The 121,896-nt window shown below is 43.3% G+C and overlaps 3 protein-coding genes and 1 long non-coding RNA gene across 20 annotated transcripts; 1 reads left to right on the top strand and 3 right to left on the bottom strand.

The window, feature by feature from the left end:
* Nucleotides 1-12,917: 12,917 nt before the first annotated feature.
* SYCE1L (synaptonemal complex central element protein 1 like) lies at nucleotides 12,918-26,134 on the bottom strand. 3 transcript variants are annotated; one of them, XM_042968543.1, is made up of 12 exons: nucleotides 26,060-26,134; nucleotides 19,778-19,840; nucleotides 18,031-18,090; nucleotides 17,768-17,842; nucleotides 17,153-17,200; nucleotides 16,825-16,879; nucleotides 15,568-15,651; nucleotides 15,248-15,311; nucleotides 14,318-14,387; nucleotides 14,141-14,228; nucleotides 13,792-13,876; nucleotides 12,918-13,592 (listed from the first exon to the last, which is right to left on the bottom strand). In XM_042968543.1, the coding sequence occupies exons 1-12, from the start codon at nucleotides 26,127-26,129 to the stop codon at nucleotides 13,533-13,535; spliced, it is 822 nt and encodes a 273-aa protein (XP_042824477.1). In that variant the 5' UTR covers nucleotides 26,130-26,134; the 3' UTR covers nucleotides 12,918-13,532. The 3 variants fall into 3 exon arrangements, with proteins under 3 accessions (XP_042824477.1, XP_042824476.1, XP_042824478.1); XM_042968542.1 differs by lacking the exon at nucleotides 12,918-13,592 and having other exon boundaries at nucleotides 13,601-13,876; XM_042968544.1 differs by lacking the exons at nucleotides 12,918-13,592; nucleotides 18,031-18,090; nucleotides 19,778-19,840 and having other exon boundaries at nucleotides 13,601-13,876.
* Nucleotides 24,564-34,618, bottom strand: MON1B (MON1 homolog B, secretory trafficking associated). Its single transcript, XM_042968541.1, has 6 exons — nucleotides 34,300-34,618; nucleotides 33,927-34,084; nucleotides 31,616-31,945; nucleotides 30,280-31,099; nucleotides 29,785-29,932; nucleotides 24,564-27,430 (listed from the first exon to the last, which is right to left on the bottom strand). The coding sequence occupies exons 2-6, from the start codon at nucleotides 34,072-34,074 to the stop codon at nucleotides 27,221-27,223; spliced, it is 1,656 nt and encodes a 551-aa protein (XP_042824475.1). The 5' UTR covers nucleotides 34,075-34,084; nucleotides 34,300-34,618; the 3' UTR covers nucleotides 24,564-27,220.
* A 7,863-nt stretch (nucleotides 34,619-42,481) lies between these two features.
* On the bottom strand, nucleotides 42,482-105,897 carry LOC122234038 (metalloproteinase inhibitor 1-like). 14 transcript variants are annotated; one of them, XR_006211735.1, is made up of 10 exons: nucleotides 101,409-101,526; nucleotides 99,606-99,726; nucleotides 89,283-89,361; nucleotides 88,638-88,713; nucleotides 87,406-87,549; nucleotides 68,448-68,562; nucleotides 50,685-50,772; nucleotides 48,137-48,282; nucleotides 45,717-45,849; nucleotides 42,482-42,933 (listed from the first exon to the last, which is right to left on the bottom strand). XR_006211735.1 is itself a non-coding variant. In XM_042968546.1 (10 exons), the coding sequence occupies exons 6-10, from the start codon at nucleotides 69,079-69,081 to the stop codon at nucleotides 67,580-67,582; spliced, it is 639 nt and encodes a 212-aa protein (XP_042824480.1). In that variant the 5' UTR covers nucleotides 69,082-69,090; nucleotides 87,406-87,549; nucleotides 88,638-88,713; nucleotides 89,283-89,361; nucleotides 99,606-99,726; nucleotides 105,796-105,897; the 3' UTR covers nucleotides 67,441-67,579. The 14 variants fall into 14 exon arrangements, 8 of the variants coding, with proteins under 8 accessions (XP_042824480.1, XP_042824483.1, XP_042824484.1 ...); XM_042968546.1 differs by lacking the exons at nucleotides 42,482-42,933; nucleotides 45,717-45,849; nucleotides 48,137-48,282; nucleotides 50,685-50,772; nucleotides 101,409-101,526 and adding exons at nucleotides 67,441-67,792; nucleotides 68,067-68,188; nucleotides 68,710-68,783; nucleotides 68,967-69,090; nucleotides 105,796-105,897; XM_042968549.1 differs by lacking the exons at nucleotides 42,482-42,933; nucleotides 45,717-45,849; nucleotides 48,137-48,282; nucleotides 50,685-50,772; nucleotides 101,409-101,526 and adding exons at nucleotides 67,441-67,792; nucleotides 68,067-68,188; nucleotides 68,710-68,783; nucleotides 68,967-69,090; nucleotides 105,637-105,689.
* LOC122234039 lies at nucleotides 47,426-62,251 on the top strand. 2 transcript variants are annotated; one of them, XR_006211741.1, is made up of 3 exons: nucleotides 47,426-47,666; nucleotides 47,791-47,896; nucleotides 62,123-62,251. It is a non-coding gene; the product is annotated as an uncharacterized LOC122234039 (long non-coding RNA). The 2 variants fall into 2 exon arrangements; XR_006211740.1 differs by having other exon boundaries at nucleotides 47,426-47,682.
* Nucleotides 105,898-121,896: the final 15,999 nt, after the last annotated feature.

The raw sequence follows: 121,896 nt of genomic DNA, 5'->3' as shown, positions 1-121,896 counted from the left end.
CTAAAAGAAAAAATACTCCTGAATCAATGAGCGAATGAACATCTCATCAATTGAACCCAAACTTCTGCTACTAATCTCTTATAAAATTTTGCTTTTCCCGAGCTAACATTTTAATTCATTTTTAAAGAGTTTTTTTGTTATCATTCACCCAAACAATCAGCCTATCTAAAGGACATTTTAGGAAATGAAGTCAAAGCCGTCCTCAGGATGGGACCCATCACATTTACCTTCAGCGGACACGCAGGGCAATAACATGCCATCATCGAGTCTAGGATAGAAGAGAGCCACCACACTGAAATAGAGCCATTTCCAGAAATTGAAATGGAACGAGCATTAAAATGTCTCTTTTAACCAAGTAAGAGCTTGAAGCTGCCAGCTGAACATCTATCCCAACAGACAACCGCACTACAGAAGGTGCAGATGTTTCTGGGTTTCATTAAACCCCATGGAAAAGGCTGTAAATAACTGCAAATAGCGTCAAAGTCACAGAGCTACAGAGCAAGAGTGATTGGACCGGGCTAAGTGGTGCATTTTTCTGTCCTCTCATTGTTCTTTTGCCTTCCCACTCTCCTTTATTATGTGCCCAGCAGGAAAATCCGCTTGCCCTGGTTTTCTGAGACCTGTTTGTGATGAACCTTCGCCTGCATGTGCACATACAGCCATTATCGTGTATTCACATCCTTTATCGGGTGCCAATACATCAGTACATATAAACTTTACCATCTCAGAAAAAGGGGAAGCTGCCATCTTGGGAATGAACATTCTTTCTGTTTGCCTTACTTTACAGAAGCCTTTTTCCCAGGTTTGTTTCTGTCATGGCCAAGCCAATGTTTTGCCAGTATTTTTATGGGATATAATCAACTGTGGATAATCTTAAAGCAGCATAAATTATGACCTAAAACTGTTAAACTTAGGAGCACCTGGGGGGCTCATTCAGTTAAGCATCCAACGCTCGATTTGGGCTCAGGTCATGACCTCACAGTTGTGGGATCGATCCACACATCAGGCTCTGCGCTGACAGTGCAGAGGCTGCTTGGGCTTCTCTCTCCCCTTGTCTCCACCCTGCCCCAGATCACTCGCTCTCTCCCAAAATAAGCAGAGAGACTTTTAAAAAATTGTTGAGGGCACCTGGGTGGCTCCGTCAGTTAAGTGTCCGACTCTTTGTTGCAATTCAGGCAAAGATCTCACTGTTTGTGAGTTCAAGCTCCCCATCAGACTCTGTGGTGGCCGCACAGAGCTTGCTTGGGATTCTCTCTCTCCCACTCTCTCTGCCCCTCCCCCACTCATGCTGCCTGTCTCTCTCAAAATAAATAAATTTAAAACTTTTTTTGAACTTGGAACTCTAGAATGTACATGTTTTTGTATCTCCGAGAAGAATGGATGAGAATACTTCAATGTCCCTAAACAAGCTTTTGAATATGGACTTAAAATCACCAAGGTTTTTGCAGAATTGGGAAACGGCTGATTCCTATTTCTTTACAGTATTTCTAATAAAAATAAATGATCATCTGCCTCAATGATCCCCAACAATGCTTACACAAGCCCTATAGATCTGAACATAGGCTTAAATTTTTCAAAATCTCGTGCTCTAAAACTACAAACTAATTTGAAAGTGGAAGATATCGAGCCAGTGAGAATAAACAGCAAAACCAAGCAACCAACTTTTATGGTGAGTAGTTCACTCAAAGCTCGTGATCGCATTTTTGATAAATAAGTTTTATTCGTATTTTACAGATGAATAAATCTGGACATAACAGTTTGCAAGTTTGATTTATTAAGGTCCTATTTCCAGTGAGGCCAGGGGCCAGATTTCAAACTATAAAACTTGCTGTGCTAGTTCGGCTCTTTTTCTAAGATAATTCAGAGGATCCATCTGTAGTGAGTTCCATACTCTGTGCCACAAATTCATGTCTACTCAGAGTATCTGAACGTAACTTTTTTTAGACAGAGGGTCTTTGGAGAATTCATTAGTTAGGAATCAAAATAAGAACACACTGGATTAGGATGGGTTCTAGGCAGTAAGAATATCTTCAGAAGAGGCAGAAAAGGATACACAGAAGCACAGTAAAGAAGGCAATGTGAAGGTGGTGACAGAGACTGGAGTGAGATGTCCACAAACCAAGATATACCAAAGATTTGCTATAACCACCAAAGGAAAGAAGAAAAGTATGAGAACGTTTCTCCCTCAGAGCCCCCAGAACACCTAACCTTGTCAACACCTTGATTTTGGACTCGTAGCCCCCAGAACTGTGAATGAATACATTACTGTTGCTTCACGTGACCCAGTTTGGGCTATTTTGGTACAGTGCCCTAGGAAGCCGGTACACCACCTCTTACAGAGAAGAATTTTTATTTACTAATGAAAATCATTTTCCCCATGAGGCCAAAAAGCCCTTGATTCTAATGTCTCTTGATAAACGTCAATTGTTCGAGAACGTATCTGGAATCTGTGAGATACCAGCATCATTTCGGCGTTTAGAATAACCACTTCCATGTGCAACTGCAAACAAACCAGCTGATGTCATGGCTGCTTTTATTAGCGGTGGAGGGTCTCTTTCTAAATTCTCCTGACCTCAATTTAATTCTTAATATTCTCATTCAAATACTCTTCCTTTTTCACAATAACTGAATTGCAAACTCGTGGAGGCCAAAATCCTGTTTGTCCACGCTGAGCAGATGACCTGAACTGGAACACCATTCACTGCCTTTTTATCAAACCAAAGCCCCGAAGGGGCTTACATGGTTCCCACTGTCTCTAACCTTCCGACCCTTATCGAGCAACACCACGCACAGAAACGTTCCCAAGGCTAGGCTAGAGAAGGATAGCAGTACCTTATTTGACGTTTTTAAATGCCTTCAAGGCAGAGCAACTATGGGTCAGGTCTTCAATGTTCCCTTTCTCAGATTGAGCTTGACCTTTGTCTCGTCAATCAGGTAGCCATTCTACTACGAAGGGTGGATTATCCTGGCGACCTTCTCATCTTTTTACCTCCCCTCTCCAACCACACCCAACCCTCCCTTTTTATTTAAAATCGTATCAAGATGACCTGTCCCTGGAACTCATGTTTAGCAAAAATCTAGGACATAATTCCCCAAAGAAATAATAGTGAAGACTAGATTATAACCCTGATTTAGTATTGAGAATCGGTTCATTTGTACAGCACTTACACACAATAGCGTTTGTTTCTTGACTGTGTACTTCACGGTGCTCGGGGCTGAGAGACTGAAGGTGCAAGCGGACAAGAGCCAGAACACACGGGGGGACGGGACCCCCCACAGGCGCTACCGCCTGCAGGAAGCCATCCGACAGTCCTCACGATCCTCCTGACCCAGGCCAGGAAGCCAGACAGCAACTCCTTTAGCGACTGTCCCCAGAGAGTCAGGACTGGAATAACTGACCCTCTTCCTCATTTCGGCCTTCACTTCCAACTTAGGGCCCACGGACAAAGCCTTCCCCGTGGCCCCAGGAGAACGCAGCCCCACCCAACCACACAGATGAGCCCCCTGGGGTCAGCCCCGGTTACAGCCTCCAGCCAGGGCCACCCGCAGCCTCGGGTTTTGTGCACCAGAAAGCTCTTCTCCTCCCATCTGCCTTGGAGTCCCTGCCAAAGGCGAATGACGGTGACGGACTCCCTTGCTATCGGTCCACTGGGAACAGCGGCTTCGGCCTGTTCCGGTCCGGGTGGCCCGCACTTACTTCCACCGGGAAGCCAGGAGTGATGGGCCCCGGACGACCAGGGGGTTCCCGCGTGGCTGTTCCGCGCCCAGAACCACAGATTCGGCCAGTCCTGTTCTCAGGGGCCGGTTCTTTTCAGTAACTTGGGCCTATGCAATCATCAGTCCTGTTTCTCAACATCTACTCTGTACTCCGAATCCAACTGTGTAAGTACCTGGATGGGGCAGCTGGAGTCCTCTGAGGCGTTAGGTAACACACGTGATTCGTTTTATTGGATGATCTCTTGTAATACTTGCTTGTATTTTTATTTCTACTATTCTATGTGGATTCCAGCCTATCGTAGATGCCAATATGCTAGCAGTTGCAATGTCATTACACAAGGGTTGAATTCTTATTTTCAGCTGGTGCCATGTTGACCTGGAAAACTCAGGAATTCTTTCCCGACACAAGTAATGCGTTACCCGGGAGCCTGCTGCTTCCCAAAGACAAAGAGCTGGTCACTCGGTACACAGGACATTGGTGGGCTGCACGCAGCAAATCCCGACTTCAGACCAGGGCGTCAGAGGACAAAGACAGAGCGTGTGTTTCCAGCTTCCTATCGTCTCCCTCTTTCATTGGTCAAGATTGGCCCCACCAGTAGTTAACGCCTTCTCCTCTCCAGCTCGTCATCTGAGCATTTCAGCGTTTACTGGTGAAGCCATACGGCACACTCAGCTAAGCCATATGGCAGCCCTTCATTCTCGCCCAGAGGTGGGGGGAGGAAACACAGCCTCCGGGGATCTATCAAGTCAGAGCTGCCCGCCAGAGCTCCCGTGTCTCCCATCCAGTGGTGACACGGGAGTCCGTCCGGATGCCACCTTGGGGGAGAGAGGAGCTAGTCCATGCCGCGATTAGATGAGGTCACGGTGGCCATAAGGTTTGCCCATGGTATGGACTCTCTCCATTAACAAGTGGTCAAAGCCCAAGACACAATGAGGTCAAGAGACATGTGACCCTCGCACGTTTAACACGGGAAGACTGACAAATGAAGGGTCAGCACCATAAAACATCCTGAAAAAAATAAGTAACTCTGAGAAACTGGAAATAGCAAGCTGCAGTTCCCCAGAATTTGTGTTCCTGGAATATATGGCTCCCTGACCTCCCAACACGGGGAGCAAAATTACGTCATAATATTTAATAATTGGCCTCCAGCTGGTGTTGGTACAGAGAAGCAGCAGTGAAAATTAAGTCCCTCTGCCTGGCTGGCAGTTAGGCTGACCAGGACTAAGACAAAACAGAGAGCCTAAGACATTTCTAATGCCCGAAAGTAGTTATTTTGAGACCAAAGATCACTAGTGCCTTTGACCTATAAACATATTTCTACACCCAACAAGGAAAGAGTGCTCGTTCAAGGACAAGCCATGTTAAATTAGCTACCACGATGTTTAACTGTTTTACTGCATAATATGGATCTCGTTATTTTAATTATATCTCTGTGTGTTACAAGAACTTAGAAAATCTCAACTGGAAAATGATCACAAAGTGTGTCTACGTGTCATTTTCTGAGTCAGGAATGAATCAGGTCCTGGGCACATGTGGTCTTGTGAGACTGGAATCATCCAAAGCGGTCCTGACGCATATGGATAGGGGGACATTGAAGCTGGGAGAAATGCACATATTTGGATATCAGGTGACTTTTCTCCTGTATTTCTGTGACCCCTGTGGCATGCAGCACAGCAATGAGCTCCCTGCTTGTGTTCAACAGTGTCAGGTACGACAAGGCCCTGTGGCCACCTCTGTCCCCCCCACTCCACGACTGCCCAGGGAGGCCCAGCTCTCCCGCTTCACAGGTCACCTTCTCCAACTACATCTCATGCGGCCCAGGGAAACACTGCCGGAGCCCAGAGCACTAGCCAGGCGACAGCAGTCAGGGGCCTCTTTACACGCCTGAGCTGGCTGCCGCTACCGATGACTGGCGGAGGGATTTGATTTGCAACGGGACGTAACGGGAATCACGGTGGCGTTCAAGGTGTGGTTTAAAATGCTAAGCATGGGACTTTTAGTCCTGTGACGCCGGCAAGGTGATTTCCTCTCTGAGGACTGGGTTCCTCACTCAAACAAGGCAATTCCCAAACCGCATTAGAATATAGAGCCAGTAGTTGTAACAAAACCCCAAGAGAGGAGCAGCCTGAGCAAGTGAGCAGCTCACTTCCCCTCTGCCTCATAGGAGGTCACAAGAGGCGACCCCTCTTGGGTCCTGGGCTCGAAGGACCCCTCTGTTCTTACTGTTCCCCTCGCCTGTGACACGGTCACGTCTGCAGGGTGGAGGGGCCCACAGTCAGCTCCCAGGAGGGAATCATGAGGAACACCCCCCCCACCCCCGACCCCATCAGAAGGGCACAAGCAGTGTTGTGCTGGGATGACAGGTCCCAGCCCAAAGCCAGCTCTTAACCCCTCAGCATGTCCAGGAGTGGCCACACACAGCCTTTATGAAAGTTCAATTACAGAAACGCACAACAATTTATATGAAAAACAAGGGCAACAGATATTCAAAATTCAACCCTTCCCGATTACGTTAAGCGTATTTTACTATCTATGCTCTTACAGGTGGTTATTTACCAGTGTTGATGCATGCAAATATTACACGACCATAGGCTACCGCCGATCTTTTCCTGACTTCCAGAAACTTGACGTTGGTAGCTTGAAATCCATCACGGCCGGTCTATTTACACTACAGAAATTGGCAAAGCCTGCAATTCAGGCCTTAATTTATTGTTTTGTTGATTATCCAGACCAGCAGCTGGCAAACCAGCCCACACCGTTTTGGTTCAGTCCTTAAACGAAGCATTTTTTTACGTTTTAAAATCTAAAAGGAAGGCAGAGAGAAAATGCGTGACAGCAACACGTACTGTGTGTGGCTGCAAAACCTGAAATATATACCAGCAGGCCCTTTACAAAAAATGTTCCCGAACCTGATGGAAAAATATTAATAATGCAAATGAATTGAAAAGTGTCCTTGCTGGCTGTCAGCTGGATGGCCTCCTGGGCTTACAGAAGCGGCCTCATTCCTTGTCACGCGGCCCCCTCTAGCTTCAAAGCCAGCAAGGGCGAAGATCCCGTGTCCAATCCCTCCCATGGTTTGAATCTCTTTCACCAGGAAGCAGCCAGTCTCTCTCTGGGTTTCTTTTTTGATTGTTTGGTTTTGGTTTTTTAGTGTATTTATTTGGAGAGAGAGAGAGAGAGGAAAAGAGAAAACAAGTAGGAGAGGGGGACAGAGGATCTGATACAAACTCTGTGCTGACAGCAGAGAGCCCAATGAAGGTCAGGCTCACGAATGTGATCATGACCTGAGCCACCATCTGAAGTCAGACGCTTCACCGACTGAGCCACCCAGCTGCCCCGCACCCAGTCCCTTTTAAGGGCTCCCCTGAACAGGTCAGCCCCACTGAGGACTGTCGCCCTTTCTTGAAGTCAGCGGTGTCATAAGGCATACTCATGACAAAGTGACAGCCTGTCACCTATGTAGGATTCCCCCCAATCAAGAGGGTGAATTACACATGGTCGTGGATCATGGAGGGCGATCCCAGAGTTCTTCCTTCCACAAGGGGAACCTCACAGCTTCAGCCACATCTACTTCTTTTATTTACATCATTATTTTGAGACTATAATAAGATCCTACACATACAAAGCACCTTATTACTATATAAAGTCTATCGTGGTCAAAAATGCTCTCAAGTCCAGTGTTACCGACCTCTACTGAGTCCAATTCACATACCTGAATCTTTGCTAACAGAGTTCCTTTCCAATTCCTACTTCAGAACCCAGGATGGAGGTCCATCTCTGACCCTGCTTTGGTTTTGCACTTCCTCCGAGGCGTCCTGAAGAGGGCATCCGGCCCAGCCATAGGATGGGGCTCCGGAACAGGGGTAACCCACGAACCCCTTCGTCGTCTAGCAAGTTCCACTTCACTTTCCCAAATGCAAGATTTTCCATTCTTCCTTCTCTCCTCTCCTTCCATTCCCCTCCCTGGCCTGCCCCCCCCTTTTCCTCTCCCTCCTCTTCGCTGTCTCCCTCCTTCTTCCTTTCCTTCCATCCCTTTCTTTCCCAGACACACTCAGAAGCCTCTACACAAAAGCAACCTTTTGTCAGTTCCTCCACACTCTTTTTTGGCCAGAGGCTAAAAGATAACAATGACAAGTTTGTCATGTCTTTACCACGTGCGTCCGGTGCCCACAGTATCCACTCAAAAGGTACTCAGATTTCCTAAGGAACTGAGGCAAAGAGAAGGAACACGAGCTCCTAGCGGACCCAAGCGGGTTTATGCGCCCAGGGACGCTCCAGTTTCTGAGGCTTCTTTCAAGAGGGAAGAGCTCCATTTGATGTGAGCTCCTTCCTCCATGAAAGCAGTATTTTAAGCACTGATGGTTAACAAGAACTTATTTCTGGTGCAGAAGGAAAGCGGTAGCCAGCAAGTGGGATTTCTCACAAGGTCCGCAGAAGCACTTGGAACCCACACGCGTGTGATAATTTATAAAGAAAACTGCATCTGGCCCTTCAAATGCCAGGATGTCTCCTGCACCCCGTCTTTTTAACAAGGATAATGCCCCCACCCTTTGTTACAAACAAGACAACAGGCCCCAAATGGAATCACTATGCCAAGCCCCGGGTCACAAAATTGACACTTCACTTAGTTACACTTTGGGATCTCTCAGAAGTAGACTTAAACTGGTCCATCAGTCACCGGATCAGCACTCCTCATCGGGTGACCTACCTGCTGGACGCCCCGCCCACCCGCTATTCCCTAAAGGAAAAGAACTCTGCGGTAACCAGCCCACTTTTCTGCCTAGAAAACTTCCTTGCTCGCACTCCAGGCTGCCTGTAGGCTCCTTCACTGTTCCCTCTCCTTGGAGCGCCTTTCCATCCACTGAACTGAATGCTGCCGGATTCGAATCCATTTTTGTGCAGATAAGCTCTTAAACTCTTTAATGGGCCTCAGTTTGCCTTTCAACCGTTCTGGTGTCAGAGAAGGAGTCAAAGGAGACCCTGCCATCCCCCAGGGGCCAGAGCGACCAGGCGAGATCCTACCTGGGGGCTCCCTGGATTCCCTGCTCAGGGGCCTGTGGAGGTGGGGGCTCGTTCCTCTCACATCCCGGGTCCTGGCTCCACGGACTTGGTGTTCGGAGCTTTCAGACTATCGGAGCACCTCTTTTTCCAGACCGCGGCCGGAACCGGAAAGGGCCAGGGACTGAGCCAGGTCCGACTTAAAAAGCTAACAGCTTCCGACTCTGAGCCAGTGTGAGTCTGCAGGTGAATAAAATTTTGTTTTAAGGCTGAAAACAAGCCGGTTAAGTGGATCAGAGATCACCTTGGGCTAGAGTGGCCACAGTGGAGTACTTTTAGCCTAGATGAGCGTATCCATTTACGAGGCACTGTAGAAAAAGAAGGGTCTCGGCCACTCACCAAAAGGGAAGAGGGAGAATTATTTTTCCTCCTTTACAGTTTTTGATGACAAGGATGAGAGCCCGGGGACACCCCCACTCATTCCAGCGCCTGCAGATGGGATCCTGGGAAAACTGGCAGAAGCTGGTGTCAAAAGTCCATTAAAAAGAGAGAGAGAGGTAAAATCAAGAAATCGAGGGGTGCCTGGGTGGCTTAGTGGGTTCAGCATCAGAGTTCAGCTCAGGTCATGATCTCACAGCTCGTGGGTTCAAGCCCCGCTTCGGGCTCTGTGCCGATAGCTCAGGGCCTGGAGCCTGCTTCGGATTCTGTTTCTCCCTCTCTCTCTGCCCCTAACCCAGTCACATTCTGTTGCTGTCTCTCTCAAAAATAAATAAATATTAAAAAAAAAATGTTTTAAATAAAGAAAAAAGAAATATCTGACGTAGTAATCGGTACAAGCTTATTGTGCACTCATCAGAAAGACAGCCACAAGTCAGCACTAATGAGATCACCCTCCGGATAGACCCCTGCCATCTCCTGAAGGAAGGTGCGTCTGCAATAACCCACCAGCATTTTTGCCCTAGAACTTCCTCGTTCCTGCTCCCTTCTGCCTAGAAGCCTTTGACTTTGTACAGCATCTCAGGGCAACTTGCTATCTGCTAGATTGGATGCCGCCCCATTCAGGAATCATTGAATAAAGCCAGTAAGATCTTCAAATTTTATTCAGTTGAATTTTTTTTTTTAAAGATGAAGCAGAAAGAAAGAAAGAAAGAAAGAAAGAAAGAAAGAAAGAAAGAAAGAAAGACAGACAAACCTGGATGGAAGGGGGAAGAATGGAGTGTGCTGTGTGGCATGTGGAACAGGGAGAATTCTCGACGCGAGGTAGGAAGACCTGGGCTTCAATCCCAGCTCTATCCTGGTTGTAGTTAAGCGACCAACCAGTGGTGTTGATGGGGACCCGCTGTGGTCGCTGACGTGGTGACCAAATGCGAATACGAAAATTCTTTGTGGTAATGATGGCAGCTATCTATGTCCAACCCAGTGCTGTCCTGGGCCGGGTCTTGTCTTGGGGGCGTTCTGGATATTTCTTTAACCCTCACAAGCCTGTGCTTTCCAGATGAGGACACTGAGGTGAAGTGAAGCTAAGTGACTTGGTGAAGTCACACAGCAAGAGTGAGGCGGGGCTGGGCTGCTAAGGGTCCCCGGAGGTGGTCCGTCACCTGGACAGATGGCTGAATGTCCCCCCAAGATGCTACTGAGGTCGCCTGCCCCTCCCCTTCCCCGTGAACCCCTCAAGTCCCTCTGGCTCCTCCCCCTGCTTTTCAAGGTTGGCTCCTTTCTAGCTCAGTTCCCCGGGGGGCTTGCTCTTCAGCCTTTGGCAAAGCTGAGCTCCCCCACCCTGGGATTCGTTCACATGTGAGCCTGAAAGACCGAGAAGCAAAGTTCTGGGAATAAATTCAGGGAACTGAATATCAGCCCTGCAGACAGAGGAGCTGGGCGGGGAGAGGGAGGTCAGTTTAGCCTGGAGAACAACTAGCAGATCAAAAGCCAAAGGACACAGATTTGTTGTAGACCAGGAAAGGCCACCAGGGTAGAGCCTCATTTCCTTCTGGAGGCTGCTGTAGGCCGGGCCAGGCTTCATTCTCCCTTGTAATTCCAGAAATCCCCGGCCGAGGAGAGAGTCAGAACATGTCCCGACGAGCAATGGCAATTGGGAGAGCCTGAGAGCCTGAGATGCCCTTCTCGTTTCTGAGGAACTGAATACCAATAAAGAAATTTCATGAAGAAGGCAGAGTCGAGCTGGGACCTAACGAGAGCATCACGAGCCAGCACGGTCACCTCTGGAGAAAGTCAAGAGTTTGAATGAAGAGGTGTGCGGGTCGAGGACAGGTTCTCGAGTCTGGTGTTACCCGTGCTCATCCCAAATGTAAAGTCTGCCATCTCGGGGGCTTCCCACTGGGACATTTAGGAGACAGGAAGGGGCTATGGAGACGGAGCCCCAAGCTTCCGCTTATTAGGTTTATGATAAGGGGTTTCAAGTCTTGAAAAAGAATCATACAACCCCACCCCCCACCCCCCCACAGACCGATTACTAGTCTCTTTCTGCACCCACTCTATCCTCCCCGTCTCTGAATCCACACACAAGGACCTACTTCCGCTCTGCCAAACCATTGGAGCACTGGTGGCAGACATTAGGAAACGTAAAACCTACTTCCGACCGCCTCCCGCCAAGATAAGGACACTCTCCAACCAACCCCCTGCCAGTGCCACTGCTAGAAATCCACACTAATTCCACCCTGCCATCCAAATTTCACTCTGTTCTTAAATTCCCCCCCAAGGACCCCACCATGTCTTTTGCAGCTGTTTTCTCCCAGCCTTGATGCAGGGCCCAGTCAAGTTTCATGAATTGCCTTTGGTCTCTTTGGTCTCTCCCACTCGAGAACAGTCCTCCAGGGTGGCAGCACAGAATAATGGCCCCCAAAGATGTCCATATCCTAATCCACACAACCTGGGAGTATGTGACCTAATGTGGCTGGAGGGACTTTGCAGGTGTGGTTTAGTTAGGCGCCTCGGGTTGGGGGATTTTCCCCGATTACCTAAGTCATCAGAAGGGGGCCTTGAGAGGGAGGCAGGAGGGTCAAAGTCAGAGAAGGAGATGTGCAGATTGAAGCAGGGATTGGAAGGAAGGAGGCAAATATTTAAGGCAGCTGGAAAAGCTGGAAGAGGTAAGGAATAGATTCTAAGAGCATCCAGAAGGAGCAGAATGCTGACGACACCCAGTTCCTCCAGAACTGGGACTTCTGGCCTCCAGAACTCTGAGGTAACACATTTGTAATACACTTGGTTTAGCCACCAGGTTTGTGGCAATTTATTACCGCAGTGACAGGAAACTGATACATAAGAGCTTCTCCAATTCTTCACGACACGGACCTGTTCCTGATGTGCACGGGAGCTGTGCTACAGAACCCTCACCGTAGTTTCCAACTGATTCAATTTAAGTTAAGCATTTTCATCAAGATCCTCACATGCGTGCTGATGGGTACCTGCCACGCGTCGCACCAGGAAGATAGGGTCAAGTGTACCCCCAGCTGGTCATGTGACAGCCCCTGGTTCAGGTGGTCTCGCCCTCTGATCTCCCCACTGTAAAGGTACACCCCCCCCCCCCTTCAGAGTTAATAAATAAGCCGTAGGGTAAAAGCTTAAGAACATGTGATTGTCCTGCTCCTCAACAGCCATTCAACAGTTCTGATGGCATGACAATTGCGTAAAGTGCGTTCCTGAAGCCTGGGCATTTTGTAATCTACACAGTGGGCAGTGGGGCAGGTGATCAGGGGCAGGCCAGTAGTCAGCTGGGCCTGGTAGAAGCCATGGAACAGGGATTAAAGCTTTCTGTGGCCTCCTCTGTGCTATAATAACAATGGCGAGACTGAATATTTATTATGGGCTTACTGTTTACATTCACTGACTCAATTTTCTTCATCTCTAGATTGGGAATGATAAGAATAGTGATGAGAATAATAAACAGTAGGTACAATTTATTGAGTATTTATTGCATAAAAATCCCTGTTCTAAGAGATATACACACCTTGGTGTTCCTCATCTCTAGCCTGGGAATAACAGTAAGTTGACGTGAACCGTTTAGTAAGCACTTAATAGATTACAAGCCCCTGTTCTGATTTAAAACCAGGGCCTCCAATAGTGCCTGGCACACAGCAACCAGCACCTGCATTTCATGAATACATGTTTGGTAAATGACAGGACCCTGGCGCAAGACACCTTTTGAATTTTAATTTTTTTAAATTCATTTTATTTTTTTTTTGAAAGGGGGAAGGGGCTGAGGGCAGAGGAAGAGAGACAATCTTAAGCAGGATCCATACTCAGAACAGAGTCGCACCAGGGCCTCGATCCCACCACCCTGCGATCATGACCCATCCAAAATCCAAGAGTCAGATGCCCAACCCACTGAGCCACCCAGGCGCCCCAACAAGACACCTTTTGGAACAGGGTCCCCCACGCCAGCCTCCAAGGGAGCTGACATACTTAACCGACTTGCTGTTGTAGAGACCTGGGGGAAGCCCCCCAAGCCCCCCCCCCCCCCACGTGAGGACACAGCAGGACAAAGGTCCTGAGATGAAAAAGTACTTGGAGAGGGTGCAGCAGCAGCTGGCTGGAACTGCCCGGGTGAGGGGGGCAGGGAAGGGGCCCGAGGTCAGTGGCGTCTGTGGGGGATGCAGGGGCTGTTGGGAGGCTGGGATTTACTAGGAGACATACAGGACCTTATATCGGTGTTTAACACGTTCCCTTTAGCCCCTGTTGGTAAAACAGTTAGGAATTGGAGAACAGACTGAAGCTGGAGGTGGAGGACGGTCCGAAATCCTCGCCTTTATTTCCGGTCGCCTTCGAAGGAGGGGCGTGGGGGGAGGGGGCGGGGCGGGTCCTATGGGTCTGGGGGCGGCTCCAGGTCCTCGCTGCGGGCGCTGGGGCGCTCGGGGCCGGCCTGCGGGAGCCACGAGTCAGGCTGCGGGCCCCGGCTCCCGAGGGCGCTGGCCTCCGGGCACGCGGGCGGGCGGCTGCCTTTACCCTGTCCCTCACGTCCTCCGCCGGGACGCCCTGCTCCCCACGGACGCTGACTCCCAGGGACTCCGAGGGCAGCCCCGCCGTCTCTGCCCCCTCGCCGCCATCGCCGGGCTCCCTACCTCTCCTTTGCAGGCCGCGTCCTTTGGGGGGCAACGGTTTGGGGCAGTCTCCTGCCCCTCGAGTATCTCCACCTCCGCCGGCTGCCTGGAGAGCAGGGGGGGCGGAGAGAGGAAGAAGAGAACGAGAGTGGGGCGGCAAGGGGAGGAAGCCACCGAGATCCCGACAGAGACCGCAGACGCAGAGCAGCCGAGGCGCGAGCGGCGGGGGTGCAAGGAGCGCGGCACCCCAGAAGTCCCGCCAGCCCGCCCCGGGGTCGGCTGGAGGCTGTGCCGGAGCGAGGGGGGAGCGTTAGCCCATTCCCCTCCTCCTGGTTCCTTCCCCTTCACCCCAGGGCCCCTGCCCTCTCACCCGTCGTTCACCATCCGGGCGCCCCCGACCTCGGGTGGCGAGCGCAGCCTCCGCTCCACCTCCCGCAGCTTGTCCCGGGCCAGTTTCTCTGCGGGTGGGCGGGGGGTCACGGGCGGGGCCGGGAGCTCCGGCGGACTCGGCCCCGCCCCTCGCCCCGCCCCCTGCTCGGCGTACAACCTTCAGTGAGCAGCTGCTCCTTGCTGCTCTGCAGGGCACGTATCTCCCAGGTCAATCGCTGCTTCAACATCTGCGAGAGAGGGGACCTGTCCGTCTGTCTGTCCTCTCAGCAAGTCCTTACCCGAATTAGGTCATTCATTCATTCATTCATTCAACGATTTAACTCCATGTGCAGTTCCTGCTGTGGTTGGTGGTGGTGAGACACATTTCTTCTCCAGAAGCTCCCTATATCCCCGTGCACCTCTCAAATCTCTTCTCTCCCCACCCCACCCCCACCCCACCCTTTGCTCTTCTTCAAATACCCAAGACGCGCGTCAGCCTCAGGGCCTTTGCATTGCCTTTCCTGCTTCCAGGAGCATTTGCACCACGATACCTGAATGTTTTCCTCCCTTACTTTATGTCTGCATTCAGATGTCACCTGCTTAGAGACGCCTTCCCCACTGACATTACATGATCTATCTACTTATTTTTTTGTTTGGAGTCTGAGTATGCCCCCCTCCACCCCCCAACCATCCTGGGGACAACAAATCCTTGACCCCTTTGGCTCCTGTCTCCTCCTGCTTGGAATGTTGCTGGATGCGTCCAGCAACATTAATTGAATGAAGGGATGATCAAACCATGGCTTTTTCAGGGTTCCCATTTGCCACTGCAAGGGGAGCGAACTCTAGGTGAGCAGGAAGTAAGCAGAATGCTCGGCAAAGGCTACTGCACCAGGCCGGGCCACAGATGCTAGACGTGGCAATGCGGGATGGTAAGAGGTGACTAGATTTAAGGTAAAAGCGGAAGGGCTGACTAGGTGGGTAAGAGGAAGGAGACAAGGACTATCCCGTGGAGTTGGGGCTGAGCAGTGGGTGGGCACCGAGCCAGCCTGTGGGGACACAGAAGCCAGGAGAGGAAGGGCTTTGGTTGGAGGCAATGAGGATGGCTCACGTGCAATTCCCAGAGGTCCTTGTGCTGGCTCATCACATTCTCCAGCTGTTCTTCAACCTGAACCCTAGGGGCCAAGACCCAGGAATGAGAGAGCACATGCTAGACTGACACTGAGACGGACACCCAGCCTGGCCCAGTCTGGGGATTCCTTTGGGGGACCCTTGGATCTCTGCCTGGTGCTCCCTCTACTAGGAGCCCCTTTATGGGCTTTCTTCTCCAAGCCTTGTTTCCAACAGCTCCTCTTCCAACAAACTCCCCCTGATGCAAGCCCCACTCCCATGCCCAGCCACTGCCACATCAGGCTGTAGATGTGGGGTTACCCCAGCTTCCTCTGCCTGCAACTCTCTGTAACCTGACAGTTACGGACAGAAATTTGCTCTGTGCACTCCTGCAACATGTTCTTCCTGGAAGGAGAAAGACAGCTCTTAGTCATAGTCTCTAAATAAGCCTCCATTTCCTTCAGCAAGGTTGGGGGGTGGGGTGGTCTGTTCATAACCTTCATCATTCTCCTTTCTTCTGTGACACAATGGGCAGCATTATGGGCTTCTGAGATGATCACCCTGTTCATCCTGTCCCTCATCAAACCATGCCTTCCCAAGAAACTTCCGTGAGGGGTACAGTAGTTTGGCTTAATAGATCGTAAAGTCCTGACCTGAATTCTGGATCTGCTATTCTACTGGGACCCTGGACAAGCTACTCGACCAGTCTGGGTCTCAGTTTCCTCCTATGTAAAATGGTGGTAGTGGTGGGAAGGTGACAGTAGCCCTTAACTCCTGTCCTTGTCATTGTGAGGATTAGGTAGAAAAACGAACATAAACTGATACGTGTGATGTGGTTAAGCATACATCCACTTTATCACCGGGTTTTCCTACACTGTTAAAGTCATGGTCCGCCAGGGTGTGAGACATCTGGTCACAAGAAAGGAAAGGTTCAAAGGATGGAGGTGGATAGAGAGATGGTTGGATGGGCAATAACTGGATGGGCGGGTGACTGGCGGAAGAGAGGACAGCTGGCTGGACAAATGAAGTGTGGAGGGATGGTGGCTGGACAGAGAAATAAAGGAAGAATTGCTAGAAGGATGGATAGATGTCTGGATGGATGGTTGGGGGAAGAAATAAACAGCTAGATGAATGGGTGATTGGAAAGACGGAGTGAGGGTGAATGGGTGGTTGGATGGAAGACATAATGGTTGGCTGGCTGGCTGGCTGGCAAAGGACTGCATAGATGTGTAGATGAATGGATGGGTGGGTGGGTGAATGGATGACTGGGGGGCCTAAATGGGCAGATAGATAGACAATTGAATGGATGGTGGGAGAGCTGGATAACCAAGAGAAGATTCAGAATAACACCAGTGGGTGAAATTTATTTAATAAAGAAACTAGCAATGAACGTTTAAATGAGTGAGTTAATCTCAACATTATTATCTGATATCAAAGATGAGAGCGAGTCTCAAGTCTAGCTACTCTGCAGAAAGGAAAAATGAGAAGTGTGTGTCCAAGGTATATATTCCCTAGCTCTTGCCCCATCCTCCTTCAGGTTGGGAACAAAGTAGGGAAGAGTTGGGCAGGACCTCTTACCTCTGAGCTCCACTTTCCTTCCTCTCGCAGTGCAGCTGGAGGATCCCCAGTGCCTCTGTGGGGAGAGGAACCAAGGGAGCCCTGTGTGAGCTCTTGGGGAATCAGGGATGGGAGGACGTCATGGGCCCCACATCATATCACACATCGGAGGGCACTCAGAGGCCCTTAGTGTTTACTTCGAGTCAGGTGGCCGCCAAGGGACAGATGTGAGCAGAGAGGGAAGCCCCCTGACTCGGGTGTCAGCGGGATTCCTCTAGCTATTCTGGGAACGGTGGGCTTTTGTGGGTAGAATGGGGTAGAACAGTGAAGACAGAGAGCTGATAAATACCTTGCTTTTTGCTCAAGACCTCCTCTAGGTGAACTTTCTCTCCATTCACTGGAAAACACAGTGACACTTTGAGCCTCCAGGGGCCACACCCCGTGCCCCCACTGCCACTTCGCGCACAAGGCATACCAAGGTTGCCGAAGGTAAGGTACAGTGCCAGGGCAGGGGGGGCGGTATCTTCTTGCCACCCACACCCATCTCCTACTGGGGGGGGGGCATCCTGATCCAGTTTCTCCCCCTCAGTGTCCACATTCTCTGCAAATGCCAAAGGAGTGAAGACTGCAGAATGCACAGGGTTTAGGCCAATGGGATAGATGACTAGAAATAAATCTGTTATGTCAAGTGGAAATAAAGGCTGTGAAGAAACAAGTCAAGCAGGAAAGTGACAGTGACAGACAGAAGCTGCCATTCTATATTCCGATGGGGCATTGAGGTCGACCTGTTAGAATGAGGCTTGGGCTGACAGCAGAAAGGTGATGAGACAACAAAAGGCAATCTGGATTATAGGGATAAGAGCACTGCAGGTGGAGGGAACAGTCCATGCAAAGACCTTGAGGCATGCAGAGAACATCAGCAGTGCTCCTAAGATCTCTGGGTCCCTCTGTTAGTGCCACTTACAGGAGTCCAGTTCCCTGTGCAGGCTCTCCCAGAGAGCTTGGGCCTCTACCATTTCCTCACTGGATTTCTTCTTTGCTAGGCCGAAAAAGAGAAGACACTGTGTGAGTGCAGCCTCTACCTCTGCTATTCTCTTGCACACTGAGACTCTGCACACTCATCTTTAAGGAAGCCAGAGGTGCCTGGATTTTAGAGCTGAGGAAGTGGAGGCACTCCAAGTCGAGGTTCTTCCTGGCCAGCTAGGAAGCCTAGGTCCTGGCATTTACCTTGCTGAAGCTCATTAATCCGGTTAATCAGGCCTTCAATCTGTGGCTCCAGACTTCCCTCTGCAGAACGAAAGGAAGACTGAGCCAGAGAAGATAGACGCCTGGCTGTCTAAGGCAGATGGAGGTGGGTGGGTTGTTGGCACAGTGTCTCTGCTACTAGCAGTCAAAACGATTTTATTGAGCGCCTGCTACACGTTGGGTTCTGTGAGAGGCCCTTGCAGGGTGTGCATCCTGCATGGGAAAAATGGACATTGAACGGAGATACAGGCTATCAATGTGGGCGACAGTAACTGCGGTGGATGGAACAAAGTGAAGCAAGGGGTTGAAGAGGGAAAGGGTAGAGGGTGCTTCTTGATATAGAGGTGAGGGAAGGGAGCCCTGCCCACTCCATGGCGTGGGAGCATGGAAAAGGGAACCATGCCAGGCAGAGGGACAAGGGCAAAGCCCCAGCGGTGGGAGCGAGTGAGGCAGATGCCCAAGTAATGGCTAAGGGCCTGGTGTGGCTGGTGTGAGTCTAGCGAGCAAGTCAAAAGCACCAGGAGGCAAGGTGGGGCAAGTGTGATGGCAGATCACTCAGGGCCTCCTGGGGCATGCTGGAGGCTTCTGGATGTAATTTTGAGTGTGGTGGGAGTGTGGAGATCTCCCACCTGCTCCACCCTGTTGAAAGCCTGGCAGTCACTTCTGTCCATCTGACTGTGGTCTTGGCCACATTTGAGAAATGAGAAAAATGCTTTCCTCTGTGGATAGCAACTTTAAGGTTCTCCCGTGACAGGGAGATCATTCTCTCTTTAGGGAACCATCTCTAACTTCTCAGTCCCAATTTCAGGGCTCTGTATGGAAAAGACTTCCTCCTCAGCCCTCTCTGACTTCAGTCAGCTGCACAGAATTGGGGCAAAAGCTTCCCACCCCTTGCTGGGTCTCACTACCAACCCCTGAGAATCTGGAGTTCTGGAGTTAATAAACTCAAGCCCTTGATTTTCCCAGGCCACCAACTCCATCCCCTGAGACTTCCAGGAGCCTGGATGCTCTCCAAGGTGCTGATTAAATAACAAATTCCTGAGGGTCTTCGCTTTACTGGAGAGGGTCACCAACACCCTGCATTTCCAGTCCCGTAAGTTCTCTACCTAATTTTAGCCTAGGCAGCAACCCCGATGCACTTCTGCAGGTGGCCATGGGGGTTGGGGGGACAGTGTGAGGGCAGGAGGAAGAAGTGATTCTCTTTTATTTGGAACAGACCAAACAGACCGATGGATCACAGTATTTAAGTTGCAGATGGGCTGGGGTGGGGGTCAAACCTCAAACGTGGCCAGTACCCTGCCCCAGCCCAGATGTAGGCTGGCTCCTGGGCCCCCTCAACAATGGAAGCAAGGTACAGTCATTTGCATTGCCATTTGCCATCGTGTATTAAAAGGGAGGACAAAGAATACACACCCATGAATGCATTTTGTTTAATCTCTGGAAAGATACCTAAGAATTTAAAAATAGTTGCTGCGAGCCCTTGGGTCAGGGACACGGGTGGCTGGTGTTTGTGTGTGCGTTGATGTGTGTAAGAGAGGAGGCTTTTCCATCCTCTTATACTTCTTGAATTTTGAAGCTATATTTTTAGTTCAAAGAATTAAGTTGTGCAAGAGGGAGAATGTGCAGTGGGATAATTTCTCAAGGTTGTGAGTTGAGGGGTCTGGGTTTGAACCGCATCTGCCTGCCTCAAAACCCCAGGCTGAGCCTCAGACACAAAGACATGCATGACCTTTGTGCAGCTTTTTCACCATTGCCAGCAAGTCTTCAGGCACCTTCAAAGGCTTGGTCTGCCCTGTGGAGATGAAAACCACAATTTCAGGAGGGAGGGAAGGTCCAGGCCTTCTGGGAAGGGACGAAGGAAGGCGTAGACACCCTTGACCTGGAACCGAGGACAGGCTGAGGGGCTTCCAGACAGAGCAGGCTCCTGCAAGAGCCCGTCCCTTGTCCCTGAGGTTTACGATGTGTGTTGGATGAATCAGGACTCCTCATGTTCAGCTACTCCCAAGAGGTCAAAGGACACCACAGGCATCTCCTTAATGAAATGAAACGCGGGGGTGAGAGAAGGAGGGGATGCATTTTTGTTGCTGCTGCTGTTTAGAATCAGTATGAAGTTCAAACTGATGCAGTAGGACAGAAAGATTTCAGATAATTTTTTAAAAAAAAAATCATTATAGGCCACAAGCTGCAAATTCTTAAAGAATCAATGGGTCTGGGGTGCCTCAGTCAGTTAAGTGCCCGACTTCAGCTCAGGTCATGATCTCATGGTTCATGAGTTCAAGCCCTGAGTCGGGCTCTGTACTGACAGCTCAGAGCCTGCTTCAGATCCTCTGTCTCTGTCTCTCTCTTTCTCTGCCCCACCCCTGACCTCTCTCTCTCTCAACAATAAATAAATATACTCCTCTAACATCTGACTACCTATATTATAATATGAAAAAATTTTAAAGTAATGAAAAAAATTTTTTAAAGAATCAGTAGGTCCAGGATATGGTCATCAATGACTAGCATCAAAAGAAGACAACCAGGTATTATGAGCCTCCTCATGGAAGATCACAACACCACTTATGAAGGATACTCGCCAAAACAAAACAAAACAAAACAACAGGAATGTTACCAGGTTTCTATACCTAAATACTAATTCGGAAGAAATAAGAGGGGCAGGGAAACATGTTAAATGATACCATGGGGATGCAATCAGTGTCATCCAGATGCTGGAAAACTCCAGAGGACAATTTGGTTTCTTCAACAAATACACGGCAAAGAAGAAAAAAAAAAAAAAAAAAAAAGAGGGAGAGGAAACTCTATTGATCTTAAGAGACTTGACCCAAGTATCATTCATTGGAATTTTAATTGTATCCAATTGTATCCAATGTATTTGGATCTTGACTCAAAAACAATTTTCACCACTTATACTTCTGTATGTATTTAACACCAGCCTGTGTCACTTTTAAAATTATAACAGGGGCACCTGGGTGGCTTAGTCAATTAAGCGTCCAACTCTGGATTTCGGCTCAGGTCACGACCTCACGGTTTGTGAGACTGAGCCCTGCATTGGCTGTGCGCTGACAGCGTGGTGCCTGATAAAGAGTCTCTCTCTCCTTCTCTCTCTCTGCTCATTCCCTGTTCGTGCTCTCTTTCTTTCAAAATAAATAAGTAAACTTAAAAAAAATAAAATAAAGTTATAACAACAACAACAACAAAAAAGCCACAGGAAAAATTTCAACATCTTCAACTCTTGAAATCAATGATAAAAGGTCAAATCCCAGTGACCCACTCCTCTCTGAGGAACACTGGGCAGAGAAAATGAAAGGCCGCTAGAAAAACACATATGATAGCCACAGGATAAAGGAAGAGATACTTACTCACAGTAACATACAGGGAAAAGTCCCTCCTCCTAAGACCCTAAGCTTCTCACTTCCCCTTCAGAGAGACCACTAGTGTTACAAGCTCTTTGTTGTGTAGTTGGAGATAATTCAATTCATATATGAGCACAAGCCCACTCTTTCTATACAAGTAGTGTTGCCTCATGAATGGTCCACGTCTTGTATTTTTCATTTGACAAGGTATACTGGTGATCTTTTTTATTCTTTTTAGTGGCTTCATAGTGATTCACTGAATGGATATACCATAATTTAAGAGAAGCCCCCTTACTGATGGGTATTCAGGATGTTTCCCTTTTTGTTGTTATAAACAATACCACAGTGACCCTCTGTATTGGTTTTCTTGGGCTGCCGTCACAAAGCACCACAAAATGGGTCTTCCCTTGGGGTCTTCCTTTTTTGTGTGTGTCTTTACCTGGCATTCGTGTATTTCTGTATGTGCAAATTTCCCTCTTCTACTATCTAGTATGACTTTATCTTAACTAGTTATATCTACAAAGACCCTATTTCCAAATAAGGTCACATTTTTAGGTTCTGGTAGACATAAATTTGGGGGAGGGGCACAATTCAACCAGAAAACCATCCCCATACATTCTTTTTTGTGCAGGTATGGGAATATATTTCCTGGATAAATTCCTACTAGGCTACCTGCTGGATTAAAGGGCATGTGTGTTACTAAATTTGATGTGTATTATGAAATTGCTCTCCACTTGTTTCAAGCAGGTCCACAAAAGACTCCTTCCCCGTAATCTTAGCAGCCAAATACATTTTCAAACTTTTTAATGTTTGCCAAAATGATAGGCAAAACCAGTCTTACATTTCAAGCTTTTTAGTAGTAAATATTAAAAAATTAGTCAAATCCTCCAGATCAGAAATTCCATTATCTAGGAATCTATCTTAAGAAAATAAACGATGGTGGGCAAATTGTTCATTGTTTCTAATCTTAAAAAACTGAAGCAACCTAAAGATATCTTAGTTAACTACAGCACATTCGTAGGATGAAATCTTTTGTAGCCATTAGAAATCATGTTTTAAATCAGGGCTTCTTTCTTAACCTAGGCTTATTAAATTTTGTTAAAATATTTGGTGGTTGGGGTACCTGGGTGACTCAGTCAGTTGAGCATCCGACTTCAGCTCAGGACATGATCTCGTGGTCCGTGAGTTCGAGCCCCGCGTCGGGCTCTGTGCTGCAGCTCAGAGCCTGGAGCCTGCCTCGCATTCTGTGTCTCCCTCTCTCTCTGCCCCTCCCCTGCTCATGCTCTGTCTCTCTCTGCCAAAAATAAATAAACATTTAAAAAAAGTAAATAAAAATTTAAAAAATGTTTGGGGTGATATGTTCACCTTCTGTACATCTTTCTGTCTTGTCTGAAACCCTTTACAAATTAGCATGCATTAATTTAATTTTGCTTTTGAATTTTTCAGCACTTAATAAGCTAATGTAGAAAAACCTGGACAGGGGCGCCTGGGTGGCTCAGTCGGTTGGGCAGCCGACCTCAGCTCAGGTCATGATCTCGCGGTCCGTGAGTTCGAGCCCCGCGTCGGGCTCTGGGCTGACAGCTCAGAGGCTGGAGCCTGTTTCGGATTCTGTGTCTCCCTCTCTCTGACCCTCCCCCATTCATGCTCTGTCTCTCTCTGTCTCAAAAATAAATAAACGTTAAAAAAAAAAAAAAGAAAAAGAAAAAGAAAAACCTGGACCAAAAGTAAAAGCTTCCTCTCATGAACAGCCCCTTCATCAAGTTACTCCCCTTCCCAGAGGTAACTACTGCCTTTGAACACACTCAGACCTTTTAGTAAAATGTATTTCATGTATTGCTTTAATTTTTACTTTCTTACCCCCCAAAACATTCGGACACTACAGAAATTGGTGAAGTTAAAAAGACACTTTTTCTTCTCACCTTAGCCCTAAATCTTACTGCCTTTCTCTGATATAATCAATAATACCAGGTTGGTATGTCTCTGCTTGAGATTCTTAAATTTTTATAATATTCAATATTTGGAAGTGAAACAAAAATTAAAGCTACTTTATTAACAAGGGGAAGTAGTTCTAATTATTTGCTTTCTTTTTAGTGTTCCACACGAAGATTTCCAAACGCACACAAAAGTAGAGAGGACACCATGATGATACTTTTTGATTTTTGCGTTGCTGAGATCTGACAGCTATTAATATTCATTCGTATTTGCTTCAGCTACGTTTTTCCTGTGCTGAGGTATGTTCAAGAAAGCCCTATGCTTCCTGACATTTCATCCCTGGATATTTCATGAAGAGTCTCAGCTACTTAAAGGATTTTCACTAGATGACTCCAAACCTTTAACCACACCAACAAGAGTAACAGTCATCATGTAATACCATCCAGTGCCCAGATAACGTGATTTCTCGATTGTCTCCGTGCATTTTACAGCCGGCTTTTGTAACCATTTCTGCCAAAGCTCTGTCTGTATTTTTCCTCCCCACTTCATTTCTAGTCCTAGTCATCGTGAGTTATCAGCAAATCTTTTAAATAATCAGACTAACGTCCTGATAAAAATTTTTAGGAGTGTATATTATAAAACAGCCTGTACAGCAGGAGTCCCTTTTAACATTTTATTTTGAAATAATTTCAGATGTACATAAAAGTGGTAGAAAAAGGCCCCAATGCTCTTATCTGCCTTGGTATCAGATTTCCCAGTTGTGAGCATTTCTGTAACACAAATTGCAGGCACCATGGCCCATTATTCCTTACTATTCCAGTGTATATTTCCTATACCCAAGGGGACTCTACTAGGTAACCACAGTATAACCATCAAAACTGGGATGTTAACAGTGCTCAAGGTCAGTATATGATCCTCCGATGCCATTCAAAAATTTCCCTATTTCTCTTATATTTTAAAATTATAGAATACATTTTCCTGAAAGAAAAATAAAAGAGAAAAAAAACATCACAAAATACCTCCACCTTTGTGCACTCCTAAAAACCTACGTCCCTTGTTGAGGGTCATTAGTTAGGCCTTTAGCTTCAGACGCTGTTCTGTGCGACATACATAGGGCTCTAGTTGACGTGGCCCTCTGGTTTTTTTAAATCCCAATTTGCTTTCCTCTCATAAAACTATGATCACCTTTGGAGCTCCTTCTGTGTCAACAAACCATGATCTTACGCTTTTAAAACCCATTGTTAAGTATCTTAAATGAGATTGGATTTTTCCCCCTACTGCTTAAAATAATGTCCGCCACACAAGCATTCCACAATATGCATGGACAGATCTAAATCCAGCCATTTCCCTGATTGCTCCTTGTGTTGTACTTCCATCCGCAACACTCCAGTGATCCTTTGTGGTCCACACATCTGCATACTCTCTGATTACTGAGCACGGTGACTAAAGATACGGAATAGCATTTTAGATGCTAAACATATACTTCCAAACTGCTTCTAGCAAAGTCTTTAGTGGTCAGTTCTCTGAGTGAGGCAAGAGACAGGCTGTTTCCCCACAGAGTAATCAATACTAGATTTAAAGCCTCTCTTTTTAAAGCCATTTTCAATGGGCTAGAAAATGATAACTTGGATATGCTTTTCAATTTTCTCTGTTGCTGGTGAAGTTAATCCTAACTTCAATTGTGACTAATTTGAAAGCTTGAAACTAAAATAGTTTTCAGCACAGTTGTTACTATCACAAGTGCTATAGTAACTGCTCAATACATGAGGTCTATTTGCAGCTTTCTCATTTCTGTCTGTTCTTTGCTTAAAGCTGGCCCTCCACATGTAGCCCTTATTTAAGAGAGCTCTTCCTGGTAAAGTTATTAGTTATCCATACAATACAAAAAAGAAAACTACTGAGTACCTACTATATACCAAGCAGGCCTTGTCTTAGGTGCTGGAGAAATAACAATCGTAACTATTGACGATGCCTGCATAGATAGATCTGGAAAGATGCAATCCAACATGTTATTAATAGAACGGTTTAAAGAGTGCGCAGGAAGGGGGACAGGGATAGATCAGAGGAGGGCAGAGAGTCGACATTTGAAACCAGAGTGATGGGTACATGGGCCTTCACCATGTTATTTGCTGTAGTCGTGCACATTCCGAAAATGTCTGTAACGAAAAAATGTTAGGGGGAGAGCGGCGGCTCACCATCTTGGGGGAGATTTTCTTCTTCTGGCTACACTGTGATTTCTAGTGATCTCTAGGGCAATTTTTCCCCTCTCACTAGGGTGTGGGGTGTCATTACTGACAAAATGCTGTGGAGAAAAGCTGTCCATGGGAGAGGCCATTCTCCATTAAGACCCAAGAGTCCACGCGAAGTGTGACGTGGGCTGGGTGTGAAAGGACACTGGGGAATTACTGGGGATTTTCTTCGGTGTGGCGGCAGCAGGGTGATTCTTGTGACAACATCCACCTCCGTGTTTTGTGTGAAGGGATGCATACCGAAATATACAGGCTGTTGTTTCTTCCAAACATTTAAGTCAACATACCCAACGAAGTTGACAGGAGTTAATCTAGATTGAGAATAGTCAGTTGTCTCCCCTTTGATGAAGGGTTTTTTTTTATAAAAAGCTTAAATTTTCACGTTTTTAGTACCGCTACTAATATTTCGTTATTGTTACGAAACAAGCCTCCCTCCCTTCTGACCCGACTGCGGAGACGCCTGCTCGCCCTCCCTACCTTCAGCCTCCTCGGTCTCCTCCACAACTTCCGGCGGCTCCATTGCCAAAGGCTCTAACTTCCCCGCCATTTTCCTACGCGCGGGAGGTTGCGCTTGCGTGCGCCTCGGATGACGATTGGTTAAAACACAAAAACAAAAAAACCCCCACCTATGCGAGGGCTACAGGCTCTGCGGCGCGCATGCGTGTAGTGCGTGTCCGCTCGCCAGTTGACCAGGGCGGAGGAGCAAAGAGGCTTCAGCTGTAGCCAAGCGCGGACCGGGGCCCCTCATTGACAGCGCGCATGCGTCTACCCTGAGGCCCGCCAACTCCGGGGGAGGCAAAACAGGAGCACAACTGGGTCTTGGTTCGGTTGAGGAATGAGTGCTGTGCACACACATACAAACTCTAGGGAGGGCTTTCCCTCTCTAGGTTGCTGTGCAGGTTGTGAGTCTGGGACACGTGTGCTGTGCGGTGGTACACAAGAGGTCGAGACCCCTGTCGTTTACAGATCCTCACGTGACAGCCTACGCGACGTTTCCTCCTTTTCATAGAGGAGTACAACGAGCCTTGGAAGCCGAGGGCACCTCCTGCGTAAAAAGTCTGGATCTCGGCCATGTGCGAAGTCAGGTGCTCTGCCTGGGTTACAGAGCCAGGTAGGCCCTGGAGGCCACCTTCTCACTACTAGCAGCAGCAGCTACATTGATGGGGGCCACTTTTGACAGGGTAAAGACGAAGTAGGTGAAGGGCAAAGGAATGTCCTCGTGGGAACCGGTTTTAGGCCTTTTATGTACAGCTTTTTTTTTTTCTTTAAAATATCCCCAGGCTGGCTCCAGCCATAGGCTGGCACCGCATTCCCAATTCCAGAGCCCCTGCGGGCCCCCCATGGGGACCCTGGCCAGCCCTGGACACTCAGGGCTGAGAGCCCATCAAGGAGGCTGACTCTTGATGCAGGACAGGGGGTGTGGGGGAGGAGACAGCCCCTAACAGAGGCTGGCACGTCATCCAGGTGGAGGAGGTGAGGGAGAGGGAGGCAGAGGGACGCCTAAGGATTTGCCCCAGAGGTGGAGGTGCAGGGGGAAGCAGCCTCTCCCCTGCCCCTCCTGCGCCCCATTTCCAGGGTGGAGACAGAAGGTAAAAGCTAAAGGTGGTGGTTCCCAGCGCTGCTCAATCTAGCAGCCTCTCAAGGTCCAGTGAACAAGCCATTATGGGAAGGCTGGTCTGTAGAGGCAGCTGGGGCTGCTGGGGGTGTGGAGTACTTGGGTGGGTAACGAATGAAGAGCCGGTCCTCCTCTTTCTTCACCCAGCGCAGGAGTTTGGTCACTACCAAGATGGCACCAGCCTTTGTCACCAGGGGGCTGAGGCAGGTATAGAGTTCAAATTTGGAAGTCACCTGCAGGTTTGAGAGGGGACAAGAGTCTGTTGAGCCAGAGCTGGTCATGCCCTGTCCCGTCTGCCCCACCCTAGCCCCATGCCTGTCTCCTGTTTGGAAAACACACTTGGCGAGGGCTCCCACCTGGTGCTACCTGGTCACTGGGCTAAAATAGGTAAGCTAATATCATGGCGGGCCAGGGGTTTTCAGTTGGGCCAAGGAATCAGCTGGATCTAGTGGCTTCAATTGGGTAATGCTGGCTGTGTGTGTGTGTGTGTGTGTGTGTGTGTGTGTGTACTTCCTGGATATCAGTTTGCTCATCTGTGCACCGAGTATAACAACAACAATGCTTAACACTTAACAACTTAACAAGCTTAACACTTACGGAGCAGCTGTTGTAGACAAGCCCCACATTCTCCCTCTAGAAACCCACATGGCCTGCCACCTCCCCCTTAGATGCCGTTTCTTAAGTGAGTCATCTCCTGACAAGCCAATTTAAAATCCTGGGCCTACCATATCTTGATTTTGAAATGCCATTCTCTACGAAAAGGCACAAGGGCTCGTTAGACAAATGGCTCATTCCAGGACGGGCACAGAGAAAGTACATGATGAGCCTGGAACATCTTGTGCCAGAAAATGAGAATGCTTCAACAGTGATGGAGACGTATCAGACACAGGGGCCAGCCTGGCTAAATCAGAGACCGTTTGGGCACCAAAATAAGTGACAGAAAAGTCTTTGAGCCCACAAAGAATTAAAGAAAAATCCCTGAGACCATATTGATAGAAAATTAAAAATTCAACAAATAAATAGGGGGAGGAAAAGTTCTTCCATATAGTAGTAGAATCTCAACCAATAAATGTAGAAGGGATGATGGAGTTCAAAAATCACCACCTGGTAAACACCAAAGTAGTAACTCTTGCAGGCAAGAATCATTAATGGATATTAAAATTGGTGGACGAAAGTATGATAAAAAAACAAGTCTGGGGGCGCCTGGGTGGCGCAGTCGGTTAAGCGTCCGACTTCAGCCAGGTCACGATCTCACGGTCCGTGAGTTCGAGCCCTGCGTCAGGCTCTGGGCTGATGGCTCGGAGCCTGGAGCCTGTTTCCGATTCTGTGTCTCCCTCTCTCTCTGCCCCTCCCCCGTTCATGCTCTGTCTCTCTCTGTCCCAAAAAAAAAAAAAAAAAAAAAACAAAAACAAAAACCAAAACAAGTCTGACATAATCACCACAAGATATTTGCCGGTTATGAAGGAGGCAAAACACTACAGTGGAGAAATCTGGGAGATGTCACCTTAACCAAGTGATCTAAGTTAGCATCAACAGCGGGACAAGCTGATATTGTGGACCTCCTGACAGGATGCAGAGAAGGACACATCACTCACTCGGGGGATATTTTTGCCCAAAACGCAGGATAAAGTATCAGAAAAACCCAAGTTGAGGGACATTCTACAAACTAACTAGCTGGTACCCTTGAGAAGTGCCAACGACATGCAAAACAAAAAAGACCACGGAGGGTTTAAACGAGACAATAAGTAAGCCCAGCCTATGATCCTACGCTGGATTCTGGATCTGTAAAAGGGCGTTAGTGGGACAACTGGTGACATCTAAATGAGGTCTGTGGATGAGATGATGTTGTAGTGATGCTAATTTCCTGATTTTAATAAGCGCCTGTGGTTAACATCTGGGGAAGCTAGGTGAAAGACCTATTTATGGTAATTATTTGTACTGTTTTGCAGCTTCTAAGTCTGAAATTGCTTAAAAATCAAAGTGAAAAAAATGTAAAAGTAAAATAAAATTCTCAGGTGAGAACAATGCCTGATACACAACAGACATACAAGAAGTTATTTAATATATGCGTACTAAATGGCAGAGCCTGGGGGAAGGTGCTATTTCCGACGGGGTCACCTTGACCAAACTCCCTGAATAGCTGACCCTTAATAAACCCACGGGAGGGGAGGCGAGGAGCCCCGGAGACCCCAGGGGAGAACACCCCGGGGGCAGAAGGCACAGCCTGGGACCAACTCTGTCATGTTCAAGAGCGCTGGGGACTCAGAGTGACAGGTGCACTGTGCACACACAGGCAGGGCTAACCGGGAAGCAGGAGGCACACTGATGGCTGTTAATGTGACCTCTTCAGAGTGGAAGACACTGTACAGGTTGTTTACGGGGGAACAGAGAACAGATGGGGCTACTGGAGGGCTGGAGACCCCGCGATCCTCCTGGGTTTCAAAGACACACATGTAGCGTCAGGAACAGTGATGCAGGCCAGGGCACAGCGTGCTCGATGGAGGCTGTTATGGTCGGAGGGGATCCGGTGGGGGAAAAGGAGGCGTGAGGTCGGGAACGAACCCTTTTTGACCCCTAGCCGACTCACCCAGGCCAGCAGCGTCTCCCTCTCGGCCACGTGGTAAATGAGGCGCAGGGGTCTGGAGGAGCTGTGAAGGCGCGCGTGCAGGCGGTGGTACAGGTCCGACAGGCGCTGCCGTTCCTCTTCCCTGCCGTACGGGGCCTCCAGCTCAGGGCTGCGGGGACCGCGGGAGGTAAGGCCAAGGTCAGTCAGAGGCCTGCTTGGCTGGCCCGTCTCCCCTCAGTCTAGGGGTTCAATGAAATGAGGCAGCCGAGCCTTCCCCATCGGACTTGGGGTTTCTCAGGGGCTGGATACCCAGCTTCCCCAGCAAACGAGGGATTGATTCCTTGAGCACTGGATTAGAGTAAGGGATTCCTTGAGCCTCCCTCATTACACGGACACCCATTCGATCCCACCTTTCCAGAGGATGCCCGGCTGTCTCCCGCCTCATGTCCAGCAGAAGAATCTTTTAGTCAAATAAGCCTGCCTGCCCAGCCAACCGCCCATAGGGTCAGGGCCTACCTGGTAAACTGAGGCAGCTGGCGGTGATGGTCGGGGATATCCAGCGGCTTATAGAGGAAGTGGCGGAGGCCGGGTGCCCCCACAGCCTGCACGCTGTAGGCAGGGGCACTGCTTGCTGGGTCACTAGAGAAGCTGGCAGCCTCCCGGAGGGCACGCGTGGCCCCGAGGGTGTGCATGCCCTCTTCCACCAGGCGCCGGCAGGTGGCCATGTCATGGAAGGCCTCAGGGTCGGTGCCCAGCAACAGCAGGCAGACAGGCATGGCATCCAGGCGAGCCACGTAGGCGTAGAAGAAGCCATCGGGGTTGAAGCGGGGCAGGCACACAGGCGCCCATGCCTCTCCTGCCGCGAAGGCCGGCGCCCCCACCCAGTCGAGCAGCAATTGGAGGTCGGCCGGGTCCAGGCGGCACTCGGCCAGCACGGTCCGCTCCTGAGCTGCCGTCACCAGTCGCCCTCCGATCGCCAGCACGGACAGCGCCAGGCCGGGTGCCGTGCAGCGGCGCAGCAGCGCGCCCAGTGCTTCCCGCAGTGGGCGCGCCAGGGGCACGCAGCGCACGGCGCCCAGGAGCAGGGCACCGGGGTCGCGTTCCACACTGTCCAGAAGCCGGTCCAGCGTGCGCTCTGAACCGGCCAGCAGGCGGCGGAGGTCGTAGTTCTGCTTGCGCGCGAAGATGCGGGCCACGCTTGCGCGTGTCAGCGTGCTCACTATCTGTGCGTGCACAGCCAGCAGCTCCCCCCGCAGCTGGGCTGCCGACTGCGGAGTCCTTGACACGGCCACCAGCAGCAGTGGGCCCTGCTGTAGGAACACCAGCTTGTGGTCCTCTAGGGGAGGGAAGGGTGGGGGCGGGGGGGAGAGATGGGTCAGCGGCGACCGGAGGGGATCGGGCGGGGCTCTTCTGCTCTTTGCCTGAACACACACACTGCTGGCCCAAGCTCACGCGGTCACTCCATGGTACACTTGGGCTGGGAAAAGGACAACTGGGGGGAGTGTGGGTATTCGCAGAGACACGATGGGTCAAGGAATCAGGTGAGACACACAGCATGGATGACACAGAGCAAGGACTGACACAGAGCCCAGCAAGACACCCAACTCAGCCACAGAGCCCCCGAGGTCACGCTTTCAGATAAATAAGGAAGTTTATCCAGCCAGTGACTCCGACCCGGGCGAGTTAATCACTCAGGACCCAACTGGCCAAACGGACGGACAACAGACAGACGCCTGGCCAGCCATCCACACACACGGACTCACCCCTGGCTGGTGGGCTAGTCCCCCAGGCAGCCGGTGGGCCAGCCAGATTCCCAGTCACCATCCCCCGGTCTACCTCCTCCTTTGCTCACCCGCGTAGATGGCACGGATGGCATCTCCTGCACTCTGCACGAAGGACACGAGGGCTGTCATCACGCCCATGGTGGTGGACAGTGCCTCCACACTGCCGTACCTCGAGTAGATGGGCTTGCCTGCCTCGCTCAGCACAAACACGTGCTTCCGCTTGCTGCGCCAGTCCTCGTCGCTGGGGTCCCCACCCTGGCCCCCAGAGCCACTCTCAGGGCCACCTGTGGGACTATTCTCAGAGACTGCGGGATCCCAGAGCCCACAGGTGCATGATGGGGCCCCTGACTGGGGCAGTGGTGACAGCAGGCTGGGTGGCTGGTCCTTTGTCTCGGATTCTGAAAGAGAACTCCTGGTGGGTCATCTGGCTGTGGACTCCCACTAACTCCAGGTACCCAAGGATTTACCAAATCTCCACCGGCTCCCCAGTGACCCTTCCTGCTGACACAGACCTCCAGGTGTCTCCTCTGCCTCTCAGTGACACCCAAGAGATCCCTCTAAAACCCCAACAATCCAATCTCTCATTGTCATTATTGAACTATGTCCCTAGAGACTGTTTATTCTTTCAATAACTGCCATTTCCAAGGCTTCAAAGCACCCCAGGGCCTCTGAATGACCATTATTAATATTTCCATCTTCAGTGATTCCCCACTAAAACCTCTGACCCCTCATTTATTCTCCTAGAACCTACTCACCCCTCATTGGCCACCATGACATCTACTAATATCTCTATATTCTCTCATTTAAATCCTTCCCCCTGCCCCACTCCTCCCTAACCTCTTATTTATTCTCATCAATGTTCACTGATCCCTAATGACCTCACTGACTCTTCTGGTCACCCACGTACATCTTTGATGATAACCACTAAATCTCCCAATGACGGCCATGAATATCCACTAACACCCAGATCTTTAAGCCTTCCTTAATCCACTATTTACTCCCACTGCTGTTCACTAACATCCCAGTGACCCCACAATATCACTAATTCCTCCAATGACTGCCCTGTCACACAATCTAAAATATTTTACTCCATGGGCGCTTCATCCTCACCATGACCACCATCGACCTCTACTAACATCTGAGACTTCATATGACCTCCACTGACTCTTCTGACCCTGTTATTCCATTCTCCCTTCACTCCAGTGACTACTATTAATCTCCACCAACACCCGGGACTTCAGTGACCTCCTCTGATTTCCCTGACCTCCCTTTATTTTCACGGATAGCTACTCCCTTCCTCACAATACCCACTATAATATACACTAACACACAGGACAATAATAATGACTTTCTTCATGACCGTCATTAATAATCACCAATAAAACCCAGGACTTCACTGCCCCCTACTGACTCCCTTGACACTCCTCTCTTTTATTCCAGTCAATATCCATTCATCCCTCAATGACAACCATTATTATCCATTCGTAAGTATGTCTCAACAATTTTCCCATAAAATCCCAGTGACCACATATTCCCTCATTCTCTGGTTGACATTCACTGATCCCCCATGTACCCAGTTACCAATTACCTCCTCCCAGTACCTGCCATTAATTGACAGTAATTCTCAAGTTCTCAAAGACACTACCCCCTACCACCACCATTTATTCTCGGTGATGTCCACTCATCCTTCCTGATGATGCCACTAACATCCACTCATTCCAAAGCGGTCAGTGAACATTGATTCCCCAAAGACTCCCATTGTGTCTCCATCAAATACCTTTACACATCCAGCTGGGTCTTCAAAGACTCTCCTATAGGTCATCTCACTCTCCAAATAAACTCATTGATGTCCACGCCTCCCTACCGATGATCACCATTAACATCCACTAATTTCTGGTTCCTTAAAGACTGCCCCCAACAACTCACCATTGATTCCTCAATGATGAAAACACTGAGTGCCCACTGGTCACCACTGATCCCCTTTCCCACCGCAAGGACTTACATAACACCTTAGCCACCAAAGACACTGACTTCTAAATAGTTCCCCTTCGACTGTATTAACTTTCTTTTGGTCATTCATTGACCTAAACATCCTAAATCCCCATGCCCCTCTGTGACCCCAATCTCTTCTTGATTCATCAAAGACCTGAACTCACACCAAGGCCCCAGGGAACATCCCCTGATACCCACGGATTTCCTTGTCATTCCTCCATGATTTAAATTACACCGTGTGTCCACAATGACCTCCTACTGATCCTGCTATGGTTTAAGCTACTTTCCTGAGTCCCAAAAGACTCTTCGTTGGTCCTCCATTGACCTCCCTCAACAAAGACACTCCGTAGGGATTCCTTCCAAGACCCGAATGAGGGGAAGGCATACCTGTTTCCTCCTGGTCCCCGTCTCCAGGATCCGGTGGGTCTTCGCGAAGCCCTCCACCGTCTCCTGCCACCTCACTGGGAAACCGAGTGTCCTCCAAGTCCTCCACGTCCCCAGGGGGTGGGGCAGTAGTGTCACCTCCAGCCTCCATCTGCACATCCCTGTGGGGTAGAAGAATTGAAGGTGACAGGCGGCAAAAGAAAGTTCTTAAAAGCCTCTACTGAGCCTGGCCCCCTCGGACACATTCCTAGTGCTCATTTCCCGTCGGGTTTCAACAGGATGAAACAGTCAAAAACATGCCAAATACGCGCACCCTCCAACATTTTCCGAAAAGGGAGGTCCCACTGGGCCCTAGAAAATAAAGATACATACACACCTGTTTTAACCCCGTATCTCAATTGGCCGGGTACCATCACTTCTCAAGCCGCGGTAGCATCACACTTCCGGGTGCGGCGTCCGTCTTGCCACACTTCCGGGTGCGACGTCGCTCCCAAGACGCTTCCGGTTGAGGCGCCTTATTCGCTCTCCGCCGCGCCGCAGCCCTCTCTCCCGCCGCCTACTGGTGTCCCCTCACCGTTGAGATGACGCGCGCCCCTCCCAGATTTACGTCGCTCCGGTTAGGGACCCGGTGAGCCGCCTATAACCGCACTGGCTGGCCCGGCTGACACAGGCGAGCCGGGCCCGCTTCTCCTACAGAAGGCTGCCGGCGTGAGGGGGGCTCGGCTCACGTCCAGCCAATCCGGAGTCGGAGGGCGGCACTGCCTCCCTCATGGCCCAATCAAGAGAAACCGGCTCTCCTTCAGCGCTTCCGCCGGTACGCTGGCCGCCTATCTCTACCAGTACTGTGCACTGGCTTGAGATTGCACCCGCCCATCTTGACTGACATATCCCCGGGCCCAATCGTAGGCTCAAGCCGATGTCCCTCTTCATTCGAGGACTTTGGCAGCCCCAGTCATGATGGATACTGGTGCCCGACCAATAGTGGTGCTTCGCCAGAACAGAGGCAACTTCACGCTCCCTTATCCACCCGAGAAGGCCAGGGGATGAAGGTGGAGTGGAGTAGTCTGTGCATTGAGGAAATGATTGACGGACAGCCCACCCCCCTTCCAATCGGAGCGCTGTGCGCAGCCTGGCCAACCTATGGGACTTGGCTGCTAAGGCGAGAGGCGGGCTTCTCAGAAGTAGGAAGTATTCGTGGGTCTGTCTGCAGTCAGCCGGGCAAAGGGCTCGGCGGACTCTGGAAATAGGGAAGCGCGAACCCTGGACGTGCTCATGACGAGGGGGGAGTGAGCTTACGAAGGCCACGTGCAGGCTGCCCAGAGCTTGCCCAGACTCACGAAAGGCCAGGCAGACCTCATTTCCGAAAACATCGGTGGGCTGAGCCGCAGGTTTAGGAGTATCCGCCTAAGGGAGGGGCATGGGGGCGTGGCTTTGAAAGGCCGCGGAGCACTGATTGGTTGAGGAAAATGCCCCTCCGACCTCTGCGTGCCACCATTAGCTGGGCTAGGGGAAGCGAAACGCCTTCGCCTCTGGGGACCCGCCCCCTAGAGGGTGTACACCTGGTTTAGAAAGATTGCCTGGACTGGATTTGTTCTTAACCTGGGCTGGAGCGGTGGGGCAAAGCCCTTGAGGAACCGCGGAGTGAGTTCCTGATCTCCACCTACACTGGGGAATCATAGGAGAAATAGACTTGATCTCTGATCACTTTGTCTTCAGGAGATTGAAGAGTAAACTCTTCCCTGCCTTCCCGACAGGGGTTCCCTGAATTGCGACTTCCTTTCTCTCTGCGTGGTGTGCTTAATTCCAAGCTCCTTGTCATGTTGGCTGAATCACCATCCCCAGGTAAACAAATCAACTCTTCCCACACCCAGATTCCCTCCAAAATACAAGGCATTAAAAAACAGCTCCGGCAAGAGTAGATGGGGTAAGTTCTGGAGTCCAGTGAATCTTGGAGACCATAGTAAGTATCCTGGGCTCACACAAAAACTTTTCAATTCATTGCAGAGGATTAAGGCAACCGAAGGGTATTTGAGTTTATTTATATGGCTGCTAAGGAGAATGAATAATTGTGCTTACATCCAAAGTGTGCATCCCCAGTGAGAAATTCTGCATTTCGGGTGAGTTGATCAATCTTAAACTCAATCTCAAGGTGCCCTCTCATCTTCTGCACAAACATTTCCGTACTGGGCTCTACCCACAAGTCCTGGAAAGAGTGCCTTTCTAAGGATTTTTTTTTTTTTTTCCCCATGAGGTCACTAGCACATTGTTCCCAGGGCTGTACAACCATTCCTACTTCTAAACTTGTCCCAGGTTGTCTTGAGCCTCTGGAACTGACAATGCATAAACCACACTAGGAACCTACCTGTACCTCTCTGGATACATTGTGATAACTCTCCCACGATTCTAGACTTCCTGAGTGCTGGGAAATTGAATTTGAATATATACAGTGGAAATTGGAGTGGAAGAAGAACACAACTATGTGCAAAAACAGGCAACTTGTAGTGTATCTGTGCTGTGATTGGCTCCCTCAGCTGTACCTGCAGTGCAGGAACATTTGTGGTTTTCATTTCCCTATTTCCTATCTCTCTTCTGTTCCCAGCTTCTTCTCTCTTGTCTATGCTCCGTCACCTTGTTCCATGCTCTCTTCTCTGATTTGTACCACTGCTCCCTGCTCCTACTTTTTGTTCCCTGCCATGTCTTGCTGTTCTCTGCTCTGTCTCTTCAGCCCTTTCTCCCTGCCCCCAGTTCTTTGCCTCTTCTTTCTCTATCTTGCCACTCTTCTTGTCTTTGATTCCCCTGATCTTATTATCTTCTCCAAACTGGGTTGGGAATAGAAATAAGGAACAGAGGTATGATGATCTTAGCTACATTTACCACACTCTTCCATGGGGAAAGGGTTGGATGCTTTCCTAGATACATAGTTTTGAATGAACACCCCCTGTCCTGCATCCATCAAGTGCAAAACTTGAACAAGATTAGCCTACCCTTTGGAACTAATCAATGTAAATGGAATCATAAATTCATAGCCTTCTGCACTCCAATCTCTTTCACCAAGTATAACCCCATTCCCAAGCCTACCATCCTGCACAAGGCAACCAATTTCTTCACATTTCTGAAATACTCAAATCTCATTTAACCAAGCCCTTAAGCACACCTTAAGTTATCAACCTCCACAAAACATTCAATGTTGCCAATTTCAAAAACCTCCCCAAACACTATTCCTCCCCAAATCCGATAACCTCTCCCAGACCCCATCTTCACCACACCCACCAGTGTTCCCAGAACTCTCACTCTTCCAAGCCAAGAAAATGTCCAAAGCACCTAAACATGCCACACAACCCAGCATCCATGAATCTACCCACATCCCTAAAGCTGCCACCTTCCACAAATCAGCAATCTTCCAAAAACTCTAGCCTCTAAAACCAAACACACCAAAACCTCAGATTCCCCAAATTCACCAATGTTTCATGCTCATCAACCTCCTCAAGCTCAACAGTGCCCCATGCCCATCAACTGCCCCAAACCCACCAATATCCTTATGCCACTCAGCCTCCCCAACCCTGCAAACTTCTTAAACACACCATACTGCCGGAATATACCCACGTGCTCAAACCCATCAAACTCTCCAAACCTTTGTCCTCCCTCAAGGCCTCAATATTTCCAAATTTTTCAAGCTCCTCAAGTCCCAAATTTTCCATTAAGCTCAAATCCCCATGTCTACTTACCTCCCCCGAACCACCAATCTCATAACTTCAAGTTTATCAAGCCCTGAACCAATCCACCAAAGTTTGGAAGCCCCAAATGGCGAATTTATTCAAAAGTCTCCAGATACTCGTCCCGTCCCCCTAATTCCACATGTCCCCAATGCCAAATCTCCAAGTCCATCAAAATCCTCAAACCCACAGTCACTTTCAATTTCCTGCCTTCCTTAAGTCAACATATCCAAACTTTCCCAAAATACGAACTGACAAATTACTCAGAGCCACCAATCTCTCCAAACAAGCAACCCTCCCCAGGAAACATGCTAGTTCCCACAATTCTACCAGACTACGGATGTCAACATCCTTTCCAAACCATGCCACCTTCCTAGCACCATCAAGTACTGTTGTTCTTGAGATGTTCTCCATGGACTTTCTCTTGCTCTGGTAGCAAGATGCTACCCGTTGATGGTACCATGTCCTATAGGAGTGAATATAAACTTAACAAAAAAACTCACACAGATGTCCCCCTGTCGCACAAACACATTTCTTAATATAGTTTGTATATCATTAAACTTTACCAAGTTCCTGGATTTAAAAAAAAAAAAGCCCTCACCTGTCCGGAAACACCCTCTGTAACTTCACTCAATTCCTTTTTGTAACCTCCTTCAGTCTCTCCTTCATCTAAGAACCATATCCCTGTGTCTGTTCCTTTTTGCTTGAAATCACACCATCTCTCCCCACTAGGGGCAATAAGACTGTGGACCTAAAGAGAGTGTGAGATACAGACAACTCCGAGCTAAGACCACAACAGGAAAGGCATGTTTTCTCTCTCTCTCTTTTTTTTCTTGACTGAGGTATAGTTAGCCTACAATGTTATAGTAGTTTTGGTTACAAATGTCAAAATCCCTGTGGCTCCAAGAAGAGGACTCTGGACTTGTGGGGGGCCCAGTCCAAGGTCGAGGACTCTGTCTCCACAGAGGATACACATGCCCGAAGGGCATGGGCAGGCCAAGTGTTGGTACCAGAATTGTGGTGATTTTTTCCCAACATGCCTGTGACATTCCCCTATCTGTCTGGCCCTGGTCGCAGGTTGGGGAGGTTGATCTCCTGTTTTGAAACAAAGAATACAAGACTGCTAGTGTAGGGCAGATGGCTCAGAAGGAAGCAGAAGAGGTCCCCCTTTAAAGACTAAATCCAGACTCCTTTTCCATAACAGAGCATGGCCTGACTCAGGGTGAGCCTGCTGTGTGGCCATACCGGGGCTGGGGTGAGGTGGGGTGAACAGACACAATTACTGACTTGTGTGCAATCTCATGACTATTTGTGGAGGTGCACTGAGACCCTGGGGAAGACCAGCCACTGAGTGTCTGCCCAGCCTTGAGGGGAAGGCCTGGTTGGGTTCATAGGCTCTTCTCCTCCAGAAAGCACCCCAGTTCTTCCTGCCTTTCTTCTTCCCTCCTTCCTTCTTTCCTTTCCTTCTTCCTTCCTTTCTTCCTTTCTTCTTTTTCTTTTTCCTTCCTTTCTTCCTTTTTTCTTTCTTCCTTTTTTCTTTTTCTTTCTTTCTTTCTTTCTTTGCTTCTGTCAGCTTAAATGGGGGTAGAACCTCATTTGTAAAGGCTTATTATTTATCACTGCAATTTTATTCCTACTAAATATTAGTATTAGTAACATTGAGCATTCAAAATAATGGCTCTCTAAAAGTGCCCACGTCTCAATCCCTTGAACCTGTGAATATATGGCCTAACATGGTAAATGGGGCTTTGCAGTCATGATTAGGTGAAGGTATTTGAATTGAGATTTACCCTGGATTATCCAGTGGCTCAGTGTAATGATATGAGTCCTTAAAGGTGGAGAACATTTCCCAAATTGAATCCTAAATAGTTATGGAAATGGAATGAGTCAAAGAGATTCGACACGGTTGGCTTTGAAAATGAACACAGGAGGCCAAGAGCCAAGGAATGCTGTCAGCCTCTGAAATGTTACAAAGCACAGATACTCCAGAAGAGCCTCCAGTAGAGAAGGCAGCATTGCTCATATGTTGATTTGAGCCTGGTTGAGGCTCTGACATACAGAAATGTAAGATATTAAATCCGTGTTATTTGTGTGGCTAAGGTTGTGGTATTATGTTGTATACGTAGCAAGAGTAAACTAGCACATAATAATATGAAGCAATTCGTAACAACAATCATAATAGCAACAGGCACTGAGGGATTAACATGTACCCAGCACAGCCCTGTGTGTTCTGTGTGCTTTAAGTTACTTAACACTGTATTCCCGGTGATGTTGGATGACAAAGTTATTCTCCTATCGCATTAAAGAATCTGAGGGACAGAGGGGATGAATGTCCTGTCCTGAGGAAAGACACCTAGGAAGGAACATAGCCTAGGTTTGGTCGTAGGGTAGTTTCACGCCTGGCTCCATTCATGTCTACATTGTTCTACCCTGGGTGATTAAACAGAAAGTTGTTGCAAGTCTCTAGATTCCATGTTTGGCCATGTTACAGTGATACTCTGCTGGTGTCAGTATACAGATAAATACTGATGTCAGAGAATGGGTGAAAAACGCAGCTGCAGGTGTTTGACAAGAGGAATAGAACCCCAAGGACACTTTCCCATCCTTAAGTCCCCCACACCCCCTCGACCGCTGTGGCTGAGGGACACAGGAGGGGCTCCGGCACCCAACCAGTCCTGGTGAAATATCAGGGCTCTTTTGCCTGCTCCACTAAAGTTCATTAGTTTCTTTTCTGTTCCCCCACACGCTTTCTCCTCATAGATGATCAAAAGGGCCGAGGGACAAACGATCTCTTCAAATTAGCTAAGTCAGTGATTCTGTATTATAAGATCAATGAGTTTGGCTTTCCTACAGAGATTTCCTCTCTGGGGCTGTGCTGACCCCTGCCAGGTTTCTTGTCATATTATCTCACAGGACAGACCCCTGCATCCTGGGTCCCATGCAGGCATCAAGTCACCACAGTGCCCGTCGCTGCAGGCATTTCACCCACTGAATCACCCCCTGGTAGCTGTATTCACAGCTCTGGCAGCCCTGGGCTCCTTTGGTACCTGCATCAGGACGTCTGAGCCTCTGGGACTGACCACCTACGACCTCCAAGCAGTGTGTGCCTGTCAGTGGACATCTGGACACATTGCACTGACCCCTTTTGCTGTATGCTGTAGCATCTGTTCCTGCATGGTGATTTGGGTGGTAATAAATTACACCTGACCTGGTATGATATGATTTCTCGCAGAGAGGTCAACAAAGACCAGACAGAAGGTTGTGCAAGAAGGTGGCGAAGGATGTAACCCTAGTTTGAGTAACCTCTCCACAGTTTCTGTCGCCAGGCCCCAGTGCTGGTTTTTACTTTCTTATTGTCTGTTTCCTCTCCATGTTTCTTACTCCCTTAACCTGAACAATGCTCCTTCTCTGTTGGCTGTTGGCCCAGCCACTGTGCGCTTGACTCACCCCATTTCTCTATTCCGAAAGGAGTCGGACTCAGGGAAAGAGGGTTGGGGGTTAACTTTGCTGAGGTTCCTTCACTCCCCATATTGTTATGGCTCTTATATGACTTCGGTTCACATCGTAATGTAATGGTGCTGTGCACCCCATCCTTCCTGATGGCTTGCTGTGCCCCCTACACCTGGAAGAGACCAGCACTTGCACCTCCTGGTGTCAAGGCTGAATGCATCTTCCAGTTCTCCCACATCATGCCATCTCATGCACATCCGAAGGTCTAAGACCATGACATTCCCAAGGAGTGCTTAGTCCTTCCTGCAGCCCATGAGTCACTGAAGCGTTTCAAGTACCTTCATGACTTTCTCTTGGTCTGGGTGCTGCAGTGAATGAGAGGTGGTTTGTTGCAATAAGTAGATGTGTACACAATTCTTTCTCTGGATGATGCATCAATAAACTCAAGGAAGTTCAAATATCAATAAATGACAAGGAATGTCAAAATCTCATCATGTTGACAGATTCTATCTATACCTTCATTCAATTGCTCTTCCCACCTCATTATTTTTTATTTATATAATTTAAATTCATAGTGCTTTAAAATAAAGATTTTCTAGCAAAGCAGAGTTAGACAATTCATACTTTGGAGGGTTTTCTTTTTTAATGAGTCAGAATTTCATTTGTAAAGCAATGTTAATTACCGCTGCAATTTTATTCCTAATACAGCGTGATGAAAGTAAGAAGAACGATAACCCCTAACAACTTCTACTTTTTCTCGTGAATCCAGTCAGTGTCATATTATGTGGCAGAAGGGACTTTGCACATGTGATTAAGTTTGAGGATCTATGGAAGGAAGAGGTTTTCTGGACTACACAGATTGGTCCAATCTTAAAATACGAGTCCTAAAAATAGAACCTATCCTGGCTGTACTCAAAATGAGATTTAACAATGAAAGAAGGACATCAGAGAGATGCTATGTTCCTTGCTTTGACGATGAAGAAGTCCAAAAGCCAAGAAATGACAGTGTCCTATAGAATCCTCAAAAAACAAGGAAACAGATTCTTCCCTAGGATCTCCAGAGGGAAAGCAACCCCGTTAATACCTTGGTGTTAGCCTGCTTAGACCTGTTTTGGACTTCTGACCTACAAAACTATAAGATAATACATTCGTGTTGTTTTATTTTATTTTTTATTTTAGGTAAAGAGAGCAGGGGAGAGGGGCAGAGGGAGAGAGAGAGAATCGTAAGTAGGTTCCGTGCTCAGTGCAGAGCTTGACGCGGGGCTCAATCCCACAACCCTGGGATCATGACCTGAGCCAAAATCAAGAGTCGGACACTCAACCTACTAAGCCACCCAGGCGCCCCCATTTGTGTTGTGCTAAACTGCAAAGGCTGTGGTGCCTTGTCACAGCGGTAAGAGGAGCTAATACATGATTATTTTGAAGATTTACAAAAACAAAACCAGCAACATATATTGAGTCATTAATGTGTGCCACATACTTCTTCTCCATGTGCTTTCCATGTTTTAATTTTAACTCTATATTTTCAGGATCAGAGATAAGGGTCCTGTTCCAAGACGTCATAACCTGGAAGAAACATGTCTTGGATTTGATTAAGGTAGTTTGAGGCTAGTTTTATTCATTTCAACATTGTTTTCCACAGAGTGATTAAAGGAAAATTTTTGAGGGATCTTGAATATACTTCCATGTTCTGTCAATATTATATTGATACTTGGGTAGTGGTGATGTCAGCAGGGGCACGTAAAGCAGATGAGGACACAAGAACTGAAAATGGCCATCATGCACATCAAATGCTCATAGAGGATTCAGTTATCTTCATTTTGCATCTAATTTTCCTATAAATCAGGCTAAGAATATAAATAAAATTAAACAGGAAAAATTTTAGGAAAAACATGATCTCTGCTCTTTTTTTTAAGTTTATTTATTTATTTTGGGAGAGACAGAGACATCGTGAGTGGGAGAAGGGCAGAAAGAGAGAGAGAGAGGGAGAGAGAATCCCAAGCAGGCTCCATGCTGCCAGTGCAGAGGTCAACATGGGGTTCAAATTCACGAAATCGTGAGATCATGACCTGAGCTGATAATAAGAGTCTGTCACTTAACAGACACTAAGTGTGCCTAAGTGGACACAGACTGGGGGGTGGGGCCAGGCCAAATGTGTGTCAGGTATATGGTAGTTTTTCCCTGACATGCCTGTGACTTTCTTTCGCAGGAGAGAAGTGAGGAGACTGATCTCCTGTGTAGTGATGAGACGTGGAGGCTGCTGGTGCAGGTAGATGGCTCAGAAGAAGGCAGAGTCCCCCTCGAATAGACCATTTTAAGGCTAAATTTAGATTTCTCACCCACAAGAGGGCATGGTCTGATCAAGGGTGAGGCTACCATGTGCCATCCTGGGGTTGGGGAGAGGTGGGGTGAAGAGACACAATCACTGACCCAAGTGCGATCTCATGACTATTCCTGGATGTGCACTGGGTAGGGCACAGGCTGGAGCAGACCATCCACTGAGCATCTGCCCAGCCCTGACAGGAGGGCTGGGTTGGGACATTGGCTTTGCCCTGCGTGTGACCTCCACAGATCACCTGCCAGGGCATGGGCCTGTGTGACACCTGTGTGACAGAGATGTCATTGTTAGGACAGCACCTTGTTTCCTCACCAAAGTGGTGATGCCATCCTTCACTGTTTATTTGCGTCATGCTATCTTTACAGCAATAGTTGGTACCACGATAATCTTGTGCTCTACCATCACCAGTTGAAATAATCATAAATGTGATGCTTTCATTGACATTGTAATTACCTTACCTATATAATTGCTATTAGTTCTTTTTTTTATTGCTATTAGTTCTGCAAACATGAAGATGCTCCTATAAACAGGTTTAGATAAGCCATACTCTACATGTTTTTGAGAGATGTGAATGAAATGTAACCTTTTTTATAATGTAATGCCAACAACTTCTGCCATTTTGTTCCTCACATATAAGAATCATAGTAATTAGCATAAGTAAATGAACAAAAATAACACTAGAGCCACATGCATTATGTGCTGGGCACTGCTCCACGCCCTCTATATGTTTTAATAATTTAATAATTATGTAATTGCTCATAACCATCTTGGAAGTCAAAATTATTCCTATTTTAAATAGAAAGCTGCGAGGGACGGAAGTGATAAATGTTCTGCCCTGTGGATTCACAATCAGGACGAACATTTCCTGGATTCGATCCTAGGGTAGTCTGAGGTCTAGCTCCTTTCTCTTTGACAGTGTTCCTCATAGAAACTTGTTACAAGCCTCTAGTGTCTGAGTTTCATCCTTACTGTGCTGATGTCATGGCGGTGGTGGTGTTGGCAAGGTCAGCTGACGTTACGCACTTCCACGAACACACACAGGTCAGTGAGTCTGTGTGGGGGCACCAATGAGGCTGGATTCCCCAGGAGAGCCATCCTTGTGTGGGATAGTTGACTCATGCCAATTGCTTTGTCCTTCACGAATCCCTGTGGTTGCTTCCCATCCATGTGTCTGGTAACACAGAATCCCTCACGTCAGGCATCCTGCCTTCTGAGCTGCCCCCAGAACACTGGGCTTGTGGATTCATTACCCTTGGGTGTTCTGAGCCTCTGGGATGGATCCCTGTGAACCATGGAATGTCCTTTCATGGAGGTATCTGGACACACTGTGTAGGCTCTAATGTTGTATCATGCTTTCCCTCAAAGTTGCCTGTGTAACAGAGAACTGAACTTTAATACTTGTCATATGGGGTTCTGGGGGGGGGGAGGTCCTTTTTTGAGCAAAACCAAAGCTTCCTAAATGTAGGATTAAACTATCTCATGAGCAGTCCCCAGGGCTGCACCTGCAGCGAATGTCACTGTTGCGAGCTCCTTCACCTTGTTTCCTGGCCTCTCACTCTGCTTTCTGATCCTATCACTATTCTCTGTACCTCTGTCCTCCACTCCTTCTCTCCTTGTTCCATTCTACCTCACTACCCCATCTCTCTCCTCTGTGGCTTCACCACAGCCCCATTTCTTTTTCTTATATGCCCCCATTCACTTCTCTTGTCTAATCGGGGTGGACTCCAGTAACGGAGAGCAGAGGGGACCTGACACTGCTGGACATTGAACTCTGTAGACAGATTGTAAAACTAATGTGAGTTGCTGCTTTCCTGAATTCCTGTCCTGTCCCATGGGGCATATTTGCCTGAAAACATTGAGTTCATTCACTTGACCTTGACCAGCTCCGGCCTGCCCTTCCTACTTGGTCACTGTGACTAGAATCACATAAACAAGAGCCTCCTGCATTTCACTCACCTCACCCAACTGATGAGCCGTCTTACTCCGTAGGCTCAACAAACCGCCCAGGCCATCCAGGCTCCCCGATGCCATAAGATTCCCAGGCACACCAGTCATGCCAAACACTCCATTCTTTCTTCCTGTCAGTTCCCTCCAAACCCTCAAAACTCACCAAGTGCATGATTTTGGATCAGTGCTTGGGCACTTGTTTTTTTCTGCTTCTTGACTTGCGTCTTAGTGAAACAGGTGTGTAGATTTTGTTACAACTCACAAAGCTGTACGCACACAGTGTTCACGCATTTTGTCGTTAAGTTTATGCATTAACATAATATAATAAGTAAAAAGTTGACAAACCTCCTCTGTGTTTCTTCATTCCATTTGATTTCACCACTTTGTGTTCTCTTTCGTCTGCAAGTCGCACTCTTGACCCTGGTTTTTCTCCATGTCGAGTACAGCCTGTGTCTTTACGCCACCGAAAGTATAAAACCTGGAGGTAGACAAGTGCCAGGTCCAGAGTGCTCTAGGTTAAGAAAAGTTCTTATATCTCGTGAATCTCCCTTAAAGTCTGTGGAAGGCATGAGTCATCTGGGGTAGAGAGACAGGGAGAACACAGCCTGTCTGGAGGGTTGAGTGATAGGTCTGGCCCCTGATCCCCACAAGGTCTTGGTCAAACACAGGAGATGGACTGGAGATGTGAGTTTAGTTTAAGGAGTAGGTCCATGCTTCATGGATGCCACTGGCATCTTGACCCTTTTTCTCTGATGAGCTTGTAAGCGTGGCTCCCGGTCCAAGGCAGGAACAGGGCTATGGTTCACGGGGTAGTGGACAGGCCTGTGGAAAGGGCATGATGCACAGGGAAAGCTTCCTATGTTGTTGGTGACATCCCCCTGTCTAGAATTTGATTTTCCCCTGAAGATTAATGGCCCAGTATCCCTCTTCCTGGTCTCCTGTTTTCAGGGGGCTTTTGGGGAACTACACTTCTTGAGGCAGGAAGCACCTATTGTGGGTGCTCAGGAGTTATGGCAGATTAGATGAACTGGTCCAGGCCCAGACAATCAAACTTACCTCCTCCAAAATCCCCTGGGGACTTTGAGAGGACAAAGGGTGCACCTAATCAAATAGATTTGTTTCTGATATGCATGATCTCCTGCTGTGTGCAGAGGAGGTTATGGGGAATGGTTACAGCCTGGGGTCACAATCCAAGTGAAGGACCCTGGAGGGCAACAGGGGCATTGGTGCCTGGCCTTCCTATGTCCTCTGGCCAAATGCCTGTTCATCTCTGGGTCTTCCCAGGACTGAGGAAAAGCTGAAGATTTGGCTACAGATTAATGTGTATCCAGCATTTATGAAGGTATGCTGATTGCTTTCTGACCTGTAATTGCCCACTCATTAAGTCTTTGACTCGATAGGGACATTTCCTTGCTTGACTTGTGCTCTCCTGTGACTCTTGCACACAGGATCTCCAATGCTCAAGGACACATAAGACTTTTTGGAGGGTCGACAAACTGTAGTGCAGACCAGATGAACTGGTTGAGGTCTTGAAGCCATGGGTAGGAGGAAGCCAGATTCTCTGTTCATTCCCTGAGGAGGCATGGACTGGCTTTGGTAATGTCTTGGGCATGGCCAATCTTGTAGTTTGGGATGAGAGCCATACGCATTGACCACTGACTTGTGTGTGACCTTCCAGTGAGGGCCTGACAGGTCTTGAACATTCTTAGGATGGGGGTGAGGCCATTAATGTTGCATACAATTGGCTCAGTCTAGGACCTGGGAGTTATGCTGCGTTTCTATAATGATTCTTCTAGGGTTGTATTTACTTTTCTGAGAACCACGAAAGGTTCTTTACTTTTTAAGATTCATACAACTAAGTTGGGCACACCCAGATAATCCAGAACACTCTCCCCAACTCAGTGTCCTTACATTTAACCAAATCAGCAAAATTCCTTTTGCTATGTAAGGTACCACACTCACAAGTTCTTCACAAGTACATCTTTGGGGGAGCCATTATTCTGCCTACCTTCTATGAATTGAATCATGCCCTCCATAATTCATATGTTGAAGCCCTAACCCCTAATGTGATGCTATTTGGATATAGGGCCATTGGGCCATTAGAAGGTTGTGAGAGGGAATCCTCATGATGGGATTAATGGCCTTATGAGAAGAGACCTGAGAAGTTACTTTCTTTTTCTTTCTACCACTTGAGGATATGGCAAGAAGGCAGTGGTCTGCACACCAGGAAGTGGATTCTCACCAGATACCAAGGCTGTGGCCACTTTGATTTTGGACTTCCCAGCCTACAGAACTGTGAGAAATAAACTGGGTCTGTTGTTTAAGTGCCCCAGTCTATGATATTTTATTATAGCAGCTTGAATTGACCCAAACACTCCCATACTCCTCAATCCCATGCCACACTCCTATCTTTTTACAGGTGATCAAGGCTACTGAAGGGGTATTTGAGTTCATTTATCTGACTTCTAAGGACAACAGTGTTTACATTCAGAAGTGGACACCTCAGAAGAAATTCTTCATCTAGGGTGAGTTGATCACTCTTCAGATTCCTACCCCTAACCGTTGGCATGTGTTCCTCCAAAGCGGACCATTCATCTTCCCAGGCTAAGAGGTCACCCTCTCTGCACATTATTCTTCATGAGGCACCCAGGACACTGCACTCCCAGGACTGGTCAACCATGCCCCATTCTATACCTGCCCCAGGGTCCCCTGAGCCTCTGGAATAGACTATTTGTGGACCACAGTGTGTTCTTTTCTGTGGATACCTGTATGCACTTAGGTCACCCTCAGGCTCTGACTTCTTTTCCCATGAGTGCTTCTGAATCATAAGAAATTAAAACTGAAGACAGGCCACAGGAATTACTAGGGAGAAGATTTTTAGTTGGAAGCGGTAACAAGGCAAACCACAGATCTACAAAAGAGGAGGCAGCTATGTTATTTATTTATTTATTTATTTATTTATTTATTTATTTATTTATTTATTTATTTATAAGTTTATTTTTACTTATTTTGAGAGAGAGAGATGGAGAGCAAGCAGGGGAGGGGCAGAGAGGGAAGGAGACAGAATCCCAAGCAAGCTCCGTGCTATCAGCACAGAGGGCTCGAACTCACAAACCATCAGATCATGACCTGAGCTGAAATCAGGAGTCGGATGCTTAACTGACTGAGCCACCGGATGCCCCGCAACTATGCTATTTTAGACTATATTGGGAACATTTTGACTATTATTTGACATGGTTCCTTTTCAAATCTTCCCTTTTAGTAAGTGGCCCACCCATTTGGTTTGGGAACACACACTCTGGCCTACTGCCATGGGCTGTAGTTCAGCTATGAACTTAGCTTTCAAAGCCTTTGCATTGTGATTCTGACTTCTCTCACTTGTGTGCTGCCCAGAGGCCAATTGTGAAACCTGTTTGGTATTCTATACAGTAGTCGATTTCTCAGACATTTTGCTGTGTTGGCTCTGGTCATTTTCATACATGCATCTCTTAGGAGTTTGCCAGGACATCATATACAAATTTAGTGAATCCCTTTCTCTGGCTCCATCGTTTCCATAAACAATGCTTATACGCTCTAGCTGGAATAGGGTAAAGTGCCATCTTGTTATTGAGGGGAAGTAACAAGGGTGTAGGGATGGAACGCCAAGCTCTAGGAAACAAGATGACAACAGTCACACACACACTGAGGGGAAAACAGACTTTTTGTCCAGGCAAGTCACTAAGCAAACAAATAAAAATCCAGCCACCACAACCACTCACAAGGTGGGAACAGAATCCAAAGTTGGTACAATGTACTATCTAAATTGCCGATTTTTCAGTAATACATGCAATGAAATAGGAAAGTATGCCTTTTACACAGGAAAAAAAAATCTGTCAGCAGGCATACTGAGGGGGCTCAGATGTTGGACTGAGCAGAAAAGGACTTCAAAACAGGTATTAAGCACATATTTATGTGCTTAAAATGAAAAGAAAGCATATGTAAAGATAATTACATGACTCATAAAATAGATAATATGAATACATGAGTTGAGGTTATGAATACAAACCAATGAGAATATCAGGAGTTTTAAAAGTATAATAACTCATATGGATAAGAGTTTCCATGACAGGTTTCAGCTAGAAGTAGGAGGAATCTATAAAACTGAAGACAGGGGCGCCTGGGTGGCTCGGTCGGTTCAGCATCTGACTTCGGCTCAGGTCATGATCTCACGGTCCGTGAGTTCGAGCCCCGCGTCAGGCTCTGTGCTGACAGCTCAGAGCCTGGAGCCTGTTTCAGATTCTGTGTCTCCCTCTCTCTCTGACCCTCCCCTGTTCATGCTCTGTCTCTCTCTGTCTCAAAAATAAATAAACGTTAAAAAAAATTTAAAACTGAAGACAGATCAATTAAGAGTATCCAGTTGATGGACAGAAAGATAAAAGAATGAAGTACAATGAACAAATCTTAAGATACCCTTGGGGAGCCATTAAATATATTGCATTAAACATACAACCTTAGTTCTAGAAAGAGAACAAAGAAAGAGGCAGAAAAATTTAATGGCTGAAAGCTCTTCAAATTTGAGGAAACGTATTCATGTGTGCACTTAAGAAGGTCAACAAATCCATAACAGCTTAAACACAAACATATCTGCCCCTGGAATCTGTGGACTAGATGCACCTAGTCTAGGCCACTGTTCTACAGCGTCTCCCCTTTGGCAGTCTCAGTTGAGACGCACCACAAAGTTTCAGCAGGGCCTTCAAGCTCCTGGGAGGATATACAGTCAACTGTAGTTCATTTTCATCTTTTGGGGCATAACCATGAGTAAAATACAGGCTAATGATGGGTCATGGGGCAACTGGAATAATTCTTCTTAGTTTCCTTTACACTGGTCGCTAACTCCACCTGCCCGTGGGCTCCTTTGTTTTATTTTGTTTATTCTTTTAGAGACTTTTGATTCTATTTGTTTATTAATTTTTTTTTTTTATTTTAGAGAGATAGAGAGGAGAGGGAGAGAATCTGAAGCAGGCTTCATGCTTAGCATGGAGCCCGATGTGGGGCTGGATCCCAAGACCCTGGGATCATGACCTGAGCGGAAATCAAGAGTCAGATGCTCAACCGAGTGAGCCACCCAGGCGCCCCTACAATTTTGTTTTTTAAAGTATGACATTTTAAATAAACTTTTAGGGGTACCTGGATGGTTCAGTTGGTGGAGAATATGCTTCTTGATCTTGGGGTTGTAAGTTTGAGCTCTGCGTTGGGTGTGGAGATTACTTAAAAATAAAATCTTTTGAAAAAATAAATAAATGAATTTTTAACTTGGAATAATTTTAGACTTACAGAAAAGCTGGAAGTTAAGTATGGAGGGTTCCTGTATACCTTTCATTCAGTTTCTTCAGGGTTAACATCTTACATAACCTTGGTGCACCTGTCAAAGCAATGAAATTAACATTGGTACAATACTATGAGCTAACCTAACTTTATTCCCATGTACACAGTCTTGCCACCCATAGCCTTTTTCACTTCCCTGATCAGATCCAGGAGTCTCTATTTGCCTTCTTTAGCTTTTTACAATACGTGACAGTTTTCACTGTTTCCTAGTTTTTCATGATCTTGATAATTTTGAAGAATACAAGTCAGGTATTTTGTAAAATGTCTCTCACTGTTGGTTTGTATGATGTTTTCTCTTGGTTAGATTTGGATTATAGGTTTTTTAGATGAATATACCACAGAAATGGATTGCCCTCTCATTGTATCATATCAAGTGATATCACTACGAGTTATCCCTGGTTATATTCACCTTGATCCCCTGGTTAAGAAGGTGTCTTCCAGGTTTCTCCACTCTGAAGTCACCACTTTAACCTTTTCGTATGTTATTTGGAAGTGAGTGAGTCACTAAACCCAGCCTGCACCCAAAGAGGAGGGAAGTGAAGTTTTGCAGGGGTTTCCACAATTTGCCCCTTCTTTTCACTGATTTCTTTCTGGTAAAAGATACTTATTTTATGCTTTTGGGATGTAAGCCTATACGACCAACATATATTTTGGGCAAATTGCCCCAGCTTTAGCCATTGTGATGTCCTTCAGATCCAGTGTACAACATGATGAACTATAGTTAATAATACTGTATTGCATACTTGAAATTTGCAGAAAGAGTAGATATTAGGTGTTCTCACCACACACACTCACACACACATGCACACAAAGTCACTAAGTGACAGATTTGTTAATTTAGCTTGACTCTGGTCATCATTTCACAATGTATACCATATATCAAATTATTACATTATATAACTTAAATATACATAGTGTTAAAAATCAATTGTACCTTAATGAAGCTAGAAAAAAAAATCTGATTTATGGCATGAGATGATGCCCCAGAGCCACTGTGCATCTTCATTTCTTCAGCTCTGGAATCAACTGTTTCTCTAAGGTCCTGCACTCTTATCACATCTTACCAAATTCTTTCCTAACACAAAGCCTTGCGAGTGCTTCCCATGAAGTCAATAACTAAGAGAAAGTCATAATATATCCTAGCCAGGGACATATTGAGCCTGCTAGCAAAACAGGGGCAATATTTCAATAGAATAGTGGAATCTAGCTGTCATGTACTCACAAGAGCCTGAAGGTGGACATGGGACAAGAATCTGTGATTGGTGGCCAAATGGTATTGAAGATTAAATTTGGAGACAGGACTTAACATCACCATGTTGTACACTGGATCCTGTGAACTTATTCATCTCATTTAAAGTTTGTACCCTTCAACCAACCTCCTTTCTTTTCCACCCCTCACCCCCACCGGTAACCATGCCCTAGAAGGATGTACAGTTTTTAAATAAGTAAATAAAAGTTACAGATATACCAAAAGGACACAGGAGTCAATCTGAAGGACATCACAATGGCTAAAGCTGGGGCAGTTTTCCCAAATGGCAGGAACTGCATTAGATGGTGGGAACATGTTTCTAGGATGGTTTCTAGAAGTGGGGAATGATGAAAGCCCTTGGTGGAGAACAGCCAGAATTGCTATGGCAGACAGCAGAAGTAGGCACATTCGAGGGGGTAAACTGTGTAAGACCAGGTAGTTTTCTGGCACCTGAGAGGTGGTAGTCCCAAGCCTGGTAGTGTTTTGAGCCACTCTTATTACTTTTCGGACCTACTCCCTTGTGCTGACTTCCAAGTTAGATGAAACAGAGATGAACAACCTCCATCAGTCCTTCAGATAAACCACCAGACAGGTTTGAGCGCGCGCGCGCGCACACACATATACACACACACACACACACACACACACACACACACACACACACTAATTTGCCGCTAAGGTCTATTCTGTTCCTTCCTGATTCAGGGAGCAGGGTGCCTCTCTGGAAATGCAGGTTGCTATTGCTTTAAAACCACCTTATAGCTGGGAATGGGGGGAATAAAGGTAAATAAAATCACCACAGAACTTTTCTATTGTGTTGAAGTCATATTGTTTTCTTGATTCAGCATTTGCTTGGCTGCTGTCAGTTGTTGATTGTTTCGCAGAGTTCTGATAAAGTTGGTTCTGACATTTTCTGCTTGTTTTTTGATGTGTCTCGGGGGGAGATGAGAACTTGCAGCTGCCTACTCTGCCATTCTGATGACATTACTCCTCTGGATATTGGTTTTTAAATACCATACTCTGATTTTAAAAATATGGGCTTTGCAAACGGGTACAGAAGTCAACCTGAAATTGCTCCCCATAGGCAAAGCTAGAACAATTTGAGCAAATACATAAATAATATGAGGACTGGATTATAACCCCCAAAACAAAATAAATCTCCATGAGTCCATAATAATGTCAAATAAGTAACTAACTAAATAGATGGGGGTGGGGAAGGGGAGCAGATCTCCCTTACAGAGCAATTTGAATTAATTCCAATTACTCTCCCTGCCCTGGAATGTGGGCTGGACTTAGTGACTCACTTCCAAATGAAAAGGTATGGAAGGGGAACATAAAAAGTGGCTTTATAGTGGAGAGACCTGGTAAGTCGCCGCTTTAACCAAGTGATAAAGGTTAACATCACCAGTATCATGTGTATATAATGTACCCCTGATATGATTAGATGAGAAGGGCAATTCTTCTTTGTGGTAATTTTCTCCACAAAAACCATAATTTCAGTCTAATAATAAGAATACAGGAGACCAACAAAAATTGGGGGACATTGTACAAAATAGGTGAGTAACACTCTTTTAAGTTTTCTAAGTTAACGGAAAACAAAGAAGGATCAAGAAACCGTCACAGATCAGAGACTGAGGAGATACAGTGACTGAGGGCTGTGATATCCTGGATTAGATTCTTGTATGGAAAAACCACATTTGTGGAGAAACTGATGGAATCCGAATAGAGTCTGCCATTGAGTTAACAGTATTGTGTCCATGTTGATTTTTTAGTTCTGACCGGCGTCCCCTGGTGATGTGAGATGTTCTCATTAGGGCAAGAACTAGGTGAAGGGTATGAAAAAAAATTCTACGTACCACTTTAGAACCTTTCATGCAAATCTAAATTTATTCTATGATAAAAAATCGAACAGAACAAAAAATAGAGGATACACTTTTGTGGAAGGACTCTGAACAAGTTTGGAGATGACAAATTATGCTAAAAGGAGAAATTCAATCAATTCTCCAAAACACTAATTTTTCAGACCTCACTTATTCTGTAAATTCTCTACAATTCTACCCTGGGTCTGCATCTTGCAGTGTTTTCATCTTACAGTGTTTATGGTATTTAGTTTTATTTTGGGAAACATGTCTTATTTTAAAGTAGTCAGATTGATTAATAATGGCCTTCACATTTTGTGCCTTCTGTATCTTGGAGTCCTAAAGGTAGTATCCTTTGTGTCATCATAAAAGTTTAAAACTTTTGTGTTACAGGAACTAGAATATTCTCCCTTTCCTCACCTAACGATTCTTGGTTGAGCAAATTACGTAGGGAAGTTTCAGGATATGTCAGCTGGACTTTGACCCCAGGCTTCTCTGGATCTATTTCTTTTTTGTACACTTTGTTTTACTTTGGATGGAGTGAGGTGTCTGATGTTAGAGAATCCCAGACACAATGGATCTTTCCTTTCATTCAAGTTAATTTTGTGTCTTTTTTTTAAAATTTTTTTAATGTTTATTTATTTTTGAGACAGAGAGAGACAGAGCATGAATGGGGGAGGGGCAGAGAGAGAGGGAGACACAGAACTGGAAGCAGGCTCCAGGCTCTGAGCCATCAGCCCAGAGCCTGACGCGGGGCTTGAACTCACGAACAGTGAGATCGTGACCTGAGCTGAAGTCGGACGCTCAACCGACTGAGCCACCCAGGCGCCCCAATTTTGTGTCTTTTGAGAATGTTTACAGTTCATACATACTTTAGAACTTCTAATTTGTTGATAGTTTTTAACCGTTTTGAAAATTACATGCACATTTTATTGCTAAACCACACTGAAGGTAAATCACAGAAATCAGTATGTTTCACCCCCGAATACATGCATCTCCTAAGAACTAGGATATTTTACACAGCCAAGAAACTCACATGGGTTAGATAAACTTACCTAATATATATTAAATTTTGAAACATTTTTTAATTATTCAACTAACATAAGGTTCCACATTCTTAGGCCTCTAGAGCCCACATCATAGACACCTCTGTCTAAACATCATTTATCCTACAGACTGTGTACCATAGACAAAATAGATTCCACATCTCAGATATTTCAATATCCTATTCTAGACATTATTTCTAGAGACTCCATTGCTAAGTCCAGAAAAAAAAATCCGTTTCTGGTACCATTACAATCACTCAGCTCTCAGCCACATTCACTTACCCCACGGACATTTGCTACTGAACCCACAGACACTAATCACTGACCCCATACATGTCCATCAGTGTCTCCATATACCACCATAATGAATCTCCAAAGTCCCATCACCTATTTCACAAACTAAATTCTACAACCCACTGTTCCAGTGAGATTTGTGGGCAAGTCCCCAGGTGGGGCAAGAAAGAAGAGAGGCACCAAAGACCCCATCTTTGCTCACATAAAGATTGTTGTCCTTCTCAAAAATGACCAGCAGATGGCAGAAAAATCCATGTTTTGGATATGTAGACTCCTGCTCCAAACATTATGGAGCTTTGAGATAGGGGTTTTTTGTGTGTTTGTTTTCTGTTTTTGTTTGTTTTTGTTTTTGTATTTGTGTTTGAGACCAGCTAATATGCCTGGTGAATAATGAGAATTAAAGATCATTGTGATATCAGAAAATTCTCCATCAAAACATTTTCTTCTCAGCCCATTGCAGCCCACCAGTGTCACTGATAACACTCCAGTGTCACCGATCCCAATCTGTACCTATCTGAAGATTCTTGTGGTTCATGTCACCCTTCTCTTCATTAAAACCCATTAGGAGGAAATAACTACTTTGGGAACTATTTATGAAAGTCTTGAATGTAGTGTTTCATGTTTCCTACTAGAGTTTTCGGCATTGCCATAGAGATTATTTGTTAATCCAAAGTGATGAATCTGTAATGGCCAGAGTGGTGTATATAACATATTTGGATGAAACTAAGAGTTCATCTGCCTCTTAAATTAGGTTGGTGGAGGCGGCCCTATACTTTTTGTAATAATAGTAAGAGCCGATGTTTGTTCAGCACTTACTATGTGCTAGGCACTGTACCAACCACTTTACATAGTAGGCAGATTGAATCTTCACATTAACCCCACAAAGCGATGACTATTAAACATTTTTTACAAAGTATACAGATGCCCAGAGAATTCAAGTAATGTGTTTCAAGGCCCTACAGTTAGAAAAATGCTCAGGACCACATCTTTGCATCTATTCACACCATATGCAATGAATACTATGGTGGTAGCATTGTTGGGGCTTTATGGATTCAAAAGAAGTTCTTGTTCTCTTGCCCCTGCAACACATGTGTTGGAATCTTCTCATTACAGGATCTGGGAAACAGTTTTAGTTGTGTTACCCTGGGTAAGTATGACCATTAATTAGCTCTTCAGGGGGCATTGTGACAATCTCTAGGCTGATGTGAGCAGAATATTTTAAACCAGGACTGTCCCACTGGCTCCAGGTTACACGACTCCCTTTAGGGCAGTGGAATGTTTAAATTACACATCCCAGCTGTTGGCAGGGATCAGTTCAAGTCTGTCTTCTTTTCCTTCAGGCAAAACATCACTCCATTCTTCAACTTGCTGTGTTTCTCTGGTGGTATATAGCTTGACGCTCAAGAGCTTTGAGCAGCAGCTCTGCATCAGCACCCCAGGGCTGTTGTGAGACATGTGGTGTGCAGTGTCACAGTCCTGTGCCTAGAAAGCAGTTTCCCTACTCATTGTCCCATCTCCTACAACTCGCTACAGTAGTTGGGATTCTGGGTTGAAAGTAAGAGAAACCAACTCTAAGGCACTCATTTAAAAGGGAGTTAAGAGGGGCGCCTGGGTGGCTCAGTTGGTTAAGCATCCGAATTCAGCTCAGGTCATGATCTCGCGCTCTGTGAGTTCGAGCCCCACGTCGGGCTCTGTGCTGACAGCTCAGAGCCTGGAGCCTGTTTCAGATTCTGTGTCTCCCTCTCTCTGACCCTCCCCCGTTCATGCTCTGTCTCTCTCTGTCTCAAAAATAAATAAACATTAAAAAAATAAATAAAAGGGAGTTAAGAAAGGGTTGCTCATCTTTCTCTATCAGGAACTTCTCCCTCACCCACATGGCTCTTTTGGTCATGACCATCTTTCTCTGGACACAGAGTAGAAGGCTTGGGTCAACCCAGTCCAATCAGAGTACCCCAGCTCAGACCACACTTATTGGGGAATGAAGGGTACATGGCCCAGTGAGAGTTCTCCTTGGATTTTTGTGCCCGAGAAGAGAAAAAGCTGGTTATTTTCTGTGGGGTTTCTGAGTTGGCAGATGAGAACCTGTCTGAGGAAGGATGCCAGAAGAGTCTAGCAGATTCATAAGGGAGAGAGACGGATTAAAAGTCCTACAGGTATGGAGTCCTAGCATCAAGCTAGGCCTGAAGCCAGGGGCAGTTCTTTATTTCCTAATTAGGAGAGCTCATGGATCCCCCTCTTATGCTGAAGTGACTTTGAGCTAGTTTTCTGTCACTTAGAACCTAACGTACTGGTTTGTATGCCTCAACCCACAACAGGCTCTGTGGGTTCCTTCAGGCCCTATTTAATCATTTCCTTAATGGATGATTATTTTATTTGTAAGATCTTTATTTTTTTAAGTTTATTTGTTTATTTGAGAGAGAGAGAGAGTGCAAGTAGGGGAGGGGAAGAGAGAGAGAGAGAGAGAGAGAGAGAGAGAGAGAGAATCCTAAGCAGGCTCTGTGCTGTCAGTGAACTGTGAGATCGTGACCTGAGCCAAACCCAAGAGTTGGAGGCTTAAGCAACTGAGCCACCTATAAAGATTTTTAAAGGAGAGCACCTCACTAATCAGCAACAGAGCCCTAGAATGCACCATTCATCATCCTTCAAAATAGCCTCAATATCTGGTGCTGGCTTTGCCATCATCTGGTGTCACATTATAAATGAATTCATAAGTTTAGGGATATTATCTTGTTATTGTCTGTTTTCTCTTGGGTGAAAAATTTAAGGTCAAAATCATTAAGTAATTTTTGTAAAGGCAAATTGCTGAACCTGAGGAGAAAATCCACTAAAACTTTTCAACTTTAATATTGGGCATTCCTAAAACCTAAATATGGAACCAGGGGATAATTACGTTTGCACAAAAATTTGGCATCGAGAGCACGAGTTAAATCACACACAGATCACTTAAATGAGCACAAATGGTCTATCCTCATCATTTGGTTGCCAGCTCACTTCCCTGACAAGCAATGATGGTCTCAACCAAATACTGTAGAGACTCCTAAACTCCCCTCAGCTTGCAAAACCAAAAACTGAATTCAGAGTATGTGAAAGAGAGATGTTGTCAACATGCTTACAAACAAGATCTGGAAATTACTAAGTATGCTATTTTTCAACATATATGTGCTAAGCATCATGAAGGCCAGGATACCTCCATCTTCTGTCATTAACAATATGAATTGGTTATCTCCAAGGGAAGTATTCAATTTGAATCACATTTTCAGGAAACATCTCGAAAGACTGGAAGGTAAGAGCTTATATGCCAGTAGTCACATTTTGAGATTGTCTGCATTGTGTTAGTGGGTCCTAGATAGATGAGAAAGTCCAACAGAAAAAGAGGACAAAACTGAATGGTCAGCATTTCATTTTGTTGCATTATTTTAAAGTTAGTGGTTATACAAAACCAAGAGCACACTGTATACACAGTATGTTAGCCAACTTGACAACAAATTATATTAAAAATAAATAAATAAATAAAGTTAGTGGTTATAGATTCAGTCATACAAATTTAGTATAACAGAGGTTTACAAAGGAATTGTAATTTAAATACAATGCATTATGTGACATATGTAAGTAAATTGCACTTTGAAAAGAGAAAAGGTGTTTTTTAAAATGTACTCAGAGGTGGAGTATGTTTTTCATTGTATATGATATTGCTATAAATCATATCTGCTGATATTAGCCTTGATCACTTGGTTAAGATGGTTTCTTCAGTGTTTTTCTACTAGAAAATCACTATTTTCTCCTTTCCGTATTCTATTCTCTGGGACATGGTAAGTCCTCTCCATACTTAAGAGAAAGGAAATGAATTTCCCACCTCCTAGAAGGCACATATGTACACATGCTATTTGAATTTTTTTTAACTTTTATTTTTTGGGGGGAGACACAGAGAGACAGAGCATGAGCAGGGGAGGGGGCAGAGAGAGAGGGAGACACAGAATCTGAAGCAGGCTCCAGGCTCTGAGCTGTCAGCACAGAGACCAACATGGGGCTCGAACCCATGAACTGTGAGATCATGACCTGAGCTGAAGTTGGACGCTTAACTGACTGAGCCACCAGGCTCCCTTGCAATTCTTCTGTAAGGAAGATTTGTCCCTTCTCCTCATTTACTTAATATTTTGTTTTTATTGGCACAGAATGATGGATATTTATTTTATTCTTTGAGTTATAATTTAATATTATGTATTTGTTAGGAAAATTGTCCCGTATTTCAATTGTTTCAGTTGCTACACATTTTGCTTGGAAAATTGTTCCAGCCATGGCTATTGGGAGTTTTTTCATATTGATCCATGTGTCTTATTAATATACATGGGATCATCTTGTGTTTTAACTGCCCTTGCCCTGTATATAGCCCTTTTCCAAAAGAGTTCTGATTTCTTTTATTAGATAATGGTGTTTAGAAATCAAGATCTGGGCACTAGGTGTGCTCATTGTTATCAGGGTGTCAATGCCTCTAGGTCTGCTTAGGAGACAGAGCCAGTAAACAAACAAACAAACTAATTTAATAAATAATACACATATTTATATATGCGTATTTATTTATATATACATACATATGCTAATCTTTGTATATAAGCATATCTATTTGTGCATCTGGGCATCTGAATATATATTAAAATAAACATGAATTCATACTGCACTCATATATCTCTGACCACAGATATAATGTGCTCTTTCTCCCCTTTGCTTATGCAGGGGTATTGGATGAGTTCATGGGTGGTACTGAGAGGCCCTGATAGGACATAGGAACAAGCAATTGATCCTTGACCCATTTAGCACCTTCTCCTGATGCAAAAGCCTGGGCATGTGGCTAAAATCAGGGTGGGGTGCCCAAGTGGCTCAGTCGGTTAAGTGTCTGACTTCAGCCTAGGTCATGATATCACTGTTCCTGAGTTCAAGCCCTGTGTTGGGCTCTGTGCTGACAGCTTAGAGCCTGGAGCCTGTTTCACATTTTGTGTCTCCTCTCTCCCCCTCCCTCACTCACGCTGTCTCTCTCTCTCTCTCTCAAAAGTAAACATTAAAATAAATAAATAAATAAATAAATAAATAAATAAATAAATAAATAAATATCAGGGCTCATGGCCTGAAAAAGATTGAATGTTATATATTAGAGGCATGGCAATAGGCCCCTGATTGGCAAGTAAGGTCCAGCCAAGTGTCTGCCTGAACTTGGGAATTTGCAGAGAATGGAGAGAGAGTGGTCAGTGTAACTTGAGGATGTAGGGACATGGCTATGTACAAGAAAATTCATGGCCGACTTTGAAGGACATTGGGGGAAAGTGACTATAGGGACTAATCTCTGAGCAATTTTGTGACATCTTACAGAGTTCTTTCATATTGCAGGACCTTTCCAGGGCCAAAGAAGTAGTCACAAGAAAATATTGGTTTCCTTTTAGGAAATGAGGATGATTTCAGTACATTGTTAATTTGCATTATCATAACATTAAAACCATGATTAATACTACCCTGGTGAATCTTGTTGTTCCTTTTTAATCTATATGAAACTAGGATAGTTGTGATGTGCCATTGATAGCATTTTTTGCTTTTACATTAACAATATGACTGAAATTAATACTGCAATTAGGAATGAAGAGATAGTTCAAAACTAGGAGAATAAATTCATATTTTTATGAGTATGGTGAGGCTTGAAAGAGGCAGATCCTTGGGGTGCCTGGGTGGCTCAGTTAGTTGAGCGTCCAATTTTGGCTGAGGTCATGATCTCCTGGTTGGTGGGTTTGAGCCCCACACTGGGCTTTGCGCTGACAGTGTGGAGCCTGCTTCAGATTCCCTGTCTCCCTCTCTCTCTCTGCTCTTCCCCCAATCACACTCTCTCTCGAAAATAAATAAACATTAAAAAGAGGGGTAGATAATTATTTATTAAAGTAGTGTTCATTATTGCTAGTGTGAGTAATAATAACTACTAACCATGAAGTATACAATACAAGTCCAATTGATTGAGTGCTTACTTGGTATCAGGTAATACTTCAAGTACATTTCATGTTTTTAACATTTAATCTTGGCAGTGGTCCTGTATGAAAAGTTCTGTAATTATTTACATTTAACAGTTGAGGATTCTAAGGAGTGAATTGTTGAACGAGCTGTCCTGAGGTCCTACAGCCAGAAATTAATGCAATTTGGATTTTAACCCAAGTACCTTGAGTCCAGGTACTATTAAGTTAAAATTTGTCTCTCATGATGATTAAAGGAATGCTTACCACAAACCACTAATATTATTTATCCACATTCTGTAATATTATGCTATATCAGTAAAGACAGAAGAACTGTATGAAAGTCTTTTCCTAAATCCTTCATTGGTATCCAGGCTCCTACCTGGCTCCCAACTTCCTGGTGGTCTCTGTATCCTCCTGGCTATCATGGCCATGCCTGGGCAAGTCTACTCTTGTACGCTATTATACCCCTGGATTGTTTACTTAGAAGTTGGTAAGTCTGTAAAGAATGCAGAGTCCTTGCCTATGGTATTTCACCATTTGGTTGTAAGGGGTAAGAATTCTCTCTGCTGTGGTGGTTGAGTGGGGGATAGGGCATGTGGGTGGCATGGGGCTACACATTTTGTCTTTCTGAGACTTGGCTGGAGACACATGAATACATAACCATGAGAGGGCCCATGTATACTCTTTTCCAACCTCTCAATCAAGATGGTTTTATTCTAGGGCCTCACCATTTCAATAGGAAAATGCAACTCTATGAAATCGCATTACCAGGTTCACCCTACCAGCTCCTCTCCATATACATCTCCCTACGAGAACAGAGGATTCTCCATCCTGCTGTGAGAGAATGTGCAGTATGTGGGGGCCAGACAGGTCCTGGTCAAATACCAACACCGCAGCCTCCCATCCCACACATATTCCTGAGTCTGCATCATTTTTCCTCTTTCCTCCACAGATGCTCAAGTCTCCTGAGGAGAAATTTCAATATACCTACACATCTGATGAGAAAAAGTACCATGGTGAAAAAATACATTCATGAATGGTATTTTCTAGCAAAAAATTACTCCATTTAGAATGAGCTCATATACCCCAGCACTTTGTTTTCTCTGACCGCCAACATGAACCCTCAATTTTGGCCAACAGACCAGAAACACAGTCATTGTCTCTCCTTAATAATTTAGGACATTGTGCTCCCAGGACTGCCCATCCAGGGCTGATCTGCTTCCTTGCCCAGGGTATCCTGAAGCCCCAGGGCTGGATTCACTCAACCTACAGAGGGAACACAGTGTGCTGACACTCCAAGTTTGACTTCTTTCTTCATGAGCGGCTTTGAGTAACAATAAATTAAAATTGAATAGATGTAGCATGCAATATGGGAATGTACAACTAGGAGCAGAAAGAAAGCACCTTGGTGTCTACAAGGCAGAAGCTAATTCTACCATGAGTGATCCACCAAATGTTCTTTCAGCCCAGGAACTATTGCTTTCTCTCTCCTGCTGTACCTGCTCCGTCTCCGTCTCCCTCTTCTTCTTCTTCTTCTTTTTTTTTTTTTTTGTTCTCCTTCTATCTTCATTGCCTTTACTTATTCCTTGTTTTCTTTCTGTTTCTGCCCATTCTTTATATTTGGTGTACCTCTTTGTCTTCTCTTTTCCCTATCATCACTACCTGCACCAAGCCTTTTTCTTTACTCGCAAAATTTGACCCCCTGATGGACAAAGACAGACCCAGAGTTGTTAATAGATGGGCTGGCTTAGTGTGTTGAAACAAGGGGAAAATGGATGGCTACCATATGATATGCTAACACAAGGGTGACTTTCAAACAAAGAGATGAGGGAAAAATTCTCCCAATTCAGAGAGGACAAGGAAGTGCTCCTGGTCATATTGTTTCTGTGGAAAGAGAAGTGACCTGAAGTTAAAAAATACCTGCATTAGTTTTCTGGGACTACCATAGTGAAGTACCACAGACTGGGTGGTTTAAACAACATAAATTTATTTTCTCACAACTATGGAGGCTAGAAGATCAAGACCAAGCTGTGAGTAGTGTTGGTTTCTTTTGGGGCTTGTCTCCCTGGCTTGTGCATGGCTGTCTTTTCCTGTGTCTTCACATGGTCCTTCCTCTGTGTGTGTCTTTGTCCTAACCTCTTTTTATAAGGATGCCAGTCATATTGGATTAGTGACCCAATGACCCCTGGTGACTTCCTTTTATTTAATTATGCCTTTAATGACCCTCTCTCTAACTACAGTAACATTCTGAGGTACTGGGGGTTAGGACATCAACATATAAATTTTGGGAGCACAATTCAGTCTATAATAATAAATGGACACACGGGCAGTGGCAAATGAATGTTCCAGTCCATTTCCATCAGCAGCTAATTGCAGATGGTGTCACACGGAGGGGAGGCTCCACCTAGCCAACCCATGGAATCACAAGAAGTAATAAAATGATGGCTACCGATGTAATCAAATTTATAATGGAAATGGACACACAATGCAACTTGCACATTTCAATCACACAGTCTAAAGAATTTCTGTGAATAAATACACTAGGTAACAGTATCTTAATCAAGAGACAGAAAAACAGCATAAATACTCCAAGTCTCTCATACATGTTTGGAGCTAATCATTCCCTTAGGCCAAACATTGACCTATTTTCTGTAAATGTAATTTTGGATGTTCTAGAATTTAACATAAATAGACTAGTTCAGTGCAATCTCTTTTATAAATGGTTTCTTCCTCTCAGGACAATGCTTATAAAATGCATCCACGTTGTCATCTATACTGGTAGTTCGTTCCTTTTCTTGGTGGTTACTATTACATTGTATGAATAAACCAAAATTTGTTTATTCATTCAATTACTGATGACAAATGTTTATTTCCCAGGATTTTTGCCATTAGAATAAAGCTATTATATACATTCATTACAAGTCTCCTTATTTTTAAAGAAGTTCTCTGTTTTCATTATTTGTATAAATAATATGTTTGTAATCTGTTGATCCTATGATAATTGTATCATTAACTTCATAAGAAAATGTTGAATGTTTTCCAAGTTGGTTGCAATATTTTATAATCCCAAGAACAAACTGGAAGAATTCCAGTTACTTCAAATCCCTGTCAACACTTGGTATTGTCATTCTTTTAAATTTTAGCCATTGTAGTGAATATGAAGTTGTATCTTATAGAGGCTTTATTTGTGTTTTTCCAATAATATTTTTAGGGACTATTGGCCATTCATGTATCATGTTGTTTTTAATATTTTTTTAATGTTTATTAGTTTTTGAGAGAGAAAGAGAGAGCATGCTTACAGGCAGGAGAGAGTCAAAAAGAGGGAGACAGAGAATCCAAAGCAGGCTCTGTGCAGTGAGCACAGAGCCTGATGCAGGGCTCAAACCCACCAACTATGAGCTCATGACCTGAGCCAAAATCAAGAGTTGGCCACTTAACTGACTGAGCATCCCATGTATCATGCTTTATGAAGTGTCTATTCAGACATTTTGCTCATTTTTATTGTTATTTTTCCTTTTGTGTAGCAAGAGGTTTTTTTTCTTTTAATATATTCTGGATATAGCATGTTTGTCAGATATATGTGTTTTGCATTTAACTCCCCTCTCTGGGGCTCATTCTCTTATTTTTGGAATTGCAGCTTTTGAAGAATGAAAGTTTTAAATTTTAATGAGGCACAATATATCAGTTTGTCTTTTATACTTTCTGGTTTTTGTGCCCTATGTAAGAAACTATTCCCTATGCAACTGATAAATTTCATTTCATTTAGTGTCTCAGCAGATAAAGCTTCCTAGGAAATATATGTCACCTACATATACACAAATATTTATAAACATTTTTGTGACTGTGTGTGTGTGTGTGTGTGTGTGTGTGTGTGCATGTGTGTGTGTGGCCTGATAGGCACAGAAAACCTTCCCGTTCCCATTTGGTTCCCTAAGTCTGTGCCATTTTTTCCACAGTCTTCTTTTTCTAGAATTCTCTTCTGATTCCAAGGTCACTGGTTGAACTCCAGGGAGAGCGAGATCGCAGACAACTGGTGTGTGGATTTGGCAGCCTCTTCTGTGCCTATTAACCATAACCATGTCTACTTACATTCTTGACCTTCTGCCAGGAGATCTGTGTTTCTCTGAGAGTTTTAAATGGGAAGACCTGCTCACTGGAAGGTTGAAATTGGGGGTCGGGATCAATTAGGTTGGGATTGTAGATGTAGAAATATCAGGAGGTGTCTTTATTCCTGGAAATGCATGTAAGTTCACCCAGATTTCTGAGTCTGCACCATGTCCCCTAGGGCCTCCTTTCCCAGAATGGACCCAGGTGTGTTTGGGACCCTTTGGGGCCTTAGGGTAGAAACTGTGTGCATGTGAGTTTGAATGAGTGGATTTATGTTAAAAACTACACAAACCTGGTACTATATTGGTAAATTTACTTTACAGGGGTACATGCTGAAACTACTTTACATATACACTAGGTTCGAACAAATAATAAAATAAAAGTCAAGTTTCCTACTGTCAGAAAAAAAAAAGGTACAAATAATCAATAGGTGAGAGCTATAATGAGCCCTGTATTATTCTGTAGTTGGCATTAGTATGAAACTCAGGTTTATTTTAATATATATTGAGAGAAAGGGTCATAGTTATAACCATGTGGATATACTTAAATTCATATGCATACATATGTTTCCTAGTTCTGTCTACTGAGAAGGCCTGGAAGCAGTGACACCCCAGTAGCAATGAAGAACCCGTGTCCAGATACGATTTTCTAAATTCCATTGTTCAACTAAAAACCAATGGGACATGGCGAAGAGTATAAAAAGGAAAAACGGTGCCTTTCCAGTGGAGAAACCTGGCGGACCCCACCCTAACCAAGTGATCATTGTTAACACTATCAGTGGTGTAATATCAAGGCTAGGTACTTGTGATACAGTGCAATGAGAGTAAGTATTCCTCTTTGTGCTATTCTTGAAAATCGACAGCCCCAGTCTGATCATGAAAATACATCAGACACATCCAAATTGAGGGAGTCTCCAGAACACCAGTACACTGTAAAACTGCCAGGTCACTGAAAATGAAGTTCCATTAAGAAGTTGTCACAGACCAGGGGTGCCTGGGTGGCTCAGCCATTTAAAGCGTCCGACTCTTATTTCGGTTTGGGACGTGATCTCATGGTTCATGAGTTTGAGTCCCCATCTGTCAGCGCAGAGCCTGCTTGGGATTCTGTCTCTCTCTCAAAAACAAATAAATAAACTTCAAGAAATTAAAAAAAAAAAAGTTGTCACAGACCAGACTAATTTCTGCAGTATCCTGGATTAGATTCTGGCACAAAAAAGAGGGAAAAGTGGTAGAAATATGAATAAAGTGTCATTTAGTTAATAGTATTGTACTCATGTTAATGTCTTAGCTTTAACAAACATACCAGTGTTGCATAAGATGTTACCATTAGAGCAAACTAGGTAAAGAATATGTATGAATTCTTTGTACTATCTTGGTACCTTCCTCTGTAAATCCAAAATGATCCCAAAATTTAAAATAATTAACAAAATAAAATTAGATTAATAAAATACATAATTAAATTAAATAATAACACAGAGAAGACACTCTTTTTGGAAGGACTCTGGGAAATTTTTAAGTTCATAAATTATGTTCAAGGGGAAACTTCAACCAATTCCCCCAAACACTCTTCAGACCTAATTTTTATCATAAAGCTGTAAATCCTTTCCAATTCCAATCTATGTCTGTATCTTATATTTTTATAGTGTTTATGGTACTTTGGTTTATTTGGGGGAAGATATTTTATTTTAGAGTAGTGGAATTTATCAACATTTTCCTTCATATATTTTGGAACTTTTGTGATTTGAAGTCCTAAAAGTATTGCCCTTTGTGTTCTTATAAAAGTTTAAAAGTCTTTTATTTTCAGAATTTTAATATGACAAGGAACAACGTTTATATTTGCAAGTGAGTCTTAATTCTGTGGGAACAAGGAATATCCTTTCTCCTGTGATTTATGGTTCTGCAAATCATCTGGGGAAGGTTAAGGGTGTGTCAGGTGGAGTGTGACCCTGGTCAGATTGGATCTGGATCTGTCCCTTTGTTTGGACCCAGGGCTCTTGCTTTGAGAGGATGAGGAAATGTCAGGAATTGTGGAATAAGAAGGATTAGAGTCTGGCATGAGGTTGCTGGATGAAGAAGAAATAAAAGATAATTGATGAACAGAGAAGATAAAGGGAATTTGTCATCAGGGTGGTTTATCAACTTGGGATTTGTTTTTGTAAGTTTTATTGATGCATACACTACTTACAGAAAGTAAACAAAACTTAAGTGTACAATTTAGTGGAGGTGTACAAAACTAACTCAGTTCTGCTAACAGCAGCCAGACCAGGAGACAGAATATTAAACTCTATTATATGATTTCGGGCCTAGTGAACAGAGGTCACTGGAGCCGAGGTTTGGTACGGATAGTTCATCTGGATGCGGGTCCATTCACAGTACCCGTTCATGGAGGGCACACACATGGAGAACAAGGAATGGTTTCCTTCCCATACCTTGTAGTTACAGTCTTTTTGTTTCCACACACACTCTCCAAAGTCAGGTTGAGGGCAGGAATGCCAGCAGTGGAGGCAGGGCTGAACCTAGGGGTGGAGGGAGATACAGAACTGCCCACTTCCTGTTCATACACTCCATCCTGGACCGACAAGGGCAACAAGGGTCTGTCAACAAGGAGAGGCTAAAGGGAGCAGTGAGGAGGGAAAGGACAGAAAGGAAACAGTGGGAAGAGGTCAGGGAATGGAAGGAAGGTGAAAGAGCAAGGGTCATCCGGAGGGAGACAGCAGGGAGGAAGATCTGGGAACAAGGACATGGGACAAGAGTAGTGCCTGGGCTGCAGAGAAGAATCACCATACTCACTTGACATTTGCATCCTATTCTGTATGCTGCCTCAAAACCTAGCCTCTGCTCTCTGGTGAGCCGGTACCAGAAATAGACCAGATGGCATCTTGTGAAGCGCAATGTGCCCCCCCTCAGATAGCCTGCAGTGATGGGGGAGCATGGCCTGAGTCAGTATACCATGTATGCATATCCCCTGGGAAGTCAGACCAGAGGGTCTAGAAGCCCTGAGGCTGGTACAGAGTCAGCCATGAATGAGGGTCCAGCATTGCCCCAGGAAGAGTCTGTCAGATCATGATAATGGGGCCCTTGGTCCTTGGTGGGGTTAGTTGCAGAAGTCAGGTGGTCCTTTTAGGAGGAGGTAGCAAGGTTGAGGGGCTGTATGTGGACAGGGATGCTCACCTGCGATAAGTAATAGTGATTGTTGAGTGGTCCTCAGCCTATAACTACAGTCTTTCCAACTGATGGGTGAGTAGATCTCGTGGATTGTTGGGATGCCTCTGGGAGCCTTGAGTACCTGCAATGGGAGGGAAAGAGTGACTAGGACCTTAGGTTTACCTAGAAGTTGCTAGGCTCCAGAAACCATCCAAATCTCTCAGCAAGAGCAGATAGTCTTGCTTATTTTGAGGAAAGGAGGTAAGAACAAAGGAGGTACTGAGTTTACCTTAATGACATTGACTCTGAAACCTTGTTTTGTCACGGTGTTGTTTCCTGGTCCTTGTATATCAGCTAATATGACTGGGAGGAGGAAGAAATGGGTCAGGGGCCCATAGCTTCATTGCTCTAGGATTCCCACATCCAAAGTCTCATGAAGGCATTGATCAGATCACCCACCTCTGAGCTCCCCCACCTCTGCATTTCTACACCCTATGGTGAGAGCTCCTTGGTGGAGACTTCTCTAAGGTGTCCCCTTAGACTCACCGACATCTGATGTGCAGTAGTATGTCTGAGGGTGCTGAATTTTACAATCACAAGCATTGCAAGGTGTTGACAGGGCCAGGAGCAAAGGAAAGATTACCAGGAATGAAGGAGCCATGATTGGGCCCTAGGGAACACAGGGCATAAATTACAGCATAAACTTCTAGCCCAGCTCCTCCATCCACCTCTAGACAGAAACTGGGATAACTTCGGATGACTGTTTATCTCCCTTAATGTTTAAGGGCCTGAGAAAGATTGGATCTAGCTCCTGGATGCATGAAGTCTATGTTCTACGTCTAAAATGCCTTACCTCTGTCAGTCTGAGCCAAGGTGTCCCGTGGCTTCTGCAGAACACCTAGCACCAGGAAGGATAAATAGCCCTCTGCATTTCCTTTTCGCCCTAGAGCATATCCACTGGGGAGGTACAATTTGATAAGTGGGTGTATTAGCTGGAATCATTTTTCTCTCATCTGCATTTCCTTTCATCCTTCAGGCATATCAACCAGGCAGGTACTGTGCGATTATTGCACGCACTGGCACTTGGAATCTCTCTGTATGGTTATTCAAAGAGCCACCAAATTGATCCATTCCTGGTCAGTATTTTGGGCTGAGCTGTGTCCCTCTAAAATTCCCATGTTGAAGTCATAACCCCCAGTCCCTCAGAATGTGACTGTATTTACAGATAGGGTCTTTAAAGAGGGAGTTAAGGTAAAATGAGGTCATTAGGGTGGACCCTAATCTGATATGACTGGTACTTTTATGACAGGACGTTAGGACACAGACACACATAGAAGGAATGCCATGTGAACATAAAAAAAGAAGGTGGCAATCTATAAATTAAGGACATACTCTCAGAATAAGACAACCTTGCTGAAACCTTGATCTTGGACTTCTAGGCTCCAGAACTGTGAGGAAATAAGTTTCTGTTGTTTAAGCCACTCAGTCTATGGTGCTTTCTTATGGCAGCCCTAGAAAACCAACAGACACCTTTGTTTTATTTTTAAATATATTTAGGACCATGTGGTGCTTGGGTGGCTCGGTTGGTTAAGCATTCGACTTTGGCTCAGGTCATGATCTCATGGTTTGTGGGTTCAAGCCCTGCGTTGGGCTCTGTGCTGACAGCTCAGAGCCTGGAGCCTGCTTCGGATTCTGTGTCTCCCTCTCTCTCTGCCCCTCCCCTGCTCACACTCTGTCTCTCTGTCTCTCTCTCTCTCAAAAATGAATAAACGTGTAAAAAAAAAAAAAGAAATGTATTTAGGACCTTTACACAATTTAAATTTGCATTAGGATTTTAAGAAAACAAAGTCACCTGCAATACCAAATCTACCAAACAAAACTTATTCACTCATTCAATTTCAACTCCTTTCCCGCAGCTCTCTTCTCTGCTACTTGCCCTACACCCCCCACCATGATTCAATTTACTATGTTGTGGTTTATCCTCCTGTTGCTCCTGTAATGGAAATACCTATAGGCACAGACACAAGGGGTGCCTGGTGGGCTCAGTCAGTGAGGGTTCAGAGCACGTGAGGCTTGGTCTCTGGATTGTGAGTTCAAGCCCCACATTGGGTGTGGAGCCTACTTAAAATAAAAATTTAAAAGAAAAAGCACAGACATAAGCACATCCATTGTGGTGCACTAAATATAGCTTTGGTCATCTTGCCATTTTTATTTTAGGGCATACTTCATGATACTCCTCATTCTTTATACAGTTGTATAGTACTCTGTGTTGATAGGCCCTGGATTATCCAACCATTTCCTAATAATTGGTTCTTTCAACAGTTTTCTGTGGGAATACATCTTGTTGGAGCACCTGGGTGGCTCAGTGGGTTGAGTGTTTGACTCATGATTTCAGCTTGGGTCATGAACCCAGGGTCGTGGGATCAAGCCCCGTGTTGGGCTCCACGCTGAGTGTGGAGCCTGCTTGGGATTCTCCCCCTCTGTCTCTCTCCCTGAGTTGCACTCTCTCTCTAAAATAAAGATCGGAAAAAAAATTAAAAAAAATACATGCATCTTTTCTTGTATTTAACAAGGGGTCTTTATTTTTTAAGCATATTTTTATATTTTTTATTTTAACCACTCAGTGCTCACCATGACAAGGGCTCTACTTATTCCCCATCTCCTATTTCACCTGGAATCCCTCCACCCCCCCTCTGGTAACCATCAGTTTGTTCCCTACCGTTCAGAGTCTGGTTCTTGGTTGTTTCTGTCTTTTTCCCTTTGCTCATTTGTTTAGTTTCTTAAATTCCACATATGAGTGAAATCATATGGTATTTGACTTTCTCTGACTTATTTTACTTAGCATTATAGTCTCTAGCTCCATCCATGTTGTTGCAAATGACAAGATTTCATTCTTTTTTACGGCTGAATAATATACATGCTACATCTTCTTTATCCATTAATCTATCAGTGAACACTTGGGCTGCTTCCATATCTTGGCTATTATGAATAATGCTGCTATAAACGTAGGGGTGCAGGTATCCCTTTGAATCAGTGGTTTTGTATTCTTTGGGTACCCAGTAGTGTGATGGCTCATTTGTAGGGTAGTTCTATTTTAAAATTTTTGATGAACTTTCATATTATCTTCCACGGTGGTTGCACCAGTTTGCACTCCCACCAACAGTGCAAGAAGGTTCCCCCTTCTCCACATCCTCAACAACACCTGTTTCCTGTGTTGTTGATTTTAGCATCCTGACAGGTGTGAGGTGATACCTCATTGGAGTTTTAATTTATGTTTCCCTGATGATAAGTGATGATGAGCACTTTTTCATGTGTCTGTTGGCCATATGTAGGTCTTCTTTGGAGAAATGTTTGTTCATGTCTTCTGCCTATATTTAATTGGGTTATTTGATTTTTGGGTGTTGAGTTTTAGAAGTTCTTTATATATTTTGGATACTAACCCTTTATCAGATATGCCATTTACAAATATCTTATTCCATTCCATAGGTTGCCTTTTGCTTTGCTGATTTGATGTAGTCCCAATAGTTTATTTTTTCTTTTGTTTCCCTTGCTTCAAAAGGCATATCTAGAAAGAAGGTCCTGTGGCCAATGCCAGAGAAATTAACTGCTGTGCTGTCTCTAAGATTTTTATGGTATCTGGTCTCACATTTAGGTTTTTCATCCATTTTGAATTGATTTTTGTGTATGGTGTAATAAAGTAGTCTAGTTTCATTCTTTTTTGCGTTTTGCTGTCCAGTTTTCCCCACACTATTTGTTGAAGAGACTATCTTTTCCCCATTTGATATTCTTTCTTGCTTTGTCGAAGATTAATTGACCATATAATTGTGGGTTTATTTCTGGATTTTTCTATCCTGTTCTGTTGACTTATGTTCTATTTTTGTGCCAGTATCATCTGTTTTGATTACTACAGCTCTGTAGTATAACCTGAAGTCTGGAATTGTGATGCCTCCAGCTTTGCTCTTCCTTTTCAAGACAGCTTTGTCTATTCGGGGTCTTTTGCTGTTCCATACAAATTTCGGGATTGTTTGTTCCAGTTTTGTGAAAAATGCTGTTGGTTATTTGATAGGGATTGCATTAAATGTGTAGATTGCTTTGGGTAGTATAGACATAGATATATGTCTTTACAAGTGACTTCTAGAAATAGGGTTGGAGTAAGAGCCATTGGCATTGTTTTTCTGTGACTTGTCCATATCTTGTCCTATTTTTTCTACAGGGTTATTGACTGTTTCTCTATTTTTAGAAACTATATATTAAAAACATTAACTCTCCATGGTATAATTGTAATTATTTTTCTCATATAACATTTTACTAATCTTGAGTTAAAAAATATATAATCAGTTTAACAATATTTTGATTAACTGCACCTGGAATTTGAATCATAGTTAGCAAATGCTTCCACTCCTAACAAGTATTAGAAGATTTTACCATGATTCTTTCCATAATTTCACTTTTTATATTTAGATCTCTAACCAATTTGGGATTTCTTTTAGTATCAGTATGATTCATGAGCACAATTTTATTTTTGCCATATGGATATCCAGTTAACCCAATACGTCTATTACAAAGCTCTCTTTTTCCATACTTAACTGAGATATCACCTTTAGCATAGACTAAATTTGCAGATGTATTGTATTTGAGACTATATAATGATTTTCTATTTAATTTGTCTATTTGTGCATTCCTTCATCAGTATCACATTAGATTTTAAAACATAATTGAATATGTCCTAGATATTTTAATATTTTTCATTTTTGGCTTTTTCCAACTGCTGGTTGCCCCCAGTTTTGGTCTCATGGCGCCTTTCCATCTTCCAAGCCAGCGATGGCTAGTCAAGTGTTTCTCACATCACAGTGTATGACATTGACTCTTCTGCCGTCTTTTCTCACATTTAAAGGATCTTCGTGATTGCATTGGCTCCACTCTGATAAGCCATGATAATCTATTTTTTAAAACTTTTTAAATGTTTATTTATTCTTTAAGAGAAAGAGAGAATGAGAAAGAGAGAAAATGAGCAGGGGAGGGGCAGAGAGGGAGACAAAGAATCTGAAGCAGGCTCCAGGCTCCGAGCTGTCAGCACAGACTCCGACGCGGAGCTCGAACCCACAAACAGTGAGATCGTGGCCTGAGCCGAAGTCAGCCGCTTTAACCAAGTGAGCCACCCAGGTGCCCCCATGATAATCTATTTTTAAGTGACCTGATTACAAACTTGATTCCATTTGTAACATTAATATACATAATGTTATTTAATATGACAGTTATAGGTTCCAAGGATCAGTATCTGGTTATCTTTGGAGGGGCATTATTTTGACTACCATAGGGGTCTCTCAGTCTCTGTCTCTCTCTCTCTCTTACACACACACACGTATTTTTCCTATCCAGGGATATGGAGCTCCACCAGACACACCATCCTTTTTACATTTTGTGAGGCTCTTCATTGGAATTATCTCGAGGCAAACAGAGCTACATTGATGTATTTCAAGTTAATTGTTTTATTTTTCAATAAATTTTAAATAAATGGTTTTATTTTATTGCATAAAATATTCGCTGTTTTCTTTCAGTCTGGCTTTTTTTCCTTACAGTGTCTTCTGAATAATACACATATTTTCCTTTAATTAAGCAAAAGTTGTTTTCTAAACCTTTCATGTTTTTGTCATTGTTGTTATAATATAGGAATTCTTTGCCCATGCCAAGGTTGTAAAAATGTTTTGTTTTCCTCTAGAAGTTGTAGGCATAAACTTTTGCCCTTACGTTTAAGATCCATTTCAAGTCAATGTTTGTGGGTGGTCTGGGGACAGAATAAAAGTTAATTATTTTCCATATAACATCAATTGTTCTGGCATAATTTCTTGAAAAGACCAATTTTCTCCATTATATTACCCTAGCCTCTTTGTTGAAAATCAACTCACCCTACATGTGTGAGTTTGTTTCTGGATATTTTCCTCTACTACCTATATAAGTATTCTCATGCTAATACCACATTTTGTTACTGTAGCTTTATGATATACTTGAAATTTTGTAATGTTATTCTTTTAGATGTATTCTTTTTTTTTTTTTAAACCCATCTTGGCTATTTCCATTGGATACAGAGCCTGCTGCATATACAATTTAGATACTGCTTGTCAAAAATGCCTGCTAGGCTTTTGACTAGAATTGATTTGAATCTAGAGATTATTTTAAGGAAAACTGATACCAATATTGAGCCTTTCAAACCATGAGCATTTTATCTCTATTTATTATACCATTTAAAATTTCTCTCTGCAGTTTTGTATTTAGTGTTATGAGTCTGGCACATATTTTGTTAAATTTGTTCTTAACTATTTCTTATTTTTATGCTGTTGAGTAGGTATTGATTTTTATTAAAAAAATTTTTTTTATGTTTATTTTTGAAGGAGAGACAGAGTGTGAGTGGGGGAGGGGCAGAGAGAGAGACACACACACACACAGAATCTGAAGTAGGCTCCAGGCTCTGAGCTGTCAGCACAGAGCCCGACGCGGGGCTCCATCTCGTCAACTGCGAGATCATGACTGGAGCTGAAGTCAGACGCTCAAGCTCAACCGACTGAGCCACCCAGGCGCCCCAGTTTTTAATTTCAATTTGTAATTGTTCCTGTCGTATACAAATGAGTACGAGTGAATTTTCTACATTGTTCTTGTCCCTGTGACTTAGTCAAGTTGACATATTGGTTACAGTAGCTTCTCTTTAGATTTCTTAAGAAATTTTACATACAAGATTTTGCCATCCATGAATAACAACTGTTTTTCTTATTATTTTCCAATCACTATGACTTTTATTCCTTTGAATTGCCTTATATACTGACTAGAACTTTTGTTACAATAAAGAATAGTAGGGTTGAATAATGGCGGGCATAAGAGCAGAAATCTTTACCGTGCTGCCTATCTTAAGGAGAAATCATTCAGTCTTTCACTATTAAGTATGATGTTGGTTGTAAAGTGTTATTATACGTTTTTTAATATGTTAACAAATATTCTCTCCTATTGCTATGTTTCTGAGAGATATTATCAAAAATAACTGTTGGGGTGCCTGGGTGGCTCAGTTGGTTAAGCATCTGACTCTTTGTTTTCGGCTCAGGTCATGATCTCATGGTTCATGAGTTCGAGCCCTGCATCAGGCACTGTGCTGGTGGGTTGGGGCCTGCTTGGGATTCTCTGTCTCCCTCCCTATCTGCCCCTCCTCTGCTTCCACTCTGTCTCTCTCTCAAAAAATTGAATTTTGCTAGATTTTTTTTTCTGCATCTACATACATAATTAAATGGATTCTCTTTAACCATTTATTTGCTTAATGTAGTAAACTGCATTATTTGGTTTTTGGAAAGATAAATCAACTTTCAGTCACATTGCTGGATTTAATTTGCTAATATTTTCTTGTGGAATTTATGTGTATGTTCCTGAAGAATATCGATGTTAGAGGGTGTGTGTGTGTGTGTGTGTATGTATGTATTTTCTTGTGTTCAATGTCATAATAATTTTTCACTGATAAAATAACCTAAGAAAAGACATTTCTCTTCTTTTTTCTTAGAGTTTGTGAATGAATGTATTATTTCTGCCTTAAAAGTTTGTTAGATTAAGTGGTGAAGCAAAGTTTATTTGGATGGTAAGAAAATTTCAGTGAACAAAGTCAATTTCCTTGACTGATGCAGTGGTAATTAAATTTCTAATTATTCTTGTGTGTATTTTGGAAATTTTTATCTTTCATGGAATTTGTCCAATTCACCTACACTTTCAAATTTATTAGCATAAAGTTCTTTATAATATTCCCTAATTTTATTTTTCTGTGTGATATATCCATAGTGATGTTCTTTTATCATTCCAGATAATGGTAATCTGCACATTTTCCCATTTTTCCTTGATTAATACACCCCCTGAGTTGTCAATTTGATTGCCCTTTTCAAAAGACAACCTTTTTTGGTTTAATCACTATTCTCTATTTTCCTATTGATTCCCATTCGTTTTCTGAAAGAAGGTAAGAAGAGACCCTATTTCTGATTTTCCATATCCTAGAAGCAGTACTCCTTCTTGCCTGGTCAGTGTATGTATAAGACCTGGCAGGGGCGCCTGGGTGGCTCAGTCGGTTGAGTGGCCGACTTCGGCTCAGGTCACGATCTCACGGTCCGTGGGTTCGAGCCCCGCGTTGGGCTCTGTGCTGACCGCTCAGAGCCTGGAGCCTGTTTCAGATTCTGTGTCTCCCTCTCTCTCTGACCCTCCCCCGTTCATGCTCTCTCTCTGTCTCAAAAATAAATAAACGTTAAAAAAAATTAAAAAAAAAAAAAAAAAAAAGACCTGGCAGATGGGGATGGGGAGAAGGGCTTTCATAGTAACAGAGAGAGCAGTAGCATTAACAGGCATTTACTGAGCATTCACTATGTTACCTGCCAATGATTAATATTAATAAGGGAAGGCTATCTTTCTGCTTCTTCAGCTTTGTAGCATCATTCAGTTCTCATTATGGCAACGTGAGATTGTCCAGTATTTCAAGCATTACTGTTGACTCACCTAACAAGCCTTGGTCTTTGATTACCTCACAAGCAGAGCAAGTATTGCCCAACCAAAAAATATCATTGCTTGTTTCCATTTACCATGTATCTGGGATCAAAAACGAACAGGGACGTTGGCTAGGCAATACACACCAACTTGTCGCTGTGGAGTCTAATGTTTCACCCACTAGTTTGAGTACCAAAAAAACAGTCTTAGTCTCACCATGAAATTGCTATACGATAAGGAACTCTTTTGATTCAATTCTTTTCTAAAAAATTAAGAATGATGTGCTAAATGTTTTTTGGCTCTTACAGGGGAGAAGTCTGTTTTATAGCTATTATAGAGCGAAATTAAATTATAGTCAGTAAAACTGGTTTTGAATAGCTAAGTTCAACTTTGAGTTGGGACACTCAGAATTTAACCATTTTTCAATATTTCACCTAAAGAAGAACTACTGGTCTTGAGTCAAGGCAAAAATACTAATTTATACATTAAAAGGTGGAGAGTTTTATGATGTTTAAAATGAGTGACAAAGAAAGTTCAGTAGAATGATTAAAAGAAAACTATGCGGGAGAGATGAAGAAGGATGTTTTGAAATAATTTTTTTTGTTTTTAGTTTTACATTTGCTTCATTGACTATAAGAATAGTGTCCATACATCATTCTTTGATTCAGGTATTATTTATGGAGCACCTAATATAAGTCAATCCCTAAGGAAACAGGAGACAAGAACAGTCTGATTTTCCAAGTTAATAAAAAGGTGTGTTGGTGGAGGTAGGTGGCTGGGAAACGTATCATAATAGGGTGACAAGTGCATTAGGACATATAAGAGACACCTCATATGGTCTTGGGGGTAGGATAGAGCATGGGAGGAATTTATTATAAGCTTGAAATAGGGAAACATGCAAAAATAGTAAGAGAACAGGAGTTTTAATAGTTAATCACTACAAACACGTGAAATCAGCTCTACAACGGAAGATAAAATTACCTTGCTGGTGACAAGGGACTAGTCTCCCCATTGCTGCTTTGTGTATTGAGAAGATAAAAAGAGTAAATGAAAAAAATTTAAGGTCTTGTTTTTTAATAAAAGCTTTTTCTTAAATTATGGAAGACATGAAAAGGACATCAAAGACATAGAAAGTGAAGATTTTGTGGGTCAAGATAACAGGGACACAGTGACCATAACAACCAAGAACAAGTTTAAATAATTCTTAAGAATAATTAACGTCCAAGGGCACCTGGGTGGCTCATTCAGCTGAGCAACTGACTCTTGATTTCTGCTCAGGTCATGATCTCAAAGTCATGGGATTGAGCCCCACATGAGGCTCTGGGCTGAGTGTGGAATCTGCCTGAGATTTTCTCTCTCTCTCTCTCTCTCTCTCTCTCTCTCTCTCTCTCTCTCTCTCTCTCCCCCTTGTTCCCTCTGCCCCTCTCCCCTGCTAATACTGTCTCCATGCTCTCTCACTATCAAAAAAAAAATAATAATGTCCAAAACTTAAATGAAAAGATGACAATGTGTCCTTTTTAAAGTCATAGGTCATCATTAAAAGGTCTCATTCAAGGATTATTCAATTATTTAAGAGGACCCATCTGTGTCTGATTTTGTTCTTTACTACTTGATGGGAGCATTGATAATATCATTTAATATGTTCACTTTTAGATTTCTATCTCACCAGAAATCTGCACTCCAAAGGTTTCAGTTTATGGTCCTAAAGAGCATTAGCCAGTTTTATATCTATTAACAAATTCATTTCACCATTCATCTGAATGACTCTTTACATTTCTGGTCCTTGAATTCTGCTTTGAAACAGGTATATCATCTGATTGATTGCTTCATTTCTTAACAAACTTAATTAACCTGTTGGCATATCCTTATCATACGTTTATGTAAGTTGTGTTTTTAACTTTTTGAAATTATCCCTCAACAAAAGGCAGTACTCTATAAGTAAAGTCCAACAGGAAATACTGAGACTATTAGACGTGATTTAATGATAGACAACTCACAACCCCTCTGTTAGAGCAATCTGAAAGCCTAATTTGCTCTTGGCTTAAAAACTGGATCAAAAATCTAAAGTTCCCAGTGGGCTCCACCCCAAAGATGAGGACCTAGAAATTAAATGGCCCACCACTGGGGTGCCTGTGTGGCTCAATCAGTTAAGCGTCCTACTTCAGCTCAGGTCATGATCTCGCAGTTTGTGAGTTTGAGCCCTGCATCGGGCTCTGTGCTGACAGCTCAGAGCCTGGAGCCTGCTTTGGATTCTGTGTCTCCCTCTCTCTCTGCACCTCCCCTACTCGCACTGTCTCTCTCTATCTCTCAAAAATAAATAAACATTAAAAAAAATTTTTTTTAAATAAATAAATGGCCCACCATCACATCAAAATCAAATCTTATTGCTAAGTGAAAAGTTCATGATTTTGTCCTAGCACTCTTTGTATACGTATACACAAACAGATTTGAAATGATAATTACCCTATCTCAGAGCAGAAAGGTATGAAATGATAAGGTGTTTTCATTTCCCACTTGGTACAACTGTGTCATTTAAATATTTGAAAATGACCATCTATTAGCTTTAATAACATATAAATTAAAACAACAAAAATATCCCATACTGAAAAATGGCAATTTCGTAGTATTTGTATTAATCATTCCTACTGTAACGCTTTGAAATCAACATGGGTAATTTGGAAAGGAGTATTCCACTTAAATTTTTTCTTCCGTTGGTTGAATACTGAAAATCCTATAACAATACCACTGCCAGGAGTACCCTCCCCACCCCCTCCCGCACCCCCCCGGCACTGGCAACAATCATAATTCACTGAACCAATACTGTGTATCATGTATAGGAGACATCTGATATATACTATCTCATTTAATCCTCAGCACTCCTTTGGAATGGCTATCACTATGCTATTTTATTTTATTTTTTTAATTTTTTTTTTAAGTTTATTTATCTTTGAGACAGAGAGAGACAGAGCATGAACGGGGGAGGGTCAGAGAGAGAGGGAGACACAGAATCGGAAGCAGGCTCCAGGCTCTGAGCCATCAGCCCAGAGCCTGACGCGGGGCTCGAACTCACAGACCGCGAGATAGTGACCTGAGCTGAAGTCGGACGCTTAACCGACTGAGCCACCCAGGTGCCCCATCACTATGCTATTTTAGAGATAAGTTAAAAAGAAGCTTAGGAAGGGTGAAGCATTTAGTCAAGTCGAACTGGAATGTGCACCTCCAGACTTCCTGAAGCCTCATCCACTATTCCACGCCACCTCTGCTCTATTCTGAGCCCATATTAAAATGCAAGAGCCGGAGCAACCTTCAGAACTGCCTGCCCAGAATACAAGGCCACAGTCTGGTCACCCAAGACTCAGAAGGTGTCCACTGCATAATGGTGATGGGTGGGTGCCTCTGTTTGCACAGGTCCCTGGGTCCCAGATCTGATTCCCTGTGGAAGTAATGAAGCCGGTGAGCATCATCATTCTTCAAAGAATTAGAAAACAAGAAGGAGCACAAAATCATTTCCAAGTCACCTGCTGCCAGTTAAATAAGATTTGAATGGATTTTCTAACGTTTCAAAGTACTTCCTTGCAGATGACTAAGACATTCATAAAACCAACTGTGAGAGTTCTATTCCCTGTAAGAGTAAACAGTTATGATAGAGGAGTAACTGTCTACACCCAGAGAGCCTTTTAAGAGGAGACTGATAAGAGTTTATATATCTCAGACAGAGAGAAAGGGCCCCTTTGATCATTCTCCTGCAAATCCCCAAAAGCTGACAGAAAGCTGCTTTAGGTTGTGCCATATTTTCTTTTTAAAATGCATATGGAACAACTAGCTTAGAAGTAACACTTTCCTTTTGAAGATATTTTTTTCTTAAATTGGAAACAATTATGGGAGTTAGACTCTTCCTCTTTTTTAAATAGAAATTTTCATTGTAACTTTTTCTCTGAAAAACTCCTTTGGAGGTAAAGGCAACAAAACCATGCAGTTAGCTTCTGCATTTGTTTATCAGAATGGCTCAAAATTCCCCCCCCTTTTTTTCCTCCGTCTTGTATGTAATCAGAAAATGAGGCACAAAACATCACCACCAGCTGCCTTATTTCCTATTCCTTGGATTTCAATAGAGACAGACCAAATGGTCTCCTGACTTAGCTGAAGGAGATAGAAAGATGCAGTTAGGGACCCTTTATTTATTTATTTTTATTTTTGAGGGAGAGGGAGAGAGAATGAGGAAGGGAGAGATAGAACATGACTGGGGAGGGGCAGAGAGAAAAGGAAAGAGACAATCTCAAGCAGGTCTGCGCTGTCAGCACGGAGACCCATGTGGGGCTTGAACTCAAACTGTGAGCTCATGACCTGAGCTGGAATCACAAGTCGGACGTTTAACTGACTGAGCCACCCAGGTGACCCAGGGACACCCCCCCTTTTTTTTTGTTTAACTTCCTGTGACCTTTTTCTCCAAGAAAAATGCCTTTCTGGTACCCTCTACTTCTCTGGTCACTGTGATGGGTCTCCAGTTTTCAGGTGAGATGGGGTCCCTTATGACTTGCTTCACTCCAGTGCTCTAATTACTTGAAACAGTGATAGGATTCTGCACAACACAGTGGCATTATCAAATTAGGCAGGGAGGCATGAGCACCTTCTTCCAGCTCCTCTCCCAGTCTAGAATGTCCTACTCCCTTTCTTCCACTACATCTTCCAAGTACAGCTTTAGCATTACCTCTTCCACGGACGCACCATCATTCCCACTGGCAGGCATCACAGAACTTTTTCGAATTCCTAATAAACGTAATGATCATCAGGCTCACAGAAGACATTGGGACCTAATTGTTCTGTAATTATTTTTGGATAATTTAGCTTTAATTTATTTCTTCATTAATTGAGCACATAGTCCTTGGGGCCTTCTAGGGGTTAGATGGCACAGTCCATGCCCTCAAGGACCTGCCAGTTTCCTGGTGATGGTAGACAAGTCAGCACCTTTGAGGCTCAGTTGGATAGTTATCCTCAAATTCAAATTGTTCTAAACTGAACTTCGTCCCCTTCCTCCAAACTCATTTCTTCTCCTAGTTACGGCAATAGCAGTCAGGCCCAAAGTGACTTAGGTCGTGCCCTTGAGGTCACACTTGCCTCTGCCTTCTCCCCCATGCTCAGGTCCAATTTTTAACAGCCAAGTAAGCACCCCCCGGAACCTCATGGGCACTTGTGGTCCTTCACTGTCCCTTCTGCCTGAATATTTTCCTTTAGTCTGGTAAAGCTGGAAGGAAGAGTCTATGAGGACTAATGCAAAATGTATGGACACTTTGCATGGGGTTGATAGGAGTTATAAATTATTATTGTTGGTGTCATTATTACTTCAAAAGGAAAAAAACCCAATTCAACCTGGCTTAAATAATAAATGAGCTTTGTTGGCTAACTGAAGAGAAAGGAGAGACTAGCTTCAGGTCAGACTTGGTCCAGGGCTCCAATGATCTGGTCAGGATTCCAGTTCCTTCTCCATTTCTTTCTCTTCTTTGTTGGGGCTCACAAGTTTCTAGCAGTCTCTTTCCTCTGATTCCAAGACGGCTTCAGCAGTTTCTTTGGGTATATATGTCCTGCTTATGTCCAGAAGGGATCAGAGAGAGTCCATTTCTCATAAGTTCCTCCAGAAATCTCATTGACTTGGGTTGGTTCCTATGTCCACCTCTGAACCAACCACTATGGCCAGGAGAAGGATCATTGAGAGTGGCCTAAGCCAAAAAAGATCCACTCTGGCCTTGGAAGTGAAGTCAAGGCTACTCACGTCATAGCAGGGAGTACTTTTCCAAAGAAAATTCAGGGTGCTGCAGCTGGCAGGAGATGGGAGTACTGAGGAAGTGATACACAAACGTCCTTTCTAGGGCCCAAAGAATGCTTTGATGGCAAAATGCAGGTTTGGATGCGATAATGGCAGCAATGGGAAGCCAGTGGGACCTTCATGTAGTTGGTTATTTTCAGATTCCTCTTTCTTGTTTTTTTTTCTTAATGTTTATATTTGAGAAAGAGAGAGGGAGGAAGGGAGGGAGAGAGACAGAAAAAGAGAGAGAGAGAGAGAGAGAGAGAGAGAGAGAGAGAGAGAGAGAGAGAGAGAGAAAGGGGCAGAGAGATGGAAACAGAGAATCCCAAGCAGGCTCCATGCTGACAGCAGCGAGCCCTGAGTCTCTTGAACTTAACAAACTGTGAGATCACAACCTGAGCTGAAGTCTGATGCTAAACTGACTGAGCCACCCAAGGACCCCATCCGGTCTCTTAATTATTGAATAGAATAGCGATGAAGGGAAAAGGAGAGACTTTGGAAGTTGGTAGAATGTTACAAAACATATGGTAGTCATTTTTGGAAGGGATTAAGCCAGTGCTATGTCTTGGCAAATGGAAAAGTCTAGGTTAAATAAATCCAACAAATGAATAAACATGTATTATTGGTGTGATCAGCCTTTCTAGCATTCATCAAAAAATATCTGAATATTAAAAACAAGCCACCTACTCACTGCTCTTTGCATCCTACAGACTTTAGAGTAAATGAATCAATAGTTAAGAGGCTTTACACAGAAATTAAGAAGGAGGAGCTTCTCCAAGAGGAAGATGATGCCAGAAACATTATACCTACCCACCTTATTACTGAGTTGTCCTAAGGAATGCTAAATTAGTTAACTGTCTAAATGTTATACTTTCTCCTCAGTTTAGTCTTATTAATGAAGTATAGATAAGCTTCTTTAAACAAATATTTGCAATCTGAGAGACACTGGAACACCAAAATATCAGAGCTAGCAGGAATCTATAGCGTGACCCATCTGATAGATGAGAAGGTGGGTTGGGAGAGGGAAGTGGCAAGCCTGAGGCCACCCAAAGAACAAGTGGCTAAGGTATTGCTCTGGAGCCAGCCAGCGTGGAGCTCTAACCTCCCGGAAGATCTAGGCCTTTGTATTTCTTTCCATCTCATACGGGATCTCAGTCCCTGGAAAGTGTAAGCCGAAGACGATGCCCAGGAGTTGTTGTTACTTACGTGGCTTTATTAAAGTATATAACTGATACACAAAACCTGCACATATTTAATGTGTAAGATTAAATGAGTTTGGGCATATATGTACACCTGTGAAATCATGATTCCGCTTATATAAGGTACGTAAAACAGTCAAACTCCTAGAAGCCAGTCAGGTTCTTGGGCACTGTCCAGGGTGGGACAATGCCTTCTTAGCTCACTTAAAGGCAGTTGTCCTCAAAAGTTGACCGCTAGATGGCAGAAAAAATCCATGTACCTGATAAGGAGGCACCTGTTCCTCAGATTTTGGAGCTCTGAGCATCTCTGAGGAGACAAGCTCATCTGCCTGGTGAGTCTGGAGAATTAGGCATCAGCCTACCACCATGTCAGTTCTGCAAGTCCGCATCTCTCTCAAGAGTCCATTGGTTAATTGCATCCTTCTTTGCAATAAAATATATTAGAAGGAAATGATCTAGTTGGAAAACTATTTTCGAAAAGGTTTAAATGACCATTAGGTAGTATTTCATATTTCTGAACTAGAATTTTCTACATTACAGAAGAGATTATTTGACAACCCGGAGAGATGAATCTCTAACTGCTAAAGTGGCATCTGAAATATTTTTATTTTATTTTTTTCTTTTTCTTTTCAAACTTTTTTTTTTAATTTATTTTTGGGACAGAGAGAGAGAGACAGAGCATGAACGGGGGAGGGGCAGAGAGAGAGGGAGACACAGAATCGGAAACAGGCTCCAGACTCCGAGCCATCAGCCCAGAGCCTGACGCGGGGCTCGAACTAACGGACCGCGAGATCGTGACCTGGCTGAAGTCGGACGCTTAACCGACTGCGCCACCCAGGCGCCCCTTTTTTTAAAAATTTTTTTTTTCAACTTTTTTTTTAATTTATTTTTGGGACAGAGAGAGAGAGACAGAGCATGAACGGGGGAGGGGCAGAGAGAGAGTGAAATATTTTTAGACAAAGGGGAGGGAGGTCATCAGCCTCTGGAGTGAAGTCAACGGAGGCAGCCAGATACTTCTAGCAATAATAATAAAAGGCTCATCTTTGTTCAACACCTACCATGTGCCAGGAACTGTGCAAAGCACTTTATATTGGTAAATTTATTTAATATTCACAACAATCGTGAAGTAATGCATATTAAATCTGTTTTACAGAAAGGTATACAGAGGTCCAGAGTTTAATTAATTTGCTCAAGGTCATATAATCAGGAAAATGTGACTTAAAAAATGTATATAGACTGCACAGAACTAACAATATGGTGCTTGATGTTAGCATCGTTAGGGCCTTATGAATCCAGATGAAAAGTAATTGTCCCTTTGGGCCTGGGACTCACGTACGAAGAACATCTCATTACTGGAACACTGGAAAAAGTGGATCTGGAAAACAGTTTTAGCTGTGTTACTCTGAGTAAGGATGAGAAGTTCTTAAGGGAGCATTGTAATATACCTAGGCTGCTGTTAGCAGAGTGTTTTAGACTAGGACCAGTCTGCTGGCTCCAGGTCGCATGGCCTTCTGCACAGCGGAGTAGTCAAGTCACACATCTTGGCTTCTTGGAGCAGCCAGCTCAATCTATCTTCCATTTCCTCCACAGACAAAGCACATCCAGCCTGACGTACTTCTCTGGTGTGTAAGTTGATGTTCGGGAATTTTGTGGAACACGTCAGCACCCGTGGGGCAGAGTAAGCTTTGTCGGGGGTGTGGCGTCCTGTGCCTAGAAAACCACCTCTCGGCTCACTTGGCCATGTCCTGACACTCACTGCGGTTGTTAGGATTCTTGGTACAAAGTAAGAGAACCCAGCTCCAGACAGCTCATTAAAAAGGTGGCTATGAAATAAATTTAAATATACCTCATAGTACATAGAATGGAAAGCGGCTAGACTTCAGGTTGTTTGAGATTAGAAATTGGAAATATCCTGAGATCTTCTTCTCTCTTCACCTCCTGTCCCCACCTATACTTCTCTGTACATCTTCATTATTCTTGGTTCTTAGCCCTGAACTTTTCCTGCTGCTTAGTAAAAATCCTGGCCATCCACGGCTCTGAAATCCCCATGGTATGTGTTCTGCCACACAAGAAAATCTGACTTCCAAGTTTCTCACAAAAATATATGATTCTGAGACATTCTGGGACAATATTGTGCAAAGACCTTAATTCTTCTGGCTCAGGCCGTAACAGGCTTTAGAAGCTTTTTGCTTTGCTTTTCCATCATGATGGGGGCTGTTCTTGCTCACTTTCAGATAAGGCTGTATCAGCTCTGCTAATATAACCTGTTAATTTCAAAGGACTTTGTAAGTTGGCTGTGATTCAGATTCTCAGAATTGGGAAAATCTGTGTCTTTTGAGATAGGAGAGTTCTTTTCTTTCTCCTTTTAACTTTTGTTTTTTCCCCTAAAATATCAGAATGCAATTTTTCCAGGTGCCACGTGGCTCCTCCACAACATACAGACTGCGGTAGTTGTTTTTAACGAACGTTATCACCAGCCGTTCAGCCGTGGCAACTTTTGTTTCAGCGTTGTTGTTGTTGTTGCTTCTAATTTTGGGAGGTGACAGAGAACTCCTTGTAAGATGCACACACCGAATGTCACCGTCTGCATCACTGATATTCTCCCGGGTACCAGGAACTCGGCACTGCAGAGGGCGCCAGCACTCATCCTGTCTCTAAGTGTGCACACACAGGGAAAGCCTTAGGTAAAACTGGCAAGTGTTAACAGGCGTCACTATGTTTGGACCCCAGTTCTTTCCTGTGTTGCCCCCTTTCCCCGGCAAGACCACTCTGGTGTGATGAGATGTGGGTATGTGGAACTTGTCTGGTTGCTTAAGAATTGCTAAATGGGATCCAAAGCTGAAGGAAGAGGCAATCAGAGCTCAAACAACTAGGGGCAGATCCCAGATCCCAAGAGAAGTCTCCAAGCTGTCTCTGCTGCCTCAGTCTCATCCCTCACCCTTTCCTGCCAAGCTTATACAAACAAAAGATTTGGAAGAGGAGGGTGGGCTGTACTGTGGCTCTTCCCACCATGATTTTCCACCTATATTCTAGCCTTTTAGAGATTCTCCAAGACCATCCTTTATGAAGGACACAGGCCTTGGGAAGACAGATAAGCATTCTTTTTCTCCAGCTCGGTATGTCTGCACATACAGGAAGACAGCCTGTGTCAACAGGGAGCAGGAAGGAAAGAAGACAGAGAGAAGCCAGTTATCTTGGAGGGTCAAGGTCATGAGAGTGACCCAGGGGTCAAGAAGAGTCTACTAAGGGTCTTGACCTTAAAACCAATAGTTATTATGAATTCTCTCTCATGCCACAGGCAAAAGTCAGTTTCAGGTAGACTACAGATCTAAATATGAGAGAGAAAACAATGATGATTCCCATCTATGGTTTACAACATCCCCACGACCCCGTGGCCAGCAACAATTTCTTCAACCGGACACACTCACATGTACTGTAGCAATTCTATTTAGTGCCAGGTGTTTTATAAAGTTTATGTTCTACTCACACAATTCTATGAGGTAGGAGTAACTTTCCACTTCTGTCTGGGAAAACACAATTCCATATCTGACTGGTTGCAAACTTGACAGGCATGTGTTGAGAAGTCTGCTTGGAGTTCTCATCTGAGCGCTCATCTCAGCCCACAAGTTGGCTGCAATGACATTTCTAGTTAAATCAGGACTCCTTTTCATACAGAAGTGTTAGATATTGCAAATTGAGAGAAAACAAATCTAATATTCATTAAACACCTATCATGTCAAGGACTAAACTAGCTCATTTATATGCTTATTTTGCTCAATCTTTACAACAGCCCTATGAGGCAAATATAATTATGCCCATTTTTATAGTTAATAGAACTGATAGAGAAGTCAAACATCCTCCCCCCAGGTCACAAAGCTAGAAACCTGGGTAGGAGCCAGGACTGGATCAAGATAGTCATCTACATTTACTACCCATGAAATGAAAAGGGTAGGGGTTATCTGGCTCAGAAACTTTTCAGACCATATGCTATTCACCTTTGGCCTCCACTATGGGATACTCTTCATTTTCTTTCCACGGAACCAAAGGGATTCCATATTCTTCCTTTTCAACAGCCAGTCAAGGGGTTATTTTCCAATTATACTGAAAGATCTTTAGGGCTAGATTCACTTGGATCTTGGAAATTTGTCCTTAATGATTTTAAATGGCAAGTTCAGTTATATAGGACCATGGATGTTCTATGCTTGATTTCAGGGCAGTGATCCACGCTTCCTTAAAAAATTTAAAGAGATTTAAATTTTCAATTTTATCAGATTCATAGAATGGGAAAAAATGTATGGAAAGGTACTATGGGGCACAGAATTTTTCTTGTTGTTTCAGGAAAGTTTTCTTTATTGTCCAAAAGTTTGTTTTTAAATAAAAGTTCAGAAGCAGAGACACTATCACTGATGAAGATCATTTATCTCACTCTTTGATTCAAACCTTTGTATTTCTGGCCTTCCCCTATTTTTCTCCAAGATTATAAGCTTTTTCTGTGAAATCTGTTTTCCACTCAGCTTTCCTCCAACCTCCCCACACTCCCTACCCAGTAAGCACTGGAGACTCAAGAAACAGATGTAGACTTGGCTTGAAGATGGAGGGGGCCATGTGAAAGTTGTGAGAAGGAAATGAGTTTGTCCCTTCTCGCCCTCCTGTCATCAGGAATTGGGCAGTGACTGCCATGTCTGTGGAAAAGTCTCACATATGGTATCACAAACTAACCTCAGCATGATGCTGGAACAGTAGGTGGAACCAGAAATGCCCATCCTTCGAGGTGATAAAACCGTCCGTGACTTTCCTAGGAAATAATCATATGTGATGGTTGGATAAACCCATCCATGACATTTTTGGGAAATAACCATATAACCTTATCTTGTATTTCAAATTACTTTAGGTATTTGGTAAAAAAAATCATGAGCTTGTGCCACTCCTCTGAGAAGTGGGTTTATCCTGGTTGGAGAGTCAGAGAATAATAAGGTTACGTAGTTGCCAAATAATTTACTTAGAAGGATAGCATCTGGTCATGAGAAGTTTAGAAACTTGGATTGAAGGTTTGGGGATGGCGGTAACCTATAGAAGGAGTAAGGTTCTTTCAACTTTAGCTTAGCTTAGGGAGAAACACGGCAGGACAGACCTAGCAGCAAAGTTATGTTCAGATCGTACTTGGAAGGCAGGCAGCTGATGACTGACAGAATGCCTGAAGGGGACAGTGTCCCTGGATGGAGAAACTCCACAGAGCAGGACCAGGCAGAATATGCCAATCTGTGGTGTCTGTGCCATAGAGGACAATGGCTTCCTAACACCAGATACTTTATTCTGATGAGTTGAGAAATGGAGTTAAATTTTAAAAAGTAGTACATAACATACCACTTGTTGATTTAATGTACGTCTCCTTGAGGAAGGGTCTGTCTCTTTAACTCTTGTTTCATGTTATTTAAGGGTTAACCTAAAAACAAAGTTATGTTTGGTTAAACAGCTTTATTTTTTAACTAAACTGCATTTTATTAAATGGCAAAAACAACAGCAAAGAAACGGGAAGATGTGGGGAGCCTGGGTGGCTCAGGTGGTTAAACATCTGACTCTTGGTTTTGGCTCAGGTCATGATCTCACAGTTCGTGAGTTTGAGCCCATGTCGGGCTCTGCGCCGACAGCGGGGAGCCTGCTTGAGACTCTCTCTTTCTCTGCCCCTCCCCCACTCACATGTGCACACTGTCCCTCTCAGAATAAACATAAAACAAAAGCAAAAAAAGAAACAGGAAGATCTGATGGAATTAACTATGGTTTGAAGTCAGACATTGCTGGTCTTCGAAATCTTGATCTGTCACTTCTTAGCTGGGTGACTGTAGTTAGAGCACCTACTTAGTTTTCAGCATTCTTGTTTTTGAAACTGGGATAATGGTATGTAACTTTTAGGGTTGCTGCGAAAAACAAGTCAAATAATAAATGCAAAACCCTAGTTTAGTGCTTGAAACTTAGTATGCAACTGATAAACAATTCTGGTAAAAGAACATTACGTCAGTCTCTTCGTTATACACATCAAAGGAGTTATATTTACCCCTAAACCCTTCTTCCCTAGCTGGCACCAACCTTTCTAACAAAAATGGAAAATACAGGTATAGGGTTCATGAAGAAACAATTTCTTGATAACTTATTTTGCAAATGCAAGGTATTTTAGTAATGGCAAATCCACGGCTCACAGCTGCAAAACTTACATGACGTTTCTCCTCTTCCCATCATAAAATGCTCCAGAGATTTGCACTGGGTGACTATTAGAATTAAGGAAAGACCATGATCAAGTCTTTAAAACCCCCAAATAAGAGGACAATTGGGTACACTTTGGGAAGAAAGGAAGCATTCCTTTACCTTGGTTAAGTAGATGAAGCCACCAGTACTCTACCTGAATGACAAACATAGTTGAAGTCGCACATGCAGGTCATGAGGAAATAGTTGCTCCTCAGTGGTTAAAATCTAGCAGGTATTTAAAGAACATTTGGAGATGTGTAGCTTTCGGCCCAACTTCAAAATGGTTTCACAAGGGACAGCTTGAGTGAGAACCGACGATAGCAGTGTTTAAAAAGTGAAAGGATCGGGGAGATCCAGGCCTTCTCATTCCTTTCAACTCCCATTTCCCAGAGCTCAGCAGCCCCCAGCATGAAGGTGAGGTCTGCAAGAGCTGGTGGGAATCAGCTTCATGATCAACGGAGCCAGCCAAGGAACAGCACAATGGCGGTTTTGTACGAAGACAAAGCGGATGGCTGTGTTTCAACCAATTTACCTCTTTATTCCATCCTATTAATATTTGCAGCCAGGGATAAAGGTTCTTAAATACTTCTTGCAGCATTTCACTGTTTTGCTGAATTAGAATAACAACATAGAGGGCTGTGGCTGCAAGGAATGGAAAATGATTCTGCGCAGCTTAAATGCAAAAGGGAGTTATTTCAAGTCTTATTGGGTAGCTCATCAGATAGAAAGAAGAATTGAAAATCAAATCAATCAGCACAGTATCAAGGTAGGTCTAAGAACCCCGTAGCAGGAGTGATCAGTCAGTCTCTGTGGAGACTGATATACAAATGGCTTAGATCTACCTCCACTCCCATGATAGGTCATTCTTCTTGAGACTCAAGTCCTGGGAAAGGGAGTTGAATTATCCTGAATGTCCAGTGGGGAGGGGAAGAGTACAGGGCACTGTGATTGATACAACCAAAGATGTTGATCAGTTTTGCAAAGAAAAACCAAAATATAATATTACTTAAAGAACTCTGGAAGTATTCTGGGCAGGCAAAGCCTGTCTCTACAAGACACATCATTCTGGCAGGTAATGATTTTACCTGGAGTAAAGCTTTCCCAGTAAATCAGGTGCTAATGATGAGTGAAGTATAACAGGAGCTAATTATCTGACCGACACCTCACTCCTATTAGAGCTCAGGAATAGCAGGCACTTTGGCATAGATGATTTTACAATAAGTAAGAGGGAAGAGAAAGAAAGAAGAGGAAGGGGGGAAAGGGAAGAAGGAGAAAGACCCAGTGGCTCACATCAAAGCCATGATAACCCAATGAGGGCTTGGGGGTGGTGGTGGAATAAACATCTCAGCCCTTCCATCTTCCCTGTGTGCAACATGCTTCACATAGTTCTGTCATCATGTCACAAGGCACCTGAAGAAACGGCAGGTAGAGCCTATTCCCAGAAAGAAAATCTTTCTCCTAGATCAGCACTGCCTACAAGAAATATAATGCCAACCACGTAAGTAATTTTAAATTTTTTAGTAAGGCACACTAAAGGTAAAAATTAACAGGTGAAATTACTTTTAATAATATATTTTGATTCATTATATCCAAAATATTATCAGGCCAACATAATCAATGAAAAAAATGAATGAGATATGTGACCTTCTTTTCACACTAAATCTTTGAAATCCAGGGTGTAGTTTACACTGACAGCACATCTCAGCTGGGACTGGCCACCCTCCAATAGCCACATGTCATCAGTGACTACCATATTGGACAATGGATGCTTAGGAAATTCTGGCATTCTGGCTTTGCTTTGCAACATCGAAGTAACTGAACAATTATTGTATGATTATACAATTGTATCTGGGGTATGTGTGAGGGTAGGGTGCTTTGGTTTTCGTTCATTTTAAGCAAAAGTAAAAGGAAACACACTTTATTTCCATTCCATGTTTCCCAAGCTAGGACATTGTTTCTGTTCAGATTCACAGTTGCCATTTTTTTTTCCTAATCCTGTTCTGGGAGGAAGCCAATGTTCTGTGAAACTTCAACAATGGTTTCTTGGGAGACAAAAGAGAAGACTCCCATACAGATGAGGAACATGAGGCCAAGGGAGACCAAATAATTTGCCCAAAGATTGCAGGCTGCATGGTTGCAGAGCTCGGATTGGAGCCCCCATGCACGGTGCTCCCATCCGTGGGTGCAGAGCTGCCTCCTCTGCGGTGTGTCCCTGACCTTTGTCCTGCATCAGACCCACTGGTGTCTGGCCCAGCAACTTCTCCAAGTCCTCATTCCTGTGCTATCGCCTTTGGTGTGTGGCTTACTGCTCCCTGATTTTCCAGGTGAGGATGGAGGTGGTCAGAAGGATAAGTGCCCTGCTCTGTGAGGGTGAGGAATGGATTACGGGGAGGAGAAAGCCGCCTCTGAGTCCTTCCTGTTCAGAACACTTATTCTACGCTCTACAAAGGCAGACTCAGTGGTCTAATGACTCTGTTTGATGATGCACACTTTTAAAGCTTCATTCTTTTGGTTACAGGGAGGCCATTTGAGGGGCATAGGAGGGCTTGGAGAATGACTTTGTTCTCACTGGACTCACTTGGCTCCATTAGTAGCACTCTTCCAAGTCATAGGCTGGTGTGGGTCACTTGTAGTTTTTTTTAATTGTAGCTTTTTTCTGATTACGACAATAGTACATGATTAATGGAGAAAATGTGGGGAAAAATAGGTCTGCATCAAAACACAAGTAAATAAAAATCACCTGTATTCCTAGAAGGCGGGGAAAGAAAGGCTCAAAATGTTGAATTCTGATGTTTCCTTCTGATATTTTTCAAAAATATGAATATGACATATATACAGTTTGCAGTTTCAGTGAGATTGCACCGTACAATTTGTTTTTTAACCTAGTTTTGACCTTTGCTGCATTGAGGCCTGTGGGTAGATTGCGGTTTCTAGTCATTTTCCTGGGCCACCAGAATTGCTTTATACAAGTCCTTTCTCACTGGCCTTATGACCTAGCTGAGGCTGGACCCAGTTCCCCAGGTCTCTATGGATGGAAAGCTTCGATCTGCTACTCTGACTCAAATTTCTCAAAATATACAAAAACTTGCTTTGGCCTGCTGGACAGCTCCAAATATAGCCGGAAGCGTGTCAAAGACTTCGTGGGTTTGGAAGAAGGGTGTTTACCAGCTTGGGGCTTGGAAGGGTGTGTGGAAAAGGGATACAATACAATAAGTAGAACACAGGTGAATAAATGTGAATTCTCAGCCCGGTCTGTGATGGGCAGGCATGGTTACATGAAACCTAGGACCCTGCCACGTGGCCAGCTCATGCTTGGTTCCCTCCACCCCAACACACACCCGAGCAGTCCCAAGGGAAGGCTTAGCTTTCCCCTCTTTGGGGATGTAGGACCTAGATGGGCCCTGAGAAGAGGAGATGGTTGTCTAGGTGGTACGTGTGAAGGCAGGGGATCAGCGATGCTGACGCGTGTCTGCCCCATGACTTCATGTTCCCGTTCATCAGGTACATTTGGCTAGAACGATGGGTTCCTCTTCCGTTGAGGGAGTGAACTTTTGTTTCCTTTTCCTAAGAATCAGGAAGCAATCGATTATCTTTTTCACAGTAACAAGCAGCAAGAAGCAGTCAAAATTTCTCTTCCTAGTTTTTTCATGGATACATTTGTTGACCAACTCCCTGAATTCATCCTAACATGTGCTGATAACTGCATGAGAAAAGCAAGGAGAGAGAGATTTTTCCACCTGTGAACATATGAATAATGGCATTTGTTTTTCCTTTACTTAAAAAAATAAAACGTACTGTCTACAAATACTGAAGATGACAGGAGTATATGCACAGATAATTATATGAATTTAGCGATCCATTTGTCTAGGGAAATCAGCTTTGTTTCAAAGAAGATTAAAGAACAGTGCTCTCTCAGAGTGCTTTTCTCTGCTGATCACCTTCCGATTGTTGACAGGGAGGTTTGCCAATTTCTTTTTCCCAGAAACTTTGTGCTCATGTCAGGATTCTCTCCAGCAGTGTTCCTGCAGAGGTATTGATTGTTCTTTCCCTGAGTAAAAGAACAGCCAAGCCCACCTTCAGCGAGGCCACTCTGGCTCTAGAATGATCAAACATTCTGCCATTTACACACTATGTAGCTCTGGGCAACTCACACCAGCTTCAGGAGCCAGACTCCTCACCTGCAAGACGGGGATGAGGCTGTCTCCCTCACTGGGGTGTGGTGTGGACACAAGGAGGCGTGACTGAATGCTGAGAAAATGCACGGCTGATAAAAGCAACAGTGTTATTGTCCTCCTCTCCCTCAGAACCGAAGGACAATGCCAATCCCTGCCATTTACTGAGAGCATGTGAATGTACCGGGTATCTAACCCGTATGTTGTTTAATCCTTGGGACATCGAAACAATGTGATGAAGTGAGTATTACAAACTCACTTTGCAGATGAGAAAAACGATTGATTTAGGGATTCTTTTCATTATAAAGGAAAGAGCCAGAATGTGAGGCCAGAGGAGTGAAACTTCAGAAGGGATCATTGCCAGCACTTACCAGGGTTCTTCCTTACAGGGGATCTTGCTGCCTGATACATCCCCAACAAGCTGGCGTGTGTGTGTTTGTGTGTTTGCGTATCTTACCATGTGGGAATAAATTAGGAGTAAATGTTAGGCACTCAAAAATACGCTTTCCCCAGAAGGAGACATTGCCCGTTTCTCTCATCTCTGCACTCCTGAGTGGGTGGAAACCAAGCACTGTCCCAGGTCCCCTTTGGCATGGGGGAAGGCTCCCGTTCAGAGCACCCTTGGCCACGCAGAGGCAACCGACCACTCAGTCCCTCGATACAGACTCGGAAGCTTACTGGAGAGGCTGCGTCACCCCTGCAAGCAGCATCTACCCCTGTGCGCACCTAGAGGGGTGGTGAGCTAGGCCTGGGAGACAGTCCTTCTCCACCTTCCCAACATATGCTACCAGTCAGCTGTCCCTGCTTCTGAAAAGAGCCTATTTATTTTCATTACTAATATATGGTTCTCCCCCCTGCCACAACATTGCTCTGTGAACCTTTCCTCTGAATCCCCGAATTCCTTCTTGGGCTATGTTCTGTGCTAGAAGCTTGGCAATTCAGTGGTGACCGGGACAGGCTATGTGAGGAGTGTCATACTCTCTGATCAGGACAACAGACATCAGGCAAAATATCCTGAATTAGTATTTGCAGGAGATCCATGTGCAGGTACAGGAAGTACAGAATGCTTTGCAAACATAAAACTGGGGGCCTCTGAAATCCTCAGTCTCAGGTCCTCATTATTAAAATTGGTAGTAAAATTTCTTCTCATGCTGATAATAGCAGATTTTCTGAGAGTCCAATTATAAAGTACTTTGTAACTTTTAAATGTCTTATGTTATTTTTCTGCTTTTTAATAGGAATAATTATGAGGATACCTAAATTATGAGGAAGCATATTACCATTACTGATTAAAAAATAATCCTAATCACATTTAATATTTTTCCTACCTTCTCTACAGACGAAGTAATTCCACTTCCCAAACCTTCTTTGAGATAACATATTCTTTTTTTTTTTAATTTTTTTTTATTTTTAATGTTTTTTATTTATTTTTGAGACAGAGAGAGACAGAGCATGAATGGGGGAGGGGCAGAGAGAGAGGGAGACACAGAATCGGAAGCAGGCTCCAGGCTCTGAGCCATCAGCCCAGAGCCTGACGCGGGGCTCGAACTCACGGACCGCGAGATCGTGACCTGAGCCGAAGCCGGACGCCCAACCGACTGAGCCACCCAGGCGCCCCGAGATAACATATTCTAATCATTTGTACAGATGTGTATAGAGCCCTTCCTGGACAAAATTGCTAGCTGTGGGGGTCATAGGCAATGAGGGCCAAAGGGGATAGGAGATTGCTCAAGAGAACATGCCTTGAACGTCTATCATCTATGAGCATCTCACAACTGCTTTACAAGATGGGTGTTCTTTTTCCAGTTTTCTGAGAAGGAAGCAGTTTTTAGGGTTTTCATTGAACTTGTCAAGGCCACTCAGCAGGTGGGTGGTGCAGTCATCAGCATCTGAAGCCTGTGCTCTCCCATCAAGCCAACAAGCATCCCAGGAACATTAACTCTGTAGCCTTTTTGCCCCCTTGGAGGTGCTTACTGAGCCGGCACTTTTCTGGTTTAAAAAGAGGAAGTGGATGGACATTCACTGAAAGTGTTTTTGACTTAGCTGTGAGCTCCCCATCCCAGTGCTGAGCTCCTGGAAAATGGAAACTCCCTTTTGTGTTTGGTTGTTGATACTATGAAGCTTCTAGAAGGTATGCAATACAAAAATTTAAACTGAACCAAATGACCCCTTTCAATGTCATTTCTATTATAAAAAATGACTCAGAAATGGCACTGGCTCCCTTTGGCAGTATTTCAGATGGAGCGAAAAGTCTAGAGAAGCAATTAATGGTGTGCATTCTCGACTCTGTGGGGGCACCCTCAGATCTGGCTCCCCACTCCACTGACTCATAATTCTTGCTGAGGCTTGAGTTCTTTTCTGGAAGGCACTTCTCCAAGTTCTACATCTGGCCCTGCTCTAATTCTTGGTGAGCACAATGAGGCCCGTGCTCTGTAGCCTGCCAGGGTACAGGGTAATATTTCCCATTTGCTTTCTCTCCTCAGAAAAACTATTCAATGCAGAGAATTAAAAAATGTGGCAGACACAAGCATTTTTTTTTTCTTAGCAGCAAAGTCTGGGATATATGCCCTTCAACAGCAATTAGGTTTCTTGTTCACTTCAATCTCCTGTATTATCTTACACCTTGGCATGATTTCTGATGTGACATTTTCCTGTAGAGACGCAACGTAAGACACTGACACTCACTTTGCATTTGACAGGAAGTTGTTAAGGCAGCACTCACAGTTTGGAAGATATAGGAAAATAAGTCATCTTTGCATGACTTATTCCCAAAGCCCATTATAACAAAAAGCCCCTGATAATTCCAGTTCATATTAAATTTTTGCCATTCAGAGAAAGAACAATTTGGGCAAATAAGTGCTCATTAAAATTTATTTTGAGGGAATATTTTCCATTAGGGTATTTCATTATTTAAGAAGAAAATAGAAGCCTATGTAGTAATGCATAACTCTTACACCAACATGGCATTTCAGATAAATTACATTTGGATAAAGATGAACGTGTTTGGGTTTGGAAGGCTGATTGATTCTAGCAGGTACTGTAGTTGCATAATTATAAGCCCTGTTGAAAGAAGTTACTAAAAAACAAGGATGAACCCAAAGAAATCCACCAACAAGCCAATACAAAATAATTCCATGCTGGCCTAATTTTTGTTCCTTTGGGAACTGAGGTTTGGGGCCCCCATATAGAAGGAGCAGGCCCGTGTGCATTCCTGAGACTGGGTGGTTAAAGGGATAGAGAGGCAGTTTAAGGAGTCAACAGGGAATAGTAGGCAGTCTCAAGAATACAGACCCTACCTCATGGCATCACATTTCATTTTTTTTTAAGGCAAAGGAAAGATGACTTGGCCAGATCTGGGGTTGGGCCCACCAGGGAGCAGCCGTGAAATTTAGGTAATCACACATCTGTCTTAAAGAGCTGCATTTTCCATTCATAACTGGCTTAGTAACTTTTTTAACACAGACTCACAGCAAGTTCTCAGGATGCCACTTTTTGCCTCAAGGCCCTCTGCCCAGACACCTCGGATGATGAAGCTTTCTCTCTAAATAGGTTCTAGTACCAATTCCAATGTGTGTACGTGGTGGGGGCGGGGGGGCACTTCCCACACCAACAAGCAATTCTCAGGATACCAGCAGATTGTCCTACAATTCAACTCAATTCCGACACCATCTACCTGGAGACGGCATCAGATTCCACAGGTTAGAGGCTCAGTCCTACAAGACTGTCCCCAGCCCCCACCCCAGCCCCATTTAGATGCCAGTTGCAAGCCCAGGCTATTATTTGCACTTCTCACTGATTGGCTATACACTGGAAGTTCCCAAGAGCCTCTACAGTTGATTAATTTGTTAGAGTGGCTCAAAGAACTCAGGAGAAACATTTTACTTCCTGGATTACTGGTTTATTATAAAAATATAGAGCTAATAAGGAATAGCCAGACAGAAGAGGTGCAGAGGGTGAGGGGTGGGAACCGGGTAGGGAGCTGCAATGCCCTTTCCAGGGGCGCCACCCTCCCAGCACCTCCACGTATTCACCCCCCTGGAAGCAAGGTGAACCCTGTTGTGCTGGGTTTTTATGGAGGCTTCATTCCATAGACATGACAGATTAAAATCGCTGGCCAATGGCGATTGATTCAAACCCTGGCCCCTCTCTTCGCCTTGGAGGTCGGGGGCGCCAGGTCCTGAAAGTTTCAACCCTCAAATCATGTGGTTGGTTCTCCTGGCAACCAGCTCCCCATCCTCAGGTTACCTAAGGACATTCCAAAAGTCACCTTGGTAACAAAATGAAAGACACCTCTGTCACCCTCTGCACAAGAAATTCCAAGGGTTTTAACAGCTGTGAGCCAGGAATAGGCTGATAACCAAACATATTTCTTACTGTCCATCACAATATCACACTCTCCATCTCCTACCCAGGTTTTCTTCAATGAGCCCCCTTTCTGCCTCCACATCTTCCTCAAGTGGTATCCTCTGCACATAGTTGCCATGGTTACTTGTCTTTCTGTTGTTCCCACTACTGGAATCCAACAAGTTTCACAAACCCTCACCTCACCTCTCAGAGGGTACATTTACTTTATTTACCAGTTCCAACTTGTACCCCTTCCTCACTCCTCAGCCTGAATGACTACATCCTGCTGAGCCAGAAGAGTGAGCGAGCACAGCACAGGTAGGGAGAGCTCCGCATGATCACCCATGGCTTTGGTACCTGGGCCAAGGAAGTCCATTACCTACTTTAAGCCTCAATTTCAACATTTAAGAAATGGGCATAAAACATCCATTTCAGAGAAGTTCTGGAGATAAAATGATATAATGTATAGGAAAAGGCAAGCAGGTTGTTACCGATTCAACAAACATTCATTAATCAAGCAACATTTTATGTCCTGTGAGCTACATAGTGTTTCCTGGTCCTTGTTTTCATGATCCTCATCGTCTGCTTTCTGGAATGTGGTTGGCAGTCAATTAATAACTGAGAGTAACACTACCAAAAAAACAAACATTTTCTTTATTCTATGTTATTAAATTAAATGCTTAACTTCTGCTTTACTCAGCCCTGTATATGATCAACATTTATTTAATATTCTAAGCAGGTTGCAAGCCACAGCTTAGAACTTTTGAATGCCAAGGGCCAAATCAGATTCTTATCTCATACAAAGAAGCACTTGGTAAATCTTCTGATGGATTTCAACCTTCTGTCATTTACCATATATTAGGAGTAAGTCTCATACATCCCATTCATCAAGTGATGTCCAACATGATTAAGATGTGAAATATGTGCTTACCCAACTGAAAGAGACAGTTGCTAGTAAGTTAAAAATCGGTATCATTCTTCTCCATGTTTCCCAAACTCAGTAATTGCTGGCTAACTTGAACTTCAAGGATAATTGCCAGGAATTAGAAGACCTGTAAGGTAAAATGAATTTTAGTTCTCGACAGACCACTAGTATTTTCCTTTTTCTTGTCCTACATTTTAAAAAATATCATTTATCGTTTACTTGAGCAGCTCTGATTCCTCAGGGAAACAAAACTGATAGTAAGCTATAGAGATACAGTTTCCAGAAGTATCAAAATAAAGCAGGAAAGAGGAAATCAAGATATTTATTTTTTCCCAAGATATTTCTGGAAAACCTGGAGCTCTAAATCCCATGCTCTTAGTTGATTATTCTTCGTATACATACATTGCCATCCTAGTGAGGGCCCACTTTGCATTCTCATGTTCTTTCACTGGTGTCAGACTTGAGTGGGGATAATGGGGATAATGCAGGACCTGTCTGGCAGTGAAGGTCAGGGACATGTTTTCAGTCATGGAACTAAGAAATGCTCGGACTTGCGGACATCTATATCTTCACGTACCTAAACTCTCCTAACCAATATATGTTTAGTTTTAATTTTAAAGCCTTAACTTCAGAACTCAGAGTTTTTAAAAATTTTTAAATTTACGTATTTATTTTGAGAGAGAGAGTGCCTGCACGAGTTGGGGAGGGGCATAAAGACAGGGAGAGAGAGAATCTCAAGCAGACTCTGTGCTGTCAGTGCATGACCTGACATGGAGATCAATCCCACAAACCGTGAGATGAGAACCTGAGCTGAAATCAAGAGACAAGACACTTAACTGACAGACCCACCCAGGTGTCCCTCAGACTGAGTTTTAGTCTCACATGAGATGCTCATTAAAGTCAAGAGTTATTTATTTATTTTATCCTTATGTAATGGTTATTATCAATTAAACGGCAGTGGTCAAGTTAAACAGCATTGTTCCCCTACCAACAATCGTGTATGCTTCAAGTTCATTTACATAATGAGTACAAAATTTAACTGTTAATAGTTTATAGGGGCCAGATAAAGAAAGAATATTATGATTACTATTTTTAAAGTACATGATCAACCAGGACATTCAGGTGAGATCCCATAAAGTCAATGCCATGTGGGCAAAGACATTATGCGTTAGGACAAAACTGTTGTACATCCAACCTAACGAAACCTAAAAGTGGGCCTCATCAGAAACAAAGTGATCTGTTGGTATTTTAACTGCGCTTAGGACAAAAGCCAACACTCTTTAGGAGAAGATAACATAATATGCAGTCTCATTCACAGTGTCCAGCATGCAGTAAAAAAGTAACCACACATGGTAAGAAGTGTCCAATTATAAATAGAATAGTCAATAGAAACAGACCTAGAGGTGATCCCAAGTTTGCAGGCAAGGGCTTTAAAAAAGTGGGTAATGTATAAAAAATAACATGAATGTAACATTGAATATTTAAATCGAAAATTGTGATCTATAAAAAATAATCAATGTCCTAGAAATGATAAAATACAGTATTTGAAGTAAGGAACTCTTTGAATGGATTTAACAGTAAAATGAACACAACAGAAGACAGGATTAATAAATCTGAAGAAATATCAAAGCAGAGGTCAAAGTACATGAAGCATGAAGAATGAAGAAAAACAACAAAAAAACCCAGAAATAAACAAAAAGGAAATGTAGGACACTGTCAACAAGTCTAAAATATGTGTCATTGGAAAACCAGAAAGAGAGATGTACAGAAATTATATTTCAATAAATAAGGGAGCCAAGACTTCCAAACCTGATGACAGACACTACTCCATTGACCAAGAACTTCAATTAACACTAAGCCAAAGAGCTACAGAGAACACCACACGCAGGTACATTACATTTAAACTGCCAAACACCAAAGATAAAGAGAAAACCTTAACGGTAGTTGAGCTATGTGTGCATTTTGTTGTTGCCATGGTAACCTTCAATAGCAGAGCTAGGTGTACATTTTTTTGTTGCTATGGTTACGTTTGTCCCATAGGGGAAAAGGAAATGGGTAGGGATTTATGCCTTTTGTACCACCCCATCCTCCATCTTTCTTGTAAGCACCCAGTGATGTCCACGAAGAATAACCTGTGAGTTGGTACAAAATCTCTTTGTGTCTGAGAACCTCAGGAGTTCTATAGTCTCACACTTGCCCATGCTTGGTCTTTAGCAACTCATTAACACTTTTTTTGCTGAAATATGACCCAGTTGTGTGGCTTGGTGAAGAAATTAGGATGGTCTCCTTATTCGAGGCATAGTTGTATTTGTGTCGAATTTTCTCTGACTGTGGGAAGCCCAACCTACGACGGGGGAAGGAATATTGGTCAACCTTGTCCATGGAATTAGTTCTATTGGTCTAAATTCACTTTCTGCATCCAGCCCAATGCATGGTAACTACTGCATTTGGATGGTTCCTTTTCTGGGAGCAAAGGGCTGTGGGTCCAAGCTGTTGATACATTTCTAAAACTATGTATTTATTTTGTGATTTATCAAATCTTATAGTCTTTGAGATGAAGTGTGATAATTAATTCCCTTTGGAACTTCATAATCTGTGGATACATGCAGAGCAGAAGGAATCTTCCTAGACCCTTGACAGACACATGTGCTTTCAGCATGAACTGCTCACAACTACAACTCACACTGGCTGACGCATGACAACTGGACTTTCTGATGGAAGTGCACTTTTAAGATTTGAGGTCCAAACTTTAGAATCATTAATTTAAAAAGATCGAAAAGGGGAAGGCCCTTATTATGGGGGAGGAGGGATCCCTTTTACCATGATACCAGACTTGCTGGTGTCTTATTTAATAGCCATTACCCCCCATAGCTTTTTTTCCTTTTATGGTGAGGTTCTTCCTTAAGCCTGTCATAATATTAATTCCCTTGGTCAAGGGCTGGTTTAGGAAGGGACATGGAAAAAATTATGACCAGGTGATGTGTGTTTATGGGTATGGATGAGAAGAGTGCTGGGTGGTTTGCTAATTTTGTTGTTGTTGTTTGTTTGTTTTTGTGGAGACACTGTGAAAGTAGACCTTCTTCTTTCATTGGATTTTTTTTTTTTTTTATGACACCTGGGGTGGCAGCATCCAACTTATGTCCTAGTAGAGTAGAAACAAAGAACATAACTCCTTGACAATGACGGTGAGACACTGAAATACAAATTAAGCAGTCATATAAAAATCTAAGCAATATACATAAATCGTGGAATGACAGTATTGATAACCTGAGAAGTATATACCAGCACTCTCATTTAATTTTAATAAGTACCTTATTTTCTCTAATAATAAAATGAAAATACCTCCTTAGTGAAAAAAATAAATGTAATACAAAAGGGTATCAACTTAAACATGGACCTTTCTCTGTACCACATTCTCCCTCTCGGGGGCCGTCCAGCTCCTCAGAAGTAACCATGGCCTTTGTTCAATATCCTTCTCATTCCTTTACCTTGAATTTGAGCCCTAACAAAAGGCTTAGACATACACATATACAGTTTCATTTCACAAAATGGAATCATAGCACATGCATGTATCTTCATAGTGATTGTTTACTTATTAGGTTATATTTCTGATTCATCACATACATTGTATATTTATGTACATAAAAAAGCAATTCAGTAAGACTCTGGGAAGAGGATTTGCTGCACCAGTGGCTGTGCCTATTTAAATTTTGGCTGATGCTACCACACTGCTATCTAAACCAGTGTTAGCAGGTTACGCTCTCACCAGAAGCGTGGGAGAGAAAGCAATTTTATATTTTATGGAAAACTTCGGAGAACAGATGACAATCAAATGGAGTTGTTTTCTGATAGGTATCAGATTTTTATTTTCTACACCCAATTCCCCTTCTAGAAATTAATCTTACAGAAATAATTATACAACAAGATCTATCATAAGGATGGCAAATGCAGTGATGCTTACATCTTGAATTGGAGGCCACTAAATGTCTGGCAATAGGCAATTTGTTAAATAAATTATGATATGAAAGACTGTGTGCTTGAGAGATTTAATATGTCCCATAACCACCCAGCTCAGGGAATATTTGTTCTAAGAACATAAGCCCTAAAATCTAATGCTCTTAGTTCCAGCTGTCTATGGACGCTTCCATGAACATTTAACCCACAGGTAAGGGTTAAGATTTAGCAAATGAAGCAGCAGAAAACAGGATTTCAAATTTATATTCCCAAATGTTTCCTCATATATTGTTTTAAAAAGACAAAAACCCAAAAACGATTTGACCTCAGGATTTAAAAGGTGAGTATCAAAATCAACCAATAAAAACGAGGAAGATAAATGAACTCAGATCAAAGATATGAAAAGTTTTAGTAGAAGTGAAAGCAGAAATGTTTGGTAGTACATGTGACACTGTAAAGACACTTCCAGTTCTACTCAATATTCATTCCTGTCCTCTCATGCAGGGATAGAACTTTGGGGTTTTTTTTGCTTTTTTTATGAAAATCTACAAAGGCTGCATTCCCAGCACTCCTTGCATCATGCTGTGGCTCTATGAAGAAGTTCTGGCAGATATATACACAAAAGTATGGTCAGCAACTTCCGGGAAGGCGAAGAAAGGGGGCTGAATCAATGGCAAAGTGACCATTTACCAAGTCTTCTACTTGCTGCTGTCCAGAAATGTGACTCTGATCATTAGAGCTCCAACAGTTATCGTGAATAATAAGGATCATAAGGATGGAAGCCAGGTGTTGGGAATGCGAGCATGAAGACAAGTCTGGGTCCTTGATGATACCAAGGTGCTGACACAATGGATCTCTTTTCCATGAAAGGAGAGTGAACTTTTGTTTAAGATACTGTTCCTTAACTTGTTGTAATATGCTCACGTTCTATGTTGCATGATACAAAACACACATTTTGTTCTTTAAGAATATGATAAAAAGGGAAATCCCTGGCAAACCTAACAGACAGACATAGAAAATGAATATACAAGGTTAATGATGAGATACAATCTTCAAATACAGTAAAGCTTAAAGATGTATATTAAAGCATTGGTACAAACTTACCATAATAAATACGGACAACCAAAGAGAAACAGGTAACTTGTTACCAAAACATAAAATACCTCATTTGACCCAAAATGAGACAGAAAATTTGAACAGTCCAGGGGTGCCTGGGTTGCTCAGTCAGTTGAGCACTGGACTCCTGACTTCAGGTTTGGTTAAAGTCATGATCCAAAGATTGTGGGATTGCACGCCATGTCAATCCACTCCCAGTGTGGAGCCTGCTTGAGATATTCTCTCCCTCTCTCTCTCTCTCTCTCTCTCTCTCTCTCTCTCTCTCTCACCTCCTCTCACCTCTCACTCCCTCTCTTTTTCAAAAATAAAAAAAAGATAACTTGAACAGTCCAATAATCCTAGCCAAATCTGGTGGCAAATTCAGGTGGTTTTACTGCCGAGTTTAATCTAAATTCACACATGATGTAATTCCTATGTTATTCTAAACAATTGTAGTCCACAGAGAAAGATTAAAGATCCCTAATTCATAGTTATCAAGTATTGTAAAGATAGCACACAAGAGAAAATAAGATGAATTCCAATTACAAACATAGCAGCAACTATTTCAAATAAATTATTAGAAGTCTGAATCCAGCTATTCATTTATAAAATTATGATATAAACAAATGGGATTAATTTCAGTAATGTAAGAACTTCAGAAATAGGAACTTTACCAACGTATTTCATTACAACAAACTAAAGGGTAACAATAGATGTTGAAAGCTATTCAATAAATTATAGAGCTACTGTGAATAACTACAGGGAGAGTAGAAGGAAACCACTTAAACAAATACTATTTACTGAAAAGAGCAAACAATATTTTGAAGGGTATAATATTAAGACCATTTACCATTAAAAACTGGAATTAGTACTGATCACTTCTCGTATTCACTCATTGAATCTTCCCATTGGCCCTCTGAGGAGGACCATTAATGCCCCCAGTTTAAAGACAGACAAAGCGAGGCGTAAAGTGGTTAAGGTAACTTACTCAAGCCAGCTAGCAGTGAGGCAGGATCTGTACTCACGCAAACTGGTTCCACAGTACCCCGCCCCCCCCCCCCCCCCCCGCATTCAAGATGGTTTATTCCTTTTCCTGCCCACTCAGGCCCGCCTCCCCAGCCGCCGGCCACGGCTTCTGCGCCAGCACCTTCACTCCGGAGCCCAAGGAGTCACTGTGCCACCCATTGCACCACTACGTGGCGGCGGGCCTGCAGGCTTCCCTTCATTCCCGGCGTCCACGTGTACTTCCGAATCAGCTTCCGCCCGCTCCAGGGCGACCCGCGCTAAGGCTCTCAGGCGCTGACGGGCCACCGGCGCATGCGCAGCTCTCACAGCTCAGTGAGCCCTGCGTGGTGCATGGAGCCTTCGAGCGGCGTGCGGAGCATGCGCGTCAGGTCTGACATGCGCAGTGGTTTTCCTCCTTTACTTCTCCGCAGTTTGCGGAGGCGTCTCAGGCTCGAGGGCTGAGGTCTTTGGAGGAGCAGTGACGGGACTCTGAAGCTGGAAACGCATTGTTCTTGTCCTTGCTTGGGGGTTGAGCATCATCTGGGCAGCTCCTGCAGGCGGGCTTCTGCAGGAAGGGTTTGGACGAAGGCTACCTCCCATCAGGGAAGCCGGCACCTGCTCCTGTGTCGCAGGCCGCGCGGCAGCCCTTTCTGTTGCTCACAACGGGCTCCCCGCTGCTCTCGTGGGCCTGCAGCTGCCAGCGATCTCCTCCGGGTTGGTGCAGAATGTGCTCCAGGATAGCCTCGCGCTCGTGCAGGCAGCATTTGGCTCGACAACAGGGTCGTGGCAAGGCCGCAGAGTTGCAGCCGCAGTTGAAATTGTAGACTTCAGTCCGGCTCTGTTAGAAGGTCTGGGTCCCGAGGCCTGAGGCTGCTGTGTCCCTCTCCAGGTAAGTATAGACGGGGCCTGCAAGGCCGTTTTTGCTGTGCGGGGCCATCCTCACGATTCCTTGTTTTTTTTTTTCCCCGGCTTCTTCACCTGTTCCCCTACGATGGAAAGGCACCAGAGAATTTTGTCTCCTATTAATTTAGCTAGCTTTCTTTGGATTGGCGTTTTCATACTGCATCTTGTTCCATCTTTTTACTTTTAACTTATCTGTTCTTTATACCGAAAGGTGGTATTTTGTGGATGACAAATAGTTCTTGTTTTTTCTCCTGTTTGACCATCTTTTTTTTTTTTTTGCTTGGAGTGCTTAGACAATTAACAGTTAATGTTACTATTAGTATGGGGGGATTTAAATTTCCCATCTTGCTACAAGTTTTCTGTTAGTTCCATCTGTTCTTGGATCCTTTCTCTCCCCCTTTTCTGCCTGCCTTTGGGCTAGTACAGTTGTTTTTGTTTTTTTTTTTTTTTAATCCCTGTGTTCTGATAAGCTCACCATGTATCCAGATGAGCAAAGCCTTGTCCTTATAAAATAATTGTTTTTCTAGATATGTAACTGTTTGCCTGGATAGAATGAATTGCAAGAATTTCCTAAAGATAATAGTGAAATATTGTTATTATTAATATAATTAATATGTTACTGTTAGGCTGCAGTCCTTTTGCGTGCGCCTCTCATGGAGCAAATAGTTACATTTTGTTGACTCAGGTCACCTTCGCTCTCAGCCCAAATAGCTAAGTTTAACATACCCACAGGGTAGGCAAATGGATAAAGTATGACATTGTTACACACTTGAGTATTATGCAGGAGTGAAAATTAATGTAGCATTATGAATTAACATGAAAATGATGAATCTCAAAAGCTGAAAAAAGCAAGTTGTTAATGAATCCATACAGTAAGAAATCACTGATGTGAATTCGAGAACACATAAGTGACAGAACTACAAATATAAACAGAGGAATGGTGAAAACGAAATTCAGAATAGTCCCTCACCCTTTCTTTCACAAGATAAAATAAGAGGAAGATGGCATCAGGAAGTGTCACAGTGAAAGCTTAAATAGTATTGCCGTTTGTTGACATGAGTGGACTATTCATGGTTCTTCAATTAAAACTTGTTTAAACAAGTATAAAGTATATTTTTTTAATTTAAAAAATATTAACATAGGGGTTCCTTGTTGGCTAAGTCGGCTAAGCGTCCAGCTTCAGCTCGGGTGGTGATCTCACGGCTCGAGAGTTCGAGTCCTGCGTCGGGCTCTGTGCTGACAGCTCAGAGCCTGGAGCCTGCTTCAGATTCTGTGTCTCCATCTCTCTCTTCCCCTCTCCTGCTGGCAATCTGTCTCTCTCTCTCAAAAATAAACATTAAAAAATTTAAAAATAAAAATATCCATTAATATAAAAAGGCAAAATGCTAAATGTGTATAGTGCTCAAAACATACTTCATTACCCTCTTCCTTTTTCCAATCAAGTATCACCTGGCATTCAGTCACCAGTAAATCAGGGCATTTCCAAATTGCCTTCACACCCAGTTTTGTCTCTGCAAAATAAGGAGAAACATTTTATGATCACTAAAGTTCCTTACAGATTTTATAACTACATTTGTACCTGCCAAGAAAGTCCCCAAAACCAAAAAGCAAGAGTAGAGTCTATCAGTTACTTATTTTGATCTTTTTTTTTTTTTTTTTTGAGCAGCAGCTAATGCAATACGAACAAGAAATATTTATGATAAACATTGGAGAAAAGAGACATGATTATAAAATTTAAAAAAAACCCATGAAACTTAAAAGAATTTGATAAAGTAGTGAACAAAATATAGGAAGTATTAAGTGCTAAGAAGAAAAATGAGTAAGAGGTGTGTTAGAGATTGTGAAGAGGTTGCATAGTTTCAAGGTAATCAAAGAAGGTGTGTCTGAAGATACATTTTTGCAAGACCTTGAATGATTAATTCTGTCTTGAACCAGCGTTGGAGGATGAGTGTTGGATCCAAACAGACTTCTGGCCAGCTGTGCGTGGGTGCAGAGAAGGAGATGTTCGGTTTAAAGGACCTCAGAGACACATAACTGTTGTCAGGGGAAGGTTAGAAAAACTGGCTTTCCCAGCTTCCAGCCATTCTCCTGGTCACGGTGCACTGACTGATGGTGAGCCAGGACAGGAGACCGGAATGGTCTTTGCAAATCTCAGATTTATCTTTAGTTTGGGAGAAGAACAAAGCCCCCTACATAAGCCTGCTGGTTTTGGATATGTCGGAAAGGTCCTTTTCCTGCAAGGAAGATGAAACATTCCAACAGCCAGTGACCACAGGGGGCAAACCTTTTGTCCAGAAAAGTAGGTTTATTGACTTCATGCAATGAGGGAGGGTGTGCTAGGTGAGTCCTGAAGTGTGTGTTAGTAAGAAGGAGCAGGGAGAGAGTTTTATTTATTTATTTTTTATGAGGCTTGTGCTTGTGTGAAATGATTTTCAGGAAGGGTTAGACCAAGCAGGAATCATCTCGGAATTGTTTGCTATCATAGAAGCTGCAAAGCTGGGCTGAGACATCTTTTGTAAAAGAAAAAAAAAAAAAACCCAAAAACTTAGTAGCCCTCAAAGAAGAGGGTCATTATGATATTCTACAGCTGCAGCATGACCTTTGGAGAAATATTCTTTAATGTTAACTTTGCAGTTGGCTTTATTGTGTCTGTTATCACAATCTGTTTAATGGCAGGCCTGATATTTAATGCCTTAGAGAAAAAGTGTAAAATGTCCCTGACATTTTTAGGAAATCAGGGCCGTGATCAATAGTGTTTTTTAGCCCCATTGTGCTTGAAGTCAGCAGAAGGAACCTACAGAATAGCCATAGGCTGGCTTAAGTTAGATTGACTATCTTCCATCCAAGTCAGACTGACTCTAGAGTCTGACTTGGAATGGCCTGTTTTGCTGAACTGCAAATGGAATCTAAATACTTTTTTTTTTTTGATTGAACTAAATTTTTTTTTCAAAAACATTACCCAGTGAAAAACAACAAATTAGTTCAAATGAAAATTTAACCAATCTAACTTCAAAAAATTTTTAATTTTTAGTTATTGTAAAAACATAACATTAAATTTACCATCTGAATCATTTTTAAGTGTGTAGTTCAGTAGTGTTAAGTGTATGTATATTCACATCATAGTCACAAAAAATCTTTAGAACTTTTTCGTTTTTCCACATTGAAACTTAATGTCCACTGAACGCTACCTCCCATTCCCTCTCTTCTCAGCCCTTGGTAACCACCTTTCAATTTTCTTTTTCTGTGGTTTTGACTATTTCAGGTGTTCACATGCATAGAATTATATAGTATTTGTCCTTGTGCCCTTGACTTACTTCATTTAGCCTAAATGTTCTCAAGGTTAATCCATGTTCAAGTCTGACCAGATTTCCTTCCTTTTTAAGGCTGCATAGTACTCGCTTGTATGTAAAAACCACATGTTCTTTGTCTCTTTACCTGTCTGTGGATATTTGGGTTGCTGCCACCTCTTGGCTATTGTGCATAATACTGTGATGAATACGGCTGTATAGATATCTCTTCAAGATTCTAGGATTGCTGGGTCAGATGGTAATTCCAGTTTTAATTTTCTGAGGCACCTTCATATTTTCCATAATGGCACACCATTCTGCATTCCCACCGACAGTGTACAAGGGTTCTAACTTCTCTGCATCCTTGCAAATACTTGTTTTCTGCTTTTTAGAGACTGTCACTCTTGATGGATGTCATTGTGGTTTTGATTCACATTCCCTAATATTAGTTACATTGAGCATCTTGTCATGTGCTTATTATAAGATCATTTGCTTGTCTTTGGAGAATTATCTGTTCAAGTTCTTTGCCCATTTTTAATTAGGTTATTAACTTTTGTTGTTGAGTTGTAGAAGCTCCTTACATATTCAGTATATTAACCTCTATCAAATATATGACTAGCAATTATTTTCTCTCATAACACTCTGTTAATTGCTTGTTTTGATATGAAGAAGTTTCTGAATTTGGTGTAGTCCAATTTGTCTAGTTTTTCTTTTGTTGCTTGTGCTTTTGGTATCATATCCAAGAAGTCATTACCCAATTCAATGTCCCAAAGCTCTTTTCCTGTGTTTTTCTTTTAGGAATTTAATAGTTTCAGGCCTTACATTTAGGTTTTTAATCCATTTTGAATAAATTTTTGTGTGTTACGTTATTGGTGACACAAATTACTTCTTTCTATATTGCATATATATTAACATAGATTTATAATGAGTTCTTATGCTTTTAGAAAATACTCTGTACATATTGATGAAGGATTTACTCATCTACCCAACAACACCACAGGCTTCTCTATTTGTCTGTATGTTTATCCCTACAGGACCCTGACGAGAGAGTGGAAGGAGAGTGTTGTGAATTACCTACCTGCTGGGTTTTGATGTGGTCGGCTTCATGCTCACCTATGGTGCAGGAGCCTTTTAATTAGTTTCTGCATTTCACACTGAGGTATTTTGTTGGTTTGTTGCTGTTAAATCCGTGTTTCTGGATAAAGGAGAGTGTAGGGCTTCCTATTCCACTATCTTGCTGATGTTACTCCCCCCAAATCTGCTTTTTAAAACCAAAACCTACAAACACTCCACTCGGTTTAGTTGAAGATCTTTAGCACAGAGTTTGTAGAAAATCTCTGGTTGGAAACGTCTGGAAGAGAGTTAAAGAATGTATACCAAAATACATCCAGGTTTTTTAAGCAGACACAGAATGCTTGGTTCCTCCTTTCCTCCTTGTCTTCATAAATATAATGGAAGATATTTTCCACTTTCATGCCAAGTGCTGGGTAGAGGAAGAGGAATGGCATGATCCATATCCATACTTTACAGAATTATAAACTGAAATTCAAAAAATTTAAAGAAATTAACCGAGAAATACATCTGGTAATTGAGCAAGCTAGAATTTCGATTCTTGCCTCTCCTTCAAGAAAACCTTTTTTGGAGGGAAACCAACACTTTTACCCAACTATTTAGGTATTTCCTGGGTTTTTTCCCCTCAAGCAATCCTCTTTCCTCTTTGAAGTTTGTTTTTTTTTCCCCTTTCTCTCCTCTGCACCTCTGTCTGATGGCCCATTCTCCGTTGTCACCCTCCTTCAGTTAGAAGCCCAACATGGATATCTATGAAGGAATGATGGATACAAGAAAGCTGTCCTTGGCTTGCTCTGGATTCTAAGGGAAAATTAGGCTTCAGGGAAGAACAGAGCATTGACTGAGCTGATGTATGATCTCCAGGAAAGTAGCTTACATATTTTCTTGGTTCTGGACTTATATTCCTGTTTATAAAGTGAAGGCTAGTGAGACTGCCCTCCCAGTGAGAACATCTACCCTTGAGATTGATAAAAACCCAGTCGAGGCAGCACAATTTCAAAGAGCAGCATCATTGAGCATCCCTGCAGTTTTCAATTAGGAGGTTACTGGGAATGTAGCTATCACTGTAGAAAACAATCTTTGAACGTCCACTTGAGTACAGATGGCTAGCCTGGGAGACTAGTAGGGTATCGGGTAGTTATTATTGGAAGAAACACCACCTATTATTTTCCTCTCCTAATAAGGTGTTTGAGCAGATAGATGAAATGAGAACTAGGTTCAGAGTGCTGCTTTTGAAGACCATCAACCAAGAAAAGGATAATCCTGTGTTTGCATCCAAACTGGAAAAAACAGTAATGTGGCAGGAAGCTTTTTTCTTTGCTCGCTTATTTTGTTTTTGTTTTGGTTCTGAGGTAAAATCTAATGAGGGAATAAAATGCAGGGGAGTGAAAAAATACTTGATTGAATATTTCCTTTTCCTCTTCCTTCCTGTAAGTGGCTGCTCACAGAGAGAGCACTTAATGAACTATGGCAACAGATGCCTGCTCTGTTATGCATTTCTCCAGTTTATAAAGATGAGCAGACATGAGGAATGGATAATGTTTTTCTCTAGCCAATCCAGAATCGAGGGGACTTCAGCTGCCTTGAAGGAAGGGTGATCCTCTCTGGACGTGGATGATACTCTGTGGGCAGATGAAGAAGATTTGCTATCAGAGAGGGTTGGCTTAAATTGGAGTACACCTTGGAGAAAGGGAATGTCCTCGGGCATTGTTGGAAACAGAAATGGACAAGGAAGGCCAATGCAACAGGTAGTCCAATGTTGTAATCCTGGATGGGGAAGGCAGTGGGAAGTGGATGAGCCAGAAATTTAAGAGGGAAATGTGGAAGTGAAAGGGCCATGTGGACAACGATAAGCTCCACGTGTTCCTCGAAGTTTATACGGTTGTGTACATGCATAAGGCTGTGTATGCTTAGGGTTCACCAGGGAGGGTCCTAGCATTTTACTTGTTTCTGGCTGAAGCCAATGCCTTGCGCGTGTGCAAAGGTGATATAATAAGGCTCAGTACTTATAAATTACTTGAATTATTACTATATTTCTCAACCCAGGTACAGATGCATTGGCAAAGAGTAGCCAAAGCTTTTACTGGCTCCATGTGTTTGAGCACAACCTGTAATGAATCATTGGCTGACTCCTAAGCACTGCTGACCCAGACACCTCTGGAAAGCCATTAAGAATAAAAACTAAAACCAATATTAAAAAAAAAAAAAGTGAGCGGAGAACATTGTCCACACACTGCAGGTCAGACAGACTCTATGGGGTTAATCCTAAACAAAGACAAACAACAAACAAGAACAAAGAAATCCATATCAGGACATCATAATCCAGATTTGTTATACACTATTATCTAAAAGTTACGGTTCTCAACAAAATTTGTGACACGTACAAATAAATAGGAAAGTGTGACCTATACACAGGGAAGACAATTAGTCAGTAGAGTCTGTTTTTGAGGGATCCTGACACTGGACTTAGAAGTCAGACTTCAAAGTAGCTATTATAAATAAGCTCATAGAACTAATGGAAAGCATGTTTTAGTACATAAAGTAAAGTATGAGGACACTGATTCATCTGATAAATGATCCTAATGAAAAGACAGAGAAGTTATTTTAAAAGGAACCAAATGGATATTCTGAAATTGAAAAATACAGTAACTAAATGAAAAATTCACAGAAGGTGCTCGACAGCAGACCTAAGACAGCAGAAGAAAGAATAAGAAAACGTGAAGATACAGCAATAGAATTCACCCAAAGGGTGTCTGGTGGCTCAGTCAGTTGAGTGTCTGACTCTAGATTTCAGCTCAGGTCATGATGTCATGGTTCGTGGGCTCAAGCCCCACATTGGGCTTTGCGCTGACAGCACAGAGTCTGCTTGGGATCCTCTCTCTCTCTCTCTGCCCCTCTCCTGCTTGCGTGCTCTCTCAAGATAAATAAATAAACTTTAAAAAAGAGCTCCTTATGGGAAAAGATATTTTCAAATGACATATTGGACAAAGGGCTAGTATCCAAAATCTATAAAGAGCTCACCAAACTCCACACCCGAAAAACAAATAATCCAGTGAAGAAATGGGAAGAAAACATGAATAGACACTTCTCTAAAGAAGACATCCGGATGGCCAACAGGCACATGAAAAGATGCTCAACGTCGCTCCTCATCAGGGAAATACAAATCAATACCACACTCAGTTACCACCTCATGCCAGTCAGAGTGGCTAAAACGAACAAATCAGGAGACTATAGATGCTGGCGAGGATGTGGAGAAATGGGAACCCTCTTGCACTGTTGGTGGGAATGCAAACTGGTGCAGCCACTCTGGAAAACAGTGTGGAGGTTCCTCAGAAAATTAAAAATAGATCTACCCTATGACCCAGAAATAGCACTGCTAGGAATTTACCCAAGGGATACAAGAGTACTGATGCATAGGGGCACTTGGACCCCAATGTTTATAGCAGCACTCTCAACAATAGCCAAATTATGGAAAGAGCCTAAATGTCCATCAGCTGATGAATGGATAAAGAAATTGTGGTTTATATACACAATGGAATACTACGTGGCAATGAGAAAGAATGAAATATGGCCTTTTGTAGCAATGTGGATGGAACTGGAGAGTGTGATGCTAAGTGAAATAAGTCATACGGAGAAAGACAGATACCATATGTTTTCACTCATATGTGGATTCTGAGAAACTTAACAGAAGTCCATGGGGGAGGAGAAGAAAAGAAAAAGAGGTTAGAGTAGGAGAGAGCCAAAGCATAAGAGACTCTTAAAAACTGAGAACAAACTGAGGGCTGATGTGGGGCGGGAGGGAGGGGAGGGTGGATGATGGGTATTGAGGAGGGCACCTTTTGAGATGAGCACTGGGTGTTGTATGGAAACCAATTTGACAATAAATTTCATATTAAAAAAAAGATACAGGAAAAAAATCCGCTGATCCCCTAGTATAATAAATAAATGCGATTTCTTCAGAAAAAAAAAAATAAAAAAGAGCTCCTTAAAAAAATAGAATTCATCCAATCTGAATAAATTCATCCAATCTGAAACTCATCCAATTTCAGAATTCATCCATTCTGAAAAAAATGCACGAGACCTGTGAGGCATGGCATCATCACGCAACCAGTGTATGCATAAGGGGAATTCCAGAAAGAGAAAAAGGAGAGAGAGAAATGAGTCAAACACGTATTTGAATAAATAATGGCTGATATCTTCCCACCTTTGCTGAAAAAAAATTACACCTACTTAGTAAACACTTGACAGACTCTTAGAATCTTCACATGGAAATTACAAGATGGTCCAGTCATTTCATCTGTAGGAATCTACCCTAGAGAAGATGTATGTCCACACAAGGACTTTTATACCTTATTCATAAAAGCCTATGATGACTGTGGTGGAGAAACCCTGAGTAGTGCATGGCACAGTTTTCACATGAGGCTTTACTTCTGACAAACAGTGGCTGTGGCAGAACCACAGAGGGGTTCCCTCCCAGCTCCTGCCTCAGACCCAACCGTGGTGGGGGTTGGTGGGGGGAGACCTCAGGATCACCAGAGCAGATTTCAAATTAACAGTTTTTATAGTGCTAACTTCCTCATCTTACATGATAGAACAGATATTTGTACAACAGTGTTCACAGCAGCATTTTCGCTATAGCCAAAAGGTGAAAACATTACTGAAATGTTTGTTGACAGGTGAATTGATAAAACAAAACGTGTGTGTGTGTGCATGTGTATACATCCTTTAAAGGGCGTGAAGTTTTGACACATGCTATAATGCAGATGAACCTTGAGAACATTATGCTAAGTGAAATAAGCGAGACACAAAAGGACAAATATTGTATGCTTCCACTTACTGAGACTCCTAGAAACAAAATAAGAGTGGTGGTGGTTGGTAGAGGCTGGAAGAAGGAAGGAAGGAATGGGGAGTTACTGTTTTATGGTTACACAGTTTCAGTTTGGGAAGATGAAAAAGTTCTGGAGATGGAAGGTGATGATGTTTATCGCTTCTCGGCCTTTTGGCTAAGATCAAGTGGAAGGTGATGATGTTTGCACAACATGTAAAGGTACCTCATGCCACTGTAGTCTACACTTAAAAATAAAATGATAAATTTTATGTATATTTTACCACAATAAAAAAAAAACCCTAAAAAGTAAAAAGAAAGAAGGCAGTCCTTTCTCCCACCATAATAAATTGCACGCAAAATCAACCCGCCCCACAAAAACAACAAAGTAATCACAAGGAGAAACTTGGTTTTGTTTGTATTGTGGACAAGTGTGGCCGAATAGTGTACTAGTGTTTTTAGGGATAAAAAGTTGCCAGGTGAAAAAAAAGTAACCAAATAATTTTGAGGAATCTGGAAATGTTTTGGGGGCAGTAAGCATTGTAGGGATGAGGCAAAAATACATGTATGCTGTAAACACTAAAATATGCAACTATATATTTCCAGTGCTTTCTTTCCCTTCCTCACCCGCATGAGTTTTCAAGTGTCCATTAGCCACTGTGGGTCTGCATAAGGTTAGCCATCATCAAGGAGTGTTTAGAGCGACAAGTAGGGAGTGCTTTTGTGGATCCATTCCATTTACAACCCAAGAAAGGATAGGGAACTAACAAGAGTATTTGTTACGTAAAATATGTTACCTTGGAGTTGAATTTTACAGTTTTATCCCAGTTTTATCCTACATGTTTCTCTTCTGTTTTAAAGTTTATTTATTTTTGAGAGAGAGAGAGAGAGAGAGAGAGAGAGAGGGAGGCAGGCATGGAGAGAGAGAGAGAGAGTAGCAGAGGGGCATAAAGAGAGTCCTAAACAGGGATTCTGTCAGCACGGAGCCCAATGCTGGCTTGAACTCATGAACTGTGAGATCGTGACCTGAGCTGAAATCAAGAGTCAGAGTCGGACGCTTAACAGACCAAGCCACCCAGGCACCCCTTCCCTTCCCTTTTAAAGGAATCAGATTTGTATGGTGGAAAGAACATGGATTTAAGAGCCATATAGTTGCCTCTCTATTAATGTGGTAACCTTGAACTTCTCAGTATCAGTTTCTTCATTTGTAAGTTGGTGGAAATGACACTGACCTCTCAGGGTTTCTTTGAGGAGTAAATGAGATAAGGAAATTGCCAAACCTACGAGCCTGACACACAGCAAATATTGAGTAAATGCTAGTTTGTCTCCCGTCCTCTCCCTTCCCCTCTTCACGGTTGATCAAGATGTCAGGGGTGTGGGTGTTAGTTTGGAAGGCGTAATGTGGAGTGCTGGGTAAAAATGTGAGTAATAATGAATGCCAGCTGTCAGAAATGGAGCCCCAGCTCAGCAATCTGCCAGCTGTGTAACCTCAGGCATGTTTCGCTAATCTCTCATTTTTCTCAGGAATATAATGCGGCGTATAAAATTATAAATGTACTCTACATTTTTTATGGAAACAGTGTGAACCAGAATTTATCAGAATTTCTGTGTTTGTAAGGCACTCTTCTGTAGTAGTGCTGCAAACAGAAGGTACATCTATAAGTGAAGTCGCATGTCTTATGAATACAAACTATCAAAAGTAAAAAAAAAAAAAAAAAATTCAGTCAGCCGTGCTAGAGGAAAGACTAAATTAACATTCTATTCTCTCTAGAGAAAGCGAAATTACAAAATTGTTGCCATGTAAGAAAGCAATCAGAGTATACAGGTTACAAAAAGAGAAACAAGCCAAAAAATATTTTCTGGATGCGTTTTAGGCACCCAATTAATACAAGTGTCATGTGTCTGCATTTTGTAATAACAGTGGAGTTTTTCAGATTTTTATAGATAATTTCTCTGTAATTTCTCATTCTAAATAAGCACACGCATTTGTCCACAGTTCCGTATTTGTCATCTTATATTCTTTTTCTTAAATTGGACACCGTAATTTGCTCCTGGGATTGCCTCTTACCAGATTCTCATTCAAGCAAGTTGATGGAGTCAGAGCCCAGACTAAAGCAGGTGGTTTGGGGCCATCCAAGGCGAGGAGAATTCTACCCACTGAATTCTGTTTTTCTAGAACTATCCCCAAAACCTCAGGTGATGAAAATAAACAAAAGAAAAAATAATTCCATGACTGTTCTTTGAAGTTTTATTATTATTTTCACATTTTGAGACTTTTTTTTTTTTTTTATGCCTGGCACTGTGACCACTCCACATGCATTATCTCACCTAATAACCACAGCTCTATGGGGTACATGCTGTTATTATCTCAACATAATAAGTGAAGAAAATGAGGTTTGGAAAGATAAGCCCCTGTGCACCGTCTCCAGGCTAGAGACCCCATTATCAGGTGTTTGGGAAGCAGGACAAGAGCAGAGATTATGACAAGTCAAGAGGGCGGTAGGCATTCCTGCCTGTTGAAGACACGTGTGGCCACATTACTTGGCGAGTGGCTGCGTGCTATTTTCCGCTTGTACTTGTGCTGTTGGTTGATGATTGAGGAGATGTGAAGGCTGCTACTGAGACTTGGGAAGCCTAAATTTTTCTAATTGCTAAATAGGGATGTGGCACTTTGACAGGCTTCCATTTTTTGCAACTAAAGAGGGCTTGTTGGGGGAAGGGTTCAGGGTTTTTTAATGGTTTGTGATTTTAATATGAAAAAGTGCTTTCCGAAACTAGCATGTTTTTGTCATGATTAAAATGATCTTTCTACCTTATTTAATTTTTAAAAAACTTTAAATGCAAAGGCTCAACTTCCTTGACATTTCTATTTGATTAAAATGATGTACAAACTAAATAAACAAGTAAGTGAATTAATCATACTAACTGCAATAATATTACCATTTTGTGACCCAGATTGAGGTCATTATATGTAAATGATGCAAAATTAAGAGAAGGGGGGTCCTGGTCCTCACATTTCTTTGGACAGTGAAAAATGATGTCACAAACCAGGCACTTTATTTTCTAAATTAATTTTTAGATTGTTTAATCTTTGCATAATTTATATACATGGACACACTTTTATGATGGAGAGTCAGTAGGAACTTTTGTATAAGTTAAATGGTATATTAAAAATGAAAGCATATATGTGTAAAAGAGGTGTATTTGGTTGTATAAATAGTTTGGTGGAGACATGATTTACAGAGTGATAATTTTAAGTTTCAGAAATAGCATTTAGTAGTCTTAAACTCTTCGCAGTTCCTTTTTCGGAACTCACACCAACTAGGGAAATAGTATTTTCAAAAATCCCCATACAATCAACATCCATATTCAGCAAGGATCAACCTTGCATCCTTTTTTTTTTTTTTGAAATCCCCTCATGTATTTTTACTGAAGTATTTTAAAGTGGGTTCCATATATCCTGTCATTGGATCCATTAGAAGTGGAGTTGATAACATGAAAGGCAAAGGTAATGCATTGATTCCTTAGATGACGGAGTTTAAAATCTGATTTAGGAGATTCTACTTTGTACCGCAGACCTTGAAGCCAGTATATGGTGCATCTTGGTTTATAGTCAATCTCCTAAAGCCCTGGCCTATGCTTTTTATGGAAAGTAATAGAATAAAAACAATCACCATGGCTTGGAACATTGGAAGAAATGAATGGAGAAGTGTGTATGTGGGCAAGGAGGGTGCAGCAGCCCTGGATAGATTGGAGGGAGTTAAGAAGAGGACTGTGGATACACCTGAGACTTAGGAAAAGCTAATGGCATGGTGAGATGGTACCTAAGGAAGAGTAATGTGTATGTGTATGTATACGTGTATATATTTGTGTGTGTGTGTATATATATATATATATATATATGTATGTGTATGTATATATATGTATATACGTGTATGTGTATATATGTGTGTATATGTATACGTACGTATGTGTATATATATATATGTATATATACGTATACATATATGATGAACCTGAGCGTAAATGGGATGATGGGGAACTTGGGTACTCTTGCCGGTAGTGCAGGTGTGAGTTTATGCAAAATCAGAGTAGCAGTTGTGGGAATCAAGAGAAGGAGGAAAATCTTCAGCTATAATCAGTAAATACACATTTTTTTTCTGACCTGAAAATAAAATCATTCAATAAAATTCTAATAGTGGTTAATTGGACAATATAGAAGAGTATGGAAAAGAAAACCATGTTTTCATAGCCCAAAGATGATAATTCTTAACATTTTTCCTTGACTTTGTTTTTTTAATTAATAAGCCTTATTTTTAAGAGCAATTTTAGGTTCAAGGAAAAATTTAGCAGAAAGTAGAGAGTTGCCATACATGTATCCCTGTCCCCCCCACCCTACATCGACCCCAACTATCAACATCATATACCCGAGTGGTCCATGAGTCCATGCATTGTCCATGAGGCTTCATTGATATATCATTATCATCTAAACTCCATAGTTTACATTAGGCTTCCAGTCTTGATGTTACACATTGTGGGTATATGTATAATGTATAACATTTAATGACATGTATCTACTACTATAGTATCATATAGAATAGTTTCACTGCCAGGAAGATCTTCTGTGCTCCACTTATTCATCCCTCCCTTTCCCTTAATTCCGGATTTAGTCATATATTTGGAATCATACTGTATGTATCCTTTTCACATTTTCTTCTTTCCTATAGTAATATGCATTTGTTTCTTCCATGTCTTTTTATGGCTTGATAGATCATTTTTTTTTTTAGCATTGAGTAATATTCCATTGTCTGGATGTATCACAATTTATTTGCTCATTGACCTACTGAAAGACATCTTGGTTGCTTCCAGGTTTTGGCATTTGTGAATGAAACCGCTGCAAATGTATGTGTGTAGACTTTTGTGTGGGCAAAAGCTTTTAACTGCTTTGGGTAAATACTAAGGAGTATGATTCTGGATTGTATGGTAGAGGTATGTTTAGTTTTCTAGGAAGCTATCAATTGTCTTCTAAAGTGTCTGTACTGTTTTACATTCCTGCTAGCAGTGGACGAGAGTTCCGGTTGCTCCACACCCTCGCAAACAGTTGGTTTTGTGTTCTGGATTTTAGCCATCCTGATAGATCTGCAGTGGTATCTTGTTTTCCTTCCCATTTTGCTGATGACAAATGATGTGTGGAGCATCTTTTCACATGCTTATTTGCCATGTGGATTTCTTCTCTGGTGAGGTGTCCATTAAGACTTCTGCCCATTCCCACCCCCCCCCCCCCGAGCTTTATTGAGGTATGATTGACAGGTAAAAATTGTATATATTTAAGATATGTGGTATGAGTTTTATATATGTATACATTGTGAAATGATCATCACAATCAAGCTAATAAACCCATCACTTCATATAGTTTTGTGTGTGTGTGTGTGTGTGTGTGTGTGTATGTATGTGTTGAGAACACTTTAGATCTATATATACTCTTAGCAAATTACAGGTATCCCATATGTCTTTATTAACAGTAGTCACCATGCCTTACGTTATATCTTTCAGAACTTATAATTGAAAGTTTGTATCCTTTAACCACCATTCGTCCACTTTCCCTACTTCCCCAGTCCCTGGCAACCACCATTCTGCTCTTTGTTTCTATGAGTTCATTTTATGGAGAGCAGGGATCATAGTTGGATAGGCAGCTAACATAGCCGATAGCGGACAAGAGGTCGTCCTTTTGCACATTTTTTTTAATATATGAAATTTATTGTCAAATTGGTTTCCATACAACACCCAGTGCTCATCCCAACAGGGGCCCTCCTCAATGCCCATCACCCACTTTCCCCTCCCTCCCGCCCCCCATCAACCCTCAGTTTATTCTCAGTTTTTAAGAGTCTCTTATGCTTTGGCTCTCTCTTACTCTAACCTCTCTCTATTTTTTTTTCCTTCCCCTCCCCCATGGGTTCCTGTTAAGTTTCTCAGGATCCACATAAGAGTCAACACATATGGTATCTGTCTTTCTCTGTATGGCTTCTTTTTTTTTTTTTAATTTTTTAAATTTTTAAAATTTTTTTAACATTTTATTTATTTTTGAGACAGGGAGAGACAGAGCATGAACAGGGGAGGATCAGAGAGAGGGAGACACAGAATCTGAAACAGGCTCCAGGCT

This window comes from Panthera tigris, chromosome E2 (genome assembly GCF_018350195.1).
Source record: "Panthera tigris isolate Pti1 chromosome E2, P.tigris_Pti1_mat1.1, whole genome shotgun sequence".
NCBI classification, from domain to species: domain Eukaryota; kingdom Metazoa; phylum Chordata; class Mammalia; order Carnivora; family Felidae; genus Panthera; species Panthera tigris.
Note: the sequence above shows the minus strand (reverse complement) of the source record. Positions and strands in the feature narration are given on the sequence as shown.

What these genes read in the sequence shown, in the direction of transcription:
- SYCE1L (XM_042968542.1), bottom strand. Translation starts at nt 26,129, where the DNA reads ATGGCGGGGAAGTTAGAGCCTTTGGCAATGGAGCCGCCGGAAGTTGTG. An exon ending in GGTGAAAAAGCTGCACAAAG is followed by an intron (nt 18,091 to 19,777) that starts GTCATGCATGTC and finishes TTCGTTCTGCAG; the next exon opens with AGGGAAGTCTGGAGCCACAG. An exon ending in TGCAGGCAGAGGAAGCTGGG is followed by an intron (nt 15,312 to 15,567) that starts GTAACCCCACAT and finishes CTTGGCCCCTAG; the next exon opens with GGTTCAGGTTGAAGAACAGC.
- MON1B (XM_042968541.1), bottom strand. Translation starts at nt 34,074, where the DNA reads ATGGAGGCTGGAGGTGACACTACTGCCCCACCCCCTGGGGACGTGGAG. An exon ending in CATCCGTGCCATCTACGCGG is followed by an intron (nt 31,100 to 31,615) that starts GTGAGCAAAGGA and finishes TCCCTCCCCTAG; the next exon opens with AGGACCACAAGCTGGTGTTC. An exon ending in CAGCTGCCTCAGTTTACCAG is followed by an intron (nt 29,933 to 30,279) that starts GTAGGCCCTGAC and finishes CGGTCCCCGCAG; the next exon opens with CCCTGAGCTGGAGGCCCCGT.
- LOC122234038 (XM_042968546.1), bottom strand. Translation starts at nt 69,081, where the DNA reads ATGGCTCCTTCATTCCTGGTAATCTTTCCTTTGCTCCTGGCCCTGTCA. An exon ending in CTACTGCACATCAGATGTCG is followed by an intron (nt 68,784 to 68,966) that starts GTGAGTCTAAGG and finishes TCCTCCTCCCAG; the next exon opens with TCATATTAGCTGATATACAA. An exon ending in GAATAGGATGCAAATGTCAA is followed by an intron (nt 67,793 to 68,066) that starts GTGAGTATGGTG and finishes CTCCACCCCTAG; the next exon opens with GTTCAGCCCTGCCTCCACTG.